We start from the raw sequence: 122223 nt of genomic DNA, 5'->3' as shown, positions 1-122223 counted from the left end.
TTAACATTTCCGAGCGCCACCAAATTGGCAGGAAACCAGTTCATATCACATTTTTTCCATTGGTAAGCACTTGTTGAGGTGAGTCTGGAGGGGGAGAGGTTAGGAGAGGAATTGCACATACCAGCTGTTTCCCCATGACTGCCTACCAGGACAGTGCACGGCAAGTCTGAACTTTACCTTCTTCAGACATCTGACACACATGAAAGAGGCCAAGGGGTCCAATTTGGGGCCAAATGCCGAGCCGTATTTTGACACCTCATAAAAAATGTCAGATTCCAACCAAAGCCATGTTTAAGAAAATCCACTAAACATAAATGCTGCCAAACTAAACAGCAGAAACTTTTAAACCACTGGCTGAGGATCAGAAGGTAAATAACTCCAGGATCTGCAATACCAGCTCATCACCAATCAAAGGGAAATCCTGATGGTTGCCACCTGATCGGCTAACAGCATTGTGTTTGGGGAAGGGTTGGCCAGCTGGTGATGACAACGCTGTCATTCCCACTTCCCACAGAGATGAAACAACGTGGAGATCGGAAGTCCGGCATTAAGAGCGTTGACTTTGGGGATTAGCATCCATAACCGGATGGGCAGAAAAAGAACAAATGATCCAGATACTTCTTTGAGAGGCATCTGTAAGAGTCTGCGGGGAAATGGAAAACAGAACTGACATCCTTTCAATAATCCTTTGACCTTTTTGTTTTCTCTCAAAAATGCCTGTGTCTGTTCCTCTGTGACGTGTGTGCTAATATATACACTGTGTTTGTCCCCTGAGGATTCGTTAGTGCACATGTTTATTTTTGTGTGGGTGGTTGTTGTTTTTATTATTATCCTTTCCCGGATGAGAACAGGCACAATGAATGTGGGTTATGAGAATTTCTGTGTACAGTTAATCTCAGAAAAATGGTGCGCAGCAAGAACACCAAGACAAACCAAAAGAAAAAGGCAACTAAACTCAGCATTCAGACTATGCAACCTTCGATGAAGGGTAATACTTAATTTATGTAACAATCAGAAAAGGCTTAGAGACTCGAAATACTGATTGAAGTAGCACAAATCTCAAACAGATTTTAGTTATGGAGTGCTGTGTCTACCTTTCATCTTTGCCCAGGTTGCAGCCTTTAATCATCATTGTAGCAGGAAATTGGATCTTCATAGCATGGGGAACAGGGCTGTTGAAAGTGCCAGATTCTTTAAAGGTAAATTAAGCAAGATGTGTGACTAAAAGCACCCTCCATGTCAAAAAAATAAACCCTTTCGTGAATAGGAGAAAGATTGGGTGTTTGTTTGGGCTCGCTTTGTTCAATACAGCATGAAAGGCACAATAACCACAAAAATCTCATTATTGTGGCCAGGTTCTCTTTTATGTGGGATTTGACTTTTGTGATGATTCTTCTCAAAATGGATAATTTTTCCATCTACTCACATTATTTGCAAATTTCCTGCCACACACATGGACACTCCTTGGCTGTTTTTTTAACAGCGACCTCTTTAATGTTTCCCGCCAGTGTAATAAAACATGCATGGCAGACAGGATGGTAGACTTGGCTTCAGAACAAACCCACCATCACCACTTTGCCAGGAATGGACTGAGACAGTGATGCACTGAGACATGAATTTACAGGAGTGTTTCTTTTTTAATTCCTTAATTCCACAAGTGATCTGACGCATCACTTGTGCCTATTTATATTCATATACACTACAAGAGCCATTTGTAAAACTGGCTTATGTGTAACATATACACACACGTGCTGTCAAAGTCCGACTACTACCGCTATCCAGAGTAAAACAGGCTTATCTGTAAAGCTCGTGATAACGTTAAAAGCCAATTCATGTGTCACGGATAGTGCAGAACAATCAAAACAAAGCGTTTCGGAATCATCAAAGTCTCAGACTGTGTTTATTTCCGCTCACTGACTCATGCTAAAATAAAACTGCTCTGTTGTTAGAGAGCATGAGTCAGGATAAGCAGAAGTAAATCGGAAATTTCTCCTACTTACTAACAGATGGAGGGGAAATCCAGACGTATCACCCCGGTGTTATTGACTGGCCTTTCGTGCGAGAAGGATTTACAAACATTTATATCCTTACAAACATTTATGCTATGTTCACGAGGGCGCTAGACAACATACATTATCTGTTCAATCTGTTCAGCTTCATGGATAGAGAAGATTTGGAGACATGGAACAATGATTTTATCCTGGAGGAGGCTTCCAATCTATAAAAGATAATGACATTTCATCTGTACATAGCTGCACAGTTGTTGTGCTGGGTGGGAACCACCCAGGTGGTAGTTGTAGCTAACAAAGAATAAAAGCACAGAAGACTATGTCTGGTGGCTCTGTGTTAAGGTGTGTCTGTGCACTTGCACCGATAGTCAGGGAGTCCAGTTGATGCTAAAGGAGCAGAAATTAAGTCTTTTATAAATCATTGGGTAATTACAGCAATGTCAACTAGGCCATTTCCTTAATCCCAAAATGAGTGAAGCATGTGTCTGTGGCCGTGAGAGGAGAATTCTTCAGTGACCCTGCCAACGAAAGGGGGTCATTTCCAGAGGCTTTACTCAGCCGACCAAGCATCAAGCCTCAATTGGTCTATTACAACAAAATGAATGTAAAGTAAATGGGTTTCGTGTGCAAAGTGCAAAGCATCATCGCCATATCATACTGAAATTATAATTATTCATTAGGCTTCACACACCTGCTCATTTAACATACTGTGTGTTTGAGATGGAACAGGGACAGTGATCAAACATTTTCAACCTAGATTATACTTTGTTATAATGGAATTATAAATTGCAATATTCTAGTATTATTGTAAATCTATATTATATTGTAGCTATACTTAGGTGTCCATTTTTTTTCCATAGACAGGGAAAACGGTTATTACCAAAATACTTGCTGAACCTAAACTGTAACACTGGCACGTTGTAGATCACAAAATTATCATACTGAAATGATTCCATTGGTGGTCTTAAAATTTACCAGTCAAAGAATTAATAGTCCATAAAATAGAGCAGATTTATTATCAGATTTCTGAATGTGCACACACACACACCACACACGCACCTCCTAATGACCTTCGCAGGGTCCTGTGTAATAATCGAGATGGCAGTTGTGCATTTAAGCCATATTCCTTCGAGATAAAAACAACAAAGGTCGTTTAACAACACTCACCGCTGTTCTCGAATGTAATGCTGCATGAGAGCCACAGACTGGGGGGACTCTCTTTAGGGAAATATTTCAGAAACACATGCAATGGCAAGAGGTTCAGTGCAGAGTCCTGAGGTGCACAAAGTATTCACCATACATATTCAAAAGCATAGCCAACGCACGTACATGTTCCAAAAAGAGGGATATCAAAGGGAATTGTCCTCTTAGTTCAGCAGATCTGTTCTAAAGAGCAAGTTGTGGAGGAAGAACTGGGATAAATAAGAGGAAATTCGGTGGCTTTGCATGCTCAGTGGAACTTCATCTCCATAATCCACTGTAAGCAAAGAAACTGTTTGCAGATGAAAGCCCTCATGCAAGACAAGACAATACAAGCATGCAAAGGCAGTGGTAAGAAAACCCCACAATACTGCTGACTTTATCAGAGTACAGCAGACTATCCGAAGCCACAGACCTCAGGGGAACGGATGAGGACAACAGCTAAATGTGCTCTCAGCTCCTCCAGAGCAGTGAGCTGGTGTACTATCAATTCTGGCATTTTCATTCAACTTTCAATTTTGGGCAACTTAAAGACGCCAAGAACAATGTTAAAGAAAAATCCCTCTGTGATTTGTGTATTTTTGTGTATGCATTTTGATTCAAATTCAAATCACAGTTTCATATTATTTCTGTCCCTCTCATTTGTGTGTTTTATTTTTTCAACTAATGCCGTAGCCTCCATTTCCTTTAGTTTTATAGGACTCACCTTCCCTTGACCACACCCCAGTCGAGCCAGCAGACAAAACAAAGCCACCACAAGCCACTATTGTGAGCTTCAGGCTTCCTGTTCTATATCTGAATGGTTATGGTTGACCATTTAGACCCTCCATTTTAGAAAAACTTGTGAAATAACAGGGAAAAGGTGGTAGTGAAAGTGGTGTTAAACGGGATCCTCCAGAAATTTAGTAATGTACTTTCATAAAGTCGGCGGACCCACGGGAGAAAAAAAATAATGGTAAAAATCTATGTTGCAGAGGCTGAGATATCCTGACTTTCAGCACCTATATTGTGGGTCAATCTTCAAAAACACAATTTGATAGCATCTTTCATTAGACCCTCAAAAATACCCACATCTTTCAAACTCCATGTCCACAGTTTGTGACACAGGCTTTCTGTTTGTAGTCATGTTAAGACATCATCGAGGTTATTTTCTCAAACTTGATGATGTTTTCACAGGCTAACAAGCACTAACCATGACTAATAAATGTAATGTTAAGTGCTCCTTTAACTGTAAGTGAGTGTGGCCACTGTGTATAAACTCAAGAGACACTGTAAAGATTTGATACCAAGAAAGGACGGCATTGTTTAGATGCTGAGTCAAAGCTGTGTAAACATTCAAGAAAAATGGCCCGATTCTATGATTTTAAAGAAGCAAATAAATAAATCAGTGGGGACTGGACTGAATCAAACGACAAACTGAGAGAGACAGACCATCTCTGAACAACAAAGGTCTTTCTGCAATGTCCATCTTCTCATTCTTCAGTCACAGCCCTAAACAGCCCCCCACCCCCAGCTCCGAACCCCAAAGTGAAAACATTCCTACTTAAATTATCCCATAAGAACAAAAGAGCCTCTCTACAAAAAAGGAGACAAAAGAGGAAAAAAAGCATTCCAATCATGTTGGTTCAGGCTTTGCAATACCAAAATACTGCATGTGAAAGAGGAACGGCAGGCAGGCGCACCAAAAGTATCGCCCCAGGGCTGTGGTTTTGTGTGGTCAGTAGGAGAGGGAGGGGTTTTCTACCACCTACACCCTCCTGGAAACAAGACAGTCTGACTCAGCTTGATTGTCGGCCAAATACATCTGTTTGCAAGTGTGCTTGATTTCTTTGACATATATGGCAATCTGGGAAACAGTGGCACATCAACAGTGTTACAGTCAATGCTACAGCCTTTTGTACCACAGCACATCCCTCAAAGCCCTAATATATTCTAAAAAACGAAGGCCCTGAGTCGTAAGATGAGAATATTAGGAGGCATTAGTCACCGAGTCACCGCAAACGCCTCTCATGTTCTTTAAGAAGGAAAAACTGCTGCAAATAATGGATCTTTACTCTGCAGCGCAAAACTCACAAGCGGGGGAGTCGCAGAATCAAGTGTCAGTGATCGGTAAAGCATGTCTCAATGATTTCCGAGGGATTTGGGGAGAGGGAAAAAGATGGAGGTGTTTTCAAAACCACATGTGATTTACTTCACATCCGTAACACTTTCATGAAGCATGAGGAAAAACACAGCTGACAGTGTGGGAGGAGAGAGAGACAGAAAGAGAGAGGTTGTGACAGAATGTGTCGTCTCCCAGATATATAACACTGCAACTGGATTACTATGGGCCTCAATCATTTAAACAGATGTACAGGGACTTCCTTCATCATTTCTTTACATTAGTCATGTCGCTGAATGGCTACAGATGGCTGCAAGAACTTGGTGCTTCAGGGTGTTCACATTCTTACTGGGTGAACAGACTCATGGCCCTTTAGTTCCCCAATTTTAGGACGATTCAACAGGACAATGATACCAAACATACAGACTAGCAAAGTCTTTTTTTTATAGCCGAACAGTGAACAGTCCTCAGCTGGCCTCAACTGGCCAAGGTCAATCACCTGACCCCAAGCCAACTGAGCATGTGTTTTATTTACTAAAGACCAGATGGAAAGCAAAAAGCCCCTGAAACATTTCCACAAGAGGTGAAGCTGGCTGCAGTCGAGGCCTGGCAGAGGATCAAGCTTTAAACACAGTTTATGTAAACAAGGCTAAGAATCTGGCCAAGCATTTGATGCCAACTTTCAATACTTGACTGTTCCTAATATCTGGTGCTCAAGGACGACTAAACATACGGTAAAAGTGGACAAAACAAAACAAATAAAACAGGACCAGAAACTTACAAGGCAGCAGTGAAAAAACAGGAAGAGTCCTAAAGGATTGTATCATCCAGACACAATGCTCCCTTTTAAAGTCTGGGCGGGGTGTACCAGTCTGTCCATCTGAGTACCTGCTCTCTTTACTTGTCCCTCTCTCTGTCCCTCGCAGGTTAACTTTTATGGCCTGGTCCTAAGAGAAATGGAATGGGTGTGGAGGACACTTAAATGTACACAGGCTGTCCTTGTAGACAAAAGACAAGATGGGAAGGGTACGTCCTTTCATCCCTCGACATCAAAGATTTGACAGAACTGAGAGGTCAAACCCAGAGCCAGTACAGAGTAGTACAGAGCTGAGCTGAACCACTGACACATTCCAGCACTCTCACACACATCAGTGTCGTTCAGCAGCAGAAAACTGCCACTGCTGCTACAGAGAAAGAAAAACAGGGCACATTATGGCCTGTTGTCTTTGTGCTGTGGTTGACATCATGCACTCTGTCATTGTTTGCAACTCCATTGTCCTATTTTGTCTTTCTACTGTCATAACTTTCTTTTCTGTTCTTGTAGTTGCCATGAAATGTGGTACAGCTACCCATGGTGTCCAGAGGATGAATCCTACCCTGTCTCTTCCTCTAGTGCCAGCATGAGGTTGACATTTGTGGTCTTTGGTGAAATATCTCTGGAACTATTGGACGGATTGCCATGAAATTTTGTTCACACAGTCATGTCCCCCTCAGGATGAATTATAATCACTCTGGTGATCCCCTGACTTTTCCTCTAGTGCCTTCATCTGGCCAAAATGTCCAATACTGGTTTATGACAAAACTTCTGTAAAACTAATGGCATTCCCATCATCCTCTGCTGTATAGTGTGTAATGCTAATTAGCTAATGTTAGCATGTTAACACGCTAAATTGAGATGGTGAACATGGTAAACATTACCTGCTAAACGTCATCATGATTTTGAGCATGTTAGCATTTAGCTCAACCTCTGTGCCTAAGTATAGCCTCTCAGTGGTGCTAGTGTGGCCTTGGTCTTGTGTCCTAATGTTAATGGGTCATCAGTAGTTATAACAAAAGTTGCCCCAAACACTTTCAGAACACGTTTTTGTTCGGTCTTAGTCCAACCGTCCATTAATGTCACATGACTGGCATTTTTTTCTTCAAATCTTTATGTTTCATGTCTACTTCACTTTGGTGCAACATATCCTTGCAAAAAAAACTGCACAATGAAGGCCTATTTACTCTCAGATCTGTGTCACCAGAGGGAAAGAAGTCAGACTGGGACACTGGGAAGTCGAAAGGGCGGGGAGGGGGCTAGATCTCAGAGTCCTGTAGTGTTTCACTTGGATGGTGGGAGAAGTAAGTAAGAATACATGGCTATTGTCTGCTCTGAGGCATTCCCCACAAGCTGTGACTATTCACCAAGGCGACTTCACACTGTGTGTGTGTGTGTGTGTGTGTGTGTGCGAGGCAGAGAAAGCATGCTGACCCCTCACTTCGACTTTAGCCACTGCCCCATTTGGACTCAGTGAGGGGGAGCAGAGATAAAATGAAGTCAGGACTTAGAGATGGGGTGAGGGTGGGGTAAGGGACCATTTTGTTGTGAGTGACAGAAATCCTTAACCTAACGAACACACACACACCAGAATTTGGAGCTACACACACGCGAAGCAAAGCCATGGCATTTCTGGCAGTGGAGGAAGGTGAACTCCAGTTGGGAGGAGGAGGAGGTGTGTGTGTGTGTGTGTGTGTGTGTGTGTGTGTGTGTGTGTGTGTGTGTGTGTGTGGCCTCGTTTTCTTCTTTCTGACAAACAATGCACCATTCAACTGGAGAATAAATACAACAAAAGCTACAAAAGGTATGCCGCAGCAGCTACAAATTGTTACAGGAAGGACATTCAGAGGCTGAGTTTCATAATAATAAAATATTATAATAAATAATAAATTATTGAATAGATTCTGTCAAACGCTTTATGAAGCAGCAGGGTGAGTTGTATTACTTCTTTGTTTCTATTTTTTCCTTGTTTCAAGCTTTTACTACAAAGTGCTGGATGAAAATAACTGGCCAGAATAGCCCAAGATGAGTGCAAACACATTTCCAACCTCCTGCCAGAAAAACAGAAGCATGATCCCGTCACAATAAAAGTCTAGGAAACTATCTTTCATGGCTTGTTAGTGTCTGATGAGCGTTCATAAGCATTTAATAACCCCTGGGATGGCTCTGGGCTTCCACTCAGTTGTATGACGCCTTGTGCCTTCAGTGGATCAACATTCATGTTTTGGGTTTTTATTTGGAAGGAAATCACGCAGCTCTCTGCTTTCACTGAAATAACACTTTGAGCATTTAATTGGCAGGAACAGTAGGTGAAAAGTTTTGGCTCTGCCATTTTAACCTGCAAAAGGTACTTTTCTGCCTCCTCGACTTAATAACGAAGCCAATCTTACAACTATGCCGCTTTTGAGCCCAGATCAGACCTATTAGGTAACGCTGCAGTAACCTAATAGTGCTGCTTGGCTGTATGGGCTGAGCGGCGGTATGCGCGGCCGGAATGTGTCCAAATACCTGAGCGGTGGCAGGAGGAAAAAGGCGTATGGAAGGTAAGGAGCAGGAAGTGCAGGAAAATACACACCTCATGGGAGCCAACACGTCCTGATGGCTTTTTCTCCTGACACAGTTCAAACAGTATTGACAAAACATGGAGCCTGTTCAACACCCACAGACCCACCTTGTCCTACATCCTTTGATAAATCGTCTGCCATCAGCTCAGCTCTCCACTGAGTTTATCAAGGAGTAATTTGCTGCCAGTGTACTTTTCACCCCATTGTGAATTTCCAGTGATGTATTAAACTCTTGGAAAGTGGCCAGCCCCTTAAAGCAAGGCCCTGTGGACCCCTGCCCCACCACCCACGCACACAGACACATCTCACCAGCCCACTTTTTTTTTTGTCCTGGTCTGAGACACAGTCAGGAGCCTGAGGCAAGACTTGGGTTTTTGAAGGTGTGGAAGTGAGAAGGCTGATTTGCCCTCAGGGTAAGCATACTGACGTGGTGTTGGGGGTTAAAAAAAAAAAACATCCATCACTGCAGTGTTAAAACAGGGGACTCCTCATCACATGCTGCAACTTTACAGTAGATACTGAGAAAACATGCCTGAATGCTTCACTGATGCTCCCTTTGTGGTTTATTGCACAATATATCAACTTCAATTGGTCTTTATGATCAACACCAAGTAAATTCTCAGCTGGATCCTCCAGTAAAACGGCATTTACACACAATAACTGTTACGACAAAAAAAACATAAATTACATTAAATCGTCTTGCGGCTGTGGGGAGACTTTAAAAACATACAGTTGCAGATGACAAGCAGCAAAGCACTTCAGCATGCAAAAGTCTTTTAGTGGCTTTTATAAAGCTGTGAGCGAGTTGAAGCCTGTAAAAGGACAGAGGTGGGAAGTGTGCCTCTAAACTGACACTGCATCAGTTCTTGTTGTTCCTTGTGCTGGGTCCAAACCACTACAAACTGATCTAGGTCAATCCAATATCAGGTGTCGGAATTAGATTAGGCAAGCAGCCTTTTCGTCACAGTCCTATATTGTGAGGTTTAACAACCAATAATTACAAGAAATCGCAAGAGGTCTGAGGGTCACCCTCTGCCTTACTTACCTCCATGACAAGGTTTGAACTACATTGATGGGAGATGTAATAAGCAGCCCACAAGCTTGTTACATGGCTTTAACTTGGAGGGTTTGACCTCCGTTCTCCATCAAATATGATTCAACATATTATTAATACAGTTCTTGGTACTTTTTTTTCATAAATCATACTTTTTTATTTCAAAAAAGGTTTTTGAAAATGTAAACAAAAAAAGACTAGTCAGATAATCATATTAATAAGCCAACGCTAACACATCCTTTCCAAACTTGAACAAACAATTTCTATTTTCTATTTTCTTTTCTAAAAATGACATGAATAGCCAAATCTTGGCAATTGTGCTATCAGGTTAGAAGGCCAAGTAGGTCAAAATAATGATTATCCAGATTTGATACCATAAAGATTTTTGCCTAAAGGTTTGGCCTCAAGTAATACACTGCTTCCATTACTCACTTTTAACTGGCAGACTGCATTCAGTGACATGCAACACGGATTCTTTTCTGACTGCATATATGCAATACCTGGAAGTCAGAGTGAACTCGTAAGGACATGCCAGATTTAATCAACTAAAACAACAACCTTTAGAGGTGAAACAAAGAGTCAGCTTTTCTGAGATCAGCCTGAATTGTAATAAATGATGGGAGAAACATTTTCCTCCACAAATGGAAAGTTGTACAGTCTAACCAGAAACTGCTGCTATAAGATAAACCACTAAACCACAGACCATAGGGTTCACACATTGTGTGCTTGAGCTCTCTAATCTTCCCACTTAACCTATTTTAACAGCAGCCTCACCAAGAACATACCAACAGGGGAGTGCTGGAAGAAAGAATCCAGTTTGATTCTGATCAGGCAGACTGAATAAAAGTAATAAAATGTCTGTAATTATTTTTTTAAGCTTTAGAAAGCATGTTAATAAATACTCAGAATAATAATGCTTTTTAAAAAGGTCACTGGCATGTAATTAGTTGGACTTTACAGACTGAACTCTTCGTCATAACAGTACCTGGTGAGGGTTTTCCAGGAACAGAGAAAGGTAAAGAAAAATGTGGAAGTTGATTTAGGAACAGTGTGTGACATTGGTTAGACATTTCTTCAGTTGGTTTAATGAGTGTTGAGGGTTTTTCTCCCAAATGATAACGAGTGTCTGCAGCTGAACAGATCTTTCCAGCAACAAAGAAGCATTTGAAAATAATTATGATTCAAGTTTCCTCAGGTGACTGTGAAGCCTCGCTCTGACTCACTGATGTTGTGTCGGAATACATGCCCCTCAGCGTAATTTACACCTTGACAGTGGGCACAGTGGAAAATTAGTTTACAATGAGTTTACTTCACGTCGGCACATCACAAGATGTTTCGGTTTCACAGTAGAAGCCATAATCAGTTCTTGTAGAATCGATTATTTCGATTATTATTATTATTCTCAGTAAACATGTGTACATCTGTGCTAAACTTTACGTGTTGGCGGTATTAACTTGTTGTAAATGGTTCAGTTAGAGCTGTGTGATGTGTGAAATGTACACTTTGTGGATATCCAGTTATTACAATATGCACAAAAAGGTTGTTTTAAGTTAAAAAGTGATGTCCATGATAGCTGGCTATATTAATTGATCACCTGAACTGTGACGTGACAAGTCACAGTGTATGCGGACGCACCAAAGTTTACGGGACTGTCGTGACTCAGGATGGTTAGCAGACTCTGGCTGTGTCCGAGACCACTCGTTTGTTAACTCATTCACTGCTCCCTATATAAAGACACTCAATAGTTTACTGAATAGTGTGCAGTATATTGAGATACTTACTAATCATCATCACTGTCAGATGTTGAATCGCTGTTGAAAGAGCATTGCATTGTGGGATTCAGTAGAAAGTTTGCAGATATCAGCTGATGTCTTGTCAACACAAACAGTGCATTAGTAAGCAGACTTTCTGTTTCTGCCCTGCCTGTGCACACAAGTGATAATTAAAGTGGATGTGCTGTACTTAGCTGAAGCATCTGGTCCTGACAGTCCATGCGTAGATGTGTGGGACCGCATTTATCTTTTAAATGATGATGATGCCCTTGCAAGTGGTGCAGGTCTTTTAGTATTCTTGCTCAACTGTTTTGCACATGTAGGCCTAAAAAATGTTTTAGTCGTTTTGCATTTGGCAAATAAAATAAATCCTTGGTCCACAGAAGAACTTTAAGTTCCCAAGATGAATTCTGAGAAGCGCGTTATGCAACATTGGTATTCATCTGATCTAAATCAACAAGAATTGAATCAAACCTGGACCGATCTGGAGGATCAGTGCCGATATCTAGCCCTATTTGCTTGGGAGCTTTTCTTGTGGAGCAGCTGCAGAAAGTGTTGAGTCTGCATTGACTTCATACTATCAGTGAATGCACCTGCCTTCTGACAACAGTTATCTGCTACAGACAGTGTTGTTTCCTTCCAGCCAAGGGAAAACCCTTTGGTGGGTAAGTGTACCAATAGCGGTGTGGACATAATAAAATGGTGGTTGTAGATGCTTATCTCCTACAGCATATCTTACTTTGTGAATCAGAAAACATAAGAAGAATTGGCAAGTCATAAAAGTAATGACTGTTTAAAAATTAATAAAGAAACCATAATTGAGTATTTTTGACAAAAAAACTTCTAACACGAAGGACTTGAGAACTCTACAACTTGCTGTTGCTTGTTGGCTCCATTAGTCAAAAGGTACATTATGGTCACATTCCAAGACGTGCTCATATCTAATAAAATAGAGGCCCACCTCTTTGGTGTGTGGACTGTCCACTGACAAACTTCCCAGGCTATCAGCATTCTTAAGATTCTCCTGCCAGTCACACGGGACAATTTATTGACTGGCCATCTAACACCCTTGATGCAATCTTTCAACACAGAAAATGTAAGGTTTATAGTTCCTTACATTGCAGATTGACAATCACATCAATAAGGTGTGTTGCACAGTAACAATATTTGACTGACACTAAGTTAATTGGTAGGTTTTCATCACCCTGAAAGACTGAAGACAAGGACTCAAGGATCAAACATCTTAGAAAGAAGTCTGAATCATTAGCTACAAATTGTAAAGGCCATGTCTAGGCATGTGCCCAGACACAGATCACTCAAGCAATTTCCATGTGTTGTCCTCCAAACTCAGAAGAGAAAAGCAGACAATGTTTGCAAGCTGGGTTTTATCTTATCTTATCTAAGACCTTGAATGGTTTGGCCTGATAGACCATGAATAATCATTACCATCATAATCATACCATGTATTAACACTGGTGGTTTAGTGATTGTTAAGTAAAACATTTTTTGCTAAAATAATTTTATGCATAATTGTGATATAGTTATCCTATATGATATAGTTATCCATCCACCAAGTCCATATTGGATTTTAGTTAAGTATAGAGGATTGAACTACGGGGCAGCTGTATGATGTCTCAATGCAGTCAAGATTAAAAGTGAAATGAGTTAGCATTTCTGGGCTGCTGTCTGTAATTTAAAATTCCTCTAATGTTCCCCCTTTTTCATCGTTGAGTATTCTCAGATTACAACCTTTTCTGCGTTACAAACTCTGGTCTCCTCTACTTAAAGTATGTTCAAAACTGTTGCTTGACACAAAAAGTTAAAACGTTTTGAAAATCTTTGAAACTTTGAATTAAAAAGAAACCTTTCCTGTGAGCTTTGTAAATTTCATCCTCTCTAGAGATGGAAAGTAAATGCAAAAAAAGAAGCTTTGAAAACGTGACATTTACCATTATATTGTGCCATTTCAACTCCCTCACTCATCTCTCATTTCTCTTGGCCCATCGGATTGGCCCTCACATTCACCTTGAATGTACAAATTCTACCTGCCTACACAGGTCTAAGATTCACCAAGCAGCTACAAATGCTGGCAAAGGTGCAAATATATATGCACATCCTCTCAGCCATCAGCAGAAGCCAAGAATGGATTTCCTTCCATTCCTGTTGTTGCTCCTGAATGCATAAGTAAATAACATCCTCCACAGAAGACGTGGGCTTCATGTGGAAAGAATGTGCATGCAGATCTCATCTGTACGTTAGCCAGTTTGTCTAAGGAGCAGATTGTTAGATTAGTCTGTTGGTCAGTCTCGTCTTTTTGTCCTTTTGCTGGTTCTTTGAACCCGCTAGGCCTCACTCAAGTGTTGAGTGTCAGCTTTGCACTTCAAGAACACGTCAGTGCAGATCAACACTTTGACAGTAAATCCGACCATGAAAGGTGGGTAAAACACTTATTTTTTTGTCACAAAGCCTCCTCTTTTCATGAGAGGGAATCGTAGGCCCAAACCCTTGACATTTGCAGCAGACTGATACAAATTCCACAGTGAGGACACCGCTACAACAAATGAGATGAAAGCAGGGGATGTGGGCTCCCCCCACTTATCTTCCCTGCACTGGACAATTACATATGTAAATGTCTTTTAAGTCTTTGAGTTGGTTGAATTGATGCTCAAAGTGGTCAGCTGAGAGCCACTACCCGTTTCTTCAGTCCTAATCCCTGTTCCTTGGCTACTGAGTACCAATCACATCTGATTCTCATAAATTAATGAGGCAGAGACTTGCCCTCAGTTGATCCCCTCCCCAGAAGGCGAAGTCTCATCCTCTACAGTAAAAAGGGGTGTTGACGGGGGCACAAACTTTTAGCTTTCGAGGCACAACACCTTCAAACCCCCCTCAGTGAATAATGCTGGCTAGCTTATACTTCACCTTCAACTGACACTTTAATCCCCTGTAATGAATGGAGACAATGGCTGGAAGGGAATGACGTTATGCCTATGGCTATATCAGAGGCCCAGGGGATACAGTAGATGAAGAAAAGTAAGCAGAACAAAGAGGGCTTTCATCGACAAGACAATATCAGGGCCCTCAATTAGTACAGGCCAAACTAGGGTCCAGGGTGCCAGCATTCATTGTTCCCCCCGCTGGGCACTTCAGCACAAAAAGCCCACAGGTCATGCTCTTCCTCTGTTTCTGCTTAAGCCAAGCAAAGGCATGTTATAATCCACGTGATGGGGCTTTGGTGACTCGGTGCACCAACCTGGTCTAAAGCAAGTGAACTTAGTGAACCAGATGAAAAATATCTTGACCCCACAGCCGAGATGTGCGACTAAATTGAATTTATTGAATTAAGCTAGGTATTTCAAAAATGATAAAACAAGATAACAGAATAATCTTTATCATACCTGTATCAATATTATGCCTCTTTTCCAAAGTAAACTCAGACAACGCTCTGCCAACTCCTCAGATATGCAACAGGAAACATTTAGTTTCAGGGCAGAACGCAGACACACAAAATGACACAGATAAAGATCAAAATATAAACTAAGGTTAGAGAATTGATTCTCAAATACAACCTCTACCTCTGATCTGATCTACCGTATGTACGGCGTGCCAAACCAGAAATCTACAGTTACACTTACTCCAAGGCATACCTAGAGCACTGACCTTATCACGCTTTCAGAGTTTCACAGAGAGAAAGAGAAGAACAGAGGAAACAAGAGACTGAGTGAAAACAAGCACAAAACCCGCCAAGGCCCAAGGCTAGTGTGTGCCTGCTTAAGGATCCTGACACATCAAGCCAACAGTGGACGACGTGGGGCGACGTGAGGCGACGTGAGGCGACGTGAGGCGACGCAGGCATCGGTTTTGTCTGCACTAGTTCTTTGAACTTTGGCCTCTTGAACATCTTGAAGCTTTTAAGCCTTCTGATGATATACATATAGATAAATATCTATCAGTTTTCTATGATACTGCTTTACAGTTGTCTAGTCAGTCTAACCAGAAAAGTAATATTTTTTTGTAGTAACAGTGTAGAATTAAAATACAAATCTAGTCAAAAAACTGCACCTAGGCTACTGATATTTGAAAAAAAAAAAAAAGAAAATCATAAAGTAAAGGCAAAATAACCTTCACAACTTTTAGTGCATTCAGTTTTCTTTGATAGGTAAATGTGACTGGTTGGTGAAAGCTGGCTGGTGCTGACAGAATTAATTAAGTAACTTTTATGTATTACAAAATGTCAACATAGCCCGCGAGGTGAAAGCAGCATGTTAGCAGAGTAGCAGCAGCTTCAGTAGACAGCTGGACTGATTAAAATAGAAGGGTGTTCATTAGTTTAGAGAGAAACAGAACACATCAAAAAGCAGCAGAGCAGCCTGGATGGATACTGACACCTTTACTATTTTTTAGTATGAGCAATTGTCCTCTTAAATTCTATTCTGCTTTTAACTTGACAGGACACTTTCAAGACAGGAAACTCAAGGTTACAAAAACTTTACACAGTCTGTTACCATGTCCAAATAATAAGGTTATAAACTGGACTTGTGAAACCACAGGGTCCTGTTGAACATGGCACTAGCTAAGTTTCATGGGATGTTTCAGAAGTCATGTGGCCACCACTGAAAGACCTTTCAGCCCATCTCCCCGACTGATAATGCCACTGTCTCAGCAGACGAACAGCCCCGCAAATCTTTCACTGGACCCCTAAATATTTAACGTCCCCATGGTTGGCCTATGTTCCTCCTCTCTAAACCTCTCAATGGATGGCACTGTGCCACCTGGCCCATAACAACCACAGAGTGAATAGAGGGCACCCTTTATTGTCTGCGAGCTCATGATTCACACAACAATTAGCAGCTTCCAAGTTACAACCAACCGAGGCATTCACTTTGTAAAAATCCAGGCTCAGCAAATGATCCCACAAGAGCTTAAAATGTTACAAAAAAACACCATCAGTTTATGAAATATAATACATTGTTAAAGATTAAACCACTGGTTTCCATCCATTCTGACTTGTGACTTAAAACAGTGTCTAGTTGGGGCCCCTACATTTCAGATGAGTTGTGAGCAGTTCATTTCCACTCTAAACTTCTCAGATGGTTTCATTTAAATAATACTTTCAAAAAGGTGAAATTATCCAATGTTTCACAGAAGAATCAGAGATTAGATCCAAGAAGCACAGATGTGTGCATGAGAACACAGTTTGTTCTTCTTTCCTCTCCCATGAACCATCTCAAGATCCCTCAGATTTATCTTGTGAGCCTGACACCTAGGTTGGAAACCACTGGACTACACTACCTGCACTGTTAAAACTAGCTCCACCTCGACCTACTACCAAAGGTCAAATACTGCTCTAACATTGATAGATCAGTATTAATATTACCGTTTATTATATCAGTCACATCTGCAGAATGAGTATTTTTACTTTTGATACTATGATACTTACTTTTACTTAAGTAGAATTTTAAATGCAGGAACTTATACTTGTAATAATGCAGTATTTTTACATTTTGGTATTGGTACTTTTACTTAAGTAAAGGATCTGAGTACTTCTTCGAGTACAGCTGGAATGTCCACCTCTCTGTCTCTGACAGGTACAGTGAAGACGGGTCATGTCATTGAATCCCATACCTCACCCAAATTCCTACTTCCGGCAAGACCATACGAAAGTGGAGGACAGAGGTGCAGGACTCAGCAAATCCCTCTTTTGTCACAGGAGCTCTAGGCTTGATGGTAATCTCCCCGTCCCATGGGATTCTCCTCAGTTCACACCCCCATGGTGTGAGATTTGTGAGGGGGTAAAAAGAGAAGTGCCTACAGACATGGCAGCTCTTGAGGGACGGGTGAATGAGTGGAATTCAAGGATGCCTTGAAAAGCACCCTGCACATCATGAGAGTCAATCAGAAGATAAGAAGATGTGGAGAGCAAAAAGAGGGATATAACGACAAAGTGAGGTTCGAAAACGCACAATGGCATTCCCGAGAGGGGCCTCATGAAATGCTGAATGGTCTATTCATTCATTAAAAAAACGCATTGGGTGGTAGCTGGTGCTTGTATTAACAGTGTTCACATCTGACAGTTAAAATATGCTTACTTCAGGTCTGAATCTGCAAAGTGCCTTTGAAAAAGTGTCAGAGGGTCACATCATAACTATAGACATGAAGCGGTCTATATAGTCTTGGTCACTCTGGATCAGTCCTGCTTCATGAAGAGTGGAAAGCTTATGGTATAGGTTTCTTAGGACAAGAGAATGTAAATGGGTGGAGGGGGGGGTCTCCTGTTTCATGCCTCCCTGTGTTCAGCAGGCTGTCAGTGAGGACAAGGGAACACTCCCTAAAGCTGGAGACGGGGACAAAGTGCCAGGTAGACAGATCTGGTTTCCTTTGCTACAGCCAAATACGGCTTTGTGGTGGAAAAATCTGCACCTGGTGGCCATGGAAACCAGCGTTCACCCAGGCTACAGCCTACAGTGCTGACAAACTGACCACAAAGAGTAGAAGCAAGCCTGGCCTCTAAAGAGGCTAAATGCCGTTTGCCAGGGGGGTAGCCTGGGTGGCTGGCATGTCGATAACAACATTACGTTCTTCACGTTACAGTACACTACTACAACTGTGGCTGTGTTCACCCATGACAGATTTCATTGTGGGGGGGTTTTGCTGCTTGAAATAGCTTGGTAGCTTGCTCCAACATGCTGTAGTCTAACTCCTGCAACAAAGTTAATGGAATCAGAATCTACATATGAAGAAGCCATCTCGCTGCATCACTTATCCCCCTTTTTTGCTATGCTGTACAATGCAAGCACAATTTGTTTTGTTTTCCTGAAGCAAATACATTTCAAAAGCATCTTCAAATATGCACAACTACTAATATTACAGATGTGGACAAAGCTCAGTTTTACTTTTGAAAGTGTTAGTTAGTACTTAAGCTTTTCCGTCTTGCTTTTATGTTCAGATCTTTAAAACAAAACAGTCCTATACAGTAGAGTCCTGTTATTTGCAGAGCTAGGCTTCACACCTTCCACTAACTTACCCCGATTAAGGCTGGGAAAGACAAGCAAATAAGTGAGGGTTTCACCGCAAACAGGAAAGAGGTGCTGAGAGGTAAGAGGGCACTCAGTGTGCCATTAGTGCTGGAGATAGTTGGGTGTACAGAGCAAGTGGCCCTACAAATCCTCTTCTCTTGGAACACAAGCAGTAATTATGGTGTCCCTCTGTATTTTGCTGCTGTCAACCCAGCATTTTGACATCAGGGACAGCATGAGAGAACAGCCGAGCGCACCTGAAACACTGAGCTGTGGGAGCACATAAAAATACAAATAACAGCTGTCAGCAACATTCAAAAGGATGCTCTGCCCTGGAAAGCAAGATGATAGGGGATCGCAAATACAGAACAAATCCTGAGCAAAGCCCCGCGAGTGCATTTCTCAGCACATGGCAGTGCTAACAAAACCATGTTGTCTACATCACAATATCAGATTTATATTTCATATGTCCTAAAATGATTAACACGATGCTATTTTCATGTAAAATCCGATCCATAACGTCAGCTAACATTCAGTTAGGTTTCTGGTGTAAACTCTTGCAAGGTCAAAAATGCACTGCATGCAATGGACAATTCCTTCATTCCTTCAGAATGAAGCAGAGGCTTGCTTTATTATGATAAATCCACCATTAGCCCTCAGTGTTTTCCTTCAGTTTGATCAAGTATCTGTCAGATCCCAAATCCACTTCTTCCCACCTTTGACACATTACGAAACAATTACAACCTCAGTAGGTTCAGGATCAAATGGGTGTAGCTCTCTCTTTAATTGCAGTTCAATTGCAAAGGCTGGTTTTTTTCTCCCAGGTCAAACTCCATTGTTACATGCAGGTCAAACCTGACACATCCAGGTGGGTTTATCTGGGTTGTGTATAAGGTTACCACATTACATTTAAGTGGTGGTGTGTGTGTGGTCCAATGGTAATCTTCTGTAAAATCTGAAGAATTTAATAACGTTTAGTGAGATCTTGAGTAAAAATGGTCTAAACGCACCAGAATTTTAGGAAATACACAATATTTAATTGGTAGATATATGTTTCCGACGTGTACATAAACCCTAATGCAAACAGAGTGCATGGTGATTTTCAAACTGGGCCTGTTTTTCAATGTCCAGCAGAGATATACAACTCTTCAGATTCACTACAGGATCCAGATGGGTTGAATTAACTAATCAAAGCAGGATGTGACCACCGTGATTTTCTTACAAAAACACATCCACATTAAAGTAAACTACACCATATCGCGATTTCCTCCTTCTCCTTAAGTGTGTTTCTCATATGGAGACACTTTTTTTGTCCTGGGCTTGGACAGCTGTGCTGCGTTAGACTGTGGTCCTGTTACGCTGTATGAGTTCTAAGAGGTGGACAGAAATGGCCTCATAAACTTCGTTGTGACAGTCTTTATGAAACAAAAAACAGATAGGGCCTCAAGTGTTTTAACAACAAAGCATCAAATGGGAGTTTAAAAGGCATGTTCAGTCCATTACTGACGCTGAATCTGAAACTCAAACGACCAGCAGAGAGCTTCTATCTGACTGGTATCTTGTTGAGTGACGGACAAAAGACAGTTCTGGCATGGGTAAGAGCACAAATGCATAAAGGAGGTGTCAATCCCGTGAAAATGCAGGAAAAAAAGGAGCCAGAAAGGGCGGTCCAGACATCCACTTGACATTTTGGATGACCCCCACCCACAACCTCCCACACATGTAAGCCAACACTGACAGTCACAAACCAAGCTATCTCCACACTGAAAGGTAGAAACCATTGTCCTAGCAGAGCTTTAATGACCCAATATACAGTAACAACACAATGCTGAATGAAACTTCCAGGCCTTGATACGAGGCACCTCCAGAGATGTCGATCATGAATAAGTAGGTTTACTGACTAGAAAATCCAGGGATTAGACATCACAAGGTTCACTGAGTCAACAGAATCTGTGCACAGTCGGTCCATTTATTTCATTTGAGAGTTACAATGATCCTAACAGAGGCCCCAATCTAACACCACGGAAAACCTCACTTTTATTCTTCTGACAATTCAGCGTTCGTCCATGTCCTCCATTTAGAACCTGTGTTTCTTTTCTACATTTTGTAATTCTTTATATCCAGATACAACGCTGTTTTTTGCCCAGAAGAAACTGATTTTACACTTTTATCTTGAAAATGTAATTGCCTACCCTTCACTTATCCTCTCTCTCACACTATGTAGACCTGAATTAGCTTTGTGGTTATTACATATACTATGTCATGCTTCATTAACAATGCTGCTACTCATTGACGACCGCCTGGGCTATCACGAAAAATAACAAGGCACAGGTGGAGCATCCTGTTGTGGGGCCGAAGCACATAATGTACATGCCACCACAATGTGTCAGGTTTGAACTCAGTCAAGGACCCTCCCTTCCCTTTCTATCTGTCCCCACATTTCCTGTCAGTCTCTATACTGAATGTGATAGGAAGACTGCAAATAAATAATAAAAAAAGTACCCTTTCTTCTTTTACTTACATTAATAATCATTCAATTGTTTTGCCTTAACTGACTGCTCTTGAAAACCACAATGCTCACCACTGTTAAAGCTTAAAACAATCCATTCACACAGCAAATGGACATGTTGTAGTAGATTAAATCATGTGGTATCATGAAAACCAGAAAAGAAGTCCAACTTAAAATGTTGCTGAAGACCAAAACTGATGTTTGCAGAAACAGTTCCAATCATCATCGTCGGGACCCATCTGAGGCATAGAAGCAAATGTTTTCCTGCAAATGCTGCAACTATATGTGACGTGTCAACACATGTTTGTCAAACGGTGCTCAGCTTCCATATATTATTAAATCAGGAGTATCACCAACTAGGACTCAAGATAATCAGATGGAAGAATCACTTCAAGCTTGCAACTAATCTTAGTAAAAATAGATCCCATACTCAAATAAAAGGATATTCAATATGCTTTGGAGCAAATATAGTAATATAGGGATTTAAAAAAATGTTTTCTTATCCTTTCCCAGCACACTGAAAGCCTGTCATCATGTCCCTGCACTGAAAAGGAGAAAACCCCAAGCCAGCTGTGATTTTTAATGTGGCATCTAATTCAGCCATTAAATGGCACGGTGGGGTGTCCCCCTACAGCCGCTCCCCTCCCCCTGCCTCGTCCTGCTCCCCTCAGGGAAAACCACGCTGGGTGCATGTCAAAGATCACATGACAATAGGGATTCCTGACCCAGCCAGGGACTGGGAATGAATCAGACCTAATTCAACCATGTCGCAGGCAGCCAAAGGCATTGCTCTTGAGACAGAGCGGCCGGCCTTTTCAACCCGGACACACACAGACATGGACAGCATTCCTGTGAAAATGTCACATTAAGAGTGTTTCTTGCAATAAGTTTGACTCTTTTCAAGTCATTTTACCTGTTCTGATCTCCACTGACGTTAAAGATGATAAGAGTTTATTCAAGAAGTTAATATTAAAGAGAACATAAAAAGAGGACCAACAGAAGGCAAAGTGCAAACAATGTTTGATCAAACCTGTTCAGCGTACTGGATGGGTTGGTTTAGTTACTAAAGACAATACAATGAGCACTCGAAGGGGTGCAGTCAACTTCAGATACGGTGTGTCTTCTCCCAAAGCCCCTAAAATACTGCAACTAGCTGGTGGTGGTCACAGTCCATCAAATATTAATCGATGTCCTCTCAGTTTCCTCTCCATATCATCTGACAGCTACACAGTTCTCCAACTCAGCGTTTACTAAATTAAACGAATGACATTAGTGAGGTTCAAAGATGAATTATTCAGCAGCAGAAGAGAGTTCTTTCATTCAGAGGCTCATATAGCACTTTAACACTATTACCATTGTGTGTGTGTGTGTGTGAGTAAAAGACATGCTCCTTTGTCATCTTCTCTTTGTTCAAATGTAATGACATTATAACAGCAGAATGCTTAACTTGTATCCTTCCAGCTAACAGGTCATTGCACAGGAGTTAAGGGAAAGAAAAGCATCTTTCAGTACTTAGATGCAGCCTCTACAGGCAATAATCTGTGGTCAGACACAGAGCAAGACACGGGACAAACAAAGAAGGAATGTGGGTTTCTGAGCATGGCAGACTTTGGACTTGAGGAAACCTGTAAACAGTCCCAAAGCCACTTTGATCTTGTCAGAATGAACAAACTGCAATGTTTTACCACTGAATCATAACAGTGTCATCCCAGTGTTGTAGCAGCCATGCTAGTCAGTCAGTCAGTGAGTAATGCATTTTAAAAAGGGCGTTAGAAGAACGCAATCCAAGCCAAGGAAAAGATAGCAGAGAGCAAACATCATGCTCTACATACAGCAGCAGGTAGGCATCATGCCGGACCCAGTGCTGCTGCAGCTTTCTCAGGTTTAGTTCTAGTAGGCGATTTATTGTGTAAACTGAAGGACACATGCAGTTTCAACAATCTGAATCCTCACTTATTTATAAAGGTTACACAACAAATAGCTCATTACTCCACTGAGAATGGGGGCAGCCTCCCCAAAAAAGGATATTTGTCAATGTAAGCCAGTATTTTACAATTTCAAACTTTTATTGTGAAGACAACTTGAGTGGGTTGGGAGATGTGTCTACCCAAGTCTACCAACACCGCACAGGAGTTAACTGTCACACACAACTGGGGCTAGAAAACGTCTGAATGTTGCAAAGGCGACTAAAGAAATGCCACCAGAGCCAATACACTGACGTTTTCACAGTCGGTTCTTACCTGGCCACTGCGCTGCAGCCGGGCTGACGAGGACAAGGACGCAGCAGAGAAGGCGCTCCAGCCATGAGGAACACCTGCAGAGGTAGCAAGCAATCACATTCACAACTCTACCGCTCCGCTAGAAGCTGCTGAAAGTTGAAGTAAAAACGCAAAAAAAAGTACCTCATCTTCATCTCTTCTTTCGCTGATGCCGAGTGGGACAGCTACATAGACGATTGGGTGTAAAAGGGGGGCTCACAGCTTCCTGGGTCCAGCACCGCCGCTGCACGCTGCTAGAACAGCTGATGGGGACGCAGCGCCTTGCTGGAGACAGAGGAGAAGTGTGGAGAGAGAGAGAAGCGACCTGCAGGAGTTCACATCAGGGACTTCCGCCAGGTCCTAGAAGGGAACAACTTCCACCCATCTTCAAGATGCAGTCGTCTGTATGATCAGGGACCCGTGTCCTCCAAATAACAACAACAACAACAACAACAGCAATAATAATAATAATAATAATAATAATAATAATAATAATGATATTAACCGTGTGATTTATTATTTTGTGTAATGTTTTCAAAAATACTTCTATGTATATTGTTTATTTGTGGGTGCAACTCCCCCCCCCCCCATGACAAATGAGACAACTTCAGCTGACAAAGCCCAGTTTATTCTGTGCCCCCCTGCTGACAGTAGCTGGAGTGGATGTGAAAAGGTGAAAAAGCACAACATGAGCTGTGTAAACCCAAGTTTTCCACCGGAAAAGCTCCTGTCATTCATGTCAAGTTTACACTGTCGCTACCTTCTCGAGCTGTAGCGGGCTCACAAGAACGGACCTGACAAGACAATGACCACATGTAGTCCCAGTGAAGGCTTGTTTACTTTGGTTTATCCTGCTTTAGGGGTAACACAAAGGTGAGACCTCCATGAGGAAGACACACTCTTTTTGGCAATGCAAAAAATAAATGTATTTTCAGGGAGTTTAAAAATAGACAAAAAACGTCTGCAGTACTTGGATGTATGATCACACTGGCTAAGCTTGACGTGCAACATCAGTATAAAATCAAACCTACAACATCACAGTTTTATAACTCACTGAGCCACTAAAGTGCATTCAATTAAGAATTTAGTTCCACTGGCTTCTTCAGCCTCAGTCCTGATTCATGAACAAATAAACAAGTAAATCCTCTTAAAACTGGTGGAATTTAACTTGACATTTGCCTTGAAAAGCATGGATATGAGCCGAGTGTGGCAGCTGCACTTACACACGACGGCCACCAGAGGACGAAGTTGGTGTTCTTTTCAGGGTCTGCAAAGGGAACATTTGACTTAGACTTAGACTTAGACTTTATTAATCCCACAGTGGGGAAATTTACAAGGACGTGGTCCTGTTCTGCTGTCAGCCTACAGTGTGCACTACTGTTTTTCCTTTTCTTTAATTCTCTTGTTGTGCGTAGGGCTGGTTGGACTGACCCAAGACCCAACAACAGCAAACGTCATGTAAGAACTCCAAAAACTGTTTATTTATTTATTGTTACATTCCTGAAAAAGTCTTATATGTTTTGTTTTTTAATTGATTTTTTTCGTCAAATACACCAAACCAAAACAAAAAAGGGGATGCAGCTAAATATATATTAATCTCAGATTCACTATTGTCTGCAATGCTGCAAACAGGAGAGCAGCCTTTATGCATTTGTCGATGTGTATCCATGCAACAGTTGTAGGTGGACGTACAGACTCATACTGGTGCATGTCTTGTTTTTTTCAGTTATAATTGGACAGTTTTATAACATTCATAGAATTCATAGTTAATGGTACTTCCTTCATGTGTACCAGGTACTAGTACTTTCTTCATGACTTCTTTGAGCATATAAGGTGAGTTTGTTATCACAGGAAAAGGCATTGGGTTCAGTCCTCTGGCACAATGTATTAGACTGTATTAGTGGCTCTATCTGTAGGCCTCCAGGCTACTGTCTGAACACGTCCGCGGCTCTGTGAATGTCTGCTTTGCTCACATTCCAGTGTCAGGGAAAAGAAAGGCAAAATTGTCCGTTAAATGCTATGTTGCAGTGTAACCTTACAGAGAGCAGGGCGGGACTCTTTCCACAGAGAGTAATGTATAGTGCATACTGCCGCTCTGTAATGAAAACATCACTTCAATTATTATCACCTGACATGAGCAATGTGTCACAGTTGTAGTCAGGCTAATTGCTTTGTCCTTAGTTAGTACCGGAGGCAACAATGTAAGACTTGCTCCAGTACATGATCCCAGGGTTTGAAAAGTCAAATGACAACTTATTCATTTATAAATCATTGATTGTTTTTTAATTGAACATTTATTTGAATCTGTTCAAAATGCTTTATCATATAATCTAAACAGCGTGGCCCTAATGCTAATAACAGGTTCGACTCTGTTTGGAGGCGTAGTGCTTAAAGTACTAACAGCTGCTCAATGAAAACAAGACTAAAATGTCTGCTTTAAAAGGTAAATATGGTAACGAGATATGTTGTTTTTGTTGTCACATTTTATATATATATTAAAGGCAATTCCTAAACTCTTCCGTTGTCTATATATATACTATACATACACCAGATCACCTGACACAGGTGTGGTTCATACTCAGTAATCAATAACGTATAACTCTTTTGACACACTTTTGTTCCTTCCATATTAGGTCACTAGCTACAATAGACTGATAAATGGTTGTGATGGCCAAAATAAACTAGCTGTATTTTGTTGACAGAGTCACTGTTGATGAAACAGTGTTTGTAACCAGGTGGTTGTTCTGCTGATCCTGTCAACACAGTTCAGATTTAAAAGCTTCACATCCCTCTAGTCCAATGATTTACTGGTCTTGTGATGGCTGACAGTTTGGCCCAACTTTGTTTTCCATCATCATTTCATCCCAGCTTTTGTCCATGTCTTTATCACTGAAAACAATGTCACAAATGGGTGTCAGAGAAGTTCTGTGGAGAAAATACAAGTGCAAATGCTGGATCTGATACAACATACAGAAACAATACATACTGGAATATTGTTTTCAGTTCAGTATATGTGAGTTCTGATAACACAACAACCCTTTAAGTTGTTACTCAACTGTCATAGGCACTTCATAACCAGCTACAGGGATCTGTGTTATATCAGATTACTTCCAACAGCTGAAATCAGGGAGGAGGGTGTGTGGAGCTGTGGAGCCACTAAACAGCTGAACGGACACTGCAGCTCACGGTGAGACCAGGTCTCACAATCACACAACAGCCTCACACACTGAAAAACCCAGGCCCACATGCTGTCCAACTCCCTCATTACCACAAGGCGTAGGATCAAATACTGCCTATTGGCTCCATCAAAAAAGAAAAACAAATACTGATACTGGTATGAATGCAATTCTGGAGTTGGAGTTGTACACATGATCCAGACATATATAAAGTGCATACTGTACATGAACTCATTGGTAGAATTGACTTGACTGTGGCTTAGTAAAAAGGCAAAATAAATATAAAATATGTTCTAAAATATGTGACACCAACCAGGAAAAGACCAAATCTAGCAAATCTACAGCACTAACCTTCCAAGATCACCCATTGGTTAGCAGTATCTCTACAGCAGCTCTGACATACAGATGTTTGTACTGAATCAAACTGTAATTTGTATCTTATTATCACACACATTTTGTGTTACTAAGGTTTGCCATTTTTGTTAAATGATGCTCTTGGGTTGCACAGGATATACTGAAGTTTATACATTTACTCACATACTGCACTACTTGTACTTTACTTGAGTATTTCCATGTTCTGCCACTTTATACTTCTACTCCACTGCATTTCAGAGGGAAATATTGTTCTTTTTACTCCACTACATGTATTTAACAGCTGTAGTTACAACACTAGATACTTTACAGACTAAGAGTTTACATATAAAACGTATGATTAAGTTAAGATGCATTGTTATAGATTAAACTACCTAACCCTATATAAAATAGTATGAAAACTGCAACATTTAAGTACAATTTGCATATTAATACATCAATAATAATGATCCCATTATATAATACTGTAACACTGACAGGAGCCATTCTGCTGGATAATTTCATTTTTGATACTTTTTTGGTTTCAGGACTTTTATTCATGAGTACTTTTATAGTCTTGTATCGCTATTTTTACTTAAGTAAATTATTTGAATACTTGTTCCACCACAGCTTAGCAAGTGAAACTGACAGACAGCACAGATGCTAACTGCACACCTATTCAAACTGAAGCAAGGGTACTTGTACAGGTATTTCAAAGCCAGTTAAACAGCCAGTAAGGATGAGCACATGGCGTACTTGCCAACACATGCAGGTCTTTACTGGACCCAGCCAATAAGACTCCCAAAGTATTTGCATGGAATGGAAATGCTCTCCATACTCTGCTACGGACAAATGTGCAATTTGAGTGTCAGTCCACAGTTGTCCTGCACCTCGACCAGCGACAGTTCAGTCAGAGATTCAGGTGTGTTATGCTAGTAACAAATAATGTAGCTGTTAGCCTCAAGCAGAGATGAGGACCAGGCTACAGAGGTCTGGTAATCTCCCCCAGATTTTTGTCATTTTCAAATTTGTAGTTTTCAACCCCAACCATTGCTGCCTCGAGTGATTTATCAGACTTTGTGCAGCTCCCTCTGGAGTCACAAAAGGTTTTAAACAACTTTATTGACATGTGCAGCAGTACTCCCCAATACCAGCAGCACATCAGGAGGAGGTTGGGGTGGTGGAGGGAGCTGAGGCACGCAAACAGTGAGTGTATCAGCAGGGTAGAGAAGTTAGAATAGTACACCTGCATGAATATGATCGGTTGTAAAAAGATGCAGGTAAAGCATGAGTTAAGCAGCTAACACCAATCAGCTAATGCAAGCACCACTTCAGCAATGTTTCACTGTGAAGTAATCAGTAGTAATAGAGGGGCAAAAAGGAGTATTTCATATATTATTCCAAGACAAAAATGTCTTTCAGGCATTGCAGCACCGGTGGTGGAGGTTGCACGTAGTATTTTAATGTTTGTATTTCAATCCAAATGAATAGTATTCTCCATTAAGAGATCACAATTAAGTGGAACAAAAATTAAAAATGTATATATTTGTTTTTTAATTTGAATGTTTTAGTATTATTATGTATTTAATATCATTTTGTTGATCAAAGCCCAGTTGCATGGTTTTACATCAATGTACTGCTTTTTTGATAATCTTCAACATGACTAAATCAAGAATTTCTATTTGCATAAAAACCACATTTGGCCACATCTCTTATAATTAGTAAATTATCAGAGGCTTGGCTGTCTTCAGAATTGTACATGCTGGTAAATATAGACCTGTTGAGGTTCACAGTGTTAAAGAACCATAAAACAACATCAGCTCACGGTTTTATTTTTTGCTTATGGTTCATAGTAATTACATCTGTTTGTTTAAATGCTTTCTTACTGTGAGCAAACTGTGTAAAAGTCTTTTGTGAAAGATGACAGACTGTTTCACTTGTGAATAACTTGAGAATTAAACAAATGTTGGAGATTTGATGAAGGCGAGCTTTAAAATATTTGGAGACCAGAAGCTTGCTCCTCTCCTTAGGTTTTTATTGCAAACCCTTAAGTAAGCTAAGCAGTCTGCCCTGCACTGGCCACCTGAACTATCTTTAGCCCCTGCTGGCAAGTGAATGGAAGTGCCTGACTTATCTTCACTGCTGTCATCGAGGCAGCCAGTATTTTTAGGGGACAGCAGCAGCTGCAAAAGCATTTAACGGTCTCTACGAACAATGACACTTGGGGTGCCTAAGGCCTGAACGACACAGAGATTGGGGGACCACTCAGAAGTTGTTAAACGGGAAGCTGGTGTGGATACTGCGGTTCTGTTTTCTATCCCTCCTACTGGACAAAAGTCTATATTGATGTACTGGAGGAGAACTTGGGAACTTTGAGGAGAGCATGTGTCTGAATCTGAAGTCAACTTGGGACATTACTCAGCCTTCAGGAGACGTGTGGCATTGCTTCTTACCTCGAAGAGAGATTGCAAGTGCGGAATGTATGTTGACGGTCGTTCCCCGCGACTGAAGCGAGGTAGGTCATGTGAGGGGTACACAGCACAGCTTCACAAGGGGCAGAGGTCATTCCAATTAAATCAGACGAGTAAACACAGGGGTTAATCTTCTCTCTTTAAACCTCCGGAGGGAATATTGAAGACACTTTCAATTCAATGTCCAAACTGTGTTAATAAAAACATCTTGCTATGTGAAAAAGATATTTTATGCAACTTATAAAATGAATGTAAACACACACACACACACACACACACACACACACACACACACATACACACACATATATATATTCAACTGTTATACAAATTCATTTTCCACCAACATTCAGTTCAATTTTAAGTAAACAATTTAATTGCTAAGCAATTAAACATCTTATGTTAAACTTCTATTTTACATCAATATTTAAATCATATTAATTTTTACTACAATGTTTAGGGTTAGCTGCAAAAATAGAATCAAATAAAATGGCTTGCATCTCACATAAGGATTGACAATACATTGAATACAAAACAATATTGTTCAGCTTTTCAGTATTTGACAATTGGTTGGGTTTTTCTGTATTTGAACAACAACAAATTAAACTTAGTGTATTGATTTAATATGTTCTTTCAAGCTCAGAAGCTCATCAGGGAAAGGATTTTGGAAAAGGAGAACATTTCACACATGGTCAAAAGGGGAGCATAGTTTTCAATGGGAGAGAGAAACTGTAGTATAAACAACATTTCTGGGATTGCCCATTGATGTTTATTTATGGATGTGACAGAAAAATAATTTTAACAGTGACATTTAAAGAAAGAATTCCCCAAGAGAGCTGCCACCAAAAGGTGTGATGGAGGCTCAGCATATTTTGACTGCAAGGTCTCTTGAGTGGGCAGACCGTGATTTCGGCCTGTGTTTGTGTGAGCACGCGGGTTACAGAGCCTTCTTTGTGATACCTGACACACACTCCCTCGCAGGTCTTTATTTAGGGTGTACTATATTAAGCACTTTCCCATTGAAATACAGCACCAGCTGTACTGGCTATGTGTTGTGGCTGCTTTTGCAATAGGACTGGGCTGTTTCCCCTCTCGCTGCTAGCCTGTGTTTTTCTCTCATGCAGACAGATCTAATTCAATTAGGCCTAATAATCATACCACCCGTTTGTGCTGAAACCCATGCATGTAAAGGGGGCGGAGGCTGAGTGTTTGAATGACAGGCGTTTTATTTTCCATTCCAAAACATGAGGGTTAATTCACTCATTACAGGAAGGCTAAAAGAATCATTTTATAACTGATCTATAACTATGACCTGGCTATGTTAAAACTTGTTGTCTCAAACACACAAGCTGTTTGATATTAAGGTAATCCATCTGCTATTTCCTTTTTAGAAATTTGCAGCGCAAAAGTTGGACTGTCTTGCCCCAGCGAATAACTGCACCTTATTACTCTCCTGGACTGCTTAAGGTGAAGTGAGGCTGACAAGGAAGCAGAAATGGATGTGTTTGGTGGTGCGCCACGTTTTTTGGCCTATCCAAGACCTGTGGTGGTACAAAGCGGAACTGATGCAGTCCTAAAGTGTCAAATTGGTGGTGATCCAAGGCCTGCAGTTATCTGGGAGCGAAACAATGAAAAGATCGACCCACAAGGACAATACAGGGTCTTTGAGGATGGAAATGTTTACAATCTCATCATTTCAGCTGTCACCACAGAGGACAGTGGACAATACATATGCAAAGCAAAGAACAGCATTGGGGAAACATATGCAGCAGCGACACTGAAGGTGGAAGGTGAGGCACAAGAGATGGAGTTACGAGAGGAAAATAAGCCACGATTCCTCATCAAGCCCCTCTCCACTCGCGTCGGCCGTGGAGAAGATGCTGTCTTCTCTTGTAAGCTCTGGGGAAACCCACGGCCAGAGGTTGTCTGGGAAAAGGATGGCAGGAAACTCAATGAAATATTTGAAAGCACACATTTCAGTGTGGGCTACCAGGACGGTGGATGGTTCCAGCTCAAGATCTTTAAGACTCGTGCACCGGATGGTGGTGTATATACATGCAAAGCCAGGAATGAATTTGGGGAAGCGTTAGCAGGAGCCGTGTTGCTCGTTGATGCAGGCCCAGGACATGAGGAAGAGGGAAATCGTAATGGCTATACAAATGGTCACTGGAAAGCCCACCAGGGAAAACAGAGGAGTGGAAGGCAAGTGCCAAACCGGCTCAAAGACGACACCATGACCAAGTCAACTAAAGTGAAAATGTTTGCAGTAACAGAGGGTAAACATGCCAAATTCCGCTGCTTCGTGACTGGGAAACCCAAACCAGAAATACTTTGGAGGAAAGATGGCAGGCTGATACTGTCTGGAAGGCGTTATTTGTTATATGAGGACAGAGAAGGATACTTCACACTTAAAGTTCTGTACTGTAAGCAGAAGGATAATGGAGTTTATGTTTGTGCTGCGTCAAACACTGCAGGTCAAACCCTCAGTGCCGTACATCTCTCCGTAAAGGGTAAGTCAAGCTCATTTTCAGTGGCTTCAGAGTATTCATTTTGTAAAATGTGAAGACATTTAGGTACAGTTAAAGAGTTAATGCAGACACAGTTGCAGCCTGTGATGCTTTTTACAGTCAGTGAAGGAGTGAGTGAGTGTGGTGTGTTCTTGGATTGGATTTCTATCCATTTGATGCCAGATGATGTCAGTGAGATATCTTTCGAGAGGTTCTCTGAGATCATTTATTGGGGCACGGCCAGACAAGGAGGGCAAAACTAAAATGTAAAGTTGTATGATCATTTACTATATTTTGCACGATGATATTGTTTCAGATATGCTGAAATAATATGCGTCATTATACAGAAATCTTACAAACGTGTAAACATTGAGATATTGTCCACACAATGTTCATCAACTACAACACAGGGTAAAAACTTAATTGTAAAAATTACTGTTACTATTACAAATTGTTCTGTCTCAAATTTTTCTATCTTCCAAAAACCTAATTTGACAATAAAAGTATAAGCCTGAGTGGTACAATAATGATTATCTCATTATTCAAGATAGTGACAGAAGTGACCAATGCTTTTACAAAGCAAGAACAGCACAAACTGTACAAAAACACACTAATACCTATTTATGGTTACAGGTTGCTGCTCACAAATGCCTACTTAAGGAACTTTCAAGTATATGGCTTTGTATCATCAGTCAGTTGAATTCATTAAAGGGCAGATCAGAAGGCCAAATATAGCAACAAAAAAAACAAAACAAGCAGCAAATATAATCAGTAATCAAATTATTTGACACCAGCTGCGTCCCGGGTCGACTGGAGGATTAAGAAAATGTATTAATTGTATGAAATTCGACCCGAGATATATCTAAACAGGCAAAGTTCATCAGCTTGAGGTGAATTCCAACAGCAGTATGATGTCTGCAAAGTCACTTAGCTTGTGAGAGGTCTGGGGGGGTGTCCATGTGATCAAAGTCTTTTGGAACGGGATCATATTCCTCACATGGCCCAGAGAGGTCCAAACTCATGGCACCAACAGAAAGTACTGCACTGTGTCAGTCAGAGAGAAAGAAATTAACATTGAGGTAGGATTAATGGTCAGTGGAGGCTAGTGGGTTAAAGGTGATTTAAATGGTGAACGTATTTCATCGGTTGTCTGTGTGTTTAATTGGACTTGTTAAAACATTAGTGAGATAAGGAAATGAAGAGCTTTGCACACAGACTACTAAATACAGTCCACATTCTTTTGTTTACAACTGTCTGGTACTGTCTGATGGTGTCAGTTACAAACAGTTTATTTCCTATCTAACACCCCGATGTGTTAATGACCTTTCCATTCCTCTACTAAATGAGCCACTTGTCTCATGATTTTGCTCATCTTGTTTGCTTCACTGGAATTTACTGCCAAATATATTTCAATTTACAGTGTTTACTACAAGGACATAGATGATGTGCTGTGTGAGTTTTCTCAGGGTCGGCTTGCGTGAAGAATTTATGTTGACCAAGTAACAGTACTACCATTTGATAGATAGAAGTTAATATCTTAAGCTAGATTTTTAACAACATTAGGAGATGTCATTTTGGCTTAATCAAACTGGTATTCTTCCTCTTCCTTGGTTCCAGAGCCGCCTGTGCGGTTCAAGCAGCCTCTCATTGATCTAGAAGTATGGGAACGAGATTTGGCTGTTCTTGAGTGTGAAGTTCCAGAGGACTCTGTTCCCATCACATGGTATCTGGAGGATAGACGACTGCAGCCAGGGGCCAAATATGGAATGGAGGAGTGGGGAACAAAACGGCGACTAACTATCCGTGACATCGGAGTTGACGATGATGGGATTTACCTCTGTGAGATGCCCGATGGGGGGAGAAGCATTGCAGAGGTAGCTGTAAAAGGTAAATCAGGATGGAATAGCTTTCTTTGAAAAGCATGATAAAAAAAAAAGCAAAAGCATGTGCAAACTGATTCACACGATAAAGCAACAGCATGGTTTCACATATAGACAATGTGGTATCTTTCCTATAGTTTTGGGTGGAGAGGAATTGATAAAGGGAGGAGGTGGGAGTGGTTGGACGGGTCAACAAAAGGTTAGACTTTGACATGGGAACAACTGTTTACTTTAAAAACGACGATGAAGGTACCCTAAAAAACCCTAACAAAGTAGTTATTTCAACCAAAATGATCTTTCCCTCCGCCTACTGTAGTCGTTTTATTGCCTAAGCCTAATCAAACCTTTACTATTGCAGTATCAACAGAACTAGAAAACAGTTTAATTTTTACAATGCTGATTTGTAACGATTTTGGAAGATCAGAAAACACACTGTGTCGTTCTGACAGGCAGTTATAAATTACATGTGTTGTTATTGTTTCATTTGTAGAACTTGTCCATTGAATAGTCAAAATCCTTGTCCTGTTAATGTGCAAAGGAGTCAGTCAAAGTGTTTCCTTGCAGGTACAATTTTGCGGAAGCTTCCAAGAAAAGTGGATGTATTGGAAGGAGAAAATGCTGCCTTCTGTGTTGAAGTGGAAAAAGAGGAAATGGACATACATTGGTACAAAGATGGCGTAGAGCTGCGTGAAACACATCAGACCATCCTTAAATCCTTTGGCCGAACTCACATCCTGGTTTTCGTTAATACAATGCCCCAAGACTCTGGCCTTGTGATTTTCCTTGTAGGCAGATCCAAGACTTCCTCTCAGCTAAGAGTGAAAGGTAAGGTATCTGTAAATTATAGCATTCCAAATGCAATATTTGCACAAAAACTGCAAGTATCAGTTATTCCAATCCAAAGGGATATTGATGCGTGATGGGCTTCTCCTGTTTCAGCGGCCAGACATTGTCCTCCCAGTTCTCCAGTGGTTGTGCAGATCAACACAGAGCGTGCTAATGCAGCTCTTCTCTCATGGGTTCCTGCTCAGGACTCACGAAAGAACCCTCCATCTGGATATGTGCTTGAGCGACAGGAAGTGGGCACTGGCTCACAGGAGTGGCTACAGTGCCTGACCACTGACTCTGCAACGTCTGTGGAGATCCTTGGTGACAGCGTACCATGTGAAGCCGATTATCGATTTCGCATTTGCAGTGTAAACAAATATGGAAAGAGCAACAACGTTGAGTTCCCTAGAGCTGTTCACTTGGGTAACTTCAATTATACTAAAACAAATGTGCTAAATCAATTATGCTGTGATTGTTTTTCTTGATTAATGGAATCACAACATTGCTGAGGATATTGCTTGCTAAATCATGTATAAACTGATTTTATTTTCCAGTTCCAGTGGCCAGAATACAAGCACCCTTACAGGATGCCTTGGTGCCAGAGGGGCAAGATGCCCTCTTCTCTATTGAGCTCTCTGCTTCAGTTATTGGTACATGGTTCTTAAATGGTACTCAGCTTCAGGAGGATGAACGTTATTCCATGCGTCGGTCACGAACACACCAATCTCTTCGCATTCGTGGAGTACGTGACACAGACAATGGAGCTGAGATTACATTTATTGCCTATGGCATCCGGGATTCTGCAGCAATGTACATTCAAGGTACGTATGGGTCACTGTCATACTTTGCTCACGTAGGTGTCTTGGTCGGATTTACTGTGTTTTTGTTTGTTTGTTTGTTTTGTTTTAACTGGAATGTGGTAAGACACATGTCCAAAAATTGTTTGGCATTACCAATGCAAGATAACACTAACGCACTGTATCCCTCAGTTCATTATTCTAAACCATTGATGGAAGACGTTCTCATTGTTTTTCTAAAATTTGCAGCTCCTCTTGTCAAGTTTTCACCGCTATCAGAAATGGATCGAAATAAATTTGTAGAAATTGGGAACCCCATTGTGCTCTACTGTGAGCTGTCAGACCCTGCTGCTCCAGTGCACTGGTACAAGAATGGGGTGGAATTACAAACAATGGAGGGTCTTCATATCCAATCAGAGGGCACCATGAGAAGAATTGTCATCCAATCAGCAGAGTTCTCACATTCGGGAGTGTATTGCTGTGATGCCATTGATGACGTCATCAGGTTCAATGTGGAAGTAGAGGGTGAGTGGAGTGAGTTTCTTACAATACTTGTGTCTTTCGGACTAACCATCTTTATTGTCACTTTGAACCCTCTTATCTTTTATTTTTGCATTTTCTTTAAAAATGCATTTAGTCTTCTCTTAAAGTCTGACTCATCAAAACATATAACATTTCCAAGTTATCAATCCATTAAAATATCTAAATATCCATAGCCCCACCTGTGAGGTTTTCAGCAATTCCAGATGCTGAGAGGAACAAAACCATCCAAACAGGCTACCCCATTGTTTTACGATGTGAGCTCTCAGATCCCTCTGCCCAGGTGCACTGGTACAAAGATGGGTCAAAGCTACATCCTCAAACTGGAGTAGATATTCTAACTGACGGCTTGGCGAGAAAACTGATCGTCCATTCAGCAGAATGTTTCCACTCTGGGTTATACTGCTGCAAGACAAAGGGTGACAACATCACATTCAGTGTGGACATCAAAGGTGATTTGTTTTACCTTAAACGATGTGAAACATTAACAAGCTCCTCCTCAGCAAAGCAACTAACTCTGATGACACTTTTGTCTGTTGTCTGTTGCCTCTCTTCTTAGCACTCATTAAAAGTGCAGCTAAGCTGTTACATATTCTTTGACTGCATTACAGCATGTTAGCAATTAAGTTGTCAGTAAATAGAGTATGATAAATAATCTTAAAGGCTGGCATGAGGTTGATTTAAGGTTGATATGAGATCTAAACATATCTGTAGCTCCACCTGTGAAGTTCTCCGCAATTCCTGAAGAAATGAGGACCAAGTCGATCGAAGCAGGCTACCCTATGGTACTGCAGTGTTTGGTGTCGGATCCCGAGGCCCACGTTTGCTGGTACAAGGATGAAATGCATCTCATTTCAAACTCTGGATTAGAAATCCACTCAGAGGGCAACACAAGGACTTTAGTTGTTCAGTCTGCAGAGCTGTCCCACTCTGGTGTGTACAGATGCACAACACAGGATGATACCATGGAGTTTCAAGTGGAGATCAAAGGTGACTTTACACTTTTTATCTTGTGCGTTAATATTGTAACCCCACCTCCTCTTCCTAAATGCCACTAATAATCCCTGCTTCTACTCTATGTGGTTTTAAGGACTGCTTCATGTACATAACTTTGAAGAACTGTTAACGCACTAGGTAACCATTACTTATAATCATTTGTGTTGTAATTGCTGTGCCCTGAATTGAAAGTCTCCAAAGCCCTTTTCATTTTCTGCTCAGCGGTCAAATTTTTGCAAGGTGTCCATTTCCACAGTCTTGATTTTATTTAGCTGTCCCTAATTCCCAATGCTAGCTATACCAGTGATGTACTCTACTATCTTTGACGTTGAGAGAACCAAGTCACTTCAAGCGGGCAAACTTTTGGAGCTGGAATGTGAGGTTGCAGACTCCACTGTGCCTGTCTGCTGGTATAAAGATGGTGTAAAGCTCTTCCCGCAGAATGGTTGGGATATACAGAGTAATGGCACGTTGAGGAGACTCATTATCCCATCTGCAGAGCTCTTGCACACAGGGCTATACAGCTGTGAAACCTCTGATGACACTATCCATTTCACTGTGGATATCAAAGGTGATTTTTATTTAAATTTGTTGAATCTAGAATCCTAGAGCTTTCTGGAGACTAGATGCAACTAACAACAATATGTATATCTGTCTGTCTGTGTTCAAGTGGTGTTTTGTGTGAAGTTGTAACTGTTTCTTAAGTCATGGTAAAATTAATCTCTACTGACAAAATGAAAATATCTATGTAATCCTTAAAAATGTGAGTGTTTGTCCTTGAATTTGGTCATATAACAGATGAGTTCCCCGCTTGGGAGAACTGAACCTATAACCCCTTTCTGAATCAGAGTGTAAACATGCACTGTTAAATCCGCAATTGTAATTTGAATCATCATCTTTAGCTCCAACGTTGCCGTTGTCGCCCTCACCAGAGGTTGTGGAGACGCAGTCACATGAAGCAACCTGCCCATCTGAAGCAACATGTGAAACCTCAGACCCTGCTTTCCAGGTGTCATGGCAGAGGGATAAAGAACATGATTCTAATAGAGAGCCTGATTTTGAAATGGGAAGCATCAAGAAGACCCTTGTTATTGAGCCAACTCATCCTTCAAACTCTGGAGCATACTATTGTGCAACAGCAGATGATGTTGCCCAATTAATAGTAAAAAATCAAGGTGATTTTTTTTTGTACATATGTTTTCTATTTTAGTTATGACTAACTCTAGCTTTAAGTCTGTCTTCTTATTTGTTGTTACAATGCAGAGCTAATATCTGTGACACTTTTGACAATATCTCTTAAGTCAGTTTTTCTAAAATCTAGAGTAACGTACACTGAAATTATCCCCCAATGATTGTCTGTAGTGCCACCTCCGACATATCTGCTTGATCCTGATGTTGAGAAGACCGAGTCTGCTGAAGCGCACTGTCCAATTGTTCAACAGTTTGAGATTTCAGATCCCATTGCCAAAGCCTGTTGGTACAAAGATGGAACCCAGATCTACCCAAAAAGGGAGGATGACTGTGAATCACAGAACAGCAGCCAAGCCTTGCCCCTCCAGTCACGTGAATTGTCTGGTGATGGGAGGTTTGGCTGTGAAACATCTGGTGATGCACAGTTAAATGTGGACATGAAAGGTGGTGTTCCACATTGTATATGCACAATTGAGAATCGAGTATTCAGTTACATACATGAAGCTATCACCCAGCTCATTGTTTTCTCTTTGGCTTTGTCCAAACAGCAGAGCAGTGTCACTATGGTGACGAGATTGGTGAGATAGCTGATGCATCTGCCCAATACACTGTGGATGTCAAAGGTGATTTGATATATTTCAACATCAGTCATCCATGTTAACCCAGCACATACATGCCACTAACAACAGTGGTGTATTTTACTGTCAATCATCTGAGGCATCATCATTTTTTTTTGTCATATTGAATCCTGGTCTCATGTCATTTCCGGCAGTGTTTGGCTCATAATCAAACATGTGGGTGTTTAGTAGCTGAGTAGCTGATCTTCATGCTAACATATATGTTGTGTTTGTCAATTAATTCTTCATTTTAACAGCCATCTTTGCTTGTAATAAGCAGCTTACAACTCTTTAAGTTCATCTTAAATCTTATTCATCACCAGATCCTCTCATTCACATTGCTGCCCTGAACCTCTCACCGTTGCAATGACAATGAACTCTTATCAAAGAGAAGAAAATTCATGTACTTTTTAGGTTTTTAAAGTGCTAGTGTACAGATTGATGGTATAACAGTATTAGGAGGCACTTGAAGGGGGAAATATAGGAGCTCAATCTCAGACCAAACCTGGTCGACCTTCTTGTTTGTCTTTGCAATGATTATCCCATAACTCCATGCTAACCCACACTGATGTAAAATTCTGTTATGAGAAGAAGTATTGAGACCATCAACCACTGAAAACCTTTCTCTGTGTACATCACAATGCTTATAGCTACATCGCCAAGGCTCTCTTCTGACCAAGAGAAGAAGTCCACTGAAGAGGCTTATCCTGTTGAAGTTGACTGCATGTCCTCAAAATACAATTCTGGCATCTTCAGTGGCAAGAGAGGAGATACACAGACATATGAAGAACATTCCAGGCATATGCCAACTTCTCAGTCAACATACGAATATACGACTGACTGGATTACGTCTAAACAGCCAAAGGAGCTCTCCAACAATCAACAAACAATACATGTCCAATCTCCGATTTACTGTAACTCTGTCAAGCCAACAATAATGCAATCTGACACACATCATCACACTAAACAGCCCACAGAATCACAAGGTGAGGAATTCATTTACTATATACAGCATGCAGAAGCATCGTCTGAAGAGCTTGATAGTTCCCTGCATACAGCTGACCAGACAGATGAGTTTTGTAACTTTCTACAAACTGCAACTGTTGAATCAGAGGAATCCACTCTCAAGACTCTAACTGTCCAATCAGAAATGCTACATGGCTCAATACAGATGCAAGCTGTCCAGTCAGAGCTAGGCAACCTGCTAAAGACTTCAACTGCCCAGTCAGAGCACCTTACTAACCACTTACAGATTTCAACAGTCAAATCAGACAAGTTCTGTAACTCCTTAAAAACTGAAACTCTGCAGTCAGAGGAGCCCTTTAAATCCTCGCATACTGCAACTGTCCAACCAGAGGAACCCTTTAAATCCTCACATACTGCAACTGTCCAATCAGAGGAGCCCTTTAAATCCTCACATACTGCAACTGTCCAATCAGAGGAGCCCTTTAAATCCTCACATACTGCAACTGTCCAATCAAAGGAACCTTTTAAATCCTTACAGACTGCAACTGTCCAATCAGAGGAGCTCTATAGCTCCATACAGGTGCCAGCCGTCCTGTCAGGGAAGCTTCTTGATTGCTTACAAATTGAAACTGTCCATTCAGAGGGGCCCTGTAACTCCTTGTGGACTGCAACTGACCAATCAGAGGAGTTAAACAGACCCCTACAGACATCAACTGTTCAGTCAGAGAAGCTTGGTGACTTACCTAATACTGCATCCCTTCAAACACTGGACTTGTATAAGGCAGAAACTGTCCAACCAGGGGAGCAGTACAACTTGCGACAGTCTGGACCTGTCAGATTGAATGACCTCTATCACACAGGACAACAAGCACCTAACCATTCAGAGGTGCTGTATCAGTCCATGCAGGCCACAACAGTCCAACCAGGGTGTCATCACTTCATGAAGGCCACAGAAGACCAAGTAGACAGCACAGTTAACTCTGGGCAAAGATCATCAACCCAGTTTGCAGAGCCTGATTATGTCAAGCAGTCATCTACTGTCCCATCAGAAGAGATCTATCTATCAAGGACATGTGACAGTCATTGGAGTGACAGTGTCACTGCAAATAAGGTGTCTGTTGAAGGTGATTTAAATGGTTAGCATTATCAAACAAAAAATGGATGGGCACAATTTTGACATTGTGTAAAATGAAGAGATTGCTCTTTGCAATCCTTGACATTTTGACAATTTCTACATTTACTGACTTGATTTTGTTCATACTAAATCTACTTTAGTTGTCAATATAAAACTTTGAGCTTGGGTGGTCTGTGAGGAAAAGTAAAGATAGCGAAAAGAGAAATACATAGCTTCCAATTCTAACTTGAATGCCTAGTTATCTCAAGTCTAACCAAAGATACCTCTTGTTAGATTACTAACAACTCAAAGACGTATCTTTTAGTATGACCTATTTAACTCTTAAGATTTATTGGCATGACTAATCTTGATTTCAGATTTTGTTCTGCTGTTGTTTGAAAGCATCATTTTGTTGAAGTCCATAATAGTGATGCAATTTTCTCTTGATGTTACCTCAAACATCCCCAGCTCCGCCTGTGAGAATTGCAACACTTTATGAGGCTGAGAGGAACAAGTCTGTTGAAGTTGGTGAACCCATAGTGCTGCAATGTGAGATATCAGATCCTAACGCTCAAGTTACTTGGCACAAGGATGGAATAAAACTACGTGAAGCAGCTGGGCAAGACATGCTGGCAGAGGGTTCCATAAGAACACTGGCTTTCCAGTCAGCGATGCTGTCTCATGCAGGGATTTACAGCTGCAAGACAACAGATGATGAAATGCAGTTTCATGTGGATGTTAAAGGTGACAAAAGCTGTTTTCATCTGTTCTGCAAATAGATTTTCGACAGGGTAAAGTGCATCCAAATGCTTTTGCTTTGCTTATAAAAAGTTCCCACTTTATTACTTACTGGATGAATAAAATCAACCTAAAGTAGATACAAGTAGAATAAGAAACCTTAGCTGTGTGCTGCATTTATGTGCAGTTTTCACAGCAAAATCCCAATGTATGAGTGTTATAATACATAACTTAGTAAGATTAACAAATAGCTATAAGTGGCCACTTGGGAGTAGGCAAAAGATAGCAGAATCTATGCTCTCTTCCTCCATTCTTTCTCTAAATCAAAACACCCTTAGATACAGTAAGTCCCTATCTAAAACCTACCTACCTACCTACCTACCTACTAAAGTAATGACATTCTACATTTAGTTAATCACTCATCCATGGTAAAGCCTTACCTGACGCCGTGCGGCTCCATCAGCTTCTCCGTTCACCTTTTCCCGATAAAGAGCAGTCTTTGAGGTTAAGAGTGTTTTCTTGGAGCGTTTCTGTAAATGTTCATACATTTTTTATATGGTTTCCAAAACAGCACTGAAGAGGCTGTTAAGGTTGATGTCCACTGTGCTGAAGAGGATGATGAATGGGTCTAGTTGATAAATGCTAACAAAGTAATTGTTGTTTTATCGTGGTTAAAATATTGAGGTGCTCAAAATACAGTATGGTATTATACGGCCATTTAGCTCAGAATGTGGACAGAAAATCCTGGGAACATATTTAAGTTTTGTCAGAAAGAATGACCAAAGACATTTTCTAGAAGAAATCTATTCTTTGGCTGAGGTTAGCAGAACAGACATCGCTATGGCAGATGATTGACATATGTCGGTTAAGTAAAAAATCCCTACCAGGACAGACAGTAGAAGTTTTGGCGCAGTCAGATGACCCTAACTTCCTGAGGTTTTCACAGTCACATCAAAAGAGAAGATAAATAGACAGATTATGTCAAGCAGCCAGGGTTTCATTAGTCCCTTTAATTTTTTGCTTGACCAGGTTAGATGACTGGCCACTGGAGTGCCTCCAACTTTCCAACCTCCTGCTGGAAAGGCAGGAAACTTAGCAGTGCATTAGCAATGTAGATTTACTGACAAAAAGGCTTCTTTGTAACTTTTACCGTAGGTCTATAAGGTTGTCAATGTTTGTTAACTGTACAAAATATAACTTAAAAGCTTTTGCTCAAAACACCAGGATAGGATAAATGATTTTTGGTTGAATATGCTGCTGAAGGCTTTTGCTTCAGGATTGTGCTTTGCTTCATTTGGTTAATAATATGACCTGTTTTATTGACCAATTCTATTTTACATTCAACCCTGTAGCTCCACTTCTGAAGTTTTCAGCTTTATCTGAGGCTGACCAGAAAAAGGCAGTCATGGCCGGCTGTCCCATTGCTCTACAATGTAAGCTGTCAGACCCCACTGGACAAGTCAGTTGGTACAAGGATGGAACAAAGCTCTTACCTCAAAATGGAGTAGACATCCAGTCAGAAGGAAATTTGCGGAGTCTAGTTGTCCCATCAGCAGAGCGGGCTCACACTGGCGTATATCGCTGTGAGTCTAAGGATGATGACATCCAGTTCGCTGTGGAAGTCAAAGGTGATGCTCAGAAACTCTGTAGTGCTTTCACTGTCTTGCAAGGCCAACTAACTGTAAGAGCAGGTGATGAAGTCACGGTTGTCTGATCACCTAACAGAAAATGGTTCCATAATTTGGTCAACTACTTTTCTAAAATTGTAAAGCAACAGGTTTCCTCTGAAATAATGATTTCTGAATTGAATTGATATGAGCAAAATTTAAGTGAAGCTCAATTTGTTAAGGTGATTTTTGTTAAGGCATGTCATGTTACATCAGTTTAAAGAAAAATAACTTTTCACAACTAATCATGACCATTTTTTAACTTAAAAAATGAAATTAAATAATACAGGACGTCTTCTCTCCAAATATCTTATTAAACATGCAGCTTCACAATGCAGCCTCTTGTTATGCATGTCCAATATCTTAAGAAAGCTAATGTCTCATGTGTCACTAACTGAATATGGCTCCTTTACCATACACAAACACTTTGTCACTTTCTTCTTTGTGTCGTACCTGTGCTTTTTGTCTGTGCTTTTTATGTCAGTGTACAATAATTGTGGAAAAACGTGATTCTTGCTCTTTTAGCCCTTTGAATAATGTTTGGTTTCTTATTGTCTTTGTCAAGCCAATTGTTGTGTTTATGTTGTTGTTTGGTTTTATGTTGTTTTGTCTTGAAATTCTTTGTAATTGAATATACAATAGGTTGGATATTTAATTACCTCAAGAAATTACAATTACACGTTCATTAAGACACTCTTTTTGCAATATCTGAAACCTATAGCACTACCTGTGAAGTTCTCAGAGGTTCAAGACACTGACAGGAACAAGTCCATCCAAGAGGGCTCTCCCGTTGTCCTCAGCTGTGAACTCTCTCATGATCCTTCTTCTCATGTCGACTGGTACAAGGATGGGATGAAACTCCTACCACAAAACAATATGGAAATACAGTCAGATGGTCTAACAAGGACACTACTCATCCATTCAGCTGAAAACATACATGGCGGCACCTATGAATGTTCAACATCAGATGACATCATCACATTTGAAGTGGACATAAAAGGTGATTTATTTCTATCTTCTTATCATACATACCACATCCATCTTTTTCTATGGTGTGAGTGGTGAACAAAACTTGCTTTGTTTTGAATGTTCATGGTGAACATGGTATGACTGGCAGGACAGTGTGTTTTGTCCCCTGTTAGTGAATTCATCTCTTATCCAAAACCCTTGTTATTCCCCTTCTCTTAGGCCGATCACCACAGATCATGCCAATGCCACTGTCAGAAAAATACAAGATGATTACAATTGGTTGTCCAATTATCCTCCAGTGTGAGGTCTCAGACCCTGTTGCCCAGGTTTCCTGGTTTAAAGATGAGGTGGAGCTTTTTTGCAAAACTGGCCTTGATATGAAAAGAGACGGCAGCCTGAGAAAATTAATGATTCATTCTGCTAAGGTCTCTGACTCTGGCCTCTACAGCTGTAGCCTCGCTGATGATGTTGTGACATTCCACGTGGACGTCGAAGGTGATTTTCTTGTATTCTGTTTTAATCAATGAGCTTCCAGGTGTGAGATGAACATAGGAGCCTTTTCTTAATTACTTTTAGCTGTACACGTCTTTGCACAATTACTCTTTGACAAAACTTTAAATTAATTTACATTTTGTATATTTTGTAACACTGTATGTAAACACAGAGCTCCTAATACTGTATGTGCTGAAATAACTAAACCAAAAGGTTTGATGTGGACAACACTATTTGTAAAATGATGTTCTGACAGCTTAACAGCAGTGCTCTGCAAATCTTATAATATCCCCCAGCTACTCCTGTGAGGTTTTCAGCACTTCCAGAGGTCACAAGAAACAAATTTGTTGAAGCAGGCTGCCCAATTAAGCTGCAGTGTGAAGTCTCAGAGCCAACTGCCCAAGTCTATTGGCACAAGGATGGAGACCAGCTACTTTCAAAGAGTGAATATGAAATCCAAACAAAAGAAAAACTGAGAGCGCTGGTTATTAAATCAGCAGAAGTCAGACACTCTGGGGTGTACAGCTGTGAGGCCGCAGATGACCATATAGAATTCAAGGTGGATGTTGCAGGTGATCTAATTATTTTGAGCTATGTCAGAATCACTAACTTCTTTGAATTAATGCTTGGCTACTAGATCAACTTAGGCCTCAACAATTTATTCTATCATAGTCTAAGATAATGTGTACTAATACTTTAGTACTTTCTATGATTTTGGTGGACAAATATAGAATATAATGTTGTGACAGCTTACTTAAATTTGATCATGGATAGTTGATATTGATAATTATGTAATTAAGTGATAGACAGCTCAGTGTCATTCTTGACCTAAGAAGCAAATACTTCAAGGCCCTTTCAGACTGGAAGCAGCAAGCGGCGAGCCTGGTAGATAGCTTAAAACTGCCCTAATCAGTTAACATTGGATCAAAGTACTATGTGTAACATTAAAAGGACTCGCTTGTAGTAACAAACCACCTAACTCTGCCGTTCCCCTCATCAGAGTCTACAGAGTGTTTTAGTGTTTTTCAGCACACTGATTTGGTTTTACAGACAGCATCTGTACTGTTTGGTTCAGTCTCACCGCCCTCATCAATCCCATTTCCAGATGCAGCAGGGTGCTGTTTTCAACCAAAAGCTCTAATAAATAAACTGCACGCTACCTGCCCAGCACCACACGGGAGACAGACAAAGTTAGCAACTAGCTGCTGAACATAGTTAGCAGCCAGAATGGAGCCAGTTATTTCCCTCAGGAGTTGGTGGAGACCAAAACAGAGGTAAAAGGACAAAGGGCCACAGCTCCAAATTGATGCTAAATTTGCTGTGGGCTGCAGGTTGTGCAAACAGATAACTGTTTGCAACTGGATGCAGAGCAGACTGTTGTGCTTGCCACTGTGTGACTCTGGCTAGACTTACGAGGAATGAGTTGCAGATGCTGCAGACCTCCTGGTCTGAAAGGGCATTAAGGCTGTACATGTTCTGTATTAACAACTAAAATGTTATAAACAAATATGCAGAAAGATACAGACAGAACAAGTTTTGCCATTTAAACAGCTCTCCAGAACAATATGCTGTACATGCACAATGTAAAATTAGACTGATTCATGTTATGCTATGCTGGCTCACTGAGTACATGTGAGTTCATGACTCTAGCAATGTCAAAGTAAATCTCACTGTCAACCTGAGAAGGCACAAACCAAACAGTTTTGTCACCATTTGTCCAATCTAGAGCAAAATAGTACATTTTACAGCCTTTAGCCTGTAAATCCAAGTATGTTACATATCATAGCATAGCAATCTGATTACTATCTGGTTACTGTTCAATGAATTGAAATTCCTATAGCACCGGTTTGATTCTCAGCTGTTCCAGAGGCTGAAAGGAGCAAGTCTGTTGAAGCAGACAGCCAGATCAAACTGCAGTGTGAGATCTCAGACCCCACAAGCCAGACCTGCTGGTATGAGGACGGGATAAAACTCTTGCCAAAATCGGGAATAAACATCGATTCAGAGGGCAATGAGAGGACGTTGGTTATGAAGTCGGCCACGTCTTCGTGCTGTGGAGAGTACAGTTGTAAAACTGATGATTCAGATTGCAACGATTTCTATGTGGAGGTTAAAGGTGATATGCTAAGCTTTTTCTTGGCAAGACGTTGTCATTGTAGAGTCTTATACACCTTCATGACCTCTAACATCTAAGAAGGAAGCAAAACCTGATCATCATCATATTCATCATAATCATCATGCTTCACATTTAAGGCCATGGTCCTATAAAACAGCATGTATTTTGATGAATCATTTTTTCCAATGCACCTACGGTAATTGCATTACATCTGTGCACTGCTTCCACTATCTTTTTCATTTGGCTTCAAAAGTGGATTAACACCCACTGATAATTATGATGTCTATATGGAGTTGTTATCTAGATAGCTAGGCTTGAGACCAGCATGTCTAAGCTGTGAACATCTGACCTTAAAGCTACCACTTGCATGAGCATAAACAATGAAAGCTACTTTCGAGCAACAACTTACTTCTTTTGTCTACTGTCTTCTGCAGCGCCACCAGTAACATTTGCCGATATCCCAGAAGAGGACCTTTTCAAGAGTGTTGTGGAACAAGAACAGCTCGCTCTATCATGTGAAGTATCAAGGGCTGATGGTGTTGTCCAGTGGTACAAAGATGGAATTGAAATCCAACCAAGAAATAATATCACAATGCAAGCAGAGGGCACCAAAAGGAACCTGACAATACATTCAGCCCAACTGTCCGATGCAGGCACATACACCTGCCGTGCAGGAGACAATGTTTTAATGTTCAAGGTTAACATACGAGGTAATAATATAGTTTATGAATATACATTACACAAAAACTGCCAAGAAAGTCACTTTACCTGTGTTAAAATGTGAATGTACAGTAGACAATGTTTTAATTTCATATATTCTTCATCCAAAGAACCTCCGGTGATGATAATCTACCCCAAGGAGGATGTCCACCTTGACCGTCACGTCCCTGAGGAAATTATTCTGAGCTGTGAATTGTCCCGTCCAAACGGTGTTGTCAGCTGGTACAAAGACGGCCAAAAGCTCCAAGACAGTGAGAACATCAAGCTTAAGATTGAAGGCCCTTATCGACGACTGAAGATTCTCTCAAGTGGAGTTGAAGATTCAGGAGAATACGTCTGTGATACAGCTGACGATTCAATATTCTTTCACCTGAGTATTACAGGTAAAATCCCCGATACTACATATATGTGTAGGTATCTCAGTATAGTAACAGCAAAAAGCACAGATCATGGTAATTTAAGGTATGCTTCAAACGAACAAGTCCGTGCAAAGTGTAGTCTGAACTTGTCTAAAGGCAAAAGCGTTCATAACTGTTCCGAATGGCGACACACGAAGGTGGGTTGAAAAACCTGCCATCATAGAAAGAGACGAGAGACTATGAATTGTACAAAAAGGGAAAAAAACAGCACACACTTTGGGACAGTGAACAAGTACCCACACACCTGGCCACATGCTACATGAAGTGAGCATGCTAGTTTGAATCATCCCGAAAGTTAGGGGTTAACTGATTCATTCAGGATCAAAGATGTATGCAAATGTAGATTTCTTGTAGTATTCATTAATCTAATGAGTGATGGCTAAATGGATAATAACGCCCCTTTCCAGAGCCTCCAGTGCTGATTGTGTCCCCGAGTCAGTCCCAAATGGAACTTTGCCAGCAGACCTCTGAGAGGATGGTACTGAGCTGTGAGATCTCACGGCCCAATGCAGTGGTGCGCTGGTATCGAGACGGACTCGAAGTGGAGGAGAATGACAACCTTATTCTGGAGGTGGATGGTGTCTACAGAAGACTTATTATACCTGAAACTACTGTCAAAGATTCTGCCGAATACGTCTGTGATACTGCAGATGACTCCATGACATTCTTTGTAAACATAGCAGGTAGAGAAAACTCAAGATTGAAAAAAGTAGGTTCTCTAAATGTGTTGCTGTGTCAATGTTTATCCATTTCTAAAACAACGTTTTCTTAATACACAGAGCCCCCTGTTCGCTTCGTACGTCCCAGGAAGATGGCAAGTAGAGTCGAGAAAGTGGTTGGGGAGACTCTGGTTCTAGACTGTGAGGTTTCAAGATCAAACGCCGAGGTCACTTGGAAGAGGAATGGGGAAGAGGTAGAAGACTCCAGAAATATCACCATCCTCGAGGATGGCGTCATGCGTCAATTAACCGTTCACTCGCTAACCATGGAATGTGCTGGGCAATATGTCTGCGATGCAAAGGATGATGTGATGGATTTCCATGTAAAAGTTCAAGGTAATTGTACTTAAAGGGATAACTCCAAATTGATATGGAGCACCCTGAAGAAAGTCATGAAAACATGATATTTTTTCATCTTTTGGGACTTTGGTGCGCTGTACTATGCAATGAAACAAAAAGTTGCCTAAAATGCATACAAAAGATTTTCTGTTCCGATAGAAATTATGTTCTTCTCTTGTTCATTTTCAGAGTTGCCTGTAAAAATTCTTGGAAAAACCAACGCAAAAACAGAAAAGCAGTTCTTTGTATCAGATGACATTATTCTAGTGTGTGAACTATCAAGATCCAATGCCTCAGTGAGTTGGTACAAAGATAATCAGCTAATTGACAACACTGAGCGATACTGTAGCGAGGAGCAAGGCGTTTTCCGATCACTGGTTGTCCTAAATGCTGGGCTCGAAGATTCAGGGGAGTACACCTGTGATGCAGTGGACGATAAGATGGTCTTCAATATCACTGTCAAAGGTAATCATATTATCAAGCCATGTTTTATCTTTCTGTCTTCCGTTCACTCAGGAGGAAAATAAGACCATGTCTTTTATGTTCAGAGCCTCCAGCACAGATCATTGGAAACTCTGGCCACCCGGAGCATCATATCCTGGTAGCGGGAGATGACCTTATTTTGGAGTGTGAGGTGTCTCGGCCGAACGCCACCGTTCAGTGGTTATGGAATGGCAATATACTGAAACCAGACACTCGTATAAAAATTGACAGCTATGATGTTGTGAGGAAGCTTGTTCTCTCTGGACTTCAGCCCTCAGACTCTGGAAAATACATTTGTGATGCCATCGATGACAAATTGATAACAATTGTTGAGGTCCAAGGTAAGATTACTTTGAAACATGTTTTCGATTTCAATTCTGTAGTTTCTGTTTGATTAACATATTGTTTCATGCATGAACATGGAATTAACAAGCAACTTATTTGTAAATCTCATTTTTCTCAGAGCCACCGGCCAAGTTTGTGAATAAAGAAGCAAGTAATAACGTCTCAGGCTATGAAAATGAGAGTGTTACGCTGTGTGCCATTGTGAGCCGAGAAAGAGCTAATGTTCGGTGGCTGAAAGATGGCCAACTATTGAACGGGGACAACATTCACATCTCCAGTGAGGGTAATACCCACAAGCTCACCATTAATCCCCTGCAGCTGTCAGATTCTGGAGAATATGTCTGTGACGCAAACACAGATGACATGTATTTCAGTCTTTTAGTCAAAGGTAAGAGTTTGGCAGTCCTAAACAAAATGTGACCTCTATTTCCAAGTAAACAATTACTTGATTGTAACTGTCACAAAGTTAACATCTCTTGAATTTTATTTCTTTATTCTACTCATCAGAAATGACGGTGAAATTTACCAGACCGTTGGAGAACATTGTGTCTCTGAAGGGCAGCAGCCTTTTATTACGATGTGAGATCAACAAGCCCAAAGGAGATGTCCAGTGGCTAAAAGATGGTAAAGAGATCTCGCCAAGCCGTCGGCACACAATAAGGGCACAAGGTCGAGAGCGAAGCTTTACCATCCACCAACTAGAGGAAGAAGATGCTGGAGAATATGCCTGTGAATCCACAGATCACAGGACCTCAGCTACTGTCACTGTAGAAAGTAAGTACATTCAAATAATTTTACTTTAAGGCAGATCAGAGAGAGAACTAATGTATTAATAATAAAAATTGTTTCAAATAGTCAGTGTGCCATCTTAATATTTAGAGCACAATGAAACTAATTTAGCTGAACGCTTTGCCTTCAGCTCCTCGTGTTTTTGAGTTCATAGCGGAGCTTCGTAACATCACGGTCTGTGAGGGAGAAGATGCTGTATTTAAGTGTGTGGTTTCACCAGAGGACACTCAGTTGGTGTGGCGCTTAAATGGCAAGCAAGTAGCTCTGAATGAGCGCACTGTCATTTCAAGCAACGGACTATGCCACATGCTCTGCATCCACAACTGCATGGTTTCAGATAGCGGCAGAGTAACAGCTGATGCAGAGGGGTTGGTATCAGAGGCAGAACTCCAGGTTCAAGGTGAGTCGTTGCCCCATCCATTTACACTTTTTGTCTCAATGAATCACAGAAGTTACAACATTTAACAACCATTTACTGTTTAAAAACCTCACCTCTCTCTGGTAGTTTTCACCATATTTTCAACCGGAAGCTACTTTCAGCAATACTGGACTGAATGTGAACATAAAAGCAAGAGACTTTGAATGGCTGTGCACCATAAGTATCGCATAAGCATACACTGTGTGATAAATAACAACCCTTTCAGATAAGTTTAAATTGTTGAGAGGCGCCTTTGACGGATAGCGCTTAGCAGCTTCTCCTGTTAGAATTCCTCTGGTAACTGACAGAGACAAGTGGCTCAGTGGTTTTGGCATACGTGGAGCTGCAGGGGGCAAGACTCCTCTGAGCTTTTTGCTTGCTCTCTGTTCTTGAACTTGCAATGTAACTTTGCTGATTTTCATTGGACTATTTTGTGTTTTGCTAATGTAGAATTGTGTTATCATACAAAAAGTACCTAAAATCATTGACACTGCTGCTATTAAGTAATTACTTCAATTCATTTTTAGAGCAACAGGTGTTATTCACCACGAAAATGGCACCAGTTGTAGCTGAAGAGTACAGTGAGGCAACTCTAGAGGTGGAGGTGAGTTTGGATCCGGGAGAGGTGCAGTGGATGAGGCAAGGGATGCTGATCCACCCTGGAGCCAAATATACCCTGAAACACAAGGGCCGAAAACACAGTCTCACCATCCATAAACTGGCCATGTCTGACAGGGGCACCTACAGCTGTGAAACCCTCCATGACCGCACGCAAGCCCAGCTCACAGTGGAACGTGAGTGTGCACGTGTTCTCACTATGCCCTGTTGTCGTTTGTTTATCGCCGTTGCCGACGACTCCACCTCTTGCACACACTGCTTCTTGAAGGCAAAGCTCAATTAACTGAGTAAGAGTAATTTGAGTGACTGGGGACCAGGGTGGCACTTGTACTGGAACATGATGGCAACAAACAGGTGATAGCCTTACAGCCCAAGCTGACTTTCAGACCAAGGTTTCTGGATTGACACAGGATCAATAAAGCCCTGATGATTTCATTACCTATGTCAAAGGCATTTGTTTTTCATAATTTTAAGGGACGTGCATGATAAATAACAAGTTAAGGTGTTATTGTTCAATGACAACAATTACATTTTGCAACAAAAAAAAGGAGCCCCACTTAAATTGCTTGAAAGTAGCAAGCTTGACACACTATAAAACAGGCATCTTGTAGTGATTAAGACGTAGTTATGCTTGTTTTTCTTTGTGCATGCTTCTTATGTTTCTTAGTCCTATGATCCACAGGCCAGTGGGTGAATTAAAGGCTGTTCTTTCAACACTAGTGTGGGTGGGAAGGGGAAAGTCAGGACTTCAGGCTGCTGTTGGCACCTCCTACGAATTTGGATCTCCTCTCATTGCATCTAAATTTACACCCTGGCCTTCAAAACTAAGGTTGTTGTCATCAGGTCTCCAAAATAAACACTCCTTTTTTCCACAGGGAATGCTCGTCTGTGTTAGAATAAGTGAAAAATGTTGGCAGTTTCAAAGCTGGCTTTTGTGTAAAGCCCCGTACTCAAATGACTAAAATATCAGCTTGTCAATGTGTGCCAGCTTGTATTGTTTAACTGCAGACTGCTGCGTACAGAACAGACTCCAAGCCTATTCTGTAACAGAAAACGGACACCATGTCTGCTCAGTGTTAGAGTGGAATGAAAATGCTTGGTACTGGGGCCAAGCTTTCAAACATAACCTTTGTTTAACGATACTGAAAAGTACTAACACAAAAAATACCCATGGAGTAGATGGCTAAATGTATTCGCACCGTGATGTTTGATTTTACACAGCTCTGCAATTTTCTTTACAGCTCGAAAAATCACAATCAAGAGAGGGCTGACTGACATTAAAACCACAGAGAGAGAGACAACGTCTTTTGAGGTGGAGCTCTCCCATTCCGATGTCCCAGGCACCTGGATGAGAAACGGGATCCAGCTTAAGCCGACAAACCATTTCCGTATGAGTGCCAAAGGACAAGTCCACAGCCTCACAATCTCGAACCTATCAGTGGAAGACACAGGCACCTTTATGTTCTGTGTAGAGAATTTGAAGACGTCTGCAAGGCTTGTTGTGAAGGGTAGGTTATTTATTTATTTTTTAATTACAAAGCCAATTAACATGTGTAGTGTTATAAATTATCTACATGGTCTACTTAACAATTCACAAACCATGTACAGTACACTGCAGTACTACCAAAACAAAATTTTACTGTACTAATTTTGTTATGACCTCAGACTGGTAGCTTAAGTGGTTCACTCAGAGTAGACCAAATGCCAACCAGTGGAGGCATGATAATAGAATAGAGTGACGGCTCTGCTACTGTTGCCTTTATCTGGGCTCACGTTACCAACACAAAATAGCCAGGCATGACCCAGTGAAAAGCGGCTCCTCTGTTCAGTCTTTTCTGTCAGGTGCTGGTTTAACCTCATGCTGTAAAATAATCCGCTCCATGCCGAGTCACTCAGTGTGCATCATCCCTTTGAGCTAGGGGTTGAAAAGCTGAGGATGACAATTGGATGAAAATGTCATCACGGTTAATTAGTCCACATAACTTAACTGTATAAGCTACTTCAAATTTGAGCAGCAATGCATGCGCTTGGTGCATTTTTTGGAGGAGCTTAAGAAGGGTTTTGTTTGCCTAACTATGCATGTTTCTTCTCCACCAGAGCCCCCAGTGACCATTTTCAGAAAGCTGGAAGACCAGAAATTCCCTGACGGGGCAGTCATCTCTATCGAGTGTGAGCTATCAAGACATAATGTTGATGTGAAATGGATGAAGGCAAGTGTTGGATTTGTGTTTTTCGTCATAGCCAGCAACATTTATGATTTTTTTTTTTTTACAAAACTCTAGGGCCAAAGCAATATATAATTAAGTGTTACAATATGTTAAAAATTAAAAAAGTCCTAACAAATACATATTCCAAGAACCAACAACAACCAAGAGTTTGAAATTGTTCGACCAATTTCAAGTTTAAAGTAAAACAAAATTTCTGCTTAGTTGTATTGTGTCAACCTATGATTATGATGATTAATCCTTTTCAGAATGGGGTTGAAGTGAAGCCAAGCAAGGACTTGCGCATTTATGCAATGGGAAGAAAACGGTTTCTTCAGATCCTGAAATGCCATGTCAGTGATTCTGGCATGTACACCTGCGATGCTGGAGATGCTACTACATCCTGCACTGTGGAGGTCTATGGTAAAGTCTCCTGTCTCAATACTATAAGTTACAGACATGTGGTATGGTGGTGGTATGGGCTGGCTGAAAGAACAGCGACAATGTGGGCTGTGTCATGAAAGCCTCAGGAGATGTGTAATATTACTCAACAGAACTGCACAAATAATCAAAAAATATACATGAGTGGGAATTATAGTCAACACTAAAAGCCCAGACTGGGGCCCAGAATACGACAAACCATCGGGTTTAACAAACACTGCAGCAACGTTATCGGCCATTTCTACCAAATTACCACTGTGAAACTAGACGCCATAGGAGTATTAGCTGAGCTACACAAGCTGTATGTTACATTTCCTTTACACCACTTTGTATCGGTAATTTGTCAAGAAATGTGGCTATCTCAGTTACAGGGTGTTAACTGAGAAAGTATGATTGAAAATAATTATGTCAGAAGTTCATACGTTGGTTAGCTATGGGTCGGTCCTTCACTTACAAATGACACAATGACTTTCTCCATTCACTCATCAACTTTATAACTGACAGCACGCATGAGCTATTGTAGCTAATCAACAATGCAGCTGGCCAATAGTGAGAGATTAAACTCAGCACTGAGCTAAATCTGCATAGATGCACATTTCTTTAAAGGTAAACTAACATTTACAATGGTTCTACTACTTACAAACTCACAAAACTGAAACTTAACAGCAGAAAAAATTACTGGAGAACACAATTGTACCACAGTCTCGCTCCAAATACAGCTACTGCACACCTTTCACCACCCACTTCTGCTAACACAGAATGATGGGGAACTTATTATTTCCCCTGGGTGAACATTATTTACATTTAGCTGATAACAGTTAACTTTTCTCATCCATTCATCAGGAAAGTTCAAATAAATAAGGTGCCAACCATTTCTTTAGGTAGGCTGCTAGCTTGAGAAAAGCATACTAGACTCCAAGGTGGTGCACAGTCCCTCCACCGTGTCGTAAAAGTTAATTCAATCAAACAAGCAGAGCCGAATTAAAAGTCTAATACGATATGCGCAGTAAAAATGACCTAACTTATTAACAGAATCACAAAATTTAAGGAATTTGTTTAGCATGGTTCACATAAAAAGGCTAAAGGCCCCGCACACCCATGGTTCACCTACTATTATACTACCATTAGTGGCTAGACTGGTAGCAGTATTTACTATGATATGCATATATGATAGTTCCTTTAGTAAGACTGTAGGAGGGGGTGCTGCCTGTTGACCTTTAGCCTGGCTTCGAGATAATGGCCTGATGTTTTCTGCACACACACATACACTTTCGTGCAATAACAGTTTAACAGTAATAATAGCTTTCAATGTACAGTTGTAGGTTATAGCACAGAAAATGCAACAGTTACAGTACATTTACAGTATCTTAGGAAGGGGAAACAGATGTCCTGTCCTTTCCTGCCTCCTGATGTAAAACAAGCTTTTAGCGTTGTGGATGTTGTTTTTTTCACTTTGCTGATATCGTTGAGAGGTGCCCATTGTAACCTAAAATATCCTTGAAATGTCCTTTAATGTTAATTCTCTCTGCAGAGCGTGAGCTGCTGACCCTGCAGGGCCTTGAGGACCTGGACATCCAGGAAGATCAGAATGCTGTGTTTGTTTGTGAGATCTCAGTGGAGGATGTGCAAGGAGAATGGTACAAAAATGGAGAGAGGATACAACCCACCAGCACCATCAAGATCCGCCAGGAAGGTCAGCCGATGCCGTCTTATGATGTGTCTGGAATTGCATATTTTTAGCCAGTAATTGAGCCAATTATTATCTGCCATATTATTTACCTTGACTGTTTCATTCTTATTTCAGGGACCAAACATTTTCTTCTCATGTGCAATGTGCGAGCAGAGGACTCTGGAGAGATCAAGTTTGTCGCCAGACATGTTGAATCTGTCGCTTACCTGGAGGTGGAAGGTATAATGAATATATATTACTAGGTGTTCCAAGTTAAGTATGTACACATGTATTATATATTTATCTGTTATAGAGCATGAATGTTTGTAGTCCCAACTCCATAAAGTGTGTGTGCTATGAGATGCTCGTTAGATTTTCAATTTGTTTTCACAGCGAAAACTGGTTTACACACTGTAAGCACTTAAAGCTGCGCAGTTCATTTTCAGTTCATATTAAAACTAGGTCACATAGGGTGAAAAGTGTGTTGATTTGTGGAGCTCATCTTGTTGAAAGTCATCAGTCCTCCAGTTATACTGTAAACCCTGAACCTAAGTTGCACTTTGTCCCTTTCAGAGCCTCCTGTCAACATTGTGAAACCTCTGCAGGATAAGACCGCCCTCGAGAAGAGCCGTGTGATCCTCGACTGCACTGTGTCTAACCCCAGATGTAGCATCCGCTGGTACAAAGGCTGCAATGTCATCCTGCCCTCCGAGCGCTTTGAGATCTGCAGCGAAGGCTGTTATCGCAAACTGATCATCCAGCAGGTGGTGCTAGACGATGAGGGCACGTACAGTGTGCAGGTTGGAGAATACACATGCTCCGCAAAACTGACAGTGGAGGGTAAGAGAGTTCATGATCAGTCACAAGCACTGCGTAGCCTTTCAGCCTGACTTTGGTTTTTACAGCCATTTGTTTTTTGCAATCTTATTGTACAATATAATCAGTATAACAGAATACAATCCAGAGCAGAAACATTTTAATCTGACTCTCAGTACCAAAGACCTTAGTTTAGACATGTAGGTATATACACTGTACTACGCTGTTGTTAGTAGTATATGTTAAATGCCCGGACTTGTCATAGCCCAACAACAATGCTTCCTTTTCCCAACAACACAACCAGAGGGTTGTAAAATAGCAGCAGTATGAGACCCCTCTCTCATCATACTGTTACAGAGGGAGCGGAGGACCTCATACATAACCTCATAGCTCCACCTACTGGCAAAACAAAGCTAACACGTGTTATGTCCTGTTGTAACGTGGTAACACCAGGGCATTTACACAAAACTGACCCTCCATTTTCCCATGCTTGTTTTCCTTTCACTCTCGCCTTGTTTCATTGAAAGTATCCATTTGCATCATCACGGATTGTTTTTTTAGTCATTTATTTCTCTGTTGAAAGGAGGCTGTTCATTGGACATACAGTGGATTCCAATTTGACCTTCTAGACACAAATCGTAATAATTAGTTTTATAAGAAGTGTCCCATGAACATTTCTGAGCAACCTAACCTGACCTTAAAAATAAAATGCTTCTTTTTCACTGAAGACACTTTGACCTGTCACAGCAGGAAAATCAAAGGTAATTAATAAATATAACAATGGCGGAATTCCAATTAGCTGCTATGGTGTTTGTGCATGCTGACTCACGCTGTTGTGTCTTATTGGGACACTTGAATAGAACAGTAACACCTGTGATTTTCCTGCTGTGACAAGTCAAAATGTCTGCTGTGACAGAGGCCTATCACCTGACTGTGCTGTACATGCCTGGGTTAGACATGTGGTGACTGTGCCATAAGCCAAGATGAATAACAGGAGTAAAAGACAAGCAAAAACAAACTCTGGTGCAAGAGAGATCAAGAAAGATCTTCACTCACCCCTTAGTACAAGAAAGGATTCAAGGATGGGATAAAGGCTAATTAAAAGACTCCTCTAATTTAACTACAAGATCTCTGGCTGTCAAATACACTTGCAGGCAAAACATGTGTTGTAAGCTTACATCTTTCCCTCTCCTGTGTGTGCTGACTCAGCCCAGTCTCTGTTAATGGTCAGAGAGCTGAAGGATGTGGAAGTCATGGCCCCCGATGAAGCCTGCTTTGAATGTGAGGTCTCAGTCCCCGTCCTCAAAGCCCCCGTGTGGAGTCTGAACGGGGAGCCCTTACAGCCTAGCTCTCGGGTACGCCTGGAGAAGATGGGCACGGTCCACAGGCTGACCTTCAGGCAAACCTCCCCAGACATGAACGGAGCGGTGGAGTTCACCTCTGGGAAAGCAAAAAGCAGAGCCCAGCTTTGGGTGCTGAGTAAGTAAGAGAGGTAGCTGTTCTACAACATTGTTTCTGTGCAATTTTCTGATTGACATTACTTTTTAAATGTATTCACATTTTAACTGTATTTATACTGTCAGTAAAATGGGTACGGATGTATGTGTATATTGACGTACAAGATTCATAAAAGGCTGCAGATAAGTTATGACTCTTTCACGGAGGACTCTTCCTCACTTCCAAGTTGCCACAGCGTTGCTCTGCATTCATGCAACATGATTTCAATTTGTTCACAAATATGTGAAAAGAAAAATCCTTTCATTTAACAGATTACCTTGCATCAAGTATTAAAAAAATGATATCAGCACACATTATACAGTTAATAACAGCCTATTTACTGCCAATAAGTCAGTGTTTGTCCTTCATGCCACTGTTAGGGGTGCATTATCTCCTTACTGCCAACAGCAGAAACACAGAACTTAGATGATCATTTTTATGTAATTAAAAAGATAACCACTAGATGGAGGTAATGACAAAGGTTTGAGTTTTCCCATATGACTAAGAAACATCTCAAGTAGTGGAGCGATGCACTCTCCGGTAATGGAAGTTGCAATATAGAAGCACCAAAAATAAAAAAAACCCAACATAAATCCTTCAGACTGAGTCTCAATTGTCAAGATGGCGTGTTTAAGTGTGCTGCATGACTTGGCGCCACACATGCAGCACATAGCAATACATACAGTAAATGTTTTGGCTCTTAAGAGTGCTGCATTCTGTAAATGATACAGGGTGTTTATGGTCCTCCTCTATCTGCATGTAGGCATGTAGGTCAAGCAACACAGAGAACATACCCAGAGAACCTTCTGGAGCCATTAAAACGTGTAAGAGAGTAAATCATTTTGAATTTTATTATGTTGGCTTGAAATGAAAGAGTATTATGATCAGTCATCTGGCTTAAGGCAGCAAACCTCATGAATTCATTGGGCTTTAAACGGAGAACTCACGCTCAGCTATGAAAACTAAAAGAAGTTAAAACATGAATCACATATTATACAGTATAGCCTAGTAAGACACTGGCAGTTTAGATAAGGCCATATGATATACGTACATTTAGGGGTTGTAATTTGTTGATTTGGTTTTCGGATCTTTGTTTTAGTCAAAAATCCATTTCAGGATGGTCACAAGACAGAGCAGTGGTTCCCAACCTGGGGGTCAGGAAGGGGTCTCAGGATAAATCTGAGGGGTCACAAGATGATTAAGAAAGAAAGAAAATTAGTTGTTTTTGTTTCTCCAATTTCTGCTTTTTTTCTCTTTAAATACTGGATAATGTCTTTAGTAATAATAATGTCTTAATCTTTAGGCCTCTAAAAATCCTTCAAGCGAAACAATCTAAGAAGGAACTTGTAACGAGGGGTCACAAGCCAAAAGGCTTTCAGAGTAAAATAGTGCCGTTTTAATGGAAGGATTGGTGAATTGTTGTTTAAGTAAAAACTGTCCGGTTACAGGCGTACATTTTGACAGAATGATGTCAAACTCGACTGATGCTCTCTGGTCTTCAGGCTAATTTCTTCTCTGCTTAAATTTCACAGGTGACCCGTGAGTGACATCGTCTATCCGTCGTCACCTAATTGAAATGGATTGATTATTATATTCATGCTTTGAGTTGTTACATTGACTTTGCTTATATATTTACAAACAACATGTCTGTAAAAGTGGTTTAAACAAGGTTGTGATGGACTTTTCATGCAGTTCAGTTAATTAATTATTTCAGTAACTTGCATTTAGAGAACTAGATTTCTGTTCATATACAATGTGTCATAGTGATAGTGTGTTCAAGGGGTTCCTTTATTACAATACAAATTGCAGTTTGGGTGTAAATAACGTCCTGTGTGTAAGTGATCTGACTGTAAGCGTGTTATGGAGGTTTAAGCTGAATGTGTCTTTGTGACAATAAATATCTGATTTGAATACTGTAAAGATTAAAAGGACTTCACCAGTGGGAGGAACTATGGTTAGATTCATGAAGCAATATAAAGTGTGAGTTTGAAGGCAACCCAGCCACAACGCATGTAAAGAGACATATAAATTAAAAAGGGCCATTTCTAATGCTGACCCGATGTAGAGCAAAACAAACACAAGAACAAAATCTGAAATGTTTTATCGTCTTTGTGAAACAAATCTGATCTCGTCCACTCGTACTCCACTGTAGTAAACCTCAAAAACTTGCCATCTTAGTCCTTTGCAGAATTCTGTGTCCGTGTCTGATTACAGTTGGCTGCTTTTAGTTCAGCCTGAAACGTAATTGGCTGGTGGTGACCTGCCTTACAGACTACATGTGTAATTGTGTGTAATATAATAGTATCATCTGGTTTGCTCTCAGTGTCATTTCCCCGTTTATCAGAGCATGGTTTTGTGTACATTTTCTAATGTTTTGATGAAACCTAAAGTTCAAGTTTGAATGAAGAGAGTTCTGTCTTGCAGCAAGGGGCTTGTAATGTAAATACATTGGGCCAAAAATCAGGTAATTTAGGAAAGAAATTAGTTTAAAAAATTACTTGATCTCCTTGATTGATAATCAGGGCATGCTAGTGTTACTGTTGAGTGGGTATTATGTTTGAACTTAAAGGAGAATGATAGTTTTCATATGAAATCTGTTCCATATTCCATTTTTCCATGTGATTTGTTTCCACCTCTGCCATGTTGTGTTGAGCGTTAGGTATGTGAACAAAAGTACTGTAGTGAAATATGACCCGTTTCAATAAAACATGCTTTATTGATGCAAGGTAAAAATTTCTCTAGTTGTGTTTTTTTTTTTCAATCTTAACATTTGTCAGCAGCAATTTTTAAAAACTCACTTGTTTGAACCAGTTTCTTTACTCAGGTCACAACGTTAATACTCTTGTTGCATACAGTAAAAAAAGAAGTTAAATCATTATTTAAAGACAGGTTATGGTTTTTCACGTATTGTCAAAGTATCTTTTTTTTTTTTTTTTTTTTAATCTTAAACCAATGTCAATACTCACACTGACACAATCACACACGCACACACACGCACGCACACACACACACACACACACACACACACACACACACTCGCTCCAGACTGAGGCAAAGTAAAGTAGGGCTCCAACATGTCTGTGAAACTGAACATATAGATCAACCAGGCAGTACACTTGACTCCTTTAACGTCTTGCACGAAAAAAGCTCGGATTCAAGTTTACTGATAGGAGGCATCAGAGTGTGCTTTCAAATCAAACGACGAACTTATTTAAAGTCACAGGTTGCAGCCTCCTCCTGCACACTGAAACAGTATTGCATTATTGATGGGCCACACGCTGGTGGCCAATTCAACTAAAACTCAGAAGATAAAATAACATTAGGTAAAATAACATTAAAACTAAATCAAAATGATTGCCTAAAATCCTGATATACTGTATGTACAAAAATAATCTCACCATTTCTGCAGCGGTGAGTCTCTGTAAAAGGTCCGATCATCGCGCAGCCGATCTGTTGTCTTAATGCTAATCCAGAACTGATCCAGACTTGGATTTATATGTCTTATATTTAGCTTATTTGAGATTTAATGGTATGCAAGAGTGAAGACAACATATAAAAGGGTTATTACACGTTAATAATTAGATTCCAGTAATATTAGAATTTAGTAATTAAACCTTATTAATCATCTGTATAGTAGTGAATAAGGACTACATTCAGTGTCAACGGACGCCTGGATACAGTTTTCCATGATTACAGTTCCGGTTTCTTTTCAATCTAAATGTAAAATTTAAAGTATATGGTGTGTTTTTGTTCAAAGCTTTCTGAAGATATACAGTAAGTGCACAGTATTCATGATCAAAAATGTAGTGAAATGTTCAATTATTAAACCAAAAATTCACTAAAGTTAATGATTGTCTTTTACTACATACACATTTGGCCATTTTAGGCAAAAAAAAAAAAAAAGTTAATGGGGGCAGTCGTCAATGACTCGTTGTATTCTGTGTGAGAGCTTCAGATGCGATTACAAATGCTACATTGCACTGACATGAACATGACTGATGTGGTTCATGTGTAGAATGGCACTGAACGACTGTTCACACAATCTAGGTTTACAGCACACTTACATACTCACTGCTGTCACATAATGACAACAACAACAACACACTAGCTGCACTGCAAAAAGGCATCTACAGAAGTCATTCAATCTCATATTCAGTCTTAATCTCATATTACAAAAAGAAAAGGAAAAAAAAATCTGCCACTGGGATTGGGTAACTTTCAATGCTCACATACCAAACCCAGCTGGAAGATTTCTTTCCCTTTTTTTAATGCAATATACTGTAATAATATGAGATTAAATGACGAGCATTTTTTTTGCAGTGTGGTCCTTGTAGTTGGAAGCAGCGTGGAGCCTGTGGCCCACCAGCCTCCGTGGCCCCGTGACGACAGCTGCTGGTGATTATTTTCATCCTACTAATCCTGCCTCTGTTAACTTGAAGTCCTCTGCTGCTGGAGAAAATCATAGATGTCATCCACTTTGCTTAGTCTCTCAAAGAAGGGGATAAGGTCGAGGAGCTCGGTGTCTGACATGTCGTCAAACCAGGACGCTACAGGAACCTGGAGGTTTGACGGAGCAAGACATGGAATTATTATATTATAATATATTATTATATATTATATAATAATAATTAAATGAATATAGTTCTATTGTTTTAGATTTTAGTGAACAACAGATTATGAGAAGCATTAACTTTGATCACAAGTATGTCAGCATGCTGCAGAGGAAGAAATATGAAAGGCATACTGCGTTGTCGGGATGGAAGATGTAGGAGGCTGGGGAGTTGTCAATGATGATGACCTTGTTGAGGTCTCTTCCTAAACGGCTCAGGTCTTTCACGTAGTTCCCTTTGTGGAAGACACATGACTCCCGGAAGAGACGGCTCCGAAAGGCCCCCCATTTGTCTAACAGGTCCGACACAGGATCTGCGTACTATAGCAGCAGGAGAAAACCAGGGGCTAGCTTTAAACAGTGCTTAGCTACATCTGTATGTTATTCTGTGGCTATAGAGAAAGTATGTTCATTCAAACTGTACATTACATGACTTAAGAGAAATGCTAAAAAAACTCAGATGAGTTAAAAATGTAGACTGCATGGCAGATATAAACCACACACAAACACAGACAACTGAACTAAACTGCAGAAACTAAGTGACAATGTATGCTGTAGTATTTTCCTCACAGGCCAAAGCAAGTTCAAAACACGTCATTGACATATTACAAGTTGAAATGGAGAACTGATTAGCAAACAGCTGCCGCAGCAGACACAATGACTGCACTGATGAATATCTGGCTCTTTAGCTGCTACATGCTAACTTTGTTATTAGGTGCTGGGGAAGTACTGTGCAGTGGTTTTTTTAAATGTTTTTTTCACTAACAACAGCTAACTGCTGTGTCTGAAAAGAACTCTGATGAGTGGGGAGAGTAAACCAAATCAAGTCGTGGGCTGTAAAACCAAAAGAATGAGCTGAAAGGTGCTAAAATGCTCCGTAGACCTTGATGGAGTCATTTGATCTGTTCCATATCCATATAAAAATATTGATTATAGCAGCTTTAAAACTAGAGCTGGGGGTTTGAAAACGACGACCCAACACAATCTGTGTTAGCTATTTGTTAATGTCTAGCCTTCCCACTGTGTGATGTTGAAGATGGAGCAGAGGGGTAAAGCTTCTCTATCATGAAACTATAACTTTTGCATGTTGTACATTAGTCTGTTAATGTTATGGCACTTTATAAGTGGTTTGTAAGTGTATTATTTTTAATAGTAAACATTTTAAACTTGAGCATACACAGACTGCAACCAACCTGCATCAAATTTCAATGCTCAGTTTGAGCATGAATATATGTGTCGGCCATAGAGAAGTGATATCTGCAACATTTAAGCCTGGATATTTTCAGAACATCAAAGGCGGCAGATCAACATTTGATTTCGGACGATGTTCACAAAATATATCTGGAATGAGCGCTGTAGACCAACATGGCAACTGAATCTTCAATATTCAAATGTGAGAGAGTCACTGAGTTCTGAGCGCTTCAAGTTAAGTCTAAGGTTAACGCAGTTTGAAGTAAATGTTAGAGGTTAAAATGTCTGTGCGAATGCCTGACAGGTACCATAAATCTATCTTTACGCATGAGGGTGTATGTGGCAGGTCAGCTACAAATCAAACACAAAAATGACGCCGGGCTTCCAGTAACTCTAGGCATAATGTTTTGAAACAACAGGCGCCACTTTCCACATCGAGTCTGTTTGTGCCCGTCTGCAGAATGCCAGCCCGCCTGCTATAATGAGTCCAGTTTGAACCATAAGTTGCACAGAAAGAGAACGGCAGTCTGACCTTGGATAAGCTTGCGGTGAACAAAACGCACTCAAACAATTCTCCCATCCTCTTGAGGAATTCGTCAACGTGGGGTCTCTTTAACACGTACACCTGGGTGGAGACACAAAAGGCACGGGAGGATGAAAGCCACAGTTGTTGTGACACATGCTGCAGTTATTAGGGATACGATCAGGAACACAAACTACTTGGGGGGAAATAAATGAAGGTAATCCTATTTCTGACCTGATTCTGAAGACAAAAAATGTATTGACAACACATGCTCTTGTGCAATGTGTAGTTGTTGTATTAAGACATAACAGAGCAACCTGTCCATCAATGTTATTTTAGTCGTTTTAATAGTATATATATATAACAGTCTCTAAACATGCCAGTTCTGTCATTATCAAGATGAAATATTGGATGAAAAGGAATAATATACATTTTATGACATTACCCGCTGTGAGCACAGATTTTCTCTACTATTAACATTCTTTTCTTTTCTGTGTTGCTATAATGACATCAAATAATGCAAAAGAAAAGACAAAGCTGTAATATTTAAGTCAAGAACACCTCCACTAAGATGCTGGCAGCCTTTGTTTCTGAACCAAGTCATCCCGAATAGGCTTTCCCCACTTTTTACAAGCCTATCCTGGATTACTTGAAACAGACCCAGGCCCTTTGGACAACAAAGCTCCTCTGTCTTCTGGGAGGCCCAGCACAACAGAGTGTAGTTACCATTTAATGCCTGCAGGGAATAGTCACAGCACCAATGAGCGGGGCATAATACGCGCCATAGAGTGAGATTGATGGCCAGTGACTTCTGAGAAGCCTGCCAGGGTTTCCTCATTTCGTCAGGCCATGGAAATAGCCACCTGCTGCTTGGAGCCATCAACAGAGTGGGCTACAGCACTGTCAGGGCGCTAGCACAGTGTCTTCAGTGCAAACCGAACTTGAATTTTAATCCCTTACTTTTGTATTTGAGAGTTCATAAAGCATCCTACTATTCAGGTCAAATGGTGTACAGCTCTCGTGTGTGGTATACGCAGTACAATGAGGGTCATGCACATAAAATGGTGTATCATTGTGCTTGCACATTGATTTACACAGATCCTTGAAGTCTAACAAACTTGCAGAAACGTCCATGACGGCTGCGTTGGCATTGCGGTGATGTGATTGATGCAACACAAGGAGACAGTGCAGCAAACGGTCACTTAAGCATATCAAGTGCCTACCTGGTGAACTGTTCCATCAATTTCCACTGGAATGATAAAATCAGCATTGTTCACTGGCTGTTGAAAACAAAAAGCAGAAGTGTTAAACACGCACAAAGAAAGCAACCTACACTTTCACATAGAGATGAGGTCAATAGCAACAAATCTGAGTGAAGATGTGTCAAATAGACTCAAAGACGCCACCTCAGCGTCTTTTAAATAACAACACTGTAAATAATATGGCTCTTGTCACTTCCATCATTGAAATACATCCACTACAGAAAGTGACAAGGCTGATAAAAATATCTGATTTATTTAGGCAGGTCTCGCACCTGAAATGTGCTTCTCACATGATAGTATCGCCCCAAGCATGGTCTGTATAAGGCATTACACCACGGCTCAAATTGGTATACTATGAGGTAATGCATGTGAGACAGAATGAGTTTAACATCAATCATAAACAGAAAGTGTGAGTATGCATTTAGAATTAATGCACAGTATTTTTCACAGTGTTGCATGCTGGCTTATCTTCTGTCCTGCACCCACTGGGTCAAATGTTTTGCATTTGAATAACTAATTAATGGGAATTAATTCACTCATTTCTGTAGCTCTTTTTCTGTCAGACTCCAAGAATCGCAATGGGCAAAAAAAGTGTGGAAATGAACGTAGCTTGAACTCGAACTATAGCACATTTTTCAGTGTAATGAGTACAAATGCAAATCCAGTATTCACAGCCGTTTTAGTGCTGGTTTGATCCCCCGACTCTGGGTCTCTTTGCCTTGCTAGCAACTTGCTGCCTCAGTTCTCCATCTCCATCCTTTCACCAAGAGTAGGCAGTGTGTAGCGTCTGTGTGAGCTGAGCCACCACCACAGCACAGTCTTTCTTTTGCTGATGTTCATTTTTGGATGCTCATCTGAGGACAAATAATGCTTTAATGCATTTACCATTTCAACTACTCTGATCCTACTTTACATGATATATCTCATATCTTTACCTAAACATTTAAAAGCCACCCCAAATACACTTCCAAAAGTACTTCCAAGTACGTCAGGCATTTCAATTTGTTTATCAATTCTGCCAATCTTGCGTTTTCTATCTAATTGCACATGTCCTAACACTCGTCATTGATTTGTGTAATAAGTGTCTCCATTGTCCTGTGATGTATTACAAAAAAGTTTAAAACATTCAATTTGTAAGTTATTCCCCACTTTTAAAAATAAATATTCTTCCCATGAGGGATGATTTTGCTCATCACAATTGTATTTACGTTTTTACTCACTCATGAGTCTAAATGTCAGATTCTGCTACTCTGAATTGAATGATGCCATTTAAGAGCAGTAATTAAATATTCAGGTTTCTGATTCTTTATCATCATGACAAAATCTGCAAATTAGATGCCCTGTACTGTATGTTTAGCGGTGCGGTTACATACAACATTTAACATATTTGGTCCATTTCCACTGGAGAGTGATATTTGTAGTGTGACCAGCTTTGTGTGGAGCATTTCTTTCCTGATCGATTCAAAATGGGTCATCTTCAACTGTAAAAAGGCAACTGGGCCACCTTCTGAAAAGTGGCGTGCTTGTCTGATTAACCTGCTACAGAATCAGGCAGGGTTTGAATAAGTTGAGACATCTTAGGGGTTATATTAATACTTGAGTATTCACCAGTTGTACACCTTCAAGCTCATTTGTATATAGGTGTGTCTGTTTAATTTAATCCAGTTTTCCATTTCATATAAAGTTAAATATCCTAAGAGTCACACAGGACACTGGCTTGCCTCGGCCTTTCACATAACCACCTCCAAAACTGTGTTACCTAACGCTATTTTTAGTATGTGTGTCAAAGTAATAATGAGTTTTATTATCCACCTTGTGTTAAACGTTGAGTTCACAGAGTCTGACCCTGTTTACACGTCGCTAGTGGCAATATCCAGTGACATCCTTTAGGACAGTCTGTGACCTGAGAAGGACTAAACACCACATGGCATTCGTTACATAATTTGTCGTGACACAGGAGCCTTGACTTTTGGCATTGATTACTTTGTTCACTGAATGCTACCTTAAAAGGTATCAGGCTGATCAAAAGGAAGCCAGTTATTTGTAGGAACAATGTAAAACTCAATATGTTATCTGAAATATTTACTTTCAGTATATTAACACTGATTGATTTACACTTCTTTGCAAATGATGTTGTGCAGAGATTCTATTTGAAAAGGTGATTTGTTCTTATATAGCACAGTATTTGTATATAAATCACTCAAGTTAGCATTTTATTTATAATTGTAATTTCATGGCATATTTTCTCAGACCTAATGGCACACTGTAGTTAACAGTTAACGGAACATTTCTTTCTTTTCGTCTTCTGATTCTTCAAAATCAGATTTGATTTCCTTTCTTTAGGTCTGACTTGGATTTTAGGGTACAGGTGGGCTCTGCATCATGAAACCAGAGCACCCATAAAATAAATGGTTAATGTTTAGGTGGCACATGAGCCCAGCCCTTTAAAGATAAAAATAGTAATAGCAATAGTACAGTAATGTGCCTCCTAAAAATATGCAAAATGATGTAGTACAAATTCTATTGCTATTTTTGCCTACTTTAGCTTGGCAAGTAGATTGTTTGCTTTGACAGTCAATATGGAAGCCTAACAACTCAGTCAGTGTCCTACCTATTTCTGAAAACTTGAAAAGATGACCTTTAAGTAATTAAAGGCCAAGAGTATAAAGAAAGCTATGCAATACTGTATATCCACTCAGGTAGTTCTAAAGTGATTTTTGAATTACAGTCAAGAATCACATCAAATAGTCTTGAATTCTTTGCTGTTAAGTCATCGTCCATCATCTCAATATAGTGGAGCTAAATGGTATTTGGATAATAGCATACACTGTATACTGCCAGCGGATTACATTAGAAAGCCGGCAACACCTTCACTACAATCCACAGACTTTGTTGTGAGTGAGAAAAAATGGATTTTGAATGAAAGGCATGTACTTGGGATGACAATTGGCTCTTAGCACCATAAACTAAAGCTCACTGGGCTTCATTGTATTGCAGTGATTGTAGACCGGAAATATCTCAACGCCTTAGAGATACAGCCAGTTATCGTAGCTTAGCACAAACATTGAAAACAGGGGGAAACAGCTAGCCTGACTCTGTTCGAGATCTATCAGCACCTCTAAAGCTCACTAATTAAAACGTTTAACGCGCGTGTTTATTCTGTACAAAAACCATAGTGTAAAAACAACAAATTCTATTTTTTTATGGGGGATTATATGATGGATTATTTCTTGTCCAGGAGCGCAAACTTCCTGGAGTCAAACCCAATTGTGGCGGACAACATTGCATGACTCCCCCCCCCAACCCTGGGACACTGAAATGAACGGACCGAAAGCAACACATATATATGGGAACCAACTTACCTTAAATGAACTATGCACTAGTGTTTCATCCAAGTCAATGACCACACAGATCTTCTCTGCATCATTCGATTTAATCCGTGGGAGCAGCGGTCTGGCTGGAACCTGAGGATAAAATGAGGGTTAAGACCTGAAGCTCATTTATTGCAATGGTTGCCCCTAATTAAAGCTGCAGCTACAATGTAAACAAGTCATTACTTTTAACATAAGAAATTACCATCTCAACATGTCGCGTAGGACTTACAGCTCATTGTGTGTGTGTGTGTGTGTGTGTGTTTCTTGTCACTTAAGAGACTGAATTGTGTTTCGGTGAGGGGTTACAGGATTCCCTGGATGGTGCAGCTGCTGCCATGTTGATGGAGCATGTAACTATCACCATACTGTCTCGTCCTTCAGCAAGTGGTCAGAGATAGAGTTTGTTAATGCAATTCAGATGCTAAGAACAAGCTGGCGTGACCAAACAGGCTTCTTGTAACACTGATGCGTATGTTTGTCCGAGTGAACTGCCACGTGAGGATAATGGCAGAGCTGGAGTTTGACACAGATACCACAAAATCTGCCAAGTGGAGATCTCCTGTAACTTATTCGCTGCCACAGTTGGTAGTACAGTCTTCATGCTGTAAAAATAGACCAACAGTATTGACGGCAGACTGGCCATGATTCTGGGACAATTTTAACAGTTCTGACAACTCAATTCAATCTACTCCAATACTTCTCAGCTAAGGTGCAAAGACGTATAATACCTGCTGTATTGGTGGAATGCAGTACTCGCATTCACAAAGCTCAGAGGTTTCGTCGTCGCTCTGCTCCTCTTCTGAATCCCTGCTTTGTTCGGAGGCCTTGTTTCCCTCAGTCCTTCTGACCAGCGTGTGTGCATCCCTTTCCTCTTCTTTTGAGACAACACTGTGAATAATATCTACAGGAGGTTTTATGTCCCTTGAGATTTCATCATCTGATTCTTGAGTTTGTTCGTTGGTTGTTTTTTCCTCATCAGAGCATTTGGCTACATTCTCACTCAGCTCAATAACTTCAGTAACTCCAAATCTGACTGCTTTGCACTCCTCTGGGCAGACTCTGTGGGCCTGTAACTCGGCCTCTTTCAGGGACAAAAGAGCATCTCCTCTTCCATTCCTAGAAGCATCCTCATTAGCTTTTCCATGGATTACGTGATCGTATGATCTTCCTGCCATAATAAGTCCATTCAGGGCTTGTTTAGCACATGACTGAATGCTTTTAATTTGATATGCATAGTATTCCTCAACACCTGGCTCACACATCTGTCCACTTTCCTCCTGATCCACAAGTGACCAATACGGCTCCATTTCTGAACATGCAATAGATACTTTGACTTCAGGCTCAGGCTCGTCTTTGTTATCCTCTTTGCAATCAGCAACAGTTGTCTGTAAATGACCAATGGTAGTGGTATTGTCACCAAGAGATTCAGAACACTGAGCAACAGAGACCTCATCTTCATAAGCATCACCTTCAACAGAGATGTCTTCTGCACACGGCGCACACATACTCTCCCTACCGGAGGGCAGGCAAATCTCAGCTTCTTCTTCATTACAGATTTCTGAAACATGGCCGTCAAATGCACAAGATTCTCCAACAAAAGTGTCACCTTCCTCTGCTTCCTCGCAATTCTCTGCATAAATGGCTTCTGATTCCTTTTCTTCAACTTCATCCTCTGCTAAACTTGATTCTGACTCCTCAACCCAGTCTTCAGGTTGTTTCTCTGACTCACAAGACCCAGAAGAGGTATCATCTCTCTGGCTTGCATCTTCCTCATAGGTATCTTCACAGGCTTCTTCAGGGGCATCAAAACTTGTATCAGTTCCCTGTATATGAATTTCCTCATTGATTTCTTTACATTTGTATTTATTTTTGGCAAGTTTCTGTGCCTCACATTGAACCTCTTCAAGATACAGGCGGTCATGGATATCTCCCCCATCAAAGCAGGAGATGTAATGTTGCTTTTGTGCAAACGCGTGTCCATAATAGTCAGCTCTGTCAAATAGATCGAAGTAATCTTCAATAACACTATCAACAATGGGTTTTTTCTTTTTATCCTTATTAATTCCGTTAATATTGCGTTGCTCTATTTCTTCATCATATTCAAAGGATTCCCACTGTGTCTGCTCATCACTTGAATCTTCCTGAGCTCCTTTGTCAGATTCCCCAGATGAATCCGAACAGGGATCTGAAGGAATACTGCCATCAGCGCAAGTCTTAAAGGATTTCGTTTCAATCGAAGAGCAATCTGAAGAGCCGTCTTCTTCACTGCAAAACTCTGAGGTCTTGTCAGAGTTGCACTGCTCTGGAGTAGCACGTTGTTGATTTGGTTCATACTCTTGGCTTGTTTCAAAGCAATCAGTTTCATACATTTCACACGGATCTGTGGATATGTCTAATGAAGTAGCTTGAGAGTTTTCTTCAGTGAGCTGGTGTGTCTCAAAATAAACGTGAACAGGTGTGTCGTAATGTGAGGAATTTACATCGTCTGATAATCTGCAGGACTCTTCAAGAATAGGCTCTGTTTCATTTAGCTCGTCCTCTTGTTCAAGTGGATAGCTCTCTTCATAATCATCATAATCATCATCGGTGCATTCGGTTTGATTCTGAATTCCGTCATACTTACAAAGTTCAGAGCCACAGTCCAACAAGTCCATTGAATCAGAGATATTAGGTGTGAAAGCAGCCATGTCACATTGCTCAGAGTCCTCTGTTGATGTGTCTGGCTCAAAGTCAAAGCACTCACACTGCTGATCAGACGCCTCGTATTGTTGCAGTAAGTCGAGGTGGTCTGTGCATTTAGGTATGAAATCAGACATTTCACACTGCCCCAAACTGTCACAGTTCACTGGCAATTTACCTGGCTCAAAGTCAAAAGACTCAAACTGTTGATCAGAGGGCTTACATTGCTTAAATAATTGGAGGTGTTCTGCACAATGTTCACAGCAAGGACTACATTTGGAAGCTAAGCTATGATTAGCGCAGTTCTCAGAGGACTTGCAAGGTTTAAAACACTCACGGTGCTGAGCACATTTGTCAAATGGTTGGCTTAACCCTGAAGTCTCACACTTATCAAGGGTCTGGTCGGATTCAAAAAATCCATCGCTTTCTGAGTATTGCTCAAAGCTCTCAAAGTGTCCATTGCAAAAAGTGCAGGACTCAGTCTCATCTCTATTCATGTTGCAGTGCTCCACACAAAGGATAGAAGAGTCCATTTCTCTGCTGACAACAGTCTGCTCAGTATATTCCACAAGGACATTCATGCCAAGTTCAGCACTTCCCTTTGAAGTGCTGGTCAAATCTGCATCTTCTGTTAATATGGGAACCTGGCATTGTTCAGCAAGCATGACTTCAGTAGACTGCTCCCTCTCTCCAGAGACTTTGCTTTGCTCAGAGTTTTCCAAATACATCAGGAAACAATTTCTCAGTCTGGACTTTGTTTGTTCAAAGTTTTTACTCCATGCATTGGTTCCAGATCCTGCAGAGATCAAGTCCAAATGACTGGCAGGTAACTGTTGAGTCCATTCAGAGCGTATATTCACACGGCTGGTGGGGGGAGTCACTGAGACCACAGCCCGCCTGAGAGAGTAACAGCGACAGGAGCAGCATGCACGTTGACATGACAGGTTGTCACAACCAAAACTGAGCCTAGCACTTGACTCAACCCCCCCCCCCCTTTTGCCAGAGACCAAGAAATTTATTTTGGGGGCTTGGAAAGACGTGACAAATAACTTCTGGAATATCAAATCTCTATAAAAGGCTGAACTAAGGCATTAATCTGAAACGGACACCTGAGAACGTCTTGACCACCTGATCTTCAGACCATAACTGCCTAAAGTCAAGTTGTTTCCAAGAATTTAGACCATAGGCAGTATTGTCGATTGTCCAAAAATGTAGTGTAAAAGAGTAGTGGTCAGTTCTTGGCAGATTATCTAGCACTATCTTAGCATATGTAAACATCCTAACCATTCACATTTTTCACATTCAAATCATCTTAACACAGACATTCTCTATTTTTTAATGAATACATTATTTAATAACTGATCAACTATCAGTTTCTATAATTAAACCCTTATAAATCCAGGAAAGGTTTAGAGACCACATGTTCTTAATCACTTCTAAATTGTATCATGGTGTCTGCTATAAGCCAAAGGGCCTCTCCCTCTTAGCAAATAGTGTAATGTGCCTTGCTCATGGCACATCTACAGTAGCTGTTCTTGGATTTTTGCAATGCAGTGATGCTCCAGTCAGACGTCCGTCTCTGTAACATTTACGTCTTGTGACGCCCAGTCATTTTGATTGATGTCTGGACATGGGGTACTTTTCAACGCTGCCGTACGTTACTTCCGAGCCCAGGAGAGCCGCCCTTGTAAACATGAATTGATTGAGCCAAGAAAACATGCGTTTAACACATCACACGGCTGTCAATCACGCAGGCCACATGCTGCTCAAAGATGATGAAGAGGGAGGGTGAGAGAAAGTTGATATCACAAGAAAGAGTGAGAGAGGGATGTGGAGAGATTACTTACTTTTGACAAAGTCCCATTTTCTTCTACCAAGAGGGGGGCATTGTTTTTTACTGCAGGCGGCTCTGATTCTTTGTGACATAGACAGCAGAAGAGACTGTGGAGAAGGCCTCTGCTACGAGGCTTCTTTGAGGGGGAAACTTCGTTGGCACCTGGAACAGAGTGAAGAAACATAAGGCACGATGCTCATACTGTACCAACATGACAGAGATGGATAGATCCAACTTATTCTCTCCTGATACTTATTTCAGTACTTCAACTGTGGGCTGATATAAACCTATAATCCTTGGTGAGTGGATTTTATATTTATTAGGTACATTTCAATTGTATTGCACTTATGTAATCGTGTTGTTGTATTCCGTGAGTGACTAAGAAATAGTATCTATGTAGTATCGTGTTTCACTCACAGCGGGCCAGGACTCGATCCACTTCATGATGTCAGTATTGGCCAATGCTGATCCAGTGTATCGGGTCTGTCAGCAGGACCCCTACTGTGTTCTGTCATCTTGCGTGTTGCTTGACTATGGCTATTTTAGTTATGCAGCAAAAGGTTAAAAGACATTGCATAACAAAGTAAAGGTGTACATTTCCGCCCCAAAAATAGTCAGGTGAAGACATCCTGGACCAGTTTCATTTCCTGTGTATGTTTTGTTGATTAAAATACCAAGAATTTGCTTAAATAAATAACATTGAACATATCTAAACACGGGCAACTTTCTTTTTATAACCATTTACTTATTATCTCTTTTTATTGCTTTTATTGTTTTTATTTGTATTTATTTATAACTAATTTTGTCTTGCTTTTGTTTGGCCTCACTGTTTGGCTTTATGTTGTCATATTGCCTTTTGAGTACCCTGCTTTTGCTTTGTCTGTCTGTCTGCTTAGTAAACTCTGTTTTTAAAAAGTGATCACCATGCAAATGAATCTCACAAACGTCCATCATGACTGGAATAGCAACTCGCAACTCTTCTGGAGGAACAGCAGATTGTTTTTACTAATTTTTGCTTGATTATAGTGCATATCTGAGAATGCCATACAGTAACAGTTGTGATGTATAATGTTACAAGTGTTGTAACAGGGCTCAGCAGGGTTTCTTGGCAAAAGGAGATATTGACTATTTGAAAGAACAGATAAGCAGTGCTACCATGAAGCAAAATCTAATTACAAGGTGTTATCAAATTCATGCATATTTCAGTTTAAAAGATTCTTGTTCATCATCAATGCAAATACATTAAACAACAGATTTCAGGGAACAGATTCTTCTAAATAAATGTTGTTTGAGCTACTTATGACGGCATTTGCATTTTATCTACCTTAACACCACTAACCCGTGCAACAACAGCTACTCGCACACACAAGTGGTAGAAAACACCCCATCAACTGAGTGTTGAGTGTTTTCAAAGAAAGAAACGACTCTGACAAATTAGCTGAGCCTTGATGGCCAGTCAGAGCTGTCAGCTAAGGCATTAGCATGCTGCTCAGACAAGGCTAAATCTGTTGGCTCAGTATGGGGCATATCATGGACCTGTCAACCTGCTTTGGGTGTAAATGTGTAATGAATGAGTAGCACAGATGGGCAATGGTTACCTTGCAAAGCGACAGCAAAGCGGGCAGTGAGTATGTATTACTACAACTGTTATTTATGTGCTTTTTAAAAAAATATATTTATTTATTTTGAGATGTTGGGACCGACAGTTATTATAATAAAGTTGTTTGATACTTCACCAAAAAAAAAAAGGGAAAAATTAAATAACTACTGTACCACTTTTTGGGGGTTTTTGAGTCATTTGTGACGTGAAATAATCTAAACTAACTTAAAGGTCAAACATCCAAGTAAAGTAATGATAAAGCAAACACATATATACAAACACTTTTTTTTGTCGGATGTGATAGAAAACTGAAAATCTTTAGTTTTAGTACTGGTGGGGCAATCACCTTGGGCTTTTGGGAATTTTATACACCGAACAATTTATAGGTCAAATAATCATCATTCATTAGTTGCAGCCCTATACTGTATGTTTACTGTTTGTCTGGATGTGTAAACGCAAGTGGTTTTAATAAAGTGTGTTATAGCCTAGATTACAGAAAGTTATTTCAAGCCTTAAAGGTTCTGTGCACAACATAACTGAAACACTTTCTCTAATGTGTCTCATGTGACTGACAAAAACTGATTCGGTACCACTTTTCATAACAATGCTGGCTATTTTCATGACCACATTACGATACTCATTATAACAGCCCAGCAACACATAGCCAGAAATACAGTAAAATAAAACCCCATGAAATATCGACAAAATGTAATAATACAGTGATCAGATTCCATCCTATATTTATCAATGACTATCTCAACTCAACACAAAAGAAAATGGCAGTTAATTCTAAATAATAATAAAAAAAACAGCCTTTAAAATACCCTTTATTAACCTTTATAGTCGGCCCAGTTTCAGCTTCATCCCTGAACGAGTCTGACCTACTTCCAAGTGTTATTCGCTTCGGCTTTGGCCTGTTGACTGCTTCATTCAACTGGGGCTGAAAGTGGACGAAGCCACTGGAGAGCGGTCATTATGGCCTGGGCATGCTTGTTAGGACATACCCCTCTCGGTCCGTTTGTGTGCAAACACGTGTGAAGGAACTGGGCAGGTGAAGCTAGTAGTGTTAAAAAACATCACGCTGCTCAGTGCATCACCTCTTCTGACATTACACATCAGAGTGCTTAAAATAGCCTGCCAGAGCAGCTGCTGACAGCGGTTAATGATGAGATTCTAAGTGTATATATAGCGCTGCATACTCCCACCGGGCCATAAACAGTCACAAACAAAACCTTGTTGTGTCACCTACAACCCACAGCAGGAAATGGCTAAGCTGTGTGTTTACACTGCACAGAAACGCTTCAGTGCATCCACAGAAAAACGAACTAAATTAAAGCCCTGACACTGTACACTCTGCAACATCATATCATTCCCAAAGCTTCCCAACAACCATGTCGACATTGCAAATGTCAACATAAACGGAATCCCAGAACTCACAAAGTATAAACCAAAAGCTATTGGAACTGGTTTCATTTCCTTTAGCTTTCCAGCTTGGTATGAAAGATAAATAATGCTCTGATACACAGATGTTCTGTGAGAAAATTTACAATTAATAGGAACATTTCTATTCAACCATTTGATATCCGGACAAGTCATTAGCTTGAGAACCATGCGAGAGTTGGCAAATTAAAGGGAGCTAAATAGAAACTATTTGCAATTGCTCAAGAGAAATGCCAAGCCACAATGGTCAAAGTGGGCCACCTGGGCCGCAAGTAAGCTCATTCACACCACAGCAGATTTTAAGCAGAGTATTTTTTTCATTTAAGATGAATCACACGAATGTGATTGCAGATAGATTCATTAGTTGCACCCTGGCTCTTTTTTTAATCAGGCCCGCATGTATTAATTAGGTACCAGCAGTGGGCAAGAAGCACACTGTACTGCAACATTCCTCACACCTCCCTGTCCAACAGGCTCAGACACTGATAATGAGGTTACAGCATTTTCAGGGGGCAGCAACGACCTCGCGCTACATCAGCATGTTTTAGCCTACTTAGTTGAAAGCAGGCTTATCTGAGACCCTTTCGGGCGAGGCATGCCTCTGAACTGCTTCTATTCCTATCCAGACGCAGAAAGAATGAGGCCTCCCACAACCGACTTTCTGCCACTTTGACACCTGATATCCTGTTACAATCTGACAACTTGCTTCACACCCCTCCAGAGCAAATGGCATGACAGGTTCACGGTGGCCAAGCTACACCTAGACTACGTCAGGTCAGATCGAAGTTTACACTTCTACACAGTTTTAACATTTGTGCATCTGAAAATATTCAGCTTACAGTCCGTCTCATGTCCAATGACGTGAAAAAACAAGTGTAGTAGTTACAGCTGAAGTTGCTGTGCTGACTTCAGTCAACGGGAAAAGTGGCTTGATGGTGCAGAAATAAAATATAAACTATAAATATAGATTAATAGCAGTGTAAAACTGCATTACATAGTATTGCAGAAGTGAGATGGATACGCCACCAAACACAGAATGAAACTTCAAGGAACAGTGATGCATAATAGGTTGGACATTATGAAAGAGTTTCCTGAAGTTAGAGGTTTATAATGCCCCCATTTAACAACAGCAACTCACAAAACTAATGAAGGGCTGAAGACAGCTCCCCCCTTTCCCTTTCTCTCTGGCCCCTCTCTTCTGGATAGCAGCCATGTTTTGGACTCATGACCTCCTGGCCAGGAGGAAGTAATCCGAGAGCAGACTGGAGTTGGCTTGTATTAGTAAATGGGACAGTGCTGCCACCTTCTGGCTGGACTCAGCTTTACAAAAGGTAACGGTGCACATCACACTGCACAGTGATGCACAGTTTTTCTTTCTTCTTCCTGCTTCAGCCCATCAAAATACTGTTTAGTTGTATATACGTCATTTAATTCATTTATTTATTTGGATTGTGTGCCATCACTGGGTGGTAAGATAAACATTTAAATACAAATGATGTACCTCAACTATCTGTCTAACCTTACATTGTCTTCTTTCATTCAATCTCAACACTCCTCTAAACCCCAACGGGACTACTGACTTCCACAACAAGGAAAAACACCACGATCTTCCTCTCTCGTCTGGTCAAAGGATTAAAAACACATGATTGGAGCCACAGAGATGGTTTGACATCTAGCTGCAACTTTAAACAGACACCAACAGTATCTGTTTAATGAAAAGACTTGGCAAGTCTACCAACGCCTCAAACCTAATACTCGCACATCGTTCAATTTAGACTCTCTGACTACAAAAGAAAACAGAGAGAATTGCCATATTATGCATTTAAGTATCTCAAATGTTGAACTAATTCCAGATGTTCAGTCCTCAAGTTATGTTTAATACTGTAAAGATGCACATTATTGATCCCTGTTAAAACAGGAAAACCAGCAGCCCACTGCCGCTCTGAGGCCGGGGCCTTGGCCAAATGAAGTTGTAGGAGTAACTTATTCTTAATGTTTATGTTTTTTAGTGTAGGAGGAAGTCAAAGCTCACAAATAAAACCCAGGTACACAGGCCGCTCTCACCACAGAGCCCCCGTGCCAGTTACACAGGTGACTTGAGTGACATTTCAGTGATCCTGTATTTGTCATGAAATGCAGTTTTCAGGCTCTACTGTGCAACACTGCACTGCGACTATATTCCAGTGTATAACTGTATAGTTTGATCTTTTTGATTAGCAATATCTAATCCAAAGAATGGAACAGAGATAACATCCTGCAGTTATACTGTTTTTATTATTGTTACCATTGTTAAATACCAGTGTAGTCTGGCAAGGCTTAATAGGCATTTGCTTGGGTTAGATGTGTCATCACTGAGAGCAGACCAACATTCATTTGCAGGTGGGTAACCTTTGCCAGTCAGAGCTTCGAGATCTAAACCATTGCTGCAAAACTCCTGTTGTGAAAACAGAGCATGTACAATTTAGGGGGGCTCATGTGAGGCTAAAAGGTTGCCAATGAAACTCTGCATTCTCTCTATTTGGTGAAAACTGAATCCAAATCCCTGAACTAGAGTTTGGGATCTCCGCATGCCTGCAAGCTCAGACAAGAACCATAAGAGATGTTAACATTTGTCGAACTGGACTCGAATAAACTAAAAGACGTCATGTTAGAGCTTTTCTGTGTTTATAATCGTTTTAGTGAGTCCAGAAAGCCAAACAGAAGCCTGTACAGCAGCACAGTACTCGTAAATGTCCTGTTAGGATGTAATGCTGCTCATCAGAGGACAACGACAGGGCTGACGAGAGGAAAAAGGGAATCTTTACGGGGGTTAGAGTTGAATGTATGATTTGCTTTATACCTAATAAAGCTAGAACTAATTCATCTTGTCTCTGATTACTTCAGATTTCACATTCATTCATTGTCTATACAGCATGATGACATTTTGACATTGATTTCCACCTCAAGTTTTAGACTTAGATCTCTGATGGCTGACCCTGTGGGAGGGCAGACCCACTTCACTGTCCTTCAGTGGGAATAACGACATGCATTCAGCCCTGAACCACTGGTGATGATGTAAATAATAACATGTTAGGAGGATGCATGAAGAGCCAGACAGACTAATGAGTCCCCATAGTGACAATACACGTGCTTGAGGTTAACTCTTGAGGAGATGAAGTGAAGCAGCTCAGCATCAAAGTCCAAAACAAAAACAGTGAACTGTCAAAGTGACCCCGCCCCCCCCCCCCCCCCCCCCCCTGAACACACACATTATTTCTGCTGTTTTATTCACTCTCTGCAGAACACAACCAGCTTGTTAAGTTGGGAGACTTTTGTGTTGCTTCACATAGTGGTTTAAATCCAAATTCCTGACCTTTGTGTACTTATAAAACTCCTAAGCGGCCGCTGGTGGCCATGGCCTACCCAGAAGGCAACCGGCTTCAAACTTACTCAAAGCTGGTCAAAATGTTTACAACAATGTCATTCAAGGGCATGTAAGTGTCTCAGGGGGAGAAGACGGTGTCGCAGTTGACATTTCTGACACCGCGGCGCCCTGAAAACGCCGCCGTCTTGTGTCCCGCTGACATTGTCATGCGCAGCTGAAAAGTTGAGAACAACTTTTCCCAAACTCACCTTCCTCACGACCGGTCGCATTTTCCTCCTCGTCTCTGGTTACTTGCGTGATTATTGACGGCGAATGGTCCATTGGATCCGTCACTCAAACGCACGGACGTTATTGCTGTGCACAATTAGTTGGAGGAGTTATGGCACAAAAAAAACAACAACAATTATTTATATTTTGCCACTCCCTGTCTGCAAACGCGCATACTGAGCGTGAAAAAGCAACCAAAAACTCTAAACAGCAGGAAAGCGCACAAAACGACTCATATCGGAGCAAAGTGCTCCAAAAGGCCAAAGTTAAAAGTGTTAAAGTTATTTGTAAAAGTTGTTACGTTGAAGAAGTTCATCAATTTCACCACGCTAACATGGAACTAGACGGTTTCAAGGAAACCCCATTCTTAAAGCCACAATGCAGGATGTGAAGCTGCTCACTGAACATCTGCGCGCGGAGTTACTGCCGTTCACTGGGAAATGTTGGGGGGGGGTGTTTCAATACGTTTCTGGTGTTTTACTTTATTTATTTTGAATGTAATGCCGCCGAATATAAGTGCTAAAACATGTGCAAAACGGACATTTCTCCTAATGTTCGTGTGGATGATGAAAATATTTTAGTTTCCGGCGGTAAAGTGAGACTTTTTTTTTGCACGTGCCGTGTTTTTAAAATTAGTTCAAACTCAGTTTTGACTTCTAACGGGGGCAGCCTTGAAACCGACCGAGAGAAAGAGGAAGTTAGAGGCAGTCTTTAAAGTGCCCACACCTAGCTCTTCTCCACAAGGACTCCTCCCCCATGTAAACAAGGATGCTTTTTAAACTGTAGTTTGTTATGGCTGCAATTGTTTTGATCTGACCTTGTTTTCAGTCATGAGTCTAATGGAAATCGTTTCATGGAGACGGAGATGGCAGATATTTAGACAATCTTATACTCACTGCTGACAGAGGACTAGGCTAGTATTCATTTGACCTTTTATTGAACCAGGAAAAACATGCATGTCCCATTAACAGAAGGTCTTTTGATAAGAAATGGGGGAATGTGGCCTTAGTTAAATCTGAGGGATAGAAACAGGTTGGAATTAAAGAAAAAAAACGTATTTTTTCATAATTTTCTAACTTGTTTTTTATGTTTTGTGTGTGTGTGAAATACTGGACAGTTTCTCTAAAAGGTTGCACTGCTTGCAACTCATGCAACCTTTGACGAGGAGGGGTCATGTTGTATATGAGTACACTTTCTCAATGGCGTACCTGAAGCTGTGATTCCTCTGTTCACCACTAGATGTTGCTGTCAGCAACAACAAAAAAATCTCTGACTTTAATTAATTCCATTCATGTCCACCTTCTCTGCCAAAACACAAAATTATTTCACAGCTGTGGTTGTCATTTACTCATGCCAGCTCAGCTCCACTCAGACTTCAACATCTCTGATCCAGGACAGGAATGATTTATTACAGTAATAAAACAGTATGGATACATTTTTAAACATCTCTCACATGTGCCTTTTTAAGTAAACCTCTCACCTGAATGTTACCATGTCTATCAGAAACAAATATTTCACTTAGTCTCATAATACACATGCTTTATCCACCCATTAATAGAAGATAATTAAAACACACTCAAAAAAAGTCCTTACTTTTTATTATGAGCATTGAAGTTATGTACAGCTGGGAGCACAGCATTAATACAGTATATTGTACATTGGATTGCACTATAAGAAAACAAAGGCTCATCACGTGAGCATTGGCGTAGTTGAGAGGTCGCATCAGAGGATGTCGACACGAGCGGAGGACTGGTCTGTGCCCAGGTTGTTCTCCACAAACACCTCATACTTGCCAGCATCAGACAACTTTGCATTTTTGATGGTCAAGATTGTGTTGGTGTCTCCAACGTCAAAGAACACCCTGAAAGACAATTGTAGCACCTTTATTATCACTTTTTGTTATATTTACTTTCCCTATAATTCAGATCACAGTCACTTAATTTGCAATCTACAGTTACTGGATGGTGTGTGTCCTGGTGGCAACTGCATAGTATCACAGGTCACTTTGTCACATTGACAACAGATCATCATTTTACTATTTGAATCAATTTACATTTATGATTGGGTTCCTGAAAAATACAACACACGATGCCATTTCTACATGTTCACATATCCTGAAAAGGCATTGTTAACATATAGATAAAAATCAATACAGCATTCCTCCAGATTGAGTCTATAAGAACGCATACCTGTCGTCTTCTTCAATGTCATCTCCATCTTTGAGCCAGGCAACATCTGGAGGAGGCTCCCCACTTATTCCAGCCTTGAGAACCACTGTTGTCCCCCTTTTGGCCTTAATGTTGTCTGGGCCTTTAGAAACCTTAGCAGGGACTGGGACAGCATGGTGAAAATACTCTGTCAGCCACATAATTTGTTGAAGATCGCAAGTAGGCCTACTCTTGGACATTGGGCACTCAAAGATATAGAAAGTTCTATAGAAGGAAGCCTTGGCTTCGGACCTGTCAAACAAGGTTTCTAACAGGAGCAAATATTAGCATCATAACGTATAATAGACATATTAGACATCTTGGGAAGTAGTTGTTGCCAAGAGTTAGATGAGATGATCAATACCTCTCTCATATCTTTCCTCTAAATATAAGTCTACACCCAGCGGCTGGTTAGCTTAGCTTAGCATAAAGAAAGCATATTTCACAAAATGTTGAACTATTCCTTTAAGCTGTTTGATTTGATTTGATTTTAATTGCTGATTCTGATTCTGATTCATCCAACCATGCCAAATTAACAAAACTTAGGTTCATGCCCAACTGTAAAGCACAGAAACAACAAATGCCAGCTGACGCTAACAATCTGTACACACCTTCCACTAGAATACAGGCAGTTCCACAGGTCTGTCCAAATGGATTTTTAATGTTAACAGTGTATTTTCCCAGATCAGCCAGAACCCCATCTCGAACCACGAGCGCCACAAAATCTGGGTCTTCAAAAACATAGCGGTACTTGGGACCATCCTTCAGCTCTTTGCCATCCTTGTACCAGACGATGAACGGATCTGGGAAAGCGCTGACTCTGCACTCCAGCTTTGCAGCGCTGCCCTCAACAAGAACCACATCTTTGAGCTCCTGCAGGATCTTGGGAGGGCCTTTCTCCCGCAGCTCTTTACGCGACCTACATGGGAAACACAGTAATATAAGAATTCACCACCCAAGCATTTTCTACAAAAATATGTCGTACGAAGTGTCGTCCGAACAAGTATAAAGGTAAAAGTGTTTATACCTGTTCTAAATGGCCACACTTGAAGGCAAGGTATAGGGATGACATGTTATAATAGTTCAAATGCGCACAGTCTTTCGAACACATTCATTGTGTTGTACTCGTTTACACACGACAGATTTGTAAAATGTAAAATGTAGTTGTGTAAAAAATGTAGAAAAAGAGCTTGAAGGAGAATTTCAAATCCTTCACACTTTATGACCATTATTCTATGACCAAACAAGCACTTTGTTTGATGCATACCTTGCATGATTACATACTTTGTACTCCACTCAAAAGCCACTTGAGTGACAATGATGCCATCGGACATTGGATATTTTGGTACCTGTGGCCACGATACGAGGCTTGGATTCGGATAGCTGCCTCCTGGACCTGTGGATCGTTGATGTTCAGAGTGCACCCAGGAGGCGGAGCGGCCTTCGCTTTGGACATCTGCAGTGGTCAGAGCAGGTTAACACTAGAAGGAACCTAGAAATTTGTTAAAAACTTATTTAATATCCAATTGGCCTTTTTCACAGCTGACATTTTGACTTGACTTGTGTTACTAATAACATTAATGATGGCTTTGCTCTATTCAAGTGTCCCAGTAAGCCATGACAGTGTGACGGTGAACCAGCATGAACCATACTAGGACCCTGAAACTGAAGCAGCTAAATGGAATTCAGCTGTCATTCATTTTATTATTTACACCTGTGCTTTTCCTACTGTGACATGTCAAAATGTCTTCTGTGAAAACGCCTATCTACTCTCCACTGGAAAAGGAACAGGTAGGAGGAATTCATTTTTACAAATTAAATAATACACATTACCTGAATAAAATGATCACATTTCTTACCTCGGAGATCGTCTCAAAGCTGCACTCTACTTCAGATCCACTCCAGAGTCAGCAAACCTGAAGGACTTCATGCTTTATATTCAGAGGTCAGGAGGAGCCTTTTAGGTCCTCAAGGATCGAAGCGAACAAGTCATCACCCAGACGCTCCTTTTCCTTCTTTGGATACCAGGAAATACTCAGCATGACAAGACTGATTGAAGATGTGCAACAAATGTTACAGAGATACTTTCCCATCCTTATAAAGCCTTCATATCAAATACTCCCGAGAGTCCTTGGAGCAGTTAATAGTTTTGTTTATGGTTGAAATGTGAGTCGTCCCAAATGGAAATACGCACATAGTTGTTGGTGGTCAGGGTCATGTGGAGGGAGTGGCCTCGGCCTGAACTGAAAACATTCTATGACGGTATTATAAAATCATAATCCAACTGTGATCTATTGGATCATGATCCGTGGAAACCTCTTTTGTGCTGATCAGCTGCTAGCACTAGCAAAATTAGCCTTTTTTTTTTTAAATATAGCAAATCAAGCATCAAGAATGGTTAATAGTTCTATACGTAATTTTTCATACATTTTTCATCCACTGTAGAAACAAATTGCTGCATTGTATTCATAGATGTCCTTTATTGTTCATAGCCTTAACAGCTGTCATGCCTTTTTCCATGCCATTCAGAAATGTCACAAAATAAAAAGCAGAAGCTATAACAAATACAGTCACTCAATAAATAAACACATTGCGAAACACACACACAAAGCAGTCACATTCATATAATCAAAATAAAGAAGGTGTCATTCATTTAACAAACTGTTTTCTCCGTGGGTCTAATATCAATCACGAGGCACTGCAACACATTCCACAAAATACGGCATAGGATTTTAATACAAAATGTGGAGCGTTCAACATCTTTTTTTCAAAACCCTGTTTGTATTTCATTTTGTATGATTAAAGAACATAATATATTGCACAGATGTTTAGAATTCTCATGCTGATCTTGCATGTTTTCACTCAGGTTTAAAACAACTCCCTCTGTGATTAACTTCTACTCTGCATAGGAAACCGACTGAAAAAGCTGCAGAAAAAGGGCAGTATTTATCTAGCAATAGCATTAGAATATATAGAACTAGTAAAACAATTTCAGAGAATGACCAAAAATCTCTGTCAGTCAATACACAGGTGAAAACAACTAATGAGTTTGCTGAATGTATGACGCAGCTTTATGTGATATCGTCATAGAAGACTCATCAGTGTCTGATTCCTTAATACTCTATTAAATGACTCCAGTCTGTCACAGAAATGACACTTTGTGTGTTACATGTGCAAATCTGTACTTGACATCAATGCATGTGACAGCAAAATGATCAAAATTGTGCAAAGGCAAAGAAACAAAACAACGTAGCAATTTGTTTATAGATCAAAAGATCAATGTATCATTGATTATGATCAATGTAATGTTTAAGCAAATGTACTGCAGTTGACTCTATGTCTGAGGACAGACTTCTAAAACACATATTAAGGATGAACCATCCTTGGGAAGAAGGGGATATTACTCAACAATATATTTGGAAACAGACAATACTATAACCCAAATAGTTTTTTACTCATATCAGTAACCTCTTGCACATTACCAAACTGAGAACATAAATCACTTTTAAACACCAGTATGCCACTGAGTCATATTCTACTTTCAATCTCACCATGGGACAAATGTCAGTATGTGTCCAATATTGTCCCAAGTTGTGTGTTTTATGGGACTAAAACCAGAGCGAAAATTTTGATCAAACGTATGATTTAACCATTTTGCAATGGTTTGAAAACCAACCAGTTTAAGAGGCATGTCCCATTTACATTCTCTTGTGACTTGTTTTTATTAATTTATCAAGAGGTACATAGCTCAGTATACAGTATCTCATATAAAGGGCATGAAATGAGAGCGAGTGTCACAAATTGATTTAATATTTCCTAAATCTGTTTGAATTGTCTTAGATGAACTGAATATATGTTTGGATCATTTTTGGATCAGTCTTTTAAGCTGGACACCAAAAAGGTGTATGACACTTAATTAAGGGAATAAATCAATAATAATTTATGTAAAATATGATTAATTGATAAATTTTACTTTACTAAAAGGTTCTGACATTTAGAAACTGTAATTTATAAAAACCAAATACAGCAAACCCTTTTTTCAAAGCAGTAGCTGTTAGCAATTAAAAATTACAGCTAAAATAACAACAGTGTCCTCATAAACATCCTTTCTCAATCAATTGTAGAGGCTATTTTTACACTGACTAATGCTAACTGGTTAAGGGCACTTGGAGGCACCCCAGTGTCACCAGTGGGCGACCCCCTGAATAATTTTACATTCAATGAGGGTCTAGTGTCTCAGGCAAAGTTCTGTATGTGTAGTCGAAGAATACATTGACTCACTGACTCAGCAAACATGTAAACGTCATTTTAGTAAATTCAGAGATGAGGGTTCCTTTACACTGGACTGAGTGGAAGAGTTCACTTTACCTGGAAGCCAATGTGGTGGTTGTTAGCTTATCTGTGGTGAGGGAACTAGTGTCTGCCAAACACCAACACAGGGACAGCCCTGCATGGAGCTATTTATGATCACTTGGAGCAAAAACAATAAATGAGCTAATAACAAAAAAAATGAATTCTTTCTGCTTTTGAGACTGAGAGAATCATTACTATCCTATTTTGTGACATTAGGGAAGAAATGTGTGCTGATTATAAGAGTCATTTTCTAATAGCCCTTGTAGAGAATCCCCCAGCGTATCCTCTAAACTCAATTTTAAAAACTCAAAACAATAAAGAAACTGGAACTGCTACAATCTTGACAATCACTGAGATGCTACAGCAGTATAAAAACTCCGGTACTGTAGCACAAATAACACTGCTTTCATTAAAGTTGGATTAAGTTTATGGAGAGCGATATTTAGCATTCTAGGCCGTCCTTAGTCAAGGACACGGAGTTAGACATCATAGAGTGAACTTCTGCTCAGGAAACATTTGAACATGATATGGTAGAGCTGTTTAAGCACTTCTTCTTTTGAAATTGTGTATTAAAGTATTCATTATTTTGGAATCTTGTGAATAACCTTTAACATCAAAACTCTATATTGTTAATTTTAGGCCTTTCATGGGGGGTTACTACAATGTATTAATATGTGTCCCCTCTAATCATTGTAGAGTCGACAGTAAGAAAGGAAGTCATTTATCCAAAATGTCAAATGCCAAAAAAACAAACCTTGAGGTACTAACTTCAAGACAACATCCTGACTTGTATGAACAAGGTCCACCATGTAAAAAATGCAGCCAGGCTCTTGTAACTTCGTAAGAGTTCCCTTCGGTGTGAAAGCATTCTTTTGGATTCTCTTTCAGAACCAGAGAAGAAGAAGTGACGTCTTTGTAGATCACAGCCACTGCTGGTTTCTTGAGTTTTAAGTTCAACAACTCAAACCTGAAGGGACCACCTCGCGGCCCAAAGTCTTGTCTGCCCCCCCCCCTTAAAGTCCCGCTAACTGGTGTTTGGAAGCCTGCTTTCACTGGGTGACAGGTGTGGTGGGTGAAGTTGGCACATTTGGCGTGGCGGGGCTGGTGGGGGTTTGCGGCGAGCTCTGGTAGGACCGCAGAAGAACTTTGTGCTTGGTGGCCACCTCCTCTCGCCTGCGCTGCTGGTCGGCCAAGAATTCCTTGAGACGTGTGGTTGTAAAGGTGAGAGTCTGCCTACGAAGGCGCATCAGGTAGGCATCTTGAAGCCAGGAGTTATTGAAGCAGTCCTTAATGGAGGGACGGGCCCTGTTGAAGACCAGACAGTGAGGATCCAAATGTTCAAAGATTTGATGCCACTAAATTGAGTAACTGATCAGTATGTATCTACTTTCTACTGTAAAATAGTAGGTTTCAGCAATACACAGTGATAGATGTTAACTTCAGAAATTATGGGAATTACAAAAAGGATTTAGGTTCAGCTTACCAAGGGTAGCTACAGAGGATCTTTTTCAGAAACAAAGAGGCACTTTGGGACACATTCTGGTAGAGTTTAGAGAGGTCAAACTTTGCCGCCTGGATCCTGGCTTCAGTCTCCTGAGGATCATTCTCAATGAAAGGCGACTTGCCACTCAACCTGGGAAAAAATCAGGGGGGATCCCACAAAACATATCAGCAATGCACAACAAAAGATAAGATCAGTTGTGAATTAAATCAATATTATAAGAATAGCAGAAAGATGTCCACAGAGTGACAAATTACAGTTCATAGAAAAGACCTGAAATCTGCAATGCAAATGCACTGGACACAATATCAATCATAAGCCTCATTTCACATAAAGAACATAACATTTCTATTTAGAGAGGGCTTGCTGGGCGGGAGCTGTGAAAGCAGTGCTCACATGATGAAAGTCAGCACGCCCACGCTCCAGATGTCAGCTGGAGGGCCTACAACATCCCCTTTCAACATCTCCGGTGCTACAAGGAGAAGAAAGGAGTATACACAGTTTATATTATTTTACACAGAACTTTAATTACATCTTCAAAGTGTCTTTGTACCACACATACACTGCAGTTCATGCCTTACTGCCTGTGATTCTGCAAGTGTCGTGACTTGATGGTGTATGTAGCTTTTTGAAATGTGTGAATGCATAGTTTGGTTTATAATTCTCCTGTGTTTTCATAGCTGGTGCACACCCACTGACAAAACAGTTACATAAACCATCCACAACAACATCATAACAGAAGATTTGTCTACTGTAAACTATCAAAATCAGTCTTTCTTCCGTGTATGTAAGCGGTTTTTGTATAATTTTCTTCCTAATAAATGAGCACAATAGAGGTTGCCTAATGCATACTTAAAGTTAAAAGTTATATATATTTTTTTCCAGTTACTTAGTACATTCATTGAATACTGTTCTATGCAATGATTTCTCGTAATATGCACCTTACTACTGGAATGTAGTGCAGCATAACTTAAAGTTAGGGACATTAATTTCTCTGAGGAACTTTAAAGTTTGTTTGCTGATATTTCTTATAATATTGGAGATTGTTTAAACTAGTGTGTAGTGTGTGTAATAACTGCTTTGTGTAAGCAAATCAACGTAGTCATCTTGTGTGTATGTGCTTTGTCCTCATGTCCCTCTTCAAAGTTTATGTAACTCAATGACAAACTAACTACATTTTTCGGGATTGTATTGTCCTGACCGATCCAATACATTTAATAATTGATTTTTTTTGGCCACTTGAGGGTAGCGCAACAAGCTATAAACACACTGACCTTGTAGGGTTGATGGTGGCTAATGTGTTTAATGTATATTTACACATCCAGCAGATACAGAACAACATCAGCATTCATTTGGAGTCATGTTTGTGGTCACCTGGTGAATGTCCAATATTCACTCTCATTTTTGTTTTGGTCTTAAACAACTCCTGAAGGAAATATCTGGCTCTTTAGCTGCTGAATGCGACACTGTGTTCACCAGCTGCTCGCTAACTTTGTCTGTTATTTGGTGCTGGGCAGGTAGCTTACAGTCTGTTTATTAAGGCTTTTTTTCTATGAAATGAGCTGAAAGATTCTAAAAGGCTCCATAGAGTTGAGGGACTTTGCAGAGGCAGGTGATAATTCTCTGTGGGTTTGTCACTACAAGCGACCCTGTTAACATTACATGAAGTTATTTGATCAATTGTTCATATAAAAATATTGATTAGAGCAGCTATCATTTTACATTCCCAGTGGTCTGTGAAAAACTGGTCTCTTACACATGTACTCCAGTGTTCCGATAGGAGGGCTGAACTGCTTGAGGAAGAGAGGATTGTAAGTCTGAGCGCTGCCAAAGTCGATGATCTTGATGACATTCATGTAGGTGACAATGACGTTCTCTGGCTTGATGTCCAGGTGGAGGATGCGTCGGGTATGGAGGTAGTCCAGACCCTGGAGGATCTGCACAATGTAGGTCACCACATCATCCTCTGAGTATCGGAATCTGAAACACACCAGAAAACGGCTTGTTAGAGGACTCCAGGCAGAATCCTTCAAGGCAGTTGCTCATTGATGCATGTGTAAATAAATTCTGCTCATGCAGTGTGAACGGGACACCAAGGAAAGATTTCACAACAGACACGCAACCAATTGAACTGCTTCACCTGTCGATGAGGCTGAAGAGCAGCTCCTTCCCGCTGCAGTACTCGGAGATAAGCACCAGGTAGCGCGGTGTGACGTAAGCCTCGTGCAGAGCCATGACCCTGTCATGATGGAGGGACTTGAGGATGTCGTATTCCTGCAGCACCTCCTGCTTGCTGTCTGCCTCATATGGAACAATCTTAGCCATAAAGAGATTGCCGGTGGCGTTTTCCCGGCACTCACGGATCACACCAAACCGACCCCTGTGTGATAGAGAACAAGTCAATGGTTCCTTTTCCAAACGCTATATGACCATGAGGCAAAACGAGCAGAGAGAGAGAGAGCTGTATTTAGGTACAGCTGCAAATCCCAAATCTGAATGATGACATTTTTTGGTTTGTGGTAAAAAAAAAAATCCAAAATGAAAGAGTTAGAAATATTGATTATAGCAGCTATCTTAAAATTGCAGTATCTTGTTTTCAAGATACACCTTGGAGTTGTCAGCTCACATTAGAGTTAGTTTTGCTTTAATGGGTTCTTTATATTTAAGTCAGGTTCCATCAGTAGAGATTACCTTGCTTTCTCATCCATGAAGGTGTAAGGTTTCTGTGGAACTCCCTGGCGCAGAGATCCCTCTCCAGGCTTGCCCAACGGCGTCCTGCGTCCCGAAGGTGTGACCCGTCCTGATGGTGTGACCCGTCCAGATGGGGTAGCCCGGCTGTCCCCTCCCTGCAGCACTGGTGTCAAGCTCTGCACCACCACCACCGGTGGTGAGATAGTCACAGGAGTGACTGCAGGGGTGGTGGTTGTCGGGGTGGAACTAGGAGTTGGTTGAGAAGGCGGGGTGACACGAGCGGTCGCAGCTGGCGCGTACATCGGAACAGATGAAATAGGTTTCCCGATGACGCGTGCAGGTGGTGGTACAGGAGAAGGGGGTTTGTTGGTTATGGGGGGAACTGCATTTATAGGACTCTGAGGTTTGGGTGGGACAACAGGGGGAGGTGCCAGTTTAGTTTGGGGTTTGCTCACACTGATGCTAAGGGTGGTCTTGGCTTTGGCTGGCGTGGCTTGGACAGCTGGGGTGGTCTGAACAGGAGCTGGTTTGGAGGCGGCTGGACTAACAAGCGGAGTAACAGCAGGGCGGCTAGCATCAACCTGCACAGTGGGTTTAATGGTTACTGGAGAAGCAGATTTAGCCACAGATGGAGCAGGAGCTGAAGTTGAGGCAGGGACAGGTGTAGTGGATTTAGGAGGAGGTGGTTTAATGGGAGGCACTTTCATGGATGACATCATCACCACAGGCGGAGGTGGACTAGTTGCAGGGACAGTCTTGACCACCACAGTAGGACTGGATTTAGCTGGTTCTAATGAGAGAGAGAGAGGATACACATCAAAGACTTGATCTGATATAAGAAAAGGACAATACATACAACATGATGATTCTAATGTCTGACAAAAGATATCCATATAACCAATGTAAGGTAATGAGTTGAGCAAAACAAGAACTACACAACTTTAATCCTTTCAGTGTCTGTACATTGTTAAAGACATACATCAACAAGAACATAGAAAGCAGCTCAATGTGTATTTGACAGCCTTATCTAAAATAAACGTAAAGTTATCCAAGCTTTTCTTTGAAATAATACATACCTGAAGCATCTAGGCTTACTACTTCTGAAAGGTTACTGTAGGGGCCCTGGCCAGCTTTATTGACACATGCCACCCTAAACCTGAAGGAGCCCCCTGCTGGCAAGTCAGCCACATTGTAATAACAGTCTGCCACCCCTGTAGCCACAATCAACCAGTTGGTCTCACCTGTGGAGTAAAAATAAGACAGTTTATGGTATGATTATATCACACTTGCTATTATTCTTAATCAAATACACACACACATACACAAAAACACACACCTTGTTTTGCTATTCATAAGCCAGCCTCATTTCTAATGTAAAGTGATTTAATGATACTGTACATTAGAGTTCAGCACAAAAAGATACTTCCAATCGGTTCAATGTTGGTTGTAATGTGGCGAGGCTGCTATGCTGTAGTTCAGGTTGTTGAACATAATCTGCTGTAAACATATAGTTCACTACTTCACCTTCACCACTGTATGCTATGGCCTACATGCATGTTACCATAGCAACCTTAAGATCACTTGTTTTATTGATGTGGTCTTGTTGATTTAAAAAAAAAGCATTTGTGTACATCTGACAATAGGCATCTGTCTAAAAAAGGAAATAAAAGATTTTAGTAAACACTGACCCTCCGCTCTCCTTTCCAGAGAGTATGTGCAGGGGGCCATGGTGTCTGAAGGCCTCCACAGAACCAAGGCTGTGTTGTTGTACTTCTGAGGTATTTCAGGGGTCCCAGGACGATTGGGCAGACCTGTAAAAACAATTATAAAGGTATTACATACATTCATCTGTCTTTGCCTTCCAGTTTCTTCCCAGTAGACTATAACAGCATTTCATCCTGTATTTATTTATATAGAGTATTATAATACATAATATATATTGTATATAGGACTAACAAGGTTTACTGCTCCTCACAGATTGACATAAAAGTATGTCTCAGTTCTTACGAGCAAGAGATATTGTGCAAGAGCTGGACACAGAGGCCAGGGGGTTTGTAGCAACACATTCATAGACTCCTGCATCCTTTTTGGTCGTCTGCATGATCATCAGTAGCTGCCGGCCATCAGGGCAGGCGATCATGTTCATCCTGGCATCAATCTCCAGGGGCTTCTTATCTGAGGAAACATACATGCATGGTCTTTGATTATTATAAGATATGATGATGAAGATTAAAGTTTACTTATTATAAATGATAAGGATGAAGAGTGTTTACTCTTCAAAGAAAGTTCTGTTAAGATTCAAAAATATTCTGTATTCAGTTTCTAGAACAATTTGGGATCTCAATTGTTTATCTTATCTCCTGTGATTTGCACTGTATGCAACATCTGTTGTCATGTTACCAGATGTTAGTATATAGCAAGATGCAGTGTAAGCTGTCATTATGACTCTGCACTCATGTTCTCAAGAATAATTATGTAAATTATTGTAAATAGCAAGTGAAGTGATTATAACCATTCATCTGTGAGACCATCAGTTAGGTAATACTGCCTTATCTACATCAGAGATCCTTACCTTTCATCCAGTTGATGTTTGGGTGGGGGCTGCCTGCTGGCAGACAGCTGAGTGTGACTGGATCCCCCTCTAGCAGGACATGATCTCTCAGCTTGATGTGGAATACTGGAGGGAAATCTGTGAACAAAAGACATTAGACCACTAAAACCATGTCTGTACTTTATATTGATCAAATTAAAAGATTTACTGTACCCAGTGATGGTTAAGACTATCATCACTGGAACCATGGTACAACTTCTGGCCTAAGATCAGCTAGGAACCTTTGTCTTTGTGTTCTTCCCACATATTGTCCCTTTTAATTTTTGCTATTGCTATAAAGAAATGAATAAGACACACAAAGGAATCACATTTATGAATATGTACATCAAGCTGTGTTTACTGATATTGACATACAATCTATGTTTTATGGTCTGGTAGAGAACATAGCATAGAATATTTAAAATATTGACATTTTGGGAATTAGGGTTATATGCTTTCTTGCTGAGAGTTAGATGATTAAGGGATTAGTACCTCTCCCATAAATATATGTTAAGTATGAAGTTACACCCAGCAGCCAGTTAGCTAGAAATAGCTTTCCTGGTTATGTTTGAAGGTAACAAAATCTGCCTACCAGCACCTCTAAAGCTCACTAATTCAATGTTATATCTCATTTGTTTGAACGGAAAGAAGAAAAAAAACTACATGTTGTGGTTTTACTGGGGGTTATGTGCTAGACTATATCTCGGCAAGGGGCAATCACTTCCTGAAGTACCTGCTGGTTGCCTGGCAACAAGAGCGAGATGACAAGAGCAACAGAGCCAGTCTAGCTGTTCGTCCCTGTTTCCATCCTTTCTGATAAGCGAAGCTAACCAGCTGCTGGCTCCAGCAGTGTATTTAATGGACAGATACGTGAGTGGTCTTCTTTGTATAACCCAAAATGTTGGACTATTGCTTTAAGCTCTCATTACCTTATTCTTGACTCAGTGCAATTACAATCCCTTCATGCACCATATACTCTTATGTGACTTACCAGAAGCCAGTCTGGAGTACTGGCGTGAACGTAGGGAACTATTTTCTCTGGAGATTGCTGTTGGTATATCAGGCTGTGATACTGTCTTGTCTCGCTTCCCTCTGGTCAGGCCCCATCGATCCCAGCGGGATCTGCGCTCAACCTCCACACCTTTTTACAACAAAAAGACAATCAACTCCATAAAATTGAATGAGGTATTCTATAGGCAAATGTGGAGTAAAATGTTCAATAAGATGTACAAGTAATTGCTTCACACCCTTTGATATTTCTGACTTTAGGCTGGACATAGAGTCTAGAGACTCTGATGAGGCACCATTACTGGCCTGAGATGCCAGCTGGTTCTGAGGAACACTGGCAACCTTCATAGCGCGACTCTCGGATGTTGAACGACGAAGCATGGAAAGAATGGGTGTCCTCTTGGGTTCCTTGTCCTCTGATGCTCTCCTTTCCTCTGAGAAGCTGCGAATTCTTGTGGAGATCCCAGCCACTGTTGATTCAATCTTTCTGCGCATTGCCAAGACCGGTGATTCATTAGGTTTCTTAAGCTCCTTTTCATCTTGTTCCACCAACGTATCACCTCCACCATCCATGCGCATCATCTCTACTTCCTTCTTCTCCTGTGACCCTCTTCGGCCAAGAGTCCAAGAAAGCCTACGCCTTGAAGCAACTGACTCTTCTTCTTTGGTCATTTCGTCCTTGCGCTCAGCTGACGGAGTTCTCTTCAGGCGCATAGATAGCCTTCTCATAAAGCCTTGGTCCTTTTGAGCTTCACGAAGGTCCTGGACTGACTTTGACTTCTCCTCAAGCCTCCTTGGTGCTAATTCCAATGGTGCACCAATTGGCCCAGGTCTGTATATCTCTTCACCTAACTCTGTAGAGTCTGATGAAGTCACTTGTGATTTGTCATCATTCTTTGACCGTGACAGGAATTTTAGACTTCTTGAGAGGGAAGACTCACGTTTTTTGAAGCGAGCCTCAAAGACCTCTTCAGAGGTAATGTCCTCTAAGTCGACACCTGCTGAGAGCTCTTGTTGGGATGAGGAATGTGTGGTAGTCTTTGGTGGACTGGGTTCTTTTGTGATCATTTCTGGTGATGCTACCCTGGAGTATACTGCAGGGTGCTCAGTGGTTGATATGATGGCTGGCTTTGGTGGACCTGCAGAGGACATGTTGGCAGGTGAAGATGTGGGTATAAATGTTTCAGTTGATACTGAGGATGACGAGGTGGCTGGAACAACAACCGGTGTAGAGGGGCCTAAAGGTTGGTCATTGAGTGGCTGAACTGAGGGGACCATGATGGTCTGCATAATACTGGCATATGCTGAAGTCCTTCCATCTGGAAGAACAACTCGAGCAGGAAGCGAGGGTGTTACATAGTTTGACACAACATTTGCTGCGGGATGGGAGTATTCTTGTGTTGGTCTCACCATAACTGAGTTTGTGGTTATGATCATATCAGAAGATTTAGCAGGCATATTTACTTCTTCTACTTCCTTTTCTTCAGAAACATCTACATTTTCATTTGATTCAGCAACACTATCAATTCCTTCCTCTTCTTCTTTCATAATCTCTTCTATTTCTTCTTTCTCTTTTTCTTCTTCCTCCATTTTTTCATCTATTTTAGAGCTTTGGACCACAAGAGGAGGTGTAGGAATTCTCTGGCCCGTATACTCTGATTCAATCATTGGTTCTTCTGATATACTCATGTCCTTCTCTGAGAAACCACTTGTGCTTGATCTCTCATCAAAATTACTATCTGTTGTCAGCCCATCCATCTTTTCGTTCATAGTCTCATCAGGCTTTATCTCCTTCTCCATGAATGATTCCTCGCTCTCTGTTTTGGTTGGACTTTCCTGCACAACAGACTCTGGTGTTGGTGGTTTTGGCGAAGGTTCCCTGGGAGTCACTGGACGGGAGTCTAGCTTGGTTTGCTCAGTGAGAGATGACATAGATATAGCCTCCTTGAGCCTTCTCTCTTCTATCTGTGCCAAGGGAATCTCCAAGGGAGCTCCTGACCGACGGTGTAAAGCTATGGGTTCTGAGTCACCTTGACTGAAAGAAGCAGTTTTGCGCAAAACTTTGGGTTTGGGAACTTCGTCCCTTGCGGAATCACTGGATGCAGCTCTAGTTAGTGGAGGCGGTCCCAAACGAGCAGTACGAGAGTAGCGATCTGAGGATATTGCACGTTTTTCATCTCCCATTCCTAATGTTTCCAACAGAGGTCCTCTCAGTCCACTCATCTTGTTGTCCACAGAGCCACCGCGAAGCAGTCGCTGTCTCATCAGTTCGAGTTTAAGAGCATAGTCTTCTTGACTCATCTTGGCAGTTCCTGGGCTGGTGCTCCTCCTTGGTAGTTCCATAGAGACAGCTTTCTTAAGAACTCTCCTGCCATCCTCTTGGTTTTCTTCTCCAGCTCCCTCCTCAGGTGTAATCCGGAGCAGCAATGCACTGTCGGCTGAGCCTCCACGTCTTAGTTCTCCTCTTCGTCGTCCACTCTCTGGTTTGTCTGACTCCATGCTTGAACCTCTTCGCAGGGGTTTTCTAGTCAGCTCTGACTTTTTTGGTAATTCAGCAGGTGATTCTTCATCTGAGGAACCCCTTTCATTGTCTTGTGACAACCTTTTCCGCTGGCGGCCTTTACTTGTTATTTCAGCCCCTTCTTTATCCTTTTGTTTAGGGTCACACTCCATTGACTCCTGGGCTTGGACAGGAGACCCAGGCCATATACTTGTTCCATCCTGCTTTCCTGTTTCCTGCTCATTCGTCTGGATCTCATTCAATGACATCCTTGATCCAGAGAATTCCATGTTAAGTGGCATTGGAATAAATGGCAGTTCATCAATGTCTTCATCAGAATCTGAGGATGACGATGGCAAAGGTGAACCTTCTTTGAGGTGCCTGGGAACTGCAATGGAGATATGGCTGGAGGAATCGTTCAGCAACTCGGGTATGGACCTCATGACCATTTTTGATTTATAGCTGATTAGTGAACGCTGTAAAAGAGGAAATATGATACTGTGAAAAAATTTAAAAGATGTGACCATTGAATTATTTAGATTTATTCCGGGTCTAATGCAATATATAAAACCAGAATAGGAAATAAAACATCACCCACCTGCCATTTTCTGCGAGATACAAACTTCCTCAGAGCCTCTGTACTTATGGCCTTCCCCTTGCTAAGTGTCTGTACAATAAATAGACATTAAATGTATTAAAAAGAAATTAGAAATGGGACCTTGCTAGTAAGTAAGTAAGTATCGTTCAGTAGAAATTATTGCAGATGTGGATGATTAACACTGTAGCATGAAGTGCCACTGGCCATGTCTTACCTTGAACCAGGGGTGTCGAAGACATTCATGAGTATCAGGTCTCCTAGAGGAAAATTATGGCATATTTCAGTCTTCAAGGTTCATGCACATTTGTCTTATCTATCTTAAATGAAAAGCAACCAAGGAAAACCATATGAGAGTTGCAGACTAGAGAATAAGGTAATATAAATACCAGCTATCAATCTCAAAAGCATCTAATATTGAAACAAAATCAATGACATGAGCGACTTTGTCTTTTTATCCACAATTTCTCTATGCAGTTACAAACTGGCAGAGAGGAAAATCTTCTGGCTTTATTGACATGAGACATCTTCCAGATGCTTAAACAGCTTTGAAAACTTAACAAATTATCCAAAACAGACCATATAGGACACAAATATCAATTATCTATCCAGCCAAGATTGTTGCAACCTGATTTCTCACCAGTTCTCATTCTGATACACTGTTTACCTATAAGACCTGTACTGTATGGACGATAAGATTGACTGAAAATATTTATTCCAATATCTCTTGTATTATTCAGTATACTTGCTTGTTGCAATTATACAGTATATATTCATGCACTGTATGTATTTTACACAATAATTTTACATAAAAAAAAGATCTTGATGAATAGAGATCAGTAGTGTTACTCACAGCCTGTCTGCTACTAGCAACTTTATGATGAACCCTTTAGCCTCTCTGCAAAGGTCAGCAAACATGCTCTCCTCGAAGGCCACATTATAGTTCCTGATGTTCAGTACGGAGCTGCGGTCATTCTCTCCAGCAAATGGAGAAACTCCTGTCAGACTGATACCAGAAACAAATATATTTAATGACAAGCCTACAGGTCCTTAACAGGCAAACACAAACACAAAAACTGGCATTGATATACAGCATTCATACATTTAATGAAGAAAATATTATTATGATAATAATAATTTTACTCACCACAGATATGTAATAACTCCAATTGACCTAGGAAAATAAAGAAAAGAATTAGGAAAAGGTGGTGTGTTAAAACAAAACAAACAAACAGTTTTGTTTTAGATCCGATAGATACCAGATGTCTGATGCTTTTGACACAGGAGTCTGATTGACAATTTCTGGTGGAACAAATTCTGGTGTGCCATATTTGCAGTATTGAGCCTCATCAGGTGTGATCGCCACTGCGTTGCCAAAGTCACAGATTCGGATCTGATCGCCATGGGGATCTGACATAAGGATGTTATCAGGCTGAGGAAAGAATATGAAAATAATGTTTCATCATGTTCTGCCATCACAATAAATGTTGTGTGATCATTTGAAAACAAAAACAGTTCCAGTGCTTTTTAAGGAAAAAAAAAATGTTTTATATCCAAAGGAAGACAATGCAAGCCTACCTTAATGTCCAGGTGAATGATGTTTAGATGATGAAGGTAGTCCACTCCCTCAAGCAGTTGTCTTATACATGAACGTACCTGGTGGTCCCAAAACACAAACATACAAGTATAGCCGTTACTTTATTTATTTTTCGTATATAATTAAATTACATACATGTTTTTTACATAATTAGATTGAAACTGATACGAAATGTTTAGTGTGAGATTTGCTGTGCAGTCATAAAACACGGGACTTACATCAGACTCCATTACTGTAGACTTCCTTGTAAATCTGTCAAGCATCTCCTCATGGCATCTTAAAAGACTGATTAAGGCTATTCGCTCTGGGACTTTAGATGCATTGTACAATAAATGCTAATTGTTTGTAATACATTTACAGCATGTATGCATGTGTTTATTTCACATTTAACAAGACAAAAAGTGAAAAAGAAAACATTTTTTATTCATATCACATCATGTTGCTTACTTTCCAATTGTGTACTCTCTTTAACTGCATAATAAGGATACATTTCAGTTATGATGATGACTGCATTCTTTTTCTCAAAGGCATCATGAAAGTAAAGCACTCTCTCGTGGTCCAGCTTGGAAAGCAGGTTCATCTCTCTGAGAGCAGATGCCTTCTTCTTGGCCCGTGTGGAAATAAACTTTGCAGCGTAATCCATTTTGCCTACCTTCTGGGTCACACGTTTCACATAGCAAAATGCACCTCTAGAGGAAAAAAATCGAAACCAAATTCAAACGTGATTTCAACCTTCATCACCACTCAAATACGGACTAATTCAAAATCTGTTCAAAATAGTAAGATTGAGACAGTATGACATGAAAAACAGCCTCCTTTTAGACATTCCATAAAAACTGGTTCCAGAGCAGACAGCGGCTCTCTTGCATTATGTTGCATCAAACTATGGGATTTCAAATGTGGGCTTAAAATGGCTCACCTCCCAATTTCCTTATGGATGTCATAGTAGTCAGTCAGTCTGCGCATTTTCCTTAGAATAGTCTCCTCATCGTCCATTGGATCCTCTTTACGTTTAGCTACAGTAATGAGCAGGTTTTAATTAGACAAAGGGAAATGTACAATTGAATACAAATAATTACAAGAAAGATTGTGTGCTCAGTCCTTCACTTTGCTTGTTAGCGATTGTTAGAATTTTTATGGCTCTGATGGATTGACCTTCTACCTTCATGAACGGTGAGTTCAGCTTTACAGGACACAGATCCTGCCAAGTTCCTAGCAGTGCAGGTGTAAACCCCGGAGTCTTCTCGACGGGCGTTTAGGACCACCAGGGAACATTCATTATCGTCGTACACAAACGTGTAATGACTGCTCTCCGACAGCAGGATATCATTCTGAAAGTTTGAAAGTTTTGGCAATGGTTCATTTAAGATTTATAACAAAAACTGATCTGTTTGGTGAAGTTCCATTTTAAAAGGTTAGCCGACTGTATAGTTCAGTCTAGGCTGGTAATCACTTATTAAGTTACTTTTGACTACTAAAATGACTAAAAACCTTGAACCAGAGGATGTCAGGAATGGGTTTGCCCTCCACAACCACAGCAAATCGAGGGGTCTCCCCAGCACACACATCCAAGTCCTCCATGATAGTTTCAAATGTTGGTGGAGCTGTGGACAAAGTTACAAGTTAGATTAGCTTCAGACAGACACATTAATATACATATATATAAGATCAATCTACTGCCTACCTGCCATCTCCACGTTGAAGGTGCAGCTGTCGCTGCCGTACTTGTTGGAAGCCACAAACACCATCTCTCCGATGTCAGCACTCTTTACTTTGAGCAGCTTCAGCGTGTGCTGGTCGTCATCTGGCATTGTCATCTCGTACAGGCCCAGCTTGCTGGCCAAGATCACTCCCCTCCTGCAGAAAAGGGTTTTAACCAAGATTACAATGTGAGCCGCAGACTATCACTGGGCAAGTGTGGTGGATGTTTGGGTGCTTTGAGTGTAAGTTAGGACACAATAATATACGTTTTTTTTTATATATATTATACTTTCTCAAGTTATTCCTTTTCAAAAAAGAGACATCAATAGAAACAGAGACTGCGATACCTCTTCCAGAGGACTGCAGCGTTGACATGATTGAGGGTGACAGTGATGGTGACTGACTGGTTTTCCATCACATACACAATCTCTGGCTTATCAATAATCACTGGAGCCTCCTGAAGATAGGAACCTAGAAGAAAATCAAAATGCACACACAGATAATATTTAATAAACAGGTAGCGCACACTGATGGATGGATGGATGGATGCTCCAAAAACCTGAATGTACCTCGGTCCAGGAGCTGCACTGGGTCGGTGGCAGGTGAGGGCTTGCTGAAGGCTTTGGAGGTGATGGTCAGGACCCTGAAAGCATAGCGCACACTTTTGGAGAGGGTGGTGATGGTGTAGGTGGTCTCCTTCAGGCCAGATGCTATGATGGTCCACTGGATGGAGCCCAGGGCTTGTTGTTGGATGGCATACATCAGGGAGCTGGGATCTGAAAGAAAAAGGGTTTAATTTGTTAGCTAAGCTGCAAAGAAGGCTTAAATTAGATTATTTTTCCTATCACTTTGTCTACAGTTAGCGCAAAGGAGTTAAACCAAATGTCTAAATTGAAACATGTTTAAAATATATATTTTAAAATGTAAAATGTTTTTAATGTTCAGTGCGTACAAACTACAAACTATTGTGTCTACTGTCTGTGTGTGTCTTTCAGTGTCATTTACTCTGTATCAAAGATCTTTGTGGTTTTGCTCGGTGTTAGAATGCATCGTGTTAAATGTGTTTGCACTAATGTCAGCAGTAAATTCTTCAAAAATAATAATAATAACAATAATTTACTTATCTAATCTGGTGGACAAAGTGATTCTGAATATCATTTGTGCGTACCAATGGAAGGGTCCAGCCTCCTTGGTTTCTTCCAGCTTAAGGTGATGGTTTTACCAGTGATGGATTCTATCACTGGAGTCCCATCGGGAGGGTCAGGTAGGATATCTGAAAATGATGACAATGGATTTAGAGTACAGAACGCATTGACCTACTTTGTATTATTGACCGTAATTATCTAAACATCGGGCCTCACCAGAACATTTTCCTACTCTTATCCTAAACTTGTCTTACTTTCTTTCTGTAAGGGTTGCTCTTGTAAGTTGGATCCACCAAACTCTGTTACCTTCATCACCAAACTTCATCACCTGTTCATGAGTATCTGCGCGTTCTGGATATTTGATCATGAGCATAATCTACATCATATAATGCTGCATGTTCTGCTTCGTTTGTGGGCAAGTTTCATTCAAAATGTTACCAAAGAGTAAAAAGAAGATTTTCACATTGCAGAGCAGACAAAAACATAACACATTTTGCGGTTTCAGTATTGATATTAGAGGACCACTTTGTTGTTTATAATATTTTCTAAACAATTAGAAAATAGTTATAGTACAGCTGCCAATGATGTACCATCAGAGCAGAGCTGCACTGTGACAGGAATAGAGAGGGAATGGTTTGGCATGAAGTTAGATGCTAAAAACATGTATGAGAAAATTGATGAATGCCACAAATTCTAATATGTGCCACTTAAAAATAAATCTGTTGGATAGAGAGGTTCTTGCATGAGGCCCATTGTGTTTTTGTTGAGATGCAAGCCAAAAAAGGACTGAAAATCACCTGTGACATAAAGATGAGCATAGCAAGTGGCCTTGCCAATTTTGTTAGAGATGACACTCTTGTAGACACCGCCGTGGGCATGGCACACAGAACGGATGACCAGGCTGTGGACGTCACGAACTGCAGGAGAAAGCAGAGATATGAGGAAGGATATGAGCTATACTGGTCTGCATCTTTATGCAATTTAATTCAACAGGTCAGATTCAACACAATCCCCCTGCCGACAAAATTAGAAAAATGAATGAATGTTCAAATTCTTAAAATGACCTCTGTCTGAAAAGTAGTAGTAATACAGAATTCTAACTTCTTTGCATCACAAAAGGACATGCTTTTTGTTCCTGACATTATTTACTCAGAACATTAGTGTGAGGTTACATTACGTACTGCTATAACAGGGTTTTATTTCATGCAAAGACATACTTATACTCCTCTTTGTTCATTTTCATTTGGATTAAAATATTAATTTTACTTTAATAAAAAAAAACCCTGAACTTTGGGAGAATGTTAATCCGTTTTGAAAGACTTACACTGAGTCATCTTTCTGTCCTCTGTGCTCTCGATCCTTTTGCCGTTGTGGAACCAGACAATGGTGGGGTATGGCAAACCTGCCACTTTACATTTGAGCACAGCCTCCTTTCCCTCAATCACATCCAGGTCATAAAGGGGTTTGATGAAGTCAGGCATAGTGAAACGCTCCACCTCATTCTCTGGAACCTCTGGCTCCTCTGGGATCGATGGCATCTTCTCCAGTTTAGACCTGGGGGAGGGGAAGACGGGGAACACAAGGATGTTACCACATAGAAATAAAATGTTATAATTCATGATATAGAGAAGTCCATGAAACACACAAAAGCTATGACCCGACATTCAATGAATAACGTGCTCTTACATCTGTGAGGAGATGGCTGGCCGAGGCTCTTGTATGTAAAGTTCGGCAGAGGTCTCTGCGTCCCCGTGACTGTTATGGGCCGTGACAGTGTAAAAACCCTCGTCCTCGTTGGTCACATGAGAAATAATGAGAGAGTGGCGGCCGCCCTCCTGAAGAATACGAATGTCCTCACTTTCTATGAGAGGATGGTCTAAAGAAAAAAAGAGTCGGTATTTATGCATCACTTTAGTAATAAAGTGTGTTATAAATCACAAAATCAACAACTCAGAGAAAGTGAGAAATATAAAGAGGTCAAAAATATAGAAAAAACAATAGGTAATTTCACAAAGGCATGGATGTTCATGTTAAAGGTTCTGTGATCCTCCTGGGTGCAAGAACAATTTCTAAATCCTAAAAGCAAATCTAACAGGTGATTAAGATGAACAGGTGGTTCTATCTACATCTAATGTAGATCTTAATGACACCATGAAGAACAGTCCTACCAAAGTGACTCCAGATGACTTTAGGAGATGGCGTCCCACTGACTTTGCAGTCGAATCGAGCGTTACGCCCCTCGATCACTTCTAGAACGTCCAGCTTGCGAGTGAAGAGTGGTTCAATTGAAGGGATGACTTTGAGTCTGCCACAGGAAGTCACTTCCTCTGCAGAGCAAGCATTTGAATTCAAAAGAAGCAAAAAAAGGCAGACAGGACAATGATTACATTCATTTTAATTTTACATCACACATATTGTGATATTTACATATTGTGATATTTACTCTTGAGACGTACCTTTAGCGGTGCTGAGCTTGCACACGTATGTCCCGCTGTCATCCTCGTGTACAGAGTTGAGCAGCAGCCGGCATTTTCTCCCATCAAAGTGCATCTTACAGTTGAGCAATGCCGGCTGGATCAGTTTACCATCTGCAAGCCAGTCCACATCAGTGTCCTTCGGTCCGATGACATGGCACTCAAACAAAACGGTCTCTCCAGCCTTGGCTGTGATGTCCCTGACTGGGCGGATGACAGCTAAGCCTGGCTCAACTGGTGGAGCTGGGTGTGAATAAAGGACATGAAGAGAGTTGTGGTATCAATGTATAACTTGACTAACAAGTAAACTGGTGTTTAGTCACAATGTAGTAAATAGTTTACTCGACAAAACTAACAAAGACTAACAGATCCATTATCAACCACAGATAGAGAGTGAAATGTGGATTTGAACATTCTTAGAAGTGACAACATTTGAAAAGAAGCGTACCTTTTACCTCCAGCTTTCCTTCACACTGCTTTGTCCCATACTCATTAATGATCTTACAGGTGTAAATCCCTGAGTCTGATCGCACCGCTGACTTGATGGTCATTTCAAAAGCGCCGTCTTCTGTCTCGCGTACAATGTGACGTGGCCCTGTTTTTACTGTAACTCGGTCCCTCAGCCTACAAGAGAGGAGAATTAAGGGAACAATTGTTGCTGTGTTTTAAAAACAAGAGATGAATCACTCAAACCACCACTCAAGAGTGTTTGAAGGATGACCAAGCACACACTTTTTCAACTACTGTACAAGCACTCTTCTGGCTGGTATGAAGGGGGTGGGGGGTGGGATACATAATCCAGGACTGCCAATATTATGTTTAGCACTTTCTTTTCTGCTATTGTCTCTCGAGTTATGACTAACTCCAATGACAGAACCTGCCTGAGTGATTCAGCCTACTCTTGTCTCCTATATTAAAGGATAAGGCTGGCATTATTCTATATTGCACTTATTGTCAACAAATCCCATGAAAAGACCGAAACCTACCATGTGTTAGTCCATCTGTCAATGCTTTCCATCTTCCCCACAAAGGCTTTCATAATCAAAATTTGAACTACCATTAGAACGTAGGAAAAAGTGTAGTATTCGATCTGTAATCACTTGTTCGAACGCAAAATGGAAAAAACTAGCGAGTCGTGCTGAATTGATAATCATGAGACCAGACCACTTAGGTGGTGTAAGCAAGTATTTTTAAGAGAGTATTTATAGCAGCAGGCTGGTGTACGTGGGATTGATTTAAAATCAAGAACAGTGCCCATGTACATGGTAATGAAGCCATGTGTTCTTATTAGTTCCTTGACAACAACAGAGCTGCATGGCACAGAGGAATACGATATATTAGGCTCTGGTCTTTTTGTGGGATTTGTTAAAAATAAGAAAAATATGGAATATTGCCGGCCTTATCCTTTGAAGCTGCTGTCCGAGCTAACAACAGCAATAAAGAACCACTAGCTGATAGAACATATAATGAAGTGTTCTACACACATACTAAAGGACCTGACACTTGTAAGGAAGTGCAGTCGTATCTGGCTCTTTTTAGATGGCCTGAGCATTGTATGTAAATTCCAGATTCTTTTCTAAGAGCTCATTAGTTCAGCCAGATATTCGTGTTTCTGGGCACTGAGCAGCTCCATGGTAAATGGGGGGAAGCATGTTATTCTTCCCTTTTCTCTATTAACACTCATTCTGCCAGCCTGGAGATCGGTAGGCAGTAAAAATAAAGCTTCCACTTCCTATAACAGATGCAATAAAGCAGCGTGCTCTAGAACAAACCATACAGTCAAACATGCTTGCTCATGGGTTGTGATACAGAGAAGGTCTTTTCCATGTCCCATGCAAGCGATGAGTTTAAGTAGTTTGATGAAGTGAGGGGACCTACCAATAGAGCATGGGTTTGGGTTGTCCACTTATTCGGACAGACAAGGTGACCTCCTGTCCTTCAATGACAGCTTGATCGCTCATTGTTACCTGTAATGTAAGTTAGAAGTTGAGAGATGCATTTTACCTGTAAGTTTTATTTGATAGATGCGTTGATGGGATGACCACGCAACGGACAACACGTTCATACAGGAAAATTAATATTGATAGAATCAAAGACATCCCTGTACATAAAACATTTTCATGCAATATTTTGCAACCAGTCAGTCAAAAATGCAGTTGAGTAAGTGTCAATGCTAAACATACAGATGTCATACTCTAAAACGGGGGGTCAATTAGGTATCTAATCCGCTCTGTAGAGTCTCACCAGGAATGCAGGGGGTCTCCTGAATCGTGTGTCAATAGTTCGCCTCGGCTGTGGCCCTCCAAAATCCATGACTTCCTCCAGGGGACTGAGATACTCCTCATCAGATGTAATAGGGCTGCTGATATCCATAGGCACGCCCAGGTTTCCCTTTGGCTCCTGCACAGACTCTGTAAAAGCAACAAGATTACATTGTATTACATGTTGTACGTTCATACAATCCTGCTTACAAGCAAGTCATTTTGTCTCTGTAAACTTTATGTTTTGTTTCTGAGAGCACAGCTCAATGAGAACACAGGAGTTCAAGGAGTTTATGTATTCAAAAAACCCAAAACAAAGCCCCCCCCCCCTTAAAATATAATTAGAATCTGAGATGTCAAATGTTATCCAAACAATAGTGGATTCATAGTGGGTGGAGCCAGTGAGCCTCAGTGGGCATTTTATAGGTTCAGTTTTTCCTCTGAGTTGCTATGGTAACTATAAGTGAGGTTGTTCAGCTGGAATATAAGGCACAGACATTTTGCTCAGAGATAATGACAAGGGAGCAGGAGAGAAATCAGCTGAAAAACAATGCCAATGTGGGAAGAGAGCACAAAATGTTTTTTTTTAAAGATGGAGAATGAGAGCTATTAAAATGAACAATTATTGTTAGGTACATTGGCCTGTTTTTGGATATGTGGGGTATTTTCAAATGTATCTATGAGAAAAAGTAAGTGTCCTATTCCATTTTGACAGACCATAATACCAATTATCAGGTACTTCATCCAAGTTAAATGGGCAGACATATATGTCAGTGTAGATAACAATAAAATAATACATGTCTGTCGTGTTGGTCATAGTAGCATGATGCGTTTCATGTTAATGGCTGTAATATTTTATCTGGTTGAACTGTTTGTAATTTATAATAAGCAACTGTTGTTTTTGTAGACACACAATTAAAACCTGCACTACAGAGTCATTTCTACTAACCAACCAATTAATAGCACTTCCGTTGCATAATAATGCTAAACAAATCATTTATGATTAGGTTTTAGTTTTGAAGAGTCAAAACAGTACTGTAAATATCACTTAAGTTTCAACTGATATCCCAAAAGTCTTACTTACCTGCTTTAACTGTAAGGGTGGCACTGCTGGACGCTCTGCCCACCTGATTAACAGCAGTTACACAGTATTTTCCTCCATCACTTATTCTAGCTGATTTGATGAGCAGACTGTGTCGTTCACCCTCCACTTTGACTGTGTAACTTGCAATGCTGGTGATTTCAGTGTTGTCTTTTGTCCAGGTAACTTCAACAGAGAAGACAGAAGACAAATAAAGCAATTTGTATATTGATTGCTTAAATATACAATTCAAATGTAGGTTTTTGTTGTTAAAACACACAGTACAACATGTTACCTTCAGGAATGGGGGTGCCGGCAATGATACATTTTAGTAGCACATCTGCACCAGCAGATGCTACAGTCTCCTGGAGGGGAAACTCAAACACAGGGGCCTCCATTGGGTCTTCTCCAGCAGACACATAAGAATCATCTGAAGAATCTGCACAGTTTAACAAAAGACAAGCCTGAAGTAATTTTTCCTGTGATCAAAAGAGGAAAACCTGCTTTAGTAAGGAATGAGTAATGGGTTGATTAAACATTAAAAACAAGAAGACTGGAATTTCACACTACTATAGAAAGCTAAATGAAAGAAGCATAAATCTAACCTAACTCTGGAGACATGGGCCGAGGGCGACGGTTCTTTCCTTTGGTCTTATGCTGTCGTCCTTCTTTGGCACTCGTAGTAGTAATCTGCTGAGGCTCACTTGTCTTCACAGGAACATCCTCTTCCATCTTTTCATCTTCAACAATAATTGCAGGGATTCTTATCTTTAAGGCTGGTTTGGATAGTTCCACTTCCATTTTCTCCTCCATTGGAGTGACTGGTGACATCCTTGAGGGTTTTGGAGGAGGTTGAGGAGGAAGATCTTGAATAATGACAGACCTTTTCTGTACCAGTGGACTTTCAGGTCGGTTTTCAATTTTTCTTAATACTAGTTCTATTGGTGTCTTTCTCCCCGAAGTCTCATCTTTTTGTGATGTTTGCACAAGAGATTCTTGGATGTGCTGGGATTCTTGCATTCGAGATACCCTTTGTACAAGCGGACTTGGTGGCCTTCGTTCAACCTTGCGTAATGTCAGCTCAGCAACATTTCTGCTTGGCGACTCTTCCCTTTGTTGATGATACAATGCTGGTGATGATGATCTCTGAATGATTTCTGTAACTGGACTGACTCTACTTAATTCTCTCACTGACCGTTGTCCTGGTAAGTCAGATAACTGCATGGACTCTGGGGTGCCTGCAACTTCTCCAAATCTACTGACTGTTACAGTTGTTGAACCAGTGCTTGCTGTCTTTTGGGGTTGGGATTTATGCTGTTCATGCTGTGTTTGCTGTTGTTGTTGCATCGGTTGCTGACTTAGATCCCTTCCTCTCTGTTCCTTTGCCCACTGGGCACGTTCCCTTTCTTGAAGCTTTTGAAGGACTTGCGGAGGAATAGGTTCAATTTTCCTGAGAGGCTGGCGCTGCTTGCCCTTCAGAGTGAGCTGTTCAGTTGAAAATGACTTCTTCAGATGAGGTTTACCCACAAGTTTCTTAATGCGCTGGAGCTCCTCAGTGAACTTGTTCTCAATGTCCTGAACCTTTTGGGAGTAGCGAGGTTTGTCCTCCAGCGAAGCAGCTCTCTGTCTAAACATAGATCTCCGTTCAGCAGCATCCTCTTTCAAAGCCTCTCTTAGATCTTCCCTTGAACTTTCTCTAGAGATGCCCAGCCGGCTTCCTCCATCATCTGAATCTACAGATCCGGCAAGATTGAACCCTGCCCAGGATCTTCCCGAGATGGAACCTTCTGGAACATCAAGGCTTCGTCTCCGCTCTTCTAAGCCACGGACCTTCTCAAAAACCTTTGAGCTTGCCCTGGTGAGCTTTGGGGATGGTCTGAGAGTAAATTCTTTCCGGGAGTACTCACTTAGTGGAGTCTGTGGTCGGGAGTCTTGATTGCTACTTTGGGACACAGATTTTGGCTGCTTAACCTTTTCTTCAAACTCCCCAGGCACTGTGTCTTGGTATTCAGTTGGCACAACAGGTTTCTTCCGCAAGCTGAGAGGTGTAGTTGAACCAGAGCGACTTGGCATTGGAGAGGTGGAGGGGCGTTTGAGTCTTGGGGATGGAGGTGGGAGGACTTCAGGGGGAGATTCTCTTGAAAAAGTCTCTGACTGGCTCCTGAAATAGATTTGTAGGTTGTTACTAATTCACAATCTGCTGAGTATTGTATTTTAATGTGGAATTTGAGTTCAAAAATACAAATCAGCACACTGAGGTTTCTTTCTTGCCTGGTTGAGTTAGAGTGATCCTCTTGTGTTCTATTGTCATCTTCTGCACATTTGTCCATCACTGCATCTCATGTAAAGAGGAGATATGACATATTGTACAGGTAAGCAATCAAGTATTTGAATTGATTATGAAACAAGGCAAACATAACGCTGCACTAATTAACCTTTTTTTGTAAATACGGGATCAAATGACAAATTGTAAAAAGGTCACTTGTAGTGACAAACCCACAGAAATGTATTTTTATAATTAACTACAGCTCTAACAGCTCTACAGCGAATTATAGTGCCTTTGAGCTCATTGATGTGGTTTTCCAGCATGCAAACGGCGCTCTCATCATCAGCCTTGTTTTCAACAAAAGCAGGCAGCTCTTTTTAACCTACCCAGCACCAAAAGGAGAAAGACAAGCTTAGCGACTAGATGGTGAACACAGTGGAGAGATTAGCAGTTAAAGAGCCAGTACTTCCAAAACAGGGCTAAAAGGAGAGCGGATGTTGGACTTACATTCCAGTAGACACAGGTACCACTCCAAATATGTGAAATATTTCTCCATGTCTGCTAGATGTTTACATTGGCAAGTGTTTTCTAATACCTTCACCATAACTATCAGGTGATAATATGTCAATGTCAAATATAAGTCAGCAATCTATTAATGTAGCTTTAAGTCCAGATGAGCAAAAGCTTCTTTTGAAACAAAATTCTCATTAATGTCTATAAATGTTGTAATATTCTAGCATTGATAGGAATCAGTAAAACAGAAATAAAAGAAAATTCAAAATTGCCTGAAGGAATATTTGCATGCTGGAAACACCTGTATGCACAGCCTGGTCCTCAACATCCCCACTATCTTCTTTGGTCTCAAATTGGTCTTCATCCTCTGTTGTTTCGGAATCTGAAAAAAACATATAAAATGATGGAATATCATTTTTCACTGAATTAGATTTTAACTGGAGCAATCAAGAACACTATTTGGTGAAAAAAACAGTGAAAGTTAAAATAGTATTTGGAATGAAAGTGCAAAGAGAATCAGTGATATTATGAAAATCATTTACAAAATTAAATATTATACAATTGTTGATCTTTCTGCATGAGTGGAAAACAATGTTTCCATAGTGGCAGCAGAAGAAGCAGTGGAAGAGCACACTGTTACTATAGGAACCAATAGACGACATTATCCTATATCCTACATTAATGGTGTTTGGTGAAAGGCAACTGAAAGTCCCCAGTACAAACTGATGATGGAGGTGACACTTTTCACTTGTGCAAAACATTTAGAACAGAATCACAGATGTGAAGAAAAGACAGGTAAAATACTGTACATCATGTAAGTATTTCAAAACTGTATATCCAAGATTAAATTAACCTTCTTCAACTAAAAGTTTAGTTTTCCGTTGCATTGGACCTCATTTCCATTTGATTATGCCTGTCATTTGACATGAAATAGTGTCACCCTCAGCTAAACGTACTAAATTGTCTGCAGCTGAATTGTTGCTGAGTCTTTATCATTTATAATTATCTCATTAACATCTGCAAGTTAATATTAAGGAAGGTGATATTGTACAAAATAAACAGAGGGGTTTCTTTCCATTTTATCCCTTTTAAATCTAAAAATGTGTCCCAGCTGTACCACCTGAAAGATGTGGCTATTTTCCTCAGACTGCGAGAAAATTCAGTCATTGGTAGAACTCAAAATAGAAAGCACTATTGAGTCATTGGCATCCCAGCAGCTCTCATGAGGTGTTTGCTTCACAGTAGTAGGTGGAATTACTTATAAAAAACAGAGGCTATGTGTTGTTCCCTGGCAGTAAGAGAATACAATAGGATAGTGTTGGTCATATTAAACACGGTAGAGAAATACTGGAAATGCTCGTATGAATTCCATGGAAAGACACCAAATGCTATACAGTAGATTTGTTTATTTAATCTTTTTTTTGGTTAAAAATCAAAACTGGTGAACTCTCTTAGTGATTTACATTGTGTTGCGCGTGTGTTTCAAGCTCATGATGTTACTAGCTATAAATATATCATATAACTCTGATTGCAGATTTCAAAATAAAACTCCTTTGGACGTTTATAATGCAGAATAGAATAGCACACAATTATATAATAAAGCAGTTACAAATGTAGATGTTTTATATGTATGTCCTAAATGCCATAAAGAGTCTGTACACATAGTATATGAGATTTTTTACAGTGTTTAGAATATGTATCCTGTTTCCCCAAAGCATCCATAAGCATCAGCAGATTTTGTCCACATCTGAAATACTGAAGCAATGTTCACATACCAGAAATAACACAAATGTACAGAACAGTAATCATTTCTAAATCAGAAAAGTAATAAAATGTCTATTGATCAAACTGGTGGTCTTATAACTGGCCATGCGTCAGGTTGATAATCCAAATTATTTGTGTGAAAATGGTAAGAGCTCTGTTAGCCATGACAAGCTTCTGTGTGCCTTTACTCTGCCTTGATTGAATTAGAAAAAAGATGTTCAGTGAAAAGAGCAAGATATGATGTCGGTGTTAATAGCTTTAGGGGGAAAAGAAAAGAGACTGAAGAGGCAAGTGAAAACTGAGACAAAAACAAAAGCAACGGAACGGAAGGGAAGGGGCAGTGCTTTCTGTTGACATATTTACCATATTTATTTTTCTACAACTAATCGTTCAATATTTTAGAAAAAAGTCAAACAATCTCCAAGTGGCTAGTCAATATTTTAAAGGCTAGAATTGAGGCAGTACTGCACACCCTGCATGGAAGTGCAGAGTTTAATAAGACTGGGTATACACAAGAGAATTTAATTAAAGGTACACTTTGCCATGCTGGTGGCATCATTCCACCACTTTGGACCAGACTGAAATATCTCAAAAACTATTGGATGGATTGTCATGAAATGTTCATGGTCCCCTGAGGATGAAAGCTACTGACATTGGTGATTCCCTGACCTTTCCTCTAGTGCCACCATGAGATTGACATTTGTTTTTGAGTGAAATGTATCAACTACTGGATGGATTGCCATGAAATTTATCAACAGTGTCCAGGGGATGAAACCTTCTGACTTTGGGGATCCCTGACTTTTCATCTAGCACCACCAGCAGGTAACTTTCACTTACCCAATGAAACATCTCAACATCTTCAAGATGGACTGGCACAACATTTTATACACACATCCAAGCAACCATGCAAAACATGTCCATGTGTGCATTGCATTTGTAAAAGATTTTATGATATTAAATTATATATTAAATGACTTTAACTCCACTATGAAGCACACCTTGAGTAGTAAGCAAAGAAAGCAAGAAGCAATTAGACTTTACACAGCTTAATTAGTTTGGCTTGACAGGGCACGATGGCAGTGAGTGACTGCATGGGGTATTATCGTATTATCGTAACATATTGTCCCAGGAAAGTATGGTTCATAAACCTGCCACTGCAACCCTGAAGAAAACCACATAGCTCAAGCTACATCTTCCAAAATGAGATGAAGTGCTAGCTCAGTGTCTTAACTTTGCCCTCTTTGTTGTTGTGACATTTTTAAGAGGGGAAAAGAAAATAGGTTCTGTCTTTCATCTCCCCGATTCTACTTTCAATTCTGCTAACTTACGATTCACACTGTAATGTCAGGGTTAGAAAATGTTTCCAGTTCCATCACAGTATATCAGCAATTTAGTGAAACTCTGAAAGTCTTTGCATTGAGCTCGGTGATTAATCGGAGTTCTAATGCTTGTTTCTATTGGCCACGGTGATTGTATTCCACCATAACATTGGTCTCATTGTGTTTCCCTTTTGATTATGGGTGCACAGAGTAGCTTCATCTCCTTTAATCACTGTCAGTGCATCTGACAATGTCAGCTGAGAAAACACTGTGTGGCCGGTTGTTATATTAATAGTAATATTAATAATATGCTTCTGTCAACATGTCACATGGAATATTTTACAGCCTTGCATGTTCCACATACAGTAAATGGTTGAATCAGTATAGGAGGAAAATAAATAGATGAAGATAACATGAAATAGCACTTGCCTGATTTTTTCTTTGGTCTGGATTTTTTTCATGGCCACTGTTGGTATGTCCTCGACAGGTATTTTTTGTCTTGGCTTACATTCAGCAGCTGGGTATTCCCCAAAACACACTGGGGGTTCCGAGCCATTACTATACACCTAAATCAGGACATTTTCTATGAAGACATCAGCAAGTAATATCTCACTTGGATGTAAAAGATTCACCTTATTAAATGCTGTAGGTAAAAGCCTCTCAATCAAATGCAAAGAGAAATGGAAAGAAGGCACTTTGGTCCATTATATAACAAGTTGCACCTCAGAGTCTCAGCACTTCTTCTGAGAGAATCCGTTTCTGAAAAGCATAGAGCATAGACCTCCATCCGCAGGTGGAAATGTCTGTTGAATGCATATCATCCACTCTGCGGGAGCCCCCCTGTCCACACAATAGCCAGCGACAGTGTAAGCATCTTCCCCCGCTGTGTTCCACCCTACAGGCAGTGCACACCGATAGGCAGAAAAACCAGTGGGAGTGATCCAGCCCTCTTGAGATCAGTGCTATACAGCATTGGTTGACATTTTTCATTTTTTCCTTCCTCCCCATGCGTCTGTGTCTTATTCTTCCACTGGTGTAATGAGCCCATGTTGTGTTGTCGACAGAGACGGGGAGAATCGCTGCAACAGCTAAAGGGACCTCCTCACTCCTCTGCATTGCTGGATCACTGTTAGCGCTCACAGCAAATGTGTTACTGGCTGCTTAGACTGGCTGCACAAAGCAATCCTGTTTCCAAAGGATACGATAGATTGAATAGCTGTACTCACTGCCACACTCACAGAAGATACTACAGCGATTGCATTGTTGTACATGACAATTTCCGTTGCTGCTAATGTTTGATACATGTGGTGTAATAATCCTTGAAATACTGTGTCAACGATATCACACGCTGCATTTTGAATGACTAAGTATCTAAGAATTCTTTGCCCTGAGGGAAAGGAAAAGGCACCACAGCTTACACATTTCATTTCACAGCCGAGGATAAATCTGTACGCATAAATGGCTACGCTTAAAAATGACATTTCAATTTACATAGCATCACACTGTGCTCAGGACAAAATACACAGTGAGCATGCTGGGAGTTTGCTCACACACCTATGTAAATTCACATTGTTAAATAAACCTAGGCATGAAAAGGGCACTAACTTACTTTACAGCATAATGCATGAAGGTACATCAATAATATTTCATACTAAATATCTAATGGTCATAATTGCAAATACCTAACCTACAGGCTTTATTACACAGTCTGTTGATTATGTAATCTCGGGTCATGGAGAGTGCCTCCTTGTTTCCTTGGCAGCTTGCACTTTACAAGGACCTTTTCTGTGTTTTTTTTTTCTTCCATATATGAATTCAACATTCATTTAACAAAGGGAAAGTCTGTCATGATTCACAGTCTGGTTACAAAAATATCGCAATATTTTAGTCTTAGCCGCAGCATGCCTCGGCACAGGCTATGTGCTGGAATAATAACCTGTAGCAGAACACTTGTGTTCTCACTCTAACTGTATAAATATGACTTTATCTGAGTGGCATGTTATACATCAAAGTGATTTAACAACCTGTTATCTCACACAATGAAGGCAGAGCCTGCCAGTCTATCCAGCTTGTTTTCTATGTTTTAAGGCTACTATCCCATATCCAGTGCTAGAGCGACTCATAGATGCTAAAATGCTAAATGTTGCACCTTTAATGCATCAACATTTTTATAATAACAACAGATAAAATTACGTCATGTAATGTGACATAAGTTGCTTGTAGGGATGGACCCACAGCACATTATTACCCAACTCTGTAGTCCCTGTCAGCTCTACGGAGCCTTTTAGCCTCTTTTAGTTTTGTTTTGATTTTACGGCCTGCAAATTCCTTCCCCCAGAAAATTGTTTCTGACGTGCCATAACAGCTTAAGAGGCTGGTAATGTGTTAGCGCTGTGTTTATCAGCTTATGGTGGAGTTTTTCTCCCCCCAAGTGGCCAAAATAAATAAATGAATGAATTATTGCAGCTTTAAAATGAGTACCAGTAGGCATGAAACAATTTCATGCTACCACAATGTCTTGTTTCAGGAAGCTTCTTGAATACAGAGCCAGAAGTGGTCTGTTCTTTTTTTGGCCTATTTCTGCAAAAGTCCAGAAAAGTAAACCCGACAACACAAGTGGAATGGCCTCTACTATTACATTTCTTTGTGAGAGACAATCAAGTGTTAATTAACATTTACACTCATCTGCATGTGCATTGTTTTATACCAGCAGCCAAAAACATATGAAGATGTGATTCCATGTTTGAAATATTTCCAATGTACACCAATGGACTCCAGTAAGTTGGTTTCTATTGGTTTCCTCATTTTGATATATGGACAGTTAATATTCTTTGTTTGTTTGTTTTTGACTGTATATAATTACTACTGTTTTTGTTTTGCAGTTACTATACATCCAGAATCTGGTTATTGGTACATAGCTAAGGTTTATGAGAATTAAAAGTTAAGACATATTCCTTACGCTCTACTGAGAATAGATGTTGTTGTAGTCAAGGGATTTTGTGTAGCTGACATGGCAAACTGCATGTTCTGCAATTTGCAGAATTTGATTTAAATGTGAGGTAATGAATAGATTGTAAAATGATTTTCAATGTAGCCTTGTCAGCACCCATTATTCTGTAACTGCACAGGTTTGACTTGATGCAACATGACAAGTGTTAACACCCAATTCCACAAAATGAGTGTAAATAGAGAGTAAATAAGAAAAGGTCATGTTTATTGTAATTGTGATGTATGTACTTTTCAGTCCACACTGTGCAAGATGGCTACTGATCTCTGAGAGGCTTAATAATTCAAGATCTGGGACAGATTTCAGCATTTCACATTTACTCATCACTCTGTCCTTTTCTGTTTTTCATGAGCTGTTACTCCATTTATATTATATTCTGCTGAATGAGAGCATGGAAACTAGAAACCTCTCAAACACTCAAAAACCTGGCAAAACAGTTGTTTAATAGCTCTAATAAACTCCATAATTACCCTTCAGGATTTGTTGTCCATTAAACAACATTCATTTGTTGACTTGCTATTACTCAGCAAAGCAACATGGCGGTGTAGGGGATTTCCACAGTGTAACTGCAGCTCCACCTGTTCATTCAACAGACAACATGGTGAGGAAACTATCCAAACACCCTGGAAAGGAGCCATGGTCACACTCAGTGGCGACTTCTAAAGTTCCCAGTATTAGGTCTCTCCAAACAGTATAATTACTCTACGAGCTTTAAACGGGCAACATAGCTTTAGCTCTTCTCAGCTCTATGCAGCTTTTTAGCATCTTTTAGCTTGTTGTTTTGGCTTCACATCCTGCAGCTTACTGTTTGGTTCAGTCTCACCACTCTCTACCTCAACCTCCAGAAAGTAGAGACACGACTCTGACTGAAAGCTATTGTTTCTCTGTATCTGCTGGGGCTGACCTGAATGCTTCGAAGCTTCTACCATTGCCTTTGTAATCGATGTCCAAATCAGTATTCGAATGCTGGGCATCGAAAGAGGGGAGACATCAGCCACTCTACATTCCATCAACGCCTCCAAAGTCTCAAAAGTCAAATTGACAAGTGAGTGTTGAGCAGTTACGAGCACGTAGGGAGGGTCTTGCACAAATGGCAAACAGACAAAGTTGGCAGCTAGCATGTGAACATAGTGGAGCATTTAGCTGCTAAAAGAGCCAGATATTTCCTTCAGGAGTTGGTGGCGACCAAAATAGAGTTTTGCACAGGAAACACATCTCCAAGTGAATGCTAATGTTGCTCTAGTATTGGTAAATAGGCAACTCTGTGCTGATGCATTAGCATTAAAAACTTCATACGATAATAATATTTCAACTTTCTGTTTACAACTGGTTTCACTGCAAGTGGCCAAAAATCAATTACCAAAGATTTAAAGATTTGGGTTTTATTATCATCTTTACATATCTATTGCTTTACTTTTATTATTTTTTACATTTCACACACTCATTTGTGCTATTTATTAAAACATTACAGTCTTTTGTCTATTGCTTTTTCAAATGACTGTACAATCAAATGCAGAACTCAAAAGAGCATAGAGACATCATTGAGTAAAAATGGTATGGATCATGAAAGATGCATGCCATCACGACATATGGCAGACATCTTTATGCTCCTGCGTATTTAGTAGCTGTTGTGGATTTAAAATTGGCCCTTTCCCTGATCAGTAGAGGGAAAAAAAAAGTCATACAGAGCCGGGCTAAAATTAGCAGTGATGTCTTCCTGTGTAACAGGAGAGACGTTGGCCTGCTAACATCACAAAAATCTAAGGCCTGGCACATTCCACTGTATAAATAACTAGGGAGAGTTGGTGGACGAGGGGGGCGGTACAGAGAGACATTTTCAGAGAGGGAGAGAGAGAGGAAGGGTTCAGGCAGTATCATTGAGTGATGGGACAGCTGTAGACTACGCACATGGCAAAGCAGTAGAGAGCTGTATCAAACTGAAGGTTAAAATGGAGAGTCAAAGCTCTCAACCAAGATCTTGTTTTCAAACCTCGGAGGAAGTTGCCGGGATTGTGACTAATACTGAGGAGCTGCCACTGTTTCTAACATTCAGTATCTACATCACACACATTGCATTAAATCACACAATCTATCTGGTCTGAGATCACTTTGAGTGTACCACAACACAAAATAGAGGATCCAGGAGCACAGAAGTATATGGATTACTGGTCATACTGATTAACGCTAACTATGCTCTTGTTCAGCTGAAAGTCACTAAATGGATTTTACTTGAAACAGAACTACGGGAATCTAGGTGACTGTTACATTGCCTTTACATGAAACAACTTTTTTGTAATTCCACTTCCATCTTACTTCTCTTTTGTAATGTATTACTCAATACCGTGGCTCCCCTGATGGGACGCATGCAATACATTATTGAGGTGACACAGTGATAGAACTGTAAAAACTGAACACAGCATATCAATTCTGCCATAAAATACATAAAGTGGAGATCAAGGATCAAGTAAAAACTTTATTTGATCCTCAAGCCCAAAATATGCTGACCAATTAGTGACTATTCACTGAAAGAAACCGGAGTAATTACTGCATTTATATTGTAGACTCAAGCATGTTTTGTTACCAGCATCTTTTTTAGTCATTTTCAAGTTCTCACATTTGATGGTGCATCTTTTATGTGGACTCTGTCCAAGCATCCAATATTTATATAGTAAAGGAAATGTAATACACTGGTTTCTTGCTGCCCACACTAAAAGGAATCCTTGTCATCACGTTGTCCAGTCTGCAGGCATCGCCAGTCTTTTAGCACCCAATTTTTGTCCAAAGCACAAAGCGTCTTGTGGCTTGAAATCAGCAGGGATTGTTATGTAAGCAGCCAGTCCTTTATTCTACCATCAGAGAATCATTTGCCAAAACTTTACTCATGTTAAACTGAGTTAACAGCATTCAGCAGTGACGAGTCTTGACATCTTTGTATATACAAATGCACACCACATACAGCATGCTCTCCCAGCAGTAAAAGGCAGTTCTAGTCTACATCTAGTGAGTTTCCACTACTACATTCAACACAGAGCACTGCAGAACAATGACAAAGCACTTGGGCTGATATATGAAGGGCATATTTGTTGAGCTGGTAATGTCATTTTTCAAAGGAGCTGAGTTTGTCAAAGCACTCAAGTGAGCTGAATTTGGAGCAGTGCTGGAGATCAAAAGATGCATAAAAAGAGGTTTTGTTGATCTTTTTTTTACAGAAAAGAGCTACACTGGCCTTCTGAGCATCCTTGGCTAGACACTGAGGAATTTGACTGTGCTACACTCTCTATCAGTCAAAGGCAAGAATGATTCATTTTCAGTGGCTCTGCATGCATGTGCTAATCTCAAACAGTGATACCCACAATTCCCTATAAATATAAAAAAAAAATATTGTAAAACTGTTTTGTTTTCAAATTTGGATCTATAGGAGCATAACATATAAAAAGCATTTAGACAACGGACTTATGGATATTCAAGAACTTGTCAAGCTGACCTACTCTCCTCCATCACTTTAGAAAAACATCTCTCAGAAATGTGGTGTTGCACCTAGTTACATCAACCATCTCTCCATCCAAGAAGGACGAACTGACACTCATGACTCATTTTGGATAAATATTTGTTACAACACACAGTATATAAAATTTGAACTAATGCATTAATTCAATTAATCTATCACACCTTATATGACACAAGTTTAGTTAGAAAGTAGTTCCTGTTGACACTGATGTCTCTGTACAGTCCCACTTTATTCCTGCGCTTGTTGCTTTTGTGCCGCTCTCCAGATGCTTTGGGAAACAGTGGGAAAACTAAACCTAGCATTAGTCATTAGTAACAACCTATCTCTATCTTTATGTGTTCTGGGAAATCAATCAATTGCATGTAATATCTGCCAATACTTCAAGTGATTCAAGTTCACTCTTACTGTATGCTTTGATATACGTAGCAAAGAAAAGGCATTAAATATATCTAGAGAGCGAAAACAAGGAGAATATACATTTGATAGAGCAAAAGAGAGTGTTTGTTGTTGTATTTGTATCAAAAACGTATTTGTGTACATGTGTGTAAATATACTGTATGTTTGTATTCTTTATTGTGTGTATTTATGCTGCTTTATATTTTATCTTTGGAGCAAAAGTTAAAAGAAAAAGCTCCTGATCTGCATTGCCTGGCCAAGTATCAGATAATGACAGAAGCCATTTAGCCTCATAATCGCCTAAATGAACACTGAAATATGGTTGAGACATTAGTCAGCATTATCACTTAATGTTCCAGCAAATGATATGGGAAGTCTAGACAGGCTTCATCTACATCTTGCTCCTCAGGGGGTTGGGCCTTTTGGATGACTGTGGCATGCTGGGTAAAAATCATGGAAAATACTACAAGAAATGGTTTTGTAGTTAAAACCTCATTGGTACAGTCTGCTTGAAAATATACTTTTAAATACATGTAACGATGCATTAGGTGAATGATTGATCTTCTCTATTAGAAGACCGGTCTAGATACAAGTGTGAAGTTTAAAATGTATTCATTAGTATTACCTTCACCCAGATCCAAGACAGCGAGTACAGCGCTGCTCCGTGCCTCTCCCAGGTGATTGTTGGCGATGCAGGTGTAGAGGCCAGCATCACTGGGTTTGCAATCCCTAATCCAGAGCCCTCCGTACTCCTGGTTCTCCATGTTGAGGAGGTCATCATTGTGGTACCAGTATAGGGAGGGCTGGGGGTCTCCGGCCACAGTCACCTTGAGACGGATGTCGCAGCCCGTCCCCACGGCAGCGTTCCTCATTTTGCGTACAAAAACAGGCGGAGTTGGGGTGGGATGACCGGGCCCTCGAGGTTCCGGGACACCTTGCTCTGGGCTCGCCTTGGAGCGTTTCGAGGGGATGATGGGACTCTGGGGTGCCACTGTTTCATCTGCCCCCTTTTTCAGGGTCATTTGCACCTCAGCTTTTCTCATGGTTGAACTGATTTGCTAGATCCTACAGTGGATTCTGTAGCTGTGTATGTGGATCGTACGCCTACAACACTGACTGGGCCCTCGCTCAGTATCCTAAACGGAGAGCCATTTACATATACATTACAGTTAACACGGTTCTCACATTTTTGTATTTAAGAATTTAAGAATTTAAGTCTAGGACTTTTTTTTACTTGAAAACCCAACTTAAGATATTTAGAAACATATGTGCCAGGGATAAGTTCTCCTCAAATCTCTGTTCTCTGACCTCACTTGTTTTCTGGAGAAGAAAAAGAAATAGCTGATTACCAGGTAATTAAGCAGATAGAGATAGCTGCCACTCTCCTGCCCAGAGGTATTTTTAGGGCAGGAC

The 122223-nt window shown here is 40.6% G+C and overlaps 4 protein-coding genes across 11 annotated transcripts; 1 reads left to right on the top strand and 3 right to left on the bottom strand.

The window, feature by feature from the left end:
* The first annotated feature begins 30790 nt into the window (after positions 1-30790).
* obsl1b (obscurin like cytoskeletal adaptor 1b) lies at positions 30791-59820 on the top strand. The gene is made up of 22 exons (XM_070915340.1): positions 30791-31805; positions 33420-33689; positions 34247-34507; positions 34622-34933; positions 35065-35331; positions 35557-35832; positions 47148-47423; positions 47544-47816; positions 48260-48535; positions 48632-48907; positions 49100-49375; positions 49459-49734; positions 50658-50927; positions 51473-51739; positions 52805-53071; positions 53661-53773; positions 54037-54190; positions 55740-55901; positions 56013-56117; positions 56451-56717; positions 57903-58172; positions 59723-59820. Exons 1-22 carry the CDS (start codon positions 30791-30793, stop codon positions 59731-59733), a joined length of 5940 nt encoding a protein of 1979 aa, XP_070771441.1. The 3' UTR covers positions 59734-59820.
* Positions 59821-60882: 1062 nt separating this feature from the next.
* LOC139292053 (carboxy-terminal domain RNA polymerase II polypeptide A small phosphatase 1-like) lies at positions 60883-80539 on the bottom strand. Of its 8 annotated transcripts, XM_070914190.1 has the most exons (9): positions 80324-80539; positions 79091-79105; positions 73676-73824; positions 69878-69880; positions 69138-69239; positions 65737-65793; positions 64523-64615; positions 62935-63120; positions 60883-62747 (listed from the first exon to the last, which is right to left on the bottom strand). In XM_070914190.1, exons 1-9 carry the CDS (start codon positions 80385-80387, stop codon positions 62619-62621), a joined length of 798 nt encoding a protein of 265 aa, XP_070770291.1. In that variant the 5' UTR covers positions 80388-80539; the 3' UTR covers positions 60883-62618. The 8 variants fall into 8 exon arrangements, with proteins under 8 accessions (XP_070770291.1, XP_070770290.1, XP_070770293.1 ...); XM_070914189.1 differs by lacking the exon at positions 79091-79105 and having other exon boundaries at positions 80315-80539; XM_070914192.1 differs by lacking the exon at positions 65737-65793.
* Positions 80540-82004: 1465 nt separating this feature from the next.
* LOC139292949 (SPEG neighbor protein-like) lies at positions 82005-83996 on the bottom strand. Its single transcript, XM_070915359.1, has 4 exons — positions 83890-83996; positions 83152-83459; positions 82523-82664; positions 82005-82194 (listed from the first exon to the last, which is right to left on the bottom strand). Exons 1-4 carry the CDS (start codon positions 83994-83996, stop codon positions 82056-82058), a joined length of 696 nt encoding a protein of 231 aa, XP_070771460.1. The 3' UTR covers positions 82005-82055.
* A 3946-nt stretch (positions 83997-87942) lies between these two features.
* Positions 87943-121853, bottom strand: spegb (striated muscle enriched protein kinase b). Its single transcript, XM_070914127.1, has 41 exons — positions 121436-121853; positions 111118-111198; positions 110309-110369; positions 108643-110198; positions 108333-108476; positions 108041-108223; positions 106940-107106; positions 106574-106662; positions 105144-105319; positions 104678-104938; positions 104390-104548; positions 103908-104097; positions 103546-103775; positions 103019-103138; positions 102245-102349; positions 101646-101852; positions 101424-101547; positions 101060-101232; positions 100867-100979; positions 100538-100706; positions 100295-100391; positions 99864-100064; positions 99594-99651; positions 99357-99434; positions 99038-99210; positions 98926-98952; positions 98632-98784; positions 97996-98038; positions 97782-97850; positions 94923-97659; positions 94667-94816; positions 93658-93774; positions 93093-93260; positions 92774-92896; positions 92162-92326; positions 91086-91875; positions 90535-90774; positions 90151-90374; positions 88791-88866; positions 88377-88526; positions 87943-88198 (listed from the first exon to the last, which is right to left on the bottom strand). Exons 1-41 carry the CDS (start codon positions 121851-121853, stop codon positions 87943-87945), a joined length of 10821 nt encoding a protein of 3606 aa, XP_070770228.1.
* Between the last annotated feature and the right edge of the window lie 370 nt (positions 121854-122223).

The sequence above is a fragment of the Enoplosus armatus genome, chromosome 11 (genome assembly GCF_043641665.1).
Source record: "Enoplosus armatus isolate fEnoArm2 chromosome 11, fEnoArm2.hap1, whole genome shotgun sequence".
Lineage (NCBI taxonomy): Eukaryota > Metazoa > Chordata > Actinopteri > Centrarchiformes > Enoplosidae > Enoplosus > Enoplosus armatus.
Note: the sequence above shows the minus strand (reverse complement) of the source record. Positions and strands in the feature narration are given on the sequence as shown.

What these genes read in the sequence shown, in the direction of transcription:
- spegb (XM_070914127.1), bottom strand. Translation starts at nt 121,853, where the DNA reads ATGAGAAAAGCTGAGGTGCAAATGACCCTGAAAAAGGGGGCAGATGAA. An exon ending in CTTCAACGTGGAGATGGCAG is followed by an intron (nt 100,980 to 101,059) that starts GTAGGCAGTAGA and finishes CTTTGTCCACAG; the next exon opens with CTCCACCAACATTTGAAACT. An exon ending in TCATTCACCTGGACATTAAG is followed by an intron (nt 99,211 to 99,356) that starts GTAGGCTTGCAT and finishes TTCTTTCCTCAG; the next exon opens with CCTGATAACATCCTTATGTC.
- LOC139292949 (XM_070915359.1), bottom strand. Translation starts at nt 83,996, where the DNA reads ATGTCCAAAGCGAAGGCCGCTCCGCCTCCTGGGTGCACTCTGAACATC. An exon ending in GCCTCGTATCGTGGCCACAG is followed by an intron (nt 83,460 to 83,889) that starts GTACCAAAATAT and finishes TTTCCCATGTAG; the next exon opens with GTCGCGTAAAGAGCTGCGGG. An exon ending in TGCCTGTATTCTAGTGGAAG is followed by an intron (nt 82,665 to 83,151) that starts GTGTGTACAGAT and finishes ATGCTGTCCCAG; the next exon opens with TCCCTGCTAAGGTTTCTAAA.
- LOC139292053 (XM_070914190.1), bottom strand. Translation starts at nt 80,387, where the DNA reads ATGGACCATTCGCCGTCAATAATCACGCAAGTAACCAGAGACGAGGAG. An exon ending in TAGTGCATAGTTCATTTAAG is followed by an intron (nt 65,794 to 69,137) that starts GTAAGTTGGTTC and finishes TGTTTTCAACAG; the next exon opens with CCAGTGAACAATGCTGATTT. An exon ending in TTGATGGAACAGTTCACCAG is followed by an intron (nt 64,616 to 65,736) that starts GTAGGCACTTGA and finishes GTCTCCACCCAG; the next exon opens with GTGTACGTGTTAAAGAGACC.
- obsl1b (XM_070915340.1), top strand. Translation starts at nt 30,791, where the DNA reads ATGGATGTGTTTGGTGGTGCGCCACGTTTTTTGGCCTATCCAAGACCT. An exon ending in CGTACATCTCTCCGTAAAGG is followed by an intron (nt 31,806 to 33,419) that starts GTAAGTCAAGCT and finishes CCTTGGTTCCAG; the next exon opens with AGCCGCCTGTGCGGTTCAAG. An exon ending in TGCAAGGCTTGTTGTGAAGG is followed by an intron (nt 53,072 to 53,660) that starts GTAGGTTATTTA and finishes CTTCTCCACCAG; the next exon opens with AGCCCCCAGTGACCATTTTC.